Source organism: Camellia sinensis, chromosome 11 (assembly GCF_055761805.1).
Source record: "Camellia sinensis isolate YWXY chromosome 11, ASM5576180v1, whole genome shotgun sequence".
NCBI lineage: Eukaryota > Viridiplantae > Streptophyta > Magnoliopsida > Ericales > Theaceae > Camellia > Camellia sinensis.
In genome coordinates this window covers 168,601,939-168,746,117 of record NC_138971.1, presented here as the reverse complement: position 1 = coordinate 168,746,117, position 144,179 = coordinate 168,601,939, and the positions used below count along the sequence as shown (strand labels likewise).

Here is a 144,179-nt window from a genome sequence, read left to right as displayed (position 1 = left end):
CAGGCTCGGCTATTCTAAGATGGCATATGAAATGTTACAACTATCATGTATTCAACTTTGAAATTGAAAGTACAATGCAGTTAGTATGATGCGCCGAGCCCGGTGCATGCAATACAGATGAATGAATGCAAACATGCTGTCATACTGTATGCTAATTTAAATATGCCCTAATCTAACCATCATAAGCGGATAAATAAAAGGGAGAAAGACGTGGGGTTGGAAGACATACATCACACTCACGCACACTTATTACAGTTGTGCCCTCGCGCAGAGGGTCCGAATAAATATACAGTCCCGAATAAAAGAATATTACAGTCCAAAATATTACAAAATCCTAATTAATTAACAAATTAACTAAGAAAATAAATAAAACTGGCATGCAAGCCAGGGACTGCCTTGCTTCTGATGGATGATGCATGTCCGGGTTGTCTTGCGCGGAAATCCACCGGAATGCCCCAATTAGCCTCTGTTTACACCTGTTATTCTTGAAAAGCGTGCCAAGTCCCGGAAAGTTGCTGATTCCTGATTTTGCTGCAACAGAGAGCAGGAAAGGGGCATAGCAATGTATTTTCACAAATGTATGCATGTCTCGATCCTCGTGCCACCAATCACGCATACCGAGGCATGATGGCCAAGGAGTCGAAATGCACAACTCAATATAGGATGAATGCACATGAAACTACAACTAAAACCTAACTCCATCATGGATAATTCGGAGTGTCGGTGACTGGGGAATTGAGACACGTTCCGTCACTCGAAGTACGAAACGCACCTCGTTTCCCGTGCCCGGGCTAACTCCTATTCCGAACATGATGCAATATGCATGATATGCATGAAATGCGACTAAGATACAATCCTAACATACACTATGCTATGAAAATGAGATGCCTCGAAGTGCGTGCACACGGGTACGCAAACCGAGAAAATGACAGAATGCAATCTAAGATACAACCTAGTATGCACTATGCTATGAAAATGAGATGCCTCGAAGTGCGTGCACACGGGCACGTAAACCGAGAAAATGACTGAATGCAATCTAAGATACAACCTAGTATGCACTATGCTATGAAAATGAGATGCCTCGAAGTGCGTGCACACGGGCGCGCAAACCGAGGCGACGGTATATGCAATGCAAGTGTCTAAAATGGCATGAAAAAAGTAATATGGACTTATACTAACATGAGTGAGCCTCAGCCACACTAACATAGGATGCCGGCGAATGAAAAATGAGGTGCCTCGAAATGCGTGCATACGGGCACGCAAACCGAGGCAATGGCGGAATGTGATGTAATGACATAAAAAAATGTGATATGGGCTTATACCAACATGAGTGAGCCTCAGCCACACTCACATAGGATGCCGACGGATAAAAATGAGGCGCCTCGAAATGCGTGCACACGGGCACGCAAACCGTGGCAATGACAGAATGCGATGCAATGGCATAGCAACATGATATGGGCTTATACCAACATGAGTGAGCCTCAGCCACACTCACATAGGATGCCGGCGAATGAAAAATGAGGTGCCTCGAAATGCGTGCATACGAGCACGCAAACCGAGGCGATGGCAGAATGCGATGCAATGACATGAAATGATGATGTGGGCTTATACCAACATGAGTGAGCCTCAGCCACACTCACATAGGATGCCGGTGAATGAAAATGAAGTGCCTCGAAATGCGTGCACACGGGCACGCAAACTGAGGCAATGACAAAATGCGATGCAATGACATGAAATGATGATGTGGGCTTATACCAACATGAGTTAGCCTCAGCCACACTCACATAGGATGCCGATGAATGAAAATGAAGTGCCTCGAAATGCGTGCACACGGGCACGCAAACCGAGACAATGACAGAATGCGATGCAATGACATGAAATGATGATGTGGGCTTATACCAACATGAGTGAGCCTCAGCCACACTCACATAGGATGCCGATGAATGAAAATGAAGTGCCTCGAAATGCGTGCACACGGGCACGCAAACCGAGGCGATGGCATACACAATGCGAATGACATGAAAATGTGATATGGGCTTATACCAACATGAGTGAGCCTCAGCCACACTCACATAGGATGCCGATGAATGAAAATGAAGTGCCTCGAAATGCGTGCACACGGGCACGCAAACCGAGGCAATGGCATACACAATGCGAATGACATGAAAATGTGATATGGGCTTATACCAACATGAGTGAGCCTCAGCCACACTCACATAGGACGCCGGCGAATGAAAAATGAGGTGCCTCGAAATGCGTGCACACGGGCACGCAAACCGAGGCGATGACAGAATGCGATGTAAATGATATGGAAATGTGATATGGGCTTATACCAACATGAGTGAGCCTCAGCCACACTCACATAGGATGCCGGCAGATAAAAATGAAGTGCCTCGAAATGCGTGCACACGGGTACGCAAACCGAGGCAATGGCAGAATGCGATGTAATGACATGAAAATGTGATATGGGCTTATACCAACGTGAGTGAGCCTCAGCCACACTCACATAGGATGCCGGCGAATGAAAAATGAGGTGCCTCGAAATGCGTGCACACGGGCACGCAAACCGAGGCGATGGCAGAATGCGATGTAAATGATATGGAAATGTGATATGGGCTTATACCAACATGAGTGAGCCTCAGCCACACTCACATAGGATGCCGGCGAATGAAAAATGAGGTGCCTCGAAATGCGTGCACACGGGCACGCAAACCGAGGCGATGGCAGAATGCGATGTAAATGATATGGAAATGTGATATGGGCTTATACCAACATGAGTGAGCCTCAGCCACACTCACATAGGATGCCGGCGGATAAAAAAATGGAGTGCCTCGAAATGCGTGCACACGGGCACGCAAACCGAGGCAATAATGGAATGCAATATAATGACATGAAATGAATAGCAATCATTCTAATAGAATTTCAGCACTAAGATATGGGTGAAAACAGTCCCGAAATGAGGCGAAATGACACCAAATGCATGGAATTGTCCCGAAATGCGAATTTAGGCACCCGAAATGGCCTATAGCTATGCCAAACATGCACAATATGGACATGCAATGCAAGGACAGAAGCTAGACAGTCCCAAAAAAGGCATTTTCACAGTTATAAACATGGCCAAACAGCAAGCATAGGTAGGGCAAAAATGGCATGCAAGAATAGGGGCCAAGAGAGGGGTAATGAAGCAAGTGGTATAAGCAAAATCCAAACTGAAAAATTTCCTTCTACAACATTGAAGAGGGACCAAAAATATGAATATTTACAGTATATGGAAAACCTCAAATCAGTATACAAACATGCTAAAAAAAGGCACAAGATTGAGGCTCAAAAGGTGCTATAACATGAGGTATGCAAAATAATCACCAAACAGCCAAAGACCCTTAATAAAACATGTAGAATGGGCCAAAATAGGACTATTTCCAGAACTGTAAAATGGCCAAAAACAAAAGCATGATAGGCTAACTAAACATGCAAGAATGGGGAATAAAAGAGAGATATAACATGAAGTGGCATATGGAGGTCCCAAACCATGAAAGGACCTAAATGAAACAAGAAGAATGGACCAAAATAAGCACTTTTTCAGAACTTTAAAATGGCCAAAAACAAAAGCATGGTAGGCTGCCATTGCATGCAAGAATGGGGAATAAAAGAGGAGTATAAAAGAGGAGTATAAAAGTAAGTACAACATGGAAGTCCCAAATGGTGTTGAGCCCTTCTTCAATGTTGAAGAGGGGCTCAAAATAAGCCTAATATCAGCTTACAACATGCTCAAAAACAGATTACTCATGGGCCAAAAATAGCATGCAAGATTATGACATATAAGAGGATCAATGAAGCAAGTGCATCATGGAGGGCTCAAACAGGGTTGAGCCCTTAATGAAAAGTGAAAATGAGCTCAAAATAGGGCCCCTTTCAGTTAGGGCCGGAGCTTGAAACAAAAAGCATATAAGGCTTACAAATGGATCAAGAAAAAGGGTCAAAGAGGAGAAATGTTACTCACCCTTGAAGACTAAAGCTTTTGTTGCTTCTTGGACCAATTTGCAGCTCCTTTAGCCTTTGAGAAGCCTTCCTTGTTGCTGGAAATGAGGTGGTGGTGGTAGAGCTTGGTGGTGTAGAAGAAATGGTGATTAGGGACTTGGAAGTTTTCAAGGAAATGAGAGGGATAAAAATGGCTTTGTGTATGGAAGCTTGAAGAACAATTTTTCTAAACCCTACAAGTGAAGCCACCAGCTGGTTATAAGGGCCAAAAAGGGGGTGTAAAGGTGGGGGAAAAGGAGAGCAACTTTCCCCCACAAAATATCCCCCGGATAAAGATATTTTCTGGGGATAAAGCTCCAAAGCTGTAAAGTGCACAGTGCAAGGAACTCGGCCGGCCAGTTACTTTTGCTCCAGGTGGCCGGCCGGCCACACCCCCTAGCCGGCCGGCTAGGGGTCAAAAGGGTCAAGCAGATTTAGTGGCCGGCCACCAACTGATGGTGTCCTCCTATCTGTGTACAACACAACCCTGTGGTTAGAAGTCCAAGAAAGTGGGTCCAAGGGGTTCAACATTAGCTCGGAAATAGGGGTTCAAAAGGGTCAGGTGGAATTACTGGCCGGCCACCAACTTTTAGGGTCCTCTCATGTGTGTACATCACAAATATGTGGTTCAAAGTTCAAGAATGTGGGCCCAAGGTGTTCAACATTAGCCCGGAAGGAGGGGGTCAAAAGGGTCAAGTAATATTAATGGCTGGCCACCAACTTTTAGGGTCCTCCCATGTGTGTACATCACAAATATGTGGTTCAAAGTTCAAGAATGTGGGCCCAAGGTGTTCAACATTAGCCCGGAAGTGTGAAAAACGGGCGCCGGAGGGCGTCGGAGGATGTATAACTGGTTGCTGCAACAATTGCTGGCCTCCCACCCGTCAGTGACCTCCCCGGTGATAAAACAGAGGTACCTGCCAAAAATGAACGAAAACCGTTGCAAAACGAATGCTCGGGGACCAAAACGCGCAGTTTGAGGTCCCGAAAATGGGCTGTTAAGCACCGAAAGTGGCATTCGGCCACGAAGTGGGTTTCTCAGACCCCAGTGTCCTTCAAAAGGGATTATAATGGAAGTATGCCAAAAATCAGAACAAACGGAGATGGTTAGGCGGTCCCGAACCGAGGCACACGGCCAACAATCCCGAAAAACCGGAAACCGGACTCCGAAATGGGCAAAATGGCCTACGACCACAAAATGTAGCCTACGGACATTGAGAGATGGTCTACGGGACCTCTCCCTTCCCTCAGGAAAAGAAACCGAGAAAACCGAGCCTAGTTCGCAAACCGAGGCAAAGTACAAAAGAGGGTTCGGAAGTCCGGAGGCAGGGCTCACGGCCGCAACTCTGAAACTTCTGAATGAGCACATTATGCAACATCACCAAGCGCTCAATCAGTGACGTCTGAGTCTTAAGGTCAGTCAAAAATGGGGTGTCTACAGTTGCCCCTCTTTGACAGAACTCGAAAGTCATAAGTGACGGGAGTGAATGTCAAAGCCCAGAGGCGACCCATTTTTGACAAGGCCGAAGACTTAGACAAACGTACAAGATAAACAAAGATGTGCCCGCAGGCAGGGGGCAAAATGCAAATGATATGCAAGAAGCCGAACATAATTCAATGATCATGCACATGCAGCAAGCTGTAACGAGGCAAATATTCACAAATAGATGCAACAGTTTTAAGCAAGAATGCAAGGCAACAACTACATTTCATACAGTTAAGAATGCGGAGGATTATTCAATCCCCGCCATATCTCACACGGAGAAGATACGATACCTGCGCGATTCGTCTGGTCGCACCAGCCTCAATTGAACCGTACATACAATATCGTGCCTGCAAAAGAGAGAAATTGCAACAAGTACAATATGCTACCAACATATATTTAATGTGATTCTGGAAGTTTGACACACGCAGTGCCGGCAAGTGAATGCATCGCAATGCAAGAGTGGAACATGCGTGACAACGCATGCCCAAGCATAGAGGTATGCCAATATCAAGAAATGTGCACGTTAATGCATGTATGCTCATGAGAATGCAAGATATGTGCATGGTAGTGCGAAATGAGCATGAATCAGGGTGCCCGTTTGTCATGAAGTAACGAGTATGGAAATGCGCGCTTCGGCGAAGGCGACTTGATCACGGCCTCCGATCCGCTTCCCTGAAAGGTTACAACTCATTCAAAAAGGATACACTTTGATTTTGATGAATGATGATGAGACACATGTCAGATCTTGAAGCCGAAGTTCCGACGGAGCAATTTCGCGACCGGAAGTGTACTTTTCTTGAACTTTTTCAGGTCCCGGGAACTCCAATCTTCCTCAAAATTTTCAGGGAGCTAGGTGGGCATGTGGGGGACATGGCCGGCCGTTTATCTTCCCAATGGGAGGTGGCCAACCGGTTTTCCAAAAAGTAAATAGCTGGCCGGCCAGTTTTCCAAAAAGGAAATGGCTGGCCGGCTGGAAAAGAGGGCCGGCCGGCCACATGCCCAAATCCGGGGGCATTTTGGTCTTTTCACCCCCTTTCTTTATGCTCCTTCAACCAAGACCTTGAGCCTATATAAGGCAGCCGAGATCCCTTCCTTTCTTGCCTCCTACAACACTTTCTTCTCCAGATCTGAGTTCCATACGCGTTTTCTAACGCCCCGTGCAAATTGTTTTCGCAAAAATATTCGGTTTCAAGCACTTTGAAGCGATTAAATTTCGATTTCGGAGCTTCTTTTCGCATTTTCGCCACTTGAGGTAAGTTTGTCTCAACATTTGGAAGATTTTCTCAGGAGTTGACTTTTGTTGACTTTTTTATTTCCCGAAAGTTGACTTTTGTTGACTTTTTTCAATTTTGGCTCATTTTCGCTCATTTTTGCTCCCTTTGCAGATCTTCTGAAAATGGCGGGTAATTCTCCCCACGGCGGAGGTTTTCCAGGTGCCGGAGATGATTTTGATCCCATGACTCTACCCCCGAGGACCCGACCTTTTATTCCCGGGAGGTACCGTCCGCCAGCACATGTCCTCCCTCGTGCTGTCTTCCGTCACTTCACTAGCTTTGACGAGCGAGCACCCGGGGATCTGCTTCTCCGAGAGCCGGAGCATCACCTCTCTCATGAGGCCCGAGAGGTATTTACTTCATTTTCTGTATTTTTCATACATTTCGCACTTTTGCCATGCTTGAACACGCAGTTTAGCTTATGACATAGTACTTTGCTTGCATCCTGAACATGTAGTTTCAACACTCGAATTTCTGAACACTCGGCTCATTAATTAATTGTGAACGCACAGTACACATTAGTTAAGAGGCGAACACACGGCTCAAACACTGATTTGTCGAACACACAGCCCGAATTCGAAAGTGAACACACAGCCCACACTTTAAATTTTCTGAACACGCAGCCCAGTTAAATAGTGAACACGCAACCCACACTGATTGAAGGTTGAACACGCAGCCCAAACTTCAAATTTTATGAACACGCAGCCCAGATTAAATAGTGAACACGCAGCCCACACTGATAGAAAGTTGAACACGCAGCCCAAACTTCAAATTTTCTGAACACGCAGCCCAGATTAAATAGTGAACGCGCAGCCCACACTGATAGAAAGTTGAACACGCAGCCCAAACTTCAAATTTTCTGAACATGCAGCCCAGATTAAATAGTGAACACGCAGCCCACACTGATAGAAAGTTGAACACGCAGCCCAAACTTCAAATTTTCTGAACACGCAGCCCAGATTAAATAGTGAATACGCAGCCCACACTGATAGAAAGTTGAACACGCAGCCCAAACTTCAAATTTTCTGAACACGCAACCCAGATTAAATAGTGAACACGCAGCCCACACTGATAGAAAGTTGAACACGCAGCCCAAACTTCAAATTTTCTGAACACGCAGCCCAGATTAAATAGTGAACACGCAGCCCACACTGATAGAAAGTTGAACATGCAGCCCAAACTTCAAATTTTCTGAACACGCAGCCCAGATTAAATAGTGAACACGCAGCCCACACTGATAAAAAGTTGAACACGCAGCCCAAACTTCAAATTTTTTGAACACGTAGCCCAGATTAAATAGTGAACACGTAGCCCACACTGATAGAAAGTTGAACACGCAGCCCAAACTTCAAATTTTCTGAACACGCAGCCCAGATTAAATAGTGAACACGCAGCCCACACTGATAGAAAGTTGAACACGCAGCCCAAACTTCAAATTTTCTGAACACGTAGCCCAGATTAAATAGTGAACACGTAGCCCACACTGATAGAAAGTTGAACACGCAGCCCAAACTTCAAATTTTCTGAACACGCAGCCCAGATTAAATAGTGAACACGTAGCCCACACTGATAGAAAGTTGAACACGCAGCCCAAACTTCAAATTTTCTGAACACGCAGCCCAGATTAAATAGTGAACACGTAGCCCACACTGATAGAAAGTTGAACACGCAGCCCAAACTTCAAATTTTCTGAACACGCAGCCCAGATTAAATAGTGAACACGCAGCCCACACTGATAGAAAGTTGAACATGCAGCCCAGATTAAATAGTGAACACGCAGCCCACACTGATAGAAAGTTGAACACGCAGCCCAAACTTCAAATTTTCTGAACACGCAGCCCACACTGATAGAAAGTTGAACACGCAGCCCAAACTTCAAATTTTCTGAACACGCAGCCCAGGTTAGAATTTGCATGTAGCTTATTTCACTTCATCGGCATACAGCCCATTTCATCTCATTGGCACACAGCCCATTCATCTCATTGGCACACAGCCCATTCATCTCATTGGCACACAGCCCATTCATTTCATTATTGACACATGTATTCATTCTGAATGCAGGTTGGTTCCCGCAGTGTGCGGGGGTATGGTTCCACCATCGCGCGGGACTGGTACGCTGAGCTCCCGGAGGGTGTCCGAGATTTGGTAGATTTGGCAGGGTTCAGGCCCTTCTGCGTTGGGTTGTCACGTTGTCCTGCCAGGAGGACACTGATGGCAGCCTTGGTAGAGAGATGGTGGGACACCACCAACTCCTTTCATTTCTCTGCCACTGGAGACATGACCATGACGCCCCTAGACTTCGCTGTGTTGACTGGCTTAGACATAGGAGGTTGGCCCATCCCCTATGATGAGGATATGGGCGAGTGGGAGGCCACTTGGAGGTATCTATTGGGGGCTCGCCCGCCTGTTGACAGGGTTTCTGGGAGAGTCCGATACACTTGGTTCTCTTCCTACTTCCGGCGGGCGGAGATGGTGCCTGAGACTCCCGACGAGACGGAGCAGTACGCCCGTGGTTTCCATATGTTCCTCTTCGGGACTACCCTGTTCGCCGATAGAGGGAACACAGTCGGGTTATATCTGCTGAGCGCTCTGGTTGACCTATCACAGGTCCATCGATATGACTGGGGTGGCGCCGGCCTGGCTACCCTTTACTTTTATATGAGCGCGACCTCCCGCGGGCGGGGCGATTTACTTGGCGGCTACTGGAGAGCCTGGGAGGTACTTTTCTGTCCTCTTTATTTACATTTCTGCTCTTCATTACTTGTACATTGCACTCACAGCGCACTTTTACAGTCTGTATTTTGCTCTCAGCATTTCGTACTTACATTCTGCACTGCTTTTCTCAGCTATGGGTCTATGTATACTTTCCATCATTAGCCCCAGAGTTGGAGGTGGCAGGGGTTCCCATGACCCCATATTCACTGGTGTTCGAGGGCCCGCACCGGCCGAGACCCCGGGAGACCCTCCTTTACCTGCGACAGTACTTTGACACTGTGCGACATTCAGAGGTACCTCAGAACTTTCAGTTCCTTTCATTTTCATCTTTGATTTGCTCTGCATATTCTCGATTTCTGATTGGTTTATGCATTTATCATCCGCAGATCACATGGCAGCCCTGGGTGTCCCTGGGTGATGGTCTCCGACTTCAGTATACCGGAGGGTCGGACATCTCCCAGTATAGGGTCCTGCTTGAAGGGCCGGTTGGCAGGGCATGGTTCCTGGGGGAACGCTTTCTGCGCCAGGTATGGGGGTATCTTTCTCAGGATCCTCCCGCAGTGCCCCCAGTCAGCATGCGGACTGCTGACAGGCTCTCTTACTCGGAGGTAGTCGGCGCCATGCTGGGTAGTGATGCTTTACTATATATTGAGGAGGGGGACTACGCCACTTACCGTCACATATATTTGATGCCTCCATTGACGGGAGCTCGTATCCCGATGATGAGGCCTGCCGGTATGTCATCCTCGGGCCAGGCTCAGGCTTGGGCTGCAGACACCCCTTCTACTAGCAGGGCTGGTACATCCAGAGGTGGGAGTAGACCGGTTCTTCCGATTCCGTCGACTTATCCTCATCCTGGATGGCCAGATATGCCGACTAAGTTGATGGCGTGGCAGTATGGGGCTATCTCTCCGACCCCGATCCCGCTAGAGCCTCCGATGCCCAGTGATCGATACGCCATTGATCCTGACTCACCGCTGGTATGCTCTACTGTTTTTCATTCATCATTCAGATGTTTAGACATTTTTGTTCACTGATGATTATGAGCTCATAGTTGCAGCCACCGCGAGGGTACATGGAGGAGGTGGTTGGATTGGTGGCCACACTCGAGGGCATGGTCCTGCGTAGGGAGGCACAGTTGTCTGTCGTGGGCATTCAGGTACCCTTCAGTTTTCTGGCATTTATCATACTTCTGATGACATGTTGATTTCTACTACATCGATAGACTACTTGTGTAGAGCACATCTGACACACACCCCACTTGGACACTACATTTACATGCACCCACTTCACGTAGCCTTTGCTTGTATCTGCATCTGATGTATATATTTGGACTGATGTATTTGAATTGAACTCTTTGTTTTCAGATGCCTTCATGGTCCGGTCAGCCGCAGGCCAGGCCACCCGGGCCTCCTTGGGGAGCTGGGCCATCTGGGCCTTTTCAGGGAGTTGGGTCACCCGGGCCTTTTCAGGGGGCGGGGCCATCCCGGCCTTCCCGAGGAGCCGGGCCATCTAGACCTTTTCGGGGAGCTCGAGGAGGGCCTGTCCGCAGACGCAGGGCTCACGTTGTAGAGGTGGAGCCTGATAAGGAGGAGGAGGATGCTGAGGAGGAGGAGGAGGCTACCGACCGTCAGTCAGAGACATCTGCTGAGGAGGGGGGCTCCGGTTTTGGTTCGGGGAACAGAGGTGAGGCTGAGGGGGATCCTGAGGATGACAGCTCCGACCCAGATGATGATGATGGCGCAGAGGTTGTCCCGCAGAAGAGGATGAGGAGTGCTTCTCATTCCCGTTCCCGAGGACATTGATGCTGCTATTTCCTGCTTTATTTTTCTTTTACTAGTAGTAGCACCTTGCACATTGTTAGGCAGTTTTATTTTTTGTAAAACTTGTACCTTTGTTTGTTGTAAAGCATGATGGAATGAAATAGCTTTTGAAAAGGTGTTTGTATTTTAAACTTTTAGCATCGTATCGCATCATTTATTTCGCACAAAAATGAAATTGAAAGGAAATGTGCATTGTGTAATCACCAAGTCAGGTAGTGAACCGACGCAACAAACTAAGCAACTCAACTTACTAAGATATAACAGGACCTTAGGAAGTTTACAACTCGATAAGCAAAATGCAACAACGCTGACAACGCAAATAAACAAGACTTTAAACGAGGATTTTTTTAAACAGAGAACAATGGCTCAAAAACACGAAACACGTCCGCTCGACAAACAACTCGATAAGCAAAACAACAACTCGATAAACAAAACTCAACAACAACAGAGTGTACTTCTGACGATCTGGGCACCGGAACGCATCCGAAATGAAGGCCTTTGACTCTCCCGTTACATGGAAATGCTTAAAACTTTCCTCAAAGGGTAAAACAGGGCCAAGGGGATACACTGCAGCATTGCCGGCCACCTTTGGGAGCCGGCCGGCCATTTTTGTGGAGAGAGACAGCTGGCCGGCCAGTTTTGTAAAAAGTAAATGGCTGGCCAGCCAGAAAAGGTGGCCGGCCGGCCACTCAGTCCTGCAGCCACCTGATTTTTGACATGTGTCCCCGTGAATAGTGTTTTTCCTTCTATAAAAGCCTCAACTTCGGGAACATTCATTTCATCTTAGTTTTAGACAAAGATAGAGGCGTTTCTCGCAGAAAATGTCACATCTTGGATCTCTTCTCTAGATGGCTTGGAAAAGCTGAATTTCCGGGGTTTCGGCTTGAATGCACTATTCACGCTGAGCCGTACTCCGCTACAGCTTCCTTTTCTCCATGCCGCGGCAAGGTTCTGGAATCCAGTGACGCATGTTTTTAGCTTTGGCGGCCAAGAGATGTGTCCCACTTTCGAAGATTTTCAGGTTTTGATGGAGTCTGAATGCTCTGAAGTGATCTTGCCTCAGCTCCGTTTTGGCCACGCCCAGGCTTTAGGGCGGATGTGTGGGCTCACGGCGCATGATGCTCGATCTCTGATCTGCAGTGGGGAACTGGACATCCTCGGCTTGATCCATCGTTTTTCCGACGCCGGTGACCGCAGCAACCATTATTGGCAGGGTTTCCGGCAACACGCCCTCTGCTTATGTTTGTTGTCTCACTTTCTGCTTTCCTCGGGCTTCAGCGGGGCTAGCATTCGCCTGATTGAAGTCGCCCAAGGTTTGAGAGAAGGAAAGAGCTGTATTGCCATGACCTTGGCCGAGACACTGATGGGCTTAGATTCTGTCTATCACCGGGAGGCGACTAGGTTTGCCGGGAGTCCACTGCTGTTGCAGGTAATGTTTCCCACCCGACCTCACATATATATTTGCTCACATCACTCGACCCTCAGGCTCGATTTTTCTCACAAAACCCTTTTCCTCACTTTTTCTCTCATCGTACATCTCTCTGTTCTTTATTCTCTCATTTTCCATCCCTCCCCTAGGTATGGTTAATGGACAAGTTGCAGGTTGTGGATTCTTGCTCGGCCTATTCAGCTCGAGGCTACTTCTTTCGGCAGCGTCTAGTCAATGCCCTTGACGAAAGGTGGTGGTTCGATTGGATGTGCAATTTGTCCGTAGACGGCATTGCTTGGCGTTGCCCTTGGCTCAACCTCCCGGCAATGAGCTATAGTATGTCCCGGCTGATTGGGATCCAATTGATTGGTCTAACCCACTGCGTATTCTATTTTCCGTTCCGGTTCCTGCGTCAGTTTGGTCATGATCAGACCTGCCCACCGGAGGGGATTGAGTACCCAGCCGCTTTCCCGGTCCGGGGTGCACAGCTTGCCCGATATGCCACGGCATGGAGGACTAGAGAGCTCCTGGCCCCTGCTTCAGCTTTCAGTTGCACTTTGTCTGATGAGTGCTTGGATTGGCTCAACGAGGAGGCACAGGTTGGGCCTAGCTTGGCATCAGATGCTTCGTCCAGCTCTGGGAGGGGACGCAGAGATACTTGACTCAACTATGCCCCAAATTTATTGCTTATTTAGCATTTTCAAGTTTTCTTTATGAATGTACCAAAAAAAGCAACCTCGATTGTAATGCAAGAGCAGGAGAACTCTATTTTGAAATCAATGAAATTGAAGGTTATGGTACTGAAATTTTTCCGCTTAGGGTCCAAAAATGGTCTTAGTCGTAAAAAGATTAATTTGAACAAAGTCAACTTTTATTAAAACTTTTCAAAACTATTTTCGATGTGGATCAGAACTGGACACGCCGAAGATCTGTCACTGAGATGCACAACCCCAGATCCCTGCAACTGGAAAGTTGCCCCTAGTCTGAAGAACAATGCGGCACTTCATAGCAACGGAAAGTTGCCCCTAGTCTGAGTAACTTTGCACCGTCGCGGCAACGGAAAGTTGCCCCTAGTTTGAACAGCACTGTACCGGAGATCACGATAAATGCTGATGGATAAAGATGACTGAGATGATCAAAATGGACAGAGTTGATCGGGGAAAAGTTTATGGCTGAACTTCAAGGTGAAGTTGCCTACGTATCCCAAAGATGGGAATCAAGCCTTACGTAGTTCAGGCCGAGGTTCACTCGAGTATTTTCACTCTCCTTTTGCGCTCTAATTTTTGCCAAGGCCGCCCTTTGCGGGTTTTCAACCTTGCGAGCTCAGTTTTTATATTTTCTAATTTTTTGTGCTCTGACTTTTGCCTAGGTCGCCCTTTCGGGTTTTCAGCCTAGCGAGCCTCTCAAGGATAGTATTTCTTCAACTTGTCCATATTGATCGGTTGTGAGAACTCCAAGCCATCTAGATCCATCAAAACCACAGCCCCACCTGACCAGATAGCTTTGATGATGTAAGGACCAGTCCAATTGGGTTTGAACTTGCCCCTTGGGTCGTGGATGGGAGCTCGGTTGTCTTTGAGCACCAAATCTCCTTCTTTCAGATTCCTGGACTTAACCTTCTTGTTGAAAGCCCGGGCAATTCTGCGTTGATAGCCTTGGATGTGGTACAGTGCTTTCAGTCTTCTTTCATCAAAGAGCATGAGTTCTTCGAATCTGCTTTGCTGCCAATCTGCTTTGGCTATCTGGCATTCAGCCAATACTCGTAACGACGGAACCTCAATCTCAATGGGTAGAACAGCCTCCATTCCATAGACCAATGAATATGGAGTTGCTCCAGTAGAAGTTCTGATTGAAGTCCTGTAGCCCCACAGAGCAAATGGCAGCTTGTCTGGCCAATCCCGATAGGTTTCCACCATCTTCTGTAGTATATGCTTGATATTCTTGTTGGCGGCCTCAATCGCTCCGTTGGTCTGCGGCCGGTATGTAGATGACTTATGGAAAGCCACATTATATTTCTCCAACAAGTCTATCACTTCTTTCTTGAAATGGGAACCATTATCTGAAATTATCTCGTTTGGCACCCCGTAGCGACAGATGATGTTGTTTCTGATGAACTTTGCGACGTGCGACGCCTTCAACACCGCGTATGATTGGGCCTCGACCCACTTTGTAAAATAATCTATCGCTACTAGGATAAACTCATGCCCGTTTAACCCCTTCAGGGTAACAGCTCCGATCACATCAATTCCCCAGACTGAAAAAGGCCATGGTGAAGTCATGTTGTACAGCTTTGACGGCGGGATGTTCATGCGGTTTGCATGAATTTGACACTTGTGGCATCGCCGAACAAAACTATTACAATCCTCCTCCATGGTTGACCAGTAGTAGCCCTGTCTGAGGATCTTTCTGGCCAGCATTACTCCATTCATGTGTGCACCGCACTCCCCCCCATGGATGGCTTCTATCAGGCGTTTCGACTCTTCAGCTTCTACACAGAGCTTATGCATTCCCAGATGACCCCTTTTGTACAGCTTTCCCCCGCAGATAATGAACTGAGCAGCCATTCTTCTGATGGCCCTCTTATCTTTGGCATTTGCCCCTAGTGGATATGTCTCATTTTCCAAGAAGTTCCAGATGTCGTAATACCAGGGGTTGCCGTCTTGAACCTCATCTATGGCGGAAATCGACTCGTATGCTGGCGCAAACTTTTGATCAATAATGACTGGACGCATCCGGACTCCGGACGGGATGTCTATCATAGAAGATAGAGTTGCTAATGAATCTGCAAACCTGTTGTTCTCTCTTACGAGGTGGGTGAAATTTAGCTTCTCAAACCGAGGAATTAGCAGATCCAAGGTTTGGTGGTAAATTATCATCCTTTCCTCCTTGACTTTCCAATCTCCTTTTGCTTGAGACACAACAAGGTTCGAGTCCCCAATGACGTCCAACCATCTTGCCCCTAGTTCTAGGGCTGCTTCCAGGCCAGCAATACATGCCTCATACTCTGCTTCATTGTTGGAAACTTTGAACCGGAGCTTGAATGCTAAAGGGATACGGGAATCATCAGGCGCTATCAGCAACACCCCTATCCCATACCCATACTGGTTTGACACTCCGTCAAAGTACATCGTCCAAGTTTCATCTTCGACGTGCAGAATGGCTTCATCTGGGAATAGATACTCAACCGCTTCATCCCCCTCAACCGGGTGGTCGGCAAGGAACTCCGCTACCGCTCTCCCTTTTACTGACTTGCGCGTTACAAACTTCAAATCAAATTCGGAGAGCAACAGCAGCCAGCGAGCCAGCCTACCCGTAAGTGCTGGTTTCTCGAAAAGATATTTGATGGGATCCAAACGCGAAACCAACATTACAGAGTGGGCTAACAGGTAGTGCCGCAGCTTCCTGGTTGCCCATACCAAGGCCAAACAAGCCTTCTCCAGCGGTGTATAGCGGGTCTCGTAATCCAGCATCTTTTTGCTCAGATAGTAAATGGCCCTTTCCACTTTGTCTTCTGACTCCTGTGCGAGCATGCAGCCCATGGTAGTCTCAGTTACCGAAAGGTACAACATCAACGGTCTCCCCGGCTCTGGTGGTGACAACACGGGTGGGTTCTGTAGATACTCTTTGATCTACTCAAAAGCTGCTTGACATCGGCCGTCCCATTGGAATTTCTTTCCTTTCTTCAGGAGACCAAAAAGTGGTTCACAAGTCAAGGTTAATTTAGAAATAAACCGTCTTATGAATTGCACTTTACCCAGAAAGCCTCGCACCTCCTTTTCAGTCCTTGGTGGTGGCATTTCTAAGATGGCCTTGATTTTGGAAGGGTCGACCTCGATGCCCCTTTGTGTAATCAGAAACCCTAGCATCTTCCCTGCTGTGACACCAAACGTGCATTTCTGGGGATTCAGTCGCAGCCGAAACTCTTTGATCCTTTGAAAGAATTTTTGTAAGGCGGTGTAGTGGCCCTCTCTATCTTTGGACTTGACAATCATGTCGTCCACATACACCTCGACCTCTTTATGGATCATATCATGCAATATTGTAGTTGCTGCCCGTTGATACGTAGCTCCAGCATTTTTCAACCCGAATGGCATCACTCTATAACAATATGTACCCCACGGGGTAGTGAACGCAGTCTTCTCCCAGTCTTCGGGTGCCATTACTATCTGATTATAGCCTGAGAAACCATCCATAAATGAAAGCAAGGCGTGTCCTGCCGTGAAATCCACCAATTCATCAATGTGCGGCAAGGGGAAGTCGTCCTTCGGACTGGCCCTGTTCAAATCTCTGAAGTCTACACAGACTCGAATTCTGCCATCCTTCTTTGGCACCGGAACAATGTTGGCCAACCAAGTTGGATATTCAGATACCAGCAGGAACCCTGCGTCAATTTGCTTGGTGACCTCTTCCTTAATTTTGAGGGCCCAGTCCGGGCGAATCCTTCTGAGTTTCTGTTTGACAGGTCGGGCCTCGGGGTCAAGAGGGATCCGGTGCTGTACAATCTCAGGATCGATTCCAGGCATGTCTTCGTAGGACCACGCGAAAACATCTTTGAAATCTTTTAATAAAGCGACTAAGCGCTCGCGCTCCTCTGAAGACAACGTGGACCCGATCTGGACCAGCCGCGGGTCCTTCTCAGTACCAACATTCACAGTAGTGATTTCATCCATTAAAGGTTTAACAAATCTTTCCTGCTCTTGATCAATTAACCGTTGCAAAACTGGGGGAATTTCTCCCTCGTTGTTTTCATCAAAATTTTGAAAATCCTGATTTAAGCAATAAATCAAAGGCACAGAAAAATACTCGGAAACCACATCCACATCATTCTCATTAAATATTTCCAAGCCGTCAGATTCCTCTGTTACAACAAACTCAAAAGAAAATGAAAATGACGACCTAGACAGGACTGTGGTATCCGGGTTATCACCCCCAGGAATACCGGACTCAGACTCAGTCGAGCTGGAATCTGATTCCGACGCACAAGATTCGGTAGAATCAGATTCCGGCTCATTACCTGACCCGGAGCTGCTAGATAAAAAGCCTTCTTCATATTGCCAGAAGAGAGAAGGTGCGATAGATGCATCCAAGATCGGCGCTGGAAAGCCTGCAGCTATTTCATCTCCAATCATAGAAACCGAAGAGTTATCCCCCAAGCACTCTTGGTCGATCGGAGGATCTGATAGTAGACTCGCCAGTGCTACCCCCATTTCAAGCTCTGTGCTCTCAGGATCCACTGCTTCACATTGTTCAACCTCAGTTGGTGGGTCTGTCTGCGCTTCGGCAACGTCATCCCCAGATAATTGTATGTCGAAGAAGATTTCAAAACCAGGCACGCGCTTCCCCTCCGCATTTAGCCATGGCTCCGGGAAGCCGCAGAATGGAAAATCTTCCCCCTCCCGGACGAAACGTCCGTTTAGGGTACCCCAGATGGGCCTGTGCATTAACTCAAATGGCTTCCCGGCCTTCTTTGCTCTGGCCCTTCCGGCCATTTCTTTCCCTTTCCTCACCCAGTCCTCTTTGGTGGGCAGATAACCCAGTCCAAAGGCGTGAGGGTTGTGTGGCACTTCGGCCAACACTGAGACGCCCTTCCGGCCACTTCTCCCTAATCCCATCCTGGGAGTATGTTTTAGCTTGTTCATGAGGTAGATAGATTGAGCACTAACGTACATACCCTCATTCACAGCCATGACATTCTGCACCACTTGAGCCTCGGCCAAAGTGAACCCCGAAAAAAACACATCCTCCGTGCCGTGCTCGATCTCCAAGACAGGTGTGGACACTTCCGGCGGCGGATGGATTGATGAATTCCCAAAAACGATCGCTACCCCTTTCCCGTGAGGGTATTTTAGCATCTGATGTAGAGTGGAAGAGACTGCTTTGACCTGGTGCAACCATGGTCGCCCCAAAAGTAGGTTAAAGGTTGCGGGAACGTCCAAGATATGAAATTCAATGCTGTGTTGTCCTGGACCAACCTTGGTTTGAATTTTAACAGTCCCCATCACTTCTCTGCTGGTATTGTCGTATGCTCTGATCACTTGGGTAGTTGGGACGAAGTCCACGGGCTTTAACCCGATTGCATATGCCGTTCTGGTCGGGCAGACATTAATCGCAGACCCGGTATCAACAAGTACCACCGGTATCCACTTATCTCTACATTCCACAGAGATATAGAGAGGTTTGTTATGACTTGTGCCCTCAGGCGGTAGTTCCTTGTCCGAAAAGGTTAATGCCGGGGAACCTCCTCCCGGAAAAACCAGCCCAACCAGCTGTTCAAGCGTGGTGTCTATGGAGAGTTTGGACTTGTCCATAGCAGATAGGACAGCTTCTCTATGTACTCGTGATGCCATTAGCAGTCCCCAGATGGAGATGTCTGCTTGTATCTTTTTTAACTGTTTCAACACAGCTTCATCTTCAATCTGCTTTTCCTTCTGTTTCTCCGCTTCTCTATCCTTCCCGGATGCCTCGGGTTGGTCCAGGTGTGGGGGTTTGAAATACCGCCCACTTCTCGTCATGTGGTCAACCTCATCGAGGTACCAAGTGTCATCCGGTTGATTATTCCCGCAGTCTTCATCCGTGTGGGCAAGACATAAGTCATCGTCTTCCCACCATATTCCATCGGCAGCCAACAGACACCTGTCTGGCTCCGGTTTAGTTGTACTCGCAGTATTCCCTATCCACATGCTCGCAGCATTCTCTATCTTTGTGCACACAGCACTTTCAGTCCCCTCAGGGCCTTTAGCTTTCCTAATTCTCTCAGCCTCCTCAAACTTTTCTCGTTCCAGCTGCATCAGTACAGCTGTTTGTTCAACAATTCCCGTATCCATAATCCCATGTCCCGAGCGGAATTCTTAGCACCGGCGCTCTCCGGCGATACAACTTGACTTTCGGCCATTCCGGCCACAACTGATACTTCTGCCCCTGCCGGGCTCTGTTCTGGTTGGGCTTCCCCCACTGCATCTGGTTGATCCTCGAGCCATCTAGTGGCCTCCGCTGATCCCTCATAATCATACCAGTTGATTGACGCATCCCCCAGTTCCTGGTCATCGAGAAATTGCAGGTTAGCAAAGTCCTCCTCTACGGCTGTCAGATCATCTGCCCATAGCCCAGATCCATCCCCCCGGATCATGCATAGCTCTCCTGTCTCTGGCAATTCTATACCTAGCCCAATTCGGCTCGTTGATAGGATGTACTTGCTTGGATCATAGGCTCCCCCAACAAAATTCTGTCCAGTCCTAGATTCAACAATCTCATTCTCTCCCAAAATCTGCCCTGCCCTATCTTCGACGGTCACCACCATTGGTTCTGGTTGGGTTTTAGAGATGTCCACCATGCACAAGAAGTCAGTGCAATCGGGAAGGAGCACCTCCGGCTTGGGTAGGTGGGTGGGCGTAATATAGATGCTAGGATCCTAAGATGCGACCCCAGTCTGGATAAAATTAATTCTTTTGGGAGGGGGAGGTTGGTTATGTGGCGGGAGAGGGTTGGTTGTGACATTGGGTTTAACAGGAGGCGCGATCACCTGTTTGTCAATAAGATCTTGGATCTCATGACGCAATTTGTAACAACGGTCGGTGTCGTGACCGTGTTGTTGGTGATATGCGCAGTACTTTGTTGGGTCATAAGAGGGGGGGGAGTGGATTCGGTAATGGCTTTGGCTCTAGGGGTTTTAAATGATTTTTTCTGATCAATATTCCCAGAACTTTGGTCAGGGGCATATATAGTGGGGTAAAGGTTCTTTGGCCTCGCGGTTGGAATCTGTTGGTTTGTGTGTTGCTTCCGGACGCGCCGGAGAAGGGTGTGGCAGTCATGGGCCTTGGAGGGGGAGGGGGAGGGGGAGTGGTGGTGACCATACTAACTTCCGAGGCTCTTGTATTCGCAGCGCCACTCGGGCCCGCATTGTTGTTACGGTTGAAGGTCCTCCTCGGTTGTTCCCTGTCGTGGTCAAACAGACCTTGTTTCATTGCGTCTTCGATTTGCACCCCCATCTCATGTAAATCTGCGAAAGTAGGGAAGGGGACTACAATCATTCTCTGCATCAACTTTGGGTGGAGATTGCGCACAATCATCCGGATTTGATCTTTGTCAGTGGGCCTTAAAGTCATCATTGACGCTTTTGCCCTCCATCGGATCACAAAGTCCGAGAAAGTTTCCTTGGGCTCTTGCCTTGTCGTTTCGAGATCACGGGTTGTGATCTCGATCTGAGTGTTGTATGAATATTGCGCGACAAAGGCCTCAGCCATTTCATCCCAATTCTTCTTCACTTCATCTTGTAACTTTGCGTACCAATGGGAGGCCACACCCGACAGGGTTCGGCCGAATAATGAAAGCTTCTGTGGTCGTGTTAGGCCCATTGGCCGCAAGATGTCTGCAAACAGTCAGATATGGACCATGGGGTCGCCGGTCCCGTCAAAGCGGTCCATTTGTGGCATTTTGAACCTATCGGGGAGTGTTACGGCCTCCTCGGTATATCCATCTTCGATATCCGGCATAGCCTTGACCCCTTGGGATTTCTTGAATAACTTCTCCAGTTTGCTCAATTTCAGAGCTGTATGATCAACCTCGACCTCGAAGGGAGAGTCCGGGTGATTGGGTGTATGGACCTTGGACAGTTGTGGTGGAAGCGGGGGCGGAGCTGGCCCCGTTGGAAGATTTGTGTCCTCTTGCAGATTTTGGATAGTCGACACAGTATTCTGGGTGTTTGGAGGAGCGTTCTGAACAGCAGGTGTCTGCTCAGGTAATGGGGCTCCTGCCGGAGGAGGAATTTGGTGTGAAGCAGATGCTGTATTCTGTTGTTGCAGTCTGGTAATCAGCTCAGCCTGCTGGGTCATAATCTCAGCTTGTTGCTTAGCGAGTTCATCCCGGCGAACGGCATCCTGTTGCATGGCCCGCATGGTTTCTTGCATTTGGCGCATCATTTCCTCAACTCCTGTTGGTGCCGTCATACTGTTTTGATCTATCTGAACTACCGGCAGATCTATCTCAATGGGGATCTCAATCTGACTGTCCACTGATGGGGGAAACCACTGTTCTGGTGCTCTCTGTTCAGATACACTGCGCTTTTTCTGCTTCCTTCTGGTAACAGGGGGTAGAGAATGGAACACTGGCTGTCCGTCGATTAGATCCTCAGATCGATGGAGTCGACGACCTCGTGTCCAAAGTGCTTGGGGAATGCCTGTCGGGTTGGAAGCAATTGTGCTAGAACTGACCCTAGCAAAAGATAAATAAAGCGAAAAGGAAATAAATAAACAGATAAACGGACAACATAACAGCTTAAAATAAAATGCATGACACACAGCCGGGCATAATCAACACACAGTCAATAAGCTGAATAACACACTGTCCTCAAACACTGATTATTATCCCTGTATCACTGTCCCCTAAAACAGAATCTGATATCCGCAGATAACTAATTCTCAAATACTGGCTGATGCCCGCAGGCCTGATACCCATAATACTGAACTGATGCCCGCAAGCCTGATGCTGACAATACTGAACTGATGCCTGCAGGCTTGATACTCAAACTCATATACTAATCTGATGCCCGCAGGCCTGATACTGTCAATACTGAACTGATGCCCGTAGGCTTGATGCTGTCAATACTGAACTGATGCCCGCAGGCTTGATGCTGTCAATACTGAACTGATGCCCGCAGGCTTGATACCCAAACTCATATACTGATACATGCATTCCTGTAGAGACGCACTCTAAAGCACATAACAGATAAGTGAGGGCCAAAACACCCCTATGTTGGGGGAGGGTTTCCCTGTCCTATTTTGTCAGGAGCTAGGGTTTCACTACGCACGCAGCGGTTTCAAACAACCTATAAACGGGTAAGCAACCTGTCCTAATTTGGAATGGTCACTATGGATCCGAATATGCACTAGGTCGAATGGTCAATGAGGGTGCCCCGGTAAAACCGGGGTTTGTGTTCCCATACTGGCAGAGCCCACAACCGGTCAGCCTTATGGTCATGCCTTGACAAGACAAGCCTCTGGCAAACCGTTCAGGAATAGCAGATGGCAAACACGGTGTCCTAGGCGCACCAATGCAAATGCAATGCAAAGAAACACACAAGTGTAGTCAAAAACAGATATTACGAGTTCGAGTCAAGTTCTCTAAATCCCCAGCAGAGTCACCAGAAACTGTAACAAGCCCGCGGGGGACCTCGCCACAGCTCGGACTCGACTTTCGTTAGTCACGGTTCTAAGTCTGAACCAAAGAGTCCAAATCCGGCAAATCGTTTTAAGAAAACAGATTTTTGAAAGAAGTGCCAAACATGGACTGCTTTGCCAGATACAGAGTCGCCACTTAAATATTTTATTTTGGGAAATTTAGGAAACCCTGACTCGGTGCCAAAAGGCCACGTGTCCGTCATCACCAAAGTTGCCTCGGCTCGGGAACTTGGGTACAATTGGGGAAGGTCACTTCGTGAGCACCCCCGCTCGCCCGGTCATAGACCGGCCTCTACTAACCATGATATCAATTTTTGAAAACATTGTGAGTTCTTATTCCGGTTTATTAGCCTAGGTTACTATGTGATGCGCACATCATACAAATATAGACCGGGTCGCCTGAATTGGAACGAAACATTTCATGTTTGTTTTTGAAAATGGTTTGCTACCCGCAAGTAGGCTTTAAAACATTTGATGATTTATTCCAATTTAAGTAACCCAACCTTCACCCACAGGCATTCAGGCAGTTATATCAGATAAGCACATAGCCTCATGGTAAGCATGCTATTCATGGCAGTCACTCACACGCATGCAAGGATGCTAAAGCATAAAGCTTACCGAGTACTCCAAGCCAAAATAGGAATTCATTAGAAATCATGCATGATCCTAACTATACAGAAATGCCTAATGCAACACATGCAAAATGCAATTATAGCAGGCTCGGCTATTCTAAGATGGCATATGAAATGTTACAACTATCATGTATTCAACTTTGAAATTGAAAGTACAATGCAGTTAGTATGATGCGCCAAGCCCGGTGCATGCAATACAGATGAATGAATGCAAACATGCTGTCATACTGTATGCTAATTTAAATATGCCCTAATCTAACCATCATAAGCGGATAAATAAAAGGGAGAAAGACGTGGGGTTGGAAGACATACATCACACTCACGCACACTTATTACAGTTGTGCCCTCGCGCAGAGGGTCCGAATAAATATACAGTCCCGAATAAAAGAATATTACAGTCTAAAATATTACAAAATCCTAATTAATTAACAAATTAACTAAGAAAATAAATAAAACTGGCATGCAAGCCAGGGACTGCCTTGCTCTGATGGATGATGCATGTCCGGGTTGTCTTGCGCAGAAATCCACCGGAATGCCCCAATTAGCCTCTGTTTACACCTGTTATTCTTGAAAAGCGTGCCAAGTCCCGGAAAGTTGCTGATTCCTGATTTTGCTGCAACAGAGAGCAGGAAAGGGGCATAGCAATGTATTTTCACAAATGTATGCATGTCTCGATCCTCGTGCCACCAATCACGCATACCGAGACATGATGGCCGAGGAGTCAAAATGCACAACTCAATATAGGATGAATGCACATGAAACTACAGCTAAAACCTAACTCCATCATGGATAATCCGGAGTGTCGGTGACTGGGGAATTGAGACACGTTCCGTCACTCGAAGTACGAAACGCACCTCGTTTTCCGTGCCCGGGCTAACTCCTATTCCGAACATGATGCAATATGCATGATATGCATGAAATGCGACTAAGATACAATCCTAACATACACCATGCTATGAAAGTGAGATGCCTCGAAGTGCGTGCACACGGGCACGCAAACCGAGAAAATGACAGAATGCAATCTAAGATACAACCCAGTATGCACTATGCTATGATATGCATGAAATGCGACTAAGATACAATCCTAACATACACCATGCTATGAAAGTGAGATGCCTCGAAGTGCGTGCACACGGGCACGCAAACCGAGAAAATGACAGAATGCAATCTAAGATACAACCTAGTATGCACTATGCTATGAAAATGAGATGCCTCGAAGTGCGTGCACACGGGCATGCAAATCAAGAAAATGACAGAATGCAATCTAAGATACAACCTAGTATGCACTATGCTACGAAAATGAGATGCCTCGAAGTGCGTGCACACGGGCACGCAAACCGAGAAAATGACAGAATGCAATCTAAGATACAACCTAGTATGCACTATGCTATGAAAATGAGATGCCTCGAAGTGCGTGCACACAGGCGCGCAAACCGAGGCGACGGTATATGCAATGCAAGTGTCTAAAATGGCATGGAAAAAGTAATATGGACTTATACTAACATGAGTGAGCCTCAGCCACTCACATAGGATGTCGGCGAATGAAAAATGAGGTGCCTCGAAATGCGTGCATACGGGCACGCAAACCGAGGCAATGGCAGAATGTGATGTAATGACATAAAAAAATGTGATATGGGCCTATACCAACATGAGTGAGCCTCAGCCACACTCACATAGGATGCCGACGGATAAAAATGAGGCGCCTCGAAATGCGTGCACACGGGCACGCAAACCGAGGCAATGACAGAATGCGATGTAATGGCATGGAAACATGATATGGGCTTATACCAACATGAGTGAGCCTCAGCCACACTCACATAGGATGCCGGCGAATGAAAAATGAGGTGCCTCGAAATGCGTGCATACGGGCACGCAAACCGAGGCGATAGTAGAATGCGATGCAATGACATGAAATGATGATGTGGGCTTATACCAACATGAGTGAGCCTCAGCCACACTCACATAGGATGCCGGTGAATGAAAATGAAGTGCCTCGAAATGCGTGCACACGGGCACGCAAACCGAGACAATGACAGAATGCGATGCAATGACATGAAATGATGATGTGGGCTTATACCAACATGAGTGAGCCTCAGCCACACTCACATAGGATGCCGATGAATGAAAATGAAGTGCCTCGAAATGCGTGCACACGGGTACGCAAACCGAGGCAATGACAGAATGCGATGCAATGACATGAGATGATGATGTGGGCTTATACCAACATGAGTGAGCCTCAGCCACACTCACATAGGATGCCGATGAATGAGAATGAAGTGCCTCGAAATGCGTGCACACGGGCACGCAAACCGAGGCAATGACAGAATGCGATGCAATGACATGAAATGATGATGTGGGCTTATACCAACATGAGTGAGCCTCAGCCACACTCACATAGGATGCCAATGAATGAAAATGAAGTGCCTCGAAATGCGTGCACACGGGCACGCAAACCGAGGCAATGATAGAATGCGATGCAATGACATGAAATGATGATGTGGGCTTATACCAACATAAGTGAGCCTCAGCCACACTCACATAGGATGCCGATGAATGAAAATGAAGTGCCTCGAAATTCGTGCACACGGGCACGCAAACCGAGGCGATGGCATACACAATGCGAATGACATGAAAATGTGATATGGGCTTATACCAACATGAGTGAGCCTCAGCCACACTCACATAGGACGCCGGCGAATGAAAAATGAGGTGCCTCGAAATGCGTGCACACGGGCACGCAAACGGAGGCGATGGCAGAATGCGATGTAAATGATATGGAAATGTGATATGGGCTTATACCAACATGAGTGAGCCTCAGCCACACTTGTCACGCCCCAAACTCGCCCCTAGAAGTTTGGCAACGAGACCGGCCAGTAATCCTAGATTACCACAGGCCTTGCTATACAAAACATAAATAAAAGGGGCTCGCGGAAGCGAAGACAAAACACTAATAGTCCAAAGAGCTATGCATTTATATGAACATACATTACATGCCAAAAATGTTAATTTACCCACTACATTACATCACATATAATCAAAATTCATGTACAAAACATAGGCTCACGCCACAGATACAACAAGACAAAGCTCACAAAACGGCCTTCCAGGCCTAGCCCCGGCTCGGAGCACAAAAACACCGGGTAGGCTTCAAAACAGCGGCTCGGCTCGAGAACCCGCCTAGGCTTGACTTCCAGAATGCTCACCTATAATACATAATTACAAACAATGAGCTAGAGCTCAGCAAGTAACATAACAGTAAAGAGGTTAGTGAACGAAGTCCGACATTTTCATAAATCCACAATAAAACAATCATAAACATATATCAGTCATCAGTCATCATAAGAACATACGTAATGGCATACTCCACAGAACCTTTCATAACAGTCTATCAGTCAACAGTCTACGAGATCTCGTAACTAGTCATGGGCTTGTCCTTCCATGCCGTTCCCCATGACTCATGACGCATGGGCCTGCATGTTCCCGCCCCCATGACCCAATTATCTATGGATGCCATACTAGATTCGCAAACTGGACATTCGTTCACAGAAAACATTCCCATTTCAAAGCATAGCATAACGTAATACATTTAAAACATAGTTCATAATAACATATCTTTACAGAAATGTTACTCACAGAGGGTTTCCGAAACCGAATGCACGGTCTTCAAATCTTGACCTGCAATTATCAACATATCACACATTTCTCAATACACGTTATCATTAAATCCTGTAAGTCATGCACTTCATTCCTTCCTTTACTTCATTTCATGTTCATTCTAATCTTTCTTTACTTTGATTCATACTCATTTCATGTTCATAAGATGATAAATGATGCAATTAACATGTTAAAATCAAGTCTGCAACTTCCCCAGAATTTTCTTGAAAAAGGCCTTCCCGCTCGAGCGCCACTTTGGCCGCTCGAGCGTACTGTAAAAAGTCCCAAAACTGCTGGGAGGCTGTTTTCACCGCTCGAGCGGGCTTCCCTCCGCTCGAGCGTACAAAGCAAAATCCGAATTTTTGGTTCTTCTTCCAAGCTTCATTCTCCTCTTTACAAAATCACTTCCCACATTTATGAAATCTAAGACCCAAAACACTTAAAACCCATCTTAAATCAACATCAAAACTTCAAATCAAAGCCCATATGGAACAATAGAAGATCAAATCTTGGAGTAAAATAGAAAATCATAAACTTGAGCATAAAAGCTTCATTTCGAAACATCCATGGAGGTTTCCTTCAAAAATGCCAATTAACCATAAATCATACCATTTTAAAGCCATGATCTTGTGTTCAACATGCTAAATACCACGAATCAACAATCAATTTCATGGAAATCTTACCTTAACCACTTAGTTTGGAGAAGATTTGAGCTTAACCCCTTTTCTCTTCTTCTTTCCCTTTTCTCACGAATTCTCCTCTCTCTCTCTTTCTAGATTTTTCTTTTCTTCTTTTTGAGTCCAAGAGTCAACATCCTTATCTATGTATAGATATATCACACAAAAACTAGAATTGTGCCATAATCTTGAGCCAAACATGACTTAGCGATTCAGACGAAATTCATTCCTCAATTTATTTTCCCAAATGGTTCTAAAAATTCCCGGTATCACATAGACGTGATCAATTTCGTTTTCTGAACCCATTCCGGTCATCAATTTCAGTCCCAAACTTCTCATCTCGACAGATATTCTTCTAAGTTCAACAGATAATCTTCAATTAAATCATACTAACACATAATTAATTACTAAAAATCATGGTATACGGTTCTGGGTCGTTACACTCTCCCCACCTTAAGAAGTTTGGTCCTCCAAACTTAGCTCATGCTGATAATATTCAAATCAGAAATTTCGGTTGTACGTGATAATTCTTCCATCAGAAATGTTCAATATAAAAGTAGTCATATAGACATAATCATTCCTGAATAAGTAATAACAAAGGTATATTATTCCGTCATGGTCATATGTTCATATTTCCATCGCATAGGTAATAGTATTAACTTCATAATAGACAATTAAAGTCATACCTGTCTTTGCTTTTCCAGTATTTTGCGTCTTATCTGCCACTAGGGTAAAAACTCTTGCTTGCCTCAACGTATTCCCCTCGGGAGTAGCTGTTGCGGTCGTCCTTGGTGTCATTGTTGAGTTAGCTCCACTAGTCACGGGTCTCTCATTCCGTGGATACACTTGTGGACAAGTCTTGGCTATGTGTCCTTGTTGTCCACATTTGTAACAAACTCCAGTTCCTCGGCGGCAAATGCCCCCATGCTGCTTCCCACATTCCCTACAAATAGGTTTACCTACACTCCCACTATTAAAGCTTGAGTTCAAATTTTCGTTCACGGAGGCCACTGATTCACTAACCGCTTCCATCTTCTGTTTCTTGAATTTCTTACTTTCTGGTTCAAGTGTAGTCATAGACTTGGACATTTTCAAGATAGCAATATTTGTTTCAGCCATCAAGGCTCTGTCAAGTACATCAACATATTTTTCTAATTTCAATACATTTACCCGGTCAAGGACTTCAACATGTAGGCCGCCCTCAAATTTCTTTGCTTTCTTGTATTCTGTATCAACCATATGAGGAGCATAACGAGCTAATTCGGTAAACTTACTTTCATACTCCGCTACTGACATTGTACCTTGCTTCAACTGCTCAAATTCGGATACTTTTCTATCTCGCATGCATTGTGGAAAATACTTTTCATAAAACATTCCTTTGAATCGATCCCATGTCAAGTCCCTGTTCATATCTCGAATGAGCATCCACCATCTTCTCGCTTCTTCCTTCAAAGTGAATGTGGCTAATAGAACTTTATATATATCATTACATGGAAACACTTCAAAAATTTTCTCAGTCTCAAGTACCCATGCCTCTGCTTGTAATGGCTCAATACCTCCTGCAAATTCTGGCGGTTTCAATTTCTTGTATTTCTGTGTCATTGTAATGATGTCATCATAATTGATCGGTTCCACTTGAACAGGTGGTGGAGGAGGTGGTGGAAAAGGTTGTCTTTGTTGTGGTTGTTGGTTTTGTTCTAGCTGTTGTCTAACCAATCCAGTCAGAGCTTCAACCATTCTTTCTAACCGAGTCATTCTAGCATCAGAAGGTTCTGTCTCATCTGCATTTCTTGCATTGGCGTCTTCCATTGGTCTATAGAACCCATAGAAAATACAACATCTCATTTTCACATAACAGTTCTTCTGTTGCCTCATCATACAATTCTCGTTTCTTTCTCTTTCAACCACACACACACATGCACACATGTATGCCATGCTCTATTTCTTTTCTATGACACCCTACAGCTCTGATGGACACGTGTGTGGGTAAATTAACTCGTGAGCTCTGATACCACTCTGTCACGCCCCAAACTCGCCCCTAGAAGTTTGGCAACGAGACCGGCCAGTAATCCTAGATTACCACAGGCCTTGCTATACAAAACATAAATAAAAGGGGCTCGCGGAAGCGAAGACAAAACACTAATAGTCCAAAGAGCTATGCATTTATATGAACATACATTACATGCCAAAAATGTTAATTTACCCACTACATTACATCACATATAATCAAAATTCATGTACAAAACATAGGCTCACGCCACAGATACAACAAGACAAAGCTCACAAAACGGCCTTCCAGGCCTAGCCCCGGCTCGGAGCACAAAAACACCGGGTAGGCTTCAAAACAGCGGCTCGGCTCGAGAACCCGCCTAGGCTTGACTTCCAGAATGCTCACCTATAATACATAATTACAAACAATGAGCTAGAGCTCAGCAAGTAACATAACAGTAAAGAGGTTAGTGAACGAAGTCCGACATTTTCATAAATCCACAATAAAACAATCATAAACATATATCAGTCATCAGTCATCATAAGAACATACGTAATGGCATACTCCACAGAACCTTTCATAACAGTCTATCAGTCAACAGTCTACGAGATCTCGTAACTAGTCATGGGCTTGTCCTTCCATGCCGTTCCCCATGACTCATGACGCATGGGCCTGCATGTTCCCGCCCCCATGACCCAATTATCTATGGATGCCATACTAGATTCGCAAACTGGACATTCGTTCACAGAAAACATTCCCATTTCAAAGCATAGCATAACGTAATACATTTAAAACATAGTTCATAATAACATATCTTTACAGAAATGTTACTCACAGAGGGTTTCCGAAACCGAATGCACGGTCTTCAAATCTTGACCTGCAATTATCAACATATCACACATTTCTCAATACACGTTATCATTAAATCCTGTAATTCATGCACTTCATTCCTTCCTTTACTTCATTTCATGTTCATTCTAATCTTTCTTTACTTTGATTCATACTCATTTCATGTTCATAAGATGATAAATGATGCAATTAACATGTTAAAATCAAGTCTGCAACTTCCCCAGAATTTTCTTGAAAAAGGCCTTCCCGCTCGAGCGCCACTTTGGCCGCTCGAGCGTACTGTAAAAAGTCCCAAAACTGCTGGGAGGCTGTTTTCACCGCTCGAGCGGGCTTCCCTCCGCTCGAGCGTACAAAGCAAAATCCGAATTTTTGGTTCTTCTTCCAAGCTTCATTCTCCTCTTTACAAAATCACTTCCCACATTTATGAAATCTAAGACCCAAAACACTTAAAACCCATCTTAAATCAACATCAAAACTTCAAATCAAAGCCCATATGGAACAATAGAAGATCAAATCTTGGAGTAAAATAGAAAATCATAAACTTGAGCATAAAAGCTTCATTTCGAAACATCCATGGAGGTTTCCTTCAAAAATGCCAATTAACCATAAATCATACCATTTTAAAGCCATGATCTTGTGTTCAACATGCTAAATACCACGAATCAACAATCAATTTCATGGAAATCTTACCTTAACCACTTAGTTTGGAGAAGATTTGAGCTTAACCCCTTTTCTCTTCTTCTTTCCCTTTTCTCACGAATTCTCCTCTCTCTCTCTTTCTAGATTTTTCTTTTCTTCTTTTTGAGTCCAAGAGTCAACATCCTTATCTATGTATAGATATATCACACAAAAACTAGAATTGTGCCATAATCTTGAGCCAAACATGACTTAGCGATTCAGACGAAATTCATTCCTCAATTTATTTTCCCAAATGGTTCTAAAAATTCCCGGTATCACATAGACGTGATCAATTTCGTTTTCTGAACCCATTCCGGTCATCAATTTCAGTCCCAAACTTCTCATCTCGACAGATATTCTTCTAAGTTCAACAGATAATCTTCAATTAAATCATACTAACACATAATTAATTACTAAAAATCATGGTATACGGTTCTGGGTCGTTACACTCTCCCCACCTTAAGAAGTTTGGTCCTCCAAACTTAGCTCATGCTGATAATATTCAAATCAGAAATTTCGGTTGTACGTGATAATTCTTCCATCAGAAATGTTCAATATAAAAGTAGTCATATAGACATAATCATTCCTGAATAAGTAATAACAAAGGTATATTATTCCGTCATGGTCATATGTTCATATTTCCATCGCATAGGTAATAGTATTAACTTCATAATAGACAATTAAAGTCATACCTGTCTTTGCTTTTCCAGTATTTTGCGTCTTATCTGCCACTAGGGTAAAAACTCTTGCTTGCCTCAACGTATTCCCCTCGGGAGTAGCTGTTGCGGTCGTCCTTGGTGTCATTGTTGAGTTAGCTCCACTAGTCACGGGTCTCTCATTCCGTGGATACACTTGTGGACAAGTCTTGGCTATGTGTCCTTGTTGTCCACATTTGTAACAAACTCCAGTTCCTCGGCGGCAAATGCCCCCATGCTGCTTCCCACATTCCCTACAAATAGGTTTACCTACACTCCCACTATTAAAGCTTGAGTTCAAATTTTCGTTCACGGAGGCCACTGATTCACTAACCGCTTCCATCTTCTGTTTCTTGAATTTCTTACTTTCTGGTTCAAGTGTAGTCATAGACTTGGACATTTTCAAGATAGCAATATTTGTTTCAGCCATCAAGGCTCTGTCAAGTACATCAACATATTTTTCTAATTTCAATACATTTACCCGGTCAAGGACTTCAACATGTAGGCCGCCCTCAAATTTCTTTGCTTTCTTGTATTCTGTATCAACCATATGAGGAGCATAACGAGCTAATTCGGTAAACTTACTTTCATACTCCGCTACTGACATTGTACCTTGCTTCAACTGCTCAAATTCGGATACTTTTCTATCTCGCATGCATTGTGGAAAATACTTTTCATAAAACATTCCTTTGAATCGATCCCATGTCAAGTCCCTGTTCATATCTCGAATGAGCATCCACCATCTTCTCGCTTCTTCCTTCAAAGTGAATGTGGCTAATAGAACTTTATATATATCATTACATGGAAACACTTCAAAAATTTTCTCAGTCTCAAGTACCCATGCCTCTGCTTGTAATGGCTCAATACCTCCTGCAAATTCTGGCGGTTTCAATTTCTTGTATTTCTGTGTCATTGTAATGATGTCATCATAATTGATCGGTTCCACTTGAACAGGTGGTGGAGGAGGTGGTGGAAAAGGTTGTCTTTGTTGTGGTTGTTGGTTTTGTTCTAGCTGTTGTCTAACCAATCCAGTCAGAGCTTCAACCATTCTTTCTAACCGAGTCATTCTAGCATCAGAAGGTTCTGTCTCATCTGCATTTCTTGCATTGGCGTCTTCCATTGGTCTATAGAACCCATAGAAAATACAACATCTCATTTTCACATAACAGTTCTTCTGTTGCCTCATCATACAATTCTCGTTTCTTTCTCTTTCAACCACACACACACATGCACACATGTATGCCATGCTCTATTTCTTTTCTATGACACCCTACAGCTCTGATGGACACGTGTGTGGGTAAATTAACTCGTGAGCTCTGATACCACTCTGTCACGCCCCAAACTCGCCCCTAGAAGTTTGGCAACGAGACCGGCCAGTAATCCTAGATTACCACAGGCCTTGCTATACAAAACATAAATAAAAGGGGCTCGCGGAAGCGAAGACAAAACACTAATAGTCCAAAGAGCTATGCATTTATATGAACATACATTACATGCCAAAAATGTTAATTTACCCACTACATTACATCACATATAATCAAAATTCATGTACAAAACATAGGCTCACGCCACAGATACAACAAGACAAAGCTCACAAAACGGCCTTCCAGGCCTAGCCCCGGCTCGGAGCACAAAAACACCGGGTAGGCTTCAAAACAGCGGCTCGGCTCGAGAACCCGCCTAGGCTTGACTTCCAGAATGCTCACCTATAATACATAATTACAAACAATGAGCTAGAGCTCAGCAAGTAACATAACAGTAAAGAGGTTAGTGAACGAAGTCCGACATTTTCATAAATCCACAATAAAACAATCATAAACATATATCAGTCATCAGTCATCATAAGAACATACGTAATGGCATACTCCACAGAACCTTTCATAACAGTCTATCAGTCAACAGTCTACGAGATCTCGTAACTAGTCATGGGCTTGTCCTTCCATGCCGTTCCCCATGACTCATGACGCATGGGCCTGCATGTTCCCGCCCCCATGACCCAATTATCTATGGATGCCATACTAGATTCGCAAACTGGACATTCGTTCACAGAAAACATTCCCATTTCAAAGCATAGCATAACGTAATACATTTAAAACATAGTTCATAATAACATATCTTTACAGAAATGTTACTCACAGAGGGTTTCCGAAACCGAATGCACGGTCTTCAAATCTTGACCTGCAATTATCAACATATCACACATTTCTCAATACACGTTATCATTAAATCCTGTAAGTCATGCACTTCATTCCTTCCTTTACTTCATTTCATGTTCATTCTAATCTTTCTTTACTTTGATTCATACTCATTTCATGTTCATAAGATGATAAATGATGCAATTAACATGTTAAAATCAAGTCTGCAACTTCCCCAGAATTTTCTTGAAAAAGGCCTTCCCGCTCGAGCGCCACTTTGGCCGCTCGAGCGTACTGTAAAAAGTCCCAAAACTGCTGGGAGGCTGTTTTCACCGCTCGAGCGGGCTTCCCTCCGCTCGAGCGTACAAAGCAAAATCCGAATTTTTGGTTCTTCTTCCAAGCTTCATTCTCCTCTTTACAAAATCACTTCCCACATTTATGAAATCTAAGACCCAAAACACTTAAAACCCATCTTAAATCAACATCAAAACTTCAAATCAAAGCCCATATGGAACAATAGAAGATCAAATCTTGGAGTAAAATAGAAAATCATAAACTTGAGCATAAAAGCTTCATTTCGAAACATCCATGGAGGTTTCCTTCAAAAATGCCAATTAACCATAAATCATACCATTTTAAAGCCATGATCTTGTGTTCAACATGCTAAATACCACGAATCAACAATCAATTTCATGGAAATCTTACCTTAACCACTTAGTTTGGAGAAGATTTGAGCTTAACCCCTTTTCTCTTCTTCTTTCCCTTTTCTCACGAATTCTCCTCTCTCTCTCTTTCTAGATTTTTCTTTTCTTCTTTTTGAGTCCAAGAGTCAACATCCTTATCTATGTATAGATATATCACACAAAAACTAGAATTGTGCCATAATCTTGAGCCAAACATGACTTAGCGATTCAGACGAAATTCATTCCTCAATTTATTTTCCCAAATGGTTCTAAAAATTCCCGGTATCACATAGACGTGATCAATTTCGTTTTCTGAACCCATTCCGGTCATCAATTTCAGTCCCAAACTTCTCATCTCGACAGATATTCTTCTAAGTTCAACAGATAATCTTCAATTAAATCATACTAACACATAATTAATTACTAAAAATCATGGTATACGGTTCTGGGTCGTTACACTCTCCCCACCTTAAGAAGTTTGGTCCTCCAAACTTAGCTCATGCTGATAATATTCAAATCAGAAATTTCGGTTGTACGTGATAATTCTTCCATCAGAAATGTTCAATATAAAAGTAGTCATATAGACATAATCATTCCTGAATAAGTAATAACAAAGGTATATTATTCCGTCATGGTCATATGTTCATATTTCCATCGCATAGGTAATAGTATTAACTTCATAATAGACAATTAAAGTCATACCTGTCTTTGCTTTTCCAGTATTTTGCGTCTTATCTGCCACTAGGGTAAAAACTCTTGCTTGCCTCAACGTATTCCCCTCGGGAGTAGCTGTTGCGGTCGTCCTTGGTGTCATTGTTGAGTTAGCTCCACTAGTCACGGGTCTCTCATTCCGTGGATACACTTGTGGACAAGTCTTGGCTATGTGTCCTTGTTGTCCACATTTGTAACAAACTCCAGTTCCTCGGCGGCAAATGCCCCCATGCTGCTTCCCACATTCCCTACAAATAGGTTTACCTACACTCCCACTATTAAAGCTTGAGTTCAAATTTTCGTTCACGGAGGCCACTGATTCACTAACCGCTTCCATCTTCTGTTTCTTGAATTTCTTACTTTCTGGTTCAAGTGTAGTCATAGACTTGGACATTTTCAAGATAGCAATATTTGTTTCAGCCATCAAGGCTCTGTCAAGTACATCAACATATTTTTCTAATTTCAATACATTTACCCGGTCAAGGACTTCAACATGTAGGCCGCCCTCAAATTTCTTTGCTTTCTTGTATTCTGTATCAACCATATGAGGAGCATAACGAGCTAATTCGGTAAACTTACTTTCATACTCCGCTACTGACATTGTACCTTGCTTCAACTGCTCAAATTCGGATACTTTTCTATCTCGCATGCATTGTGGAAAATACTTTTCATAAAACATTCCTTTGAATCGATCCCATGTCAAGTCCCTGTTCATATCTCGAATGAGCATCCACCATCTTCTCGCTTCTTCCTTCAAAGTGAATGTGGCTAATAGAACTTTATATATATCATTACATGGAAACACTTCAAAAATTTTCTCAGTCTCAAGTACCCATGCCTCTGCTTGTAATGGCTCAATACCTCCTGCAAATTCTGGCGGTTTCAATTTCTTGTATTTCTGTGTCATTGTAATGATGTCATCATAATTGATCGGTTCCACTTGAACAGGTGGTGGAGGAGGTGGTGGAAAAGGTTGTCTTTGTTGTGGTTGTTGGTTTTGTTCTAGCTGTTGTCTAACCAATCCAGTCAGAGCTTCAACCATTCTTTCTAACCGAGTCATTCTAGCATCAGAAGGTTCTGTCTCATCTGCATTTCTTGCATTGGCGTCTTCCATTGGTCTATAGAACCCATAGAAAATACAACATCTCATTTTCACATAACAGTTCTTCTGTTGCCTCATCATACAATTCTCGTTTCTTTCTCTTTCAACCACACACACACATGCACACATGTATGCCATGCTCTATTTCTTTTCTATGACACCCTACAGCTCTGATGGACACGTGTGTGGGTAAATTAACTCGTGAGCTCTGATACCACTCTGTCACGCCCCAAACTCGCCCCTAGAAGTTTGGCAACGAGACCGGCCAGTAATCCTAGATTACCACAGGCCTTGCTATACAAAACATAAATAAAAGGGGCTCGCGGAAGCGAAGACAAAACACTAATAGTCCAAAGAGCTATGCATTTATATGAACATACATTACATGCCAAAAATGTTAATTTACCCACTACATTACATCACATATAATCAAAATTCATGTACAAAACATAGGCTCACGCCACAGATACAACAAGACAAAGCTCACAAAACGGCCTTCCAGGCCTAGCCCCGGCTCGGAGCACAAAAACACCGGGTAGGCTTCAAAACAGCGGCTCGGCTCGAGAACCCGCCTAGGCTTGACTTCCAGAATGCTCACCTATAATACATAATTACAAACAATGAGCTAGAGCTCAGCAAGTAACATAACAGTAAAGAGGTTAGTGAACGAAGTCCGACATTTTCATAAATCCACAATAAAACAATCATAAACATATATCAGTCATCAGTCATCATAAGAACATACGTAATGGCATACTCCACAGAACCTTTCATAACAGTCTATCAGTCAACAGTCTACGAGATCTCGTAACTAGTCATGGGCTTGTCCTTCCATGCCGTTCCCCATGACTCATGACGCATGGGCCTGCATGTTCCCGCCCCCATGACCCAATTATCTATGGATGCCATACTAGATTCGCAAACTGGACATTCGTTCACAGAAAACATTCCCATTTCAAAGCATAGCATAACGTAATACATTTAAAACATAGTTCATAATAACATATCTTTACAGAAATGTTACTCACAGAGGGTTTCCGAAACCGAATGCACGGTCTTCAAATCTTGACCTGCAATTATCAACATATCACACATTTCTCAATACACGTTATCATTAAATCCTGTAATTCATGCACTTCATTCCTTCCTTTACTTCATTTCATGTTCATTCTAATCTTTCTTTACTTTGATTCATACTCATTTCATGTTCATAAGATGATAAATGATGCAATTAACATGTTAAAATCAAGTCTGCAACTTCCCCAGAATTTTCTTGAAAAAGGCCTTCCCGCTCGAGCGCCACTTTGGCCGCTCGAGCGTACTGTAAAAAGTCCCAAAACTGCTGGGAGGCTGTTTTCACCGCTCGAGCGGGCTTCCCTCCGCTCGAGCGTACAAAGCAAAATCCGAATTTTTGGTTCTTCTTCCAAGCTTCATTCTCCTCTTTACAAAATCACTTCCCACATTTATGAAATCTAAGACCCAAAACACTTAAAACCCATCTTAAATCAACATCAAAACTTCAAATCAAAGCCCATATGGAACAATAGAAGATCAAATCTTGGAGTAAAATAGAAAATCATAAACTTGAGCATAAAAGCTTCATTTCGAAACATCCATGGAGGTTTCCTTCAAAAATGCCAATTAACCATAAATCATACCATTTTAAAGCCATGATCTTGTGTTCAACATGCTAAATACCACGAATCAACAATCAATTTCATGGAAATCTTACCTTAACCACTTAGTTTGGAGAAGATTTGAGCTTAACCCCTTTTCTCTTCTTCTTTCCCTTTTCTCATGAATTCTCCTCTCTCTCTCTTTCTAGATTTTTCTTTTCTTCTTTTTGAGTCCAAGAGTCAACATCCTTATCTATGTATAGATATATCACACAAAAACTAGAATTGTGCCATAATCTTGAGCCAAACATGACTTAGCGATTCAGACGAAATTCATTCCTCAATTTATTTTCCCAAATGGTTCTAAAAATTCCCGGTATCACATAGACGTGATCAATTTCGTTTTCTGAACCCATTCCGGTCATCAATTTCAGTCCCAAACTTCTCATCTCGACAGATATTCTTCTAAGTTCAACAGATAATCTTCAATTAAATCATACTAACACATAATTAATTACTAAAAATCATGGTATACGGTTCTGGGTCGTTACAACACTCACATAGGATGCCGGCGGATAAAAATGAAGTGCCTCGAAATGCGTGCACACGGGCACGCAAACCGAGGCAATGGCAGAATGCGATGTAATGACATGAAAATGTGATATGGGCTTATACCAACATGAGTGAGCCTCAGCCACACTCACATAGGATGCCGGCGAATGAAAAATGAGGTGCCTCGAAATGCGTGCACACGGGCACGCAAACCGAGGCGATGGCAGAATGCGATGTAAATGATATGGAAATGTGATATGGGCTTATACCAACATGAGTGAGCCTCAGCCACACTCACATAGGATGCCGGCGGATAAAAAAATGGAGTGCCTCGAAATGCGTGCACACGGGCACGCAAATCGAGGCAATGATGGAATGCGATGTAATGACATGAAATGAATAGCAATCATTCTGATAGAATTTCAGCACTAAGATATGGGGGAAAACAGTCCCGAAATGAGGCGAAATGACACCAAATGCATGGAATTGTCCCGAAATGCGAATTTAGGCACCCGAAATGGCCTATAGCTATGCCAAACATGCACAATATGGACATGCAATGCAAGGACAGAAGCTAGACAGTCCCAAAAAAGGCATTTTCACAGTTATAAACATGGCCAAACAGCAAGCATAGGTAGGGCAAAAATGGCATGCAAGAATAGGGGCCAAGAGAGGGGTAATGAAGCAAGTGGTATAAGAAAAATCCAAACTGAAAAATTTCCTTCTACAACATTGAAGAGGGACCAAAAATATGAATATTTACAGTATATGGAAAACCTCAAATCAGTATACAAACATGCTAAAAAAAGGCACAAGATTGAGGCTCAAAAGGTGCTATAACATGAGGTATGCAAAATAATCACCAAACAGCCAAAGACCCTTAATAAAACATGTAGAATGGGCCAAAATAGGACTATTTCCAGAACTGTAAAATGGCCAAAAACAAAAGCATGATAGGCTAACTAAACATGCAAGAATGAGGAATAAAAGAGAGATATAACATGAAGTGGCATGTGGAGGTCCCAAACCATGAAAGGACCTAAATGAAACATGAATAATGGACCAAAATAAGCACTTTTTCAGAACTATAAAATGGCCAAAAACAAAAGCATGGTAGGCTGCCATTGCATGCAAGAATGGGGAATAAAAGAGGAGTATAAAAGTAAGTACAACATGGAAGTCCCAAATGGTGTTGAGCCCTTCTTCAATGTTGAAGAGGGGCTCAAAATAAGCCTAATATCAGCTTACAACATGCTCAAAAACAGATTACTCATGGGCCAAAAATAGCATGCAAGATTATGACATATAAGAGGATCAATGAAGCAAGTGCATCATGGAGGGCTCAAACAGGGTTGAGCCCTTAATGAAAAGTGAAAATGAGCTCAAAAGAGGACCCTTTCAGTTAGGGCCGGAGCTTGAAACAAAAAGCATATAAGGCTTACAAATGGATCAAGAAAAAGGGTCAAAGAGGAGAAATGTTACTCACCCTTGAAGACTAAAGCTTTTGTTGCTTCTTGGACCAATTTGCAGCTCCTTTAGCCTTTGAGAAGCCTTCCGTATTGCTGGAAATGAGGTGGTGGTGGTAGAGCTTGGTGGTGTAGAAGAAATGATGATTAGGGACTTGGAAGTTTTCAAGGAAATGAGAGGGATAAAAATGGATTTGTGTATGGAAGCTTGAAGAACAATTTTTCTAACCCCTACAAGTGAAGCCACCAGCTGGTTATAAGGGCCAAAAAGGGGGTGTAAAGGTGGGGGAAAAGGAGAGCAACTTTTCCCCACAAAATATCCCCCGGATAAAGATATTTTCTGGGGATAAAGCTCCACAGCTGTAAAGTGCACAGTGCAAGGAACTCGGCCGGCCAGTTACTTTTGCTCCAGGTGGCCGGCCAGCCACACCCCCTAGCCGGCCGGCTAGGGGTCAAAAGGGTCAAGCAGATTTAGTGGCCGGCCACCAACTGATGGTGTCCTCCTATCTGTGTACAACACAACCCTGTGGTTAGAAGTCCAAGAAAGTGGGTCCAAGGGGTTCAACATTAGCTCGGAAATAGGGGTTCAAAAGGGTCAGGTGGAATTACTGGCCGGCCACCAACTTTTAGGGTCCTCTCATGTGTGTACATCACAAATATGTGGTTCAAAGTTCAAGAATGTGGGCCCAAGGTGTTCAACATTAGCCCGGAAGGAGGGGGTCAAAAGGGTCAAGTAATATTAATGGCCGGCCACCAACTTTTAGGGTCCTCCCATGTGTGTACATCACAAATATGTGGTTCAAAGTTCAAGAATGTGGGCCCAAGGTGTTCAACATTAGCCCGGAAGTGTGAAAAACAGGCGCCGGAGGGCGTCGGAGGATGTATAACTGGTTGCTGCAACAATTGCTGGCCTCCCACCCTTCAGTGACCTCCCCGGTGATAAAACAGAGGTACCTGCCAAAAATGAACGAAAACCGTTGCAAAACGAATGCTCGGGGACCAAAACGCGCAGTTCGAGGTCCTGAAAATGGGCTGTTAAGCACCGAAAGTGGCATGAGGCGTGTTCAAAATGGGCTGGCGAGCTCACTGTATTACTTATGTATGTAGGTGATCAGGCGCGTGACCAAGCTTAGAGGCATCTGCCTGGAATCTGTTTTTGTCAGCCAACCTATGTGCCTCCCATGAAGGTTTCGAATATGTCAAGTGGTTATGGCTACGTGATTTAAAGTTTAAGTTTTGTTTACCTATTTGGTTAAACAAGTCTTTGTGTATTTTGTAAATAGGGTTAAGTCCCTTTTTGTCTAATCTGCATATATATGATGACGTAAGAATGATGTGTATATATGTATATAAAAGTTTAAAAACTTTCTGTCCCAAACAAGTCTGCACAACTTAATGGATATTGTATATTTATTATTTGTTTCCGCTAGCTCCTAATATTATGTTAATCTATTTCAGAGGCCTTCGGTAATATCAGGATTATTGGCCGGTTATGATGCTAAACCTATAGGGACGGGTTTGGGTCATGACACGAACCATCGCCAGATTCTCATATTCTTGTGTAAGTTATTGGGCTTAATCTATTCTGTCGGTGCTCTCCAACTGAGTTCCCTTTTTTGGTTGTGTGGTTGGAAATCAACACCCACAATTATGTTTTGAAATGAAAAGTCTAAATTAACCTATATAATTCTGTATGAAAAATTTATATATCATTACTTTTCTTTAAAACACATTCACATATATATATATATATATATATATTTAAATAAATATAATAAAATCAAAATATTACAATTATCTAATCATATATATATATATATATATTTTTAAAACCCACATACGTGCATATCAAATCGAAATTCAAGGTGGACTTCACAGCTCACATACCTTTAGTCCATGTTATGGACTGAAACCCAATTCAATTCAATATGTATCAATTCTATGGAGCCCACGGTTGCAAGGCCCATTTTGGCCCCAAAAAAAGGAGCGTAAATTACACTTACACTCCTTTGAGATTTGGATTTAATATATATCATTTCCTAATTTTGGAAAATTACATTAACCTTCTTATCATTGTAATTATTTAGACAGAATAAAAACATTAAATTTATACACTCTCTTTTCTTACTTTGCTTTACTTCTTCTGTTTTTTTTCTCCTTTCATTTGTTTTACCTTTTTTTTTCCCTATGTAATTTCTTATATGTGTTTTTTACTAAGAGTTCTTGCTTTTTATATAAGCATGAGGAGTTTATGAAATGCGATTATTAATCATAGGGTGAGAATATAATTTCTAAAATATCAGGAAGTGGAATGTATTTGGACCAAAATTTCAGGGGGTGTCAGTGTAATTTATCCAAAAAAAATACATATTTTTTAAATTTTTTTGGTAAATTACACTTACACCCCCTGTGGCTTGGGTTCAAAGCTTATCATCTCTTGACGTTTGAGAAATTATACTAACCCCCTAATCATTGTAATTATTTAGACGGAATGAAAATATTAAACTCATGCACTCTCTTTTTATGCTTTGCTTTACTTCCACTATTTTTTTTTCTTTGCTTTATTTTTGTTTTTCCAATATAATTTCTTCTGTTTTTCTATTAGTAGTTGTTACCTTTTATATAAGTAGGGAGTTTGTGGAATGAGACTATTAACCACAAGTGTTAGAATGTAATTTCCAGAACGTCAGGAGGTGAGATGTAATTGGACTACAATTCACGAGGTGTCAGTGTAATTTACCCTAAATTTTTTATCTGTAGTAATTGTTTTTCAAAATTATGTCGAAATATTTTATTTTATTTGCTCTGTCTTGTTGAGATGAATCTAAAAAGTATATTTGTTTTGATTTGTTTTTTTTAAAAAAAAAAATCACTAAAGATGAAAAAAATAATTATTTTAAATTATTTCTGTCGAGTTAAATCTAAAAATCTAAGGTAGCGTCTGGTAGAGTTTTATAAATATGATTTGAGAATAGAGTTGTATTTTGAATTTGTGAGTTTTGGAATTATGATTTGAGTGTAGAAAATTTATTTGGTTATGAGTTTTGAAAAAAGTTTTGGAGGGAATTTTGAATTTTTGAAATTAGAAAAGTTATTTAATTAAAAAATTTACAACATATAACCAAACACACATGCCAAAATTTTATTCAAAACTCATATAAAAATTTTAAAAATTTCGAAAATATTTTTTATTTGCAATATAAAAATGACAGGTGCAAAAAAAAAAAAGAAGAAGAATACTGTTACGGTCAACCGGCCGGATGTCCGGGAGGACGACCGTGTTAGCCAAATTTTCCAATCTGGAAAGGAATTTTTAAAAGTAGGTGTGAAATTATAATTTAAAAGTTCAAAATAAACACCACACTTAAATCAGTAGGTGGAAATGTGTTTGGAATACATAACCAACACAGCTTGAATTTGTTTTAAAAAATCATTAAAGAGGAAAATAGACGGAAAAAAAAAAAAAAAAAAAAAGCCCCCAAAAATGCCATTCCAAAACACCCAAAAACCCAACCGTTGGAAGCAGTTACATGCCCCGCCAAAACCGCACATCTTTGATACATACATGCATATATATATATATATATATATTCCCCTAAACAGGTCCCTCTCTTGATAGACAGTTCCACCATCAACAAATCACCCACTTGGTCACTCTTCAAACGAAATGAAACCTTCTCCCCCTCTTATTCTCTTCATCTTCTCTCTCATCATCTCATTCTTTATTCCCTCTCTATCCCCTAAATTCTCTCCAAATCAAAGCTCGAAAGGTTCGACAAGGTTTCCGACTCCGGCAGCCTCAATTGAACCACCAAAATGCTCATTAACATGGCCGTTCCCAGTGAATCGGTATCTCTTTCCCCTCACATTCTCACTCTAAAAAGTTTCAGATCCATACATGTATATATATACACAGTAGTTCCTACATTTTGCCGCTTGTCTCATGTTTCAATTGGCTCAATTTTGATTATTAATTTTAGATTTTGCTCAATTTAGTGCAATTGACAACGTCGTTAGGGTTTTTGACATAAAATTTTGATTGAGTTAGTTGAGATTAAATTACTGAATTGATCAAGTTTATAATTTTGCTCATAAAAGAATGACACATGTCGCCCGTATGCACATTTGCCATAGAAAAATGTTAACCATTGAAAACAATTGGACCAATTGGAGACAAAGTTAAAAATTCAGGGTCAATTGATCCAGTTGAAATTATTGGACCAAAATGACACAAGGACCAAAATTATGAGTATGTATATCTATGTAATAATGTATATTCATTAAAACCCTTTACTTTGTTATTATTCACTGGGCTTCAGCTCACTGTATTACTTATGTTTGTAGGTGATCAGGCGCGTGACCAAGCTTAGAGGCATCTGCCTGGAATCTGTTTTTGTCAACCAACCTATATACCTCCCGTGAAGGTTCCGAATATGTTAAGTGCTTATGGCTACGTGATTTAAAGTTTAAATTTTGTTTTCTTGTTTGGTTAAACAAGTCTTTGTGTATTTTGTAAATAGGGTTAAGTCCCTTTTTGTCTAATCTGCATATATATGATGACGTAAGAATGATGTGTATATATGTATATAAAAGTTTAAAACTTTCGGTACCAAACAAGTCTGCACAGCTCAATGGACATTTTATATTTATTATTTGTTTCCGCTAGCCCCTAATATTATGTTAATTTGTTTCAGAGGCCTTCGGTAATTCCAGGATTATTGGCCGGTTATGATGCTAAACCTATAGGGACGGGTTTGGGTCGTGACACGAACCATCGCCGGATTCTCATATTATTGTATAGGTTGTTGGGCTTAATCTATTCTGTCGGTGCTCTCCAACTGAGTTCCCTTTTTTGGTTGTGTGGTCGGAAATCAACACCCACAATTATGTTTTGAAATGAAAAGTCTAGATTAACCTATATTATTCTGTATGAAAATTTTATTTATCATTACTTTTCTTTAAAACACATTCATATATATATACATACATACATATATATATATATATTTAAATAAATATAATAAAATCAAAATATTACAATTATCTAATCATATATATATATTTTTAAAATACACATACATGCATATCAAATCGAAATTCAAGACGGACTTTGCAGCTCACATACCTTTAGTCCATGTTATGGACTGAAACCCAATTCAATTCAATATGTATCAATTCTAGGGAGCCCAAGGTTGCAGGGCCCATTTTGGCCCCAAAAAAAGGAGGGTAAATTACACTTACACTTCTTTGAGATTTGGATTTAATATATATCATTTTCTAATTTTGGAAAATTACATTAATCTTCTTATCATTGTAATTATTTAGACAGAATGAAAACATTAAACTTATGCACTCTTTTTTCTTACTTTGCTTTACTTCTTCTGTTTTTTTTCTCCTTTCATTTGTTTTACCTTTTTTTTTTTTCCCTATGTAATTTCTTATGTGTTTTTTTACTAGGAGTTCTTGCTTTTTATATAAGCACGAGGAGTTTGTGAAATGAGATTATTAATCATAGGGGTGAGAATGTAATTTCTAAAATATCAGGAAGTGGGATGTAATTAGACCAAATCTCAAGGGATGTTAGTGTAATTTATCTAAAAAAAATACATATTTTTTAAATTTTTTTGGTAAATTACACTTACACCACCTGTAGCTTGGGTTCAATACTTATCATCTCTTGACATTTGAGAAATTACACTAACCCCCAGTCATTGTAATTATTTAGACGAAATGAAAATAGTAAACTCATGCACTCTCTTTTTATGCTTTGCTTTACTTCCACTGTTTTTTTTCTTTGCTTTACTTTTTTTTTTCCCCAATATAATTTTTTCTGTTTTTCTATTAGTAGTTGTTACCTTTTATATAAGGAAGGAGTTTGTGGAATCGAACTATTAATCACAAGAGTGAGAATGTAATTTCTAGAACGTCAGGAGGTGAGATGTAATTGGACTACGCATCATGAGGTGTCAGTGTAATTTACCCTAAATTTTTTTATCTTTAGTAATTTTTTTCAAAATTATGTCGAAATATTTTATTTTTTTTGCTCTGTCTTGTCGAAATGAATCTAAAAAGTATATTTGTTTTGATTTTTTTTTTCTTTTTGTAAAAAAGATACTAAAGACGAAAAAAATACTTATTTTACCTTATTTTTGTCGAGCTGAATCTAAAAATCTAAGGTAGCGTTTGGTAGAGTTTTACAAATATGATTTGAGAATAGAGTTGTATTTTGAATTTGTGAGTTTTGGAATTATGATTTGAGTGTAAAAAATTTATTTGGTTATGAGTTTTGAAAAAAGTTTTGGAGGGAATTTTGAATTTTTGAAATTAGAAAAGTTATTTGATTAAAAAATTTACAACATATAACCAAACACACATGCCAAAATTTTATTCAAAACTCATATAAAAATTTTAAAAATTTCGAAAATATATTTTATTTGCAATATAAAAATAATAGGTGCCAAAAAAAAAAAGAATATTGTTCCGGTCAACCAGCCGGATGTCCGGGAGGACGACCGAGTTAGCCAAATTTTCCAATCTGGAAAGGAGTTTTTAAAAGTAGGTGTGAAATTATAATTTAAAAGTTCAAAATAAATACCACACTTAAATCAGTAGGGGGAAATGTGTTTTGAATACATAACGAACACAACGTGAATTTTTTAAAAAAAATCATTAAAGAGGAAAATAGACCCAAAAAAAAAAAAAAAAAAAAAGCCCCCAAAAATGCCATTCCAAAACACCCAAAAACCCAACCGTTGGAAGCAGTTACATGCCCCGCCAAAACCGCACATCTTTGATACATACATGCATATATATATATATATATATATATTCCCCTAAACAGGTCCCTCTCTTGATAGACAGTTCCACCATCAACAAATCACCCACTTGGTCACTCTTCAAACGAAATGAAACCTTCTCCCCCTCTCATTCTCTTCATCTTCTCTCACTTTTCTCTCATCATCTCATTCTCTATTCCCTCTCCAGCCCCCAAATTCTCTCCAAATCAAAGCTCGAAAGGTGCGACAAGGTTTCCGACTTCGGCAGCCTTAATTGAACCGCCAAAATGCTCATTAACATGGCCGTTCCCAGTGAATCGGTATCTCTTTCCCCTCACATTCTCTCTCTAAAAAGTTTCAGATCCATACATGTGTATATATACACGGTAGTCCCTACATTTTGCCGCTTGTCTCATGTTTCAATTGGCTTAATTTTGATTATTAATTTTAGATTTTGCTCAATTTAGTGCAATTAACAACGTCGGTAGGGTTTTTAATATAAAATTTTGATTAAGTTAGTTGAGATTAAATTACTGAATTGATCAAGTTTATAATTTTTGCTCATAAAAGTATGACACATGCCGCTCGTATGCACATTTGCCATAAAAAAATGTTAACCATTGAAAGCAATTAGACCAATTGGAGACAAAATTAAAAATTCAGGGTCAATTGATCCAGTTGAAATTATTGGACCAAAATGACACAAGGACCAAAATTATGAGTGTGTATATCTATGTAATAATGTATATTTATAAAAACCCTTTACGTTGTTATTATTTACTGGGCTCCAGCTCACTGTATTACTTATGTATGTAGGTGATTAGGCGCGTGACCAAGCTTAGAGGCATCTGCCTGGAATCTGTTTTTATCAGCCAACCTATGTGTCTCCCGTGAAGGTTCCGAATATGTCAAGTGGTTATGGCTACGTGATTTAAAGTGTAAGTTTTGTTTTCCTGTTTAGTTAAACAAGTCTTTGTGCATTTTGTAAATAGGGTTAAGTCTCTTTTTGTCTAATCTGCATATATATGATGACGTAAGAATGATGTGTATATATGTATATAAAAGTTTAGAAACTTTCTGTCCCAAACAAGTCTGCACAGCTCAATGGACATTGTATATTTATTATTTATTTCCGCTAGCCCCTAATATTATGTTAATTTATTTCAGAGGCCTTCGGTAAGTTCAGGATTATTGGCCGGTTACGATGCTAAACCTATAGGGACGGGTTTGGGTCGTGACACGAACCATCGCCGGATTCTCATATTCTTGTGTAGGTTGTTAGGCTTAATCTATTATGTCGGTGCTCTCCAACTGAGTTCCCTTTTTTGGTTGTGTGGTCGGAAATCAACACCCACAATTATGTTTTGAAATGAAAAGTCTAGATTAACCTATATAATTCTGTATAAAAAATTTATATATCATTACTTTTCTTTAAAACACATTCATATATATATATATATATATATATTTAAATAAATATAATAAAATAAAAATATTATAATTATCTAATCATATATATATATATATTTAAAATACACATACGTGCATATCAAATCGAAATTTAAGGTGGACTTTACAGCTCACATACCTTTAGTCCATGTTATGGACTAAAACCCAATTCAATTCAATATGTATCAATTCTAGGGAGCCCAAGGTTGCAGGGCCCTTTTTGGCCCCAAAAAAAGGAGGGTAAATTACACTTACACTCCTTTGAGATTTGGATTTAATATATATCATTTCCTAATTTTGGGAAATTACATTAACCTTCTTATCATTGTAATTATTTAGACAGAATGAAAACATTAAACTTATGCACTCTCTTTTCTTACTTTGCTTTACTTCTTCTGTTTTTTTTCTCCTTTCATTTGCTTTACCTTTTTTTTTCCCTATGTAATTTCTTATGTGATTTTTTACTAGGAGTTCTTGCTTTTTATATAAGCATGAGGAGTTTGTGAGATGAGATTATTAATCATAGGGTGAGAATATAATTTCTAAAATATCAGGAAGTGGAATGTATTTGGACCAAAATCTCAAAGGGGTGTCAGTGTAATTTATCCAAAAGAAATACATATTTTTTTAATTTTTTTGGTAAATTGCACTTACACCCCTTGTGGCTTGGGTTCAATACTTATCATCTCTTGACGTTTGAGAAATTACACTAACCCCCTAGTCATTGTAATTATTTAGACGGAATGAAAATATTAAACTCATGCACTCTTTTTTTATGCTTTGCTTTACTTCCACTGCTTTTTTTTCTTTGCTTTACTTTTTTTTTTTTGCCAATATAATTTCTTCTGTTTTTCTATTAGTAGTTGTTACCTTTTATATAAGTAGGGAGTTTGTGGAATGAGACTATTAACCACCAGTGTTAGAATGTAATTTCCAGAACGTCAGGTGGTGAGATGTAATTGGACTACAATTCACGAGGTGTCAGTGTAATTCACTCTAATTTTTTTTATCTGTAGTAATTTTTTTTCAAAATTATGTCGAAATATTTTATTTTTTTTGCTCTGTCTTGTCGAGATGAATCTAAAAAGTATATTTGTTTTGATTTGTTTTTTTAAAAAAAAATCACTAAAGACGAAAAAAATAATTATTTTAACTTATTTTTGTCGAGCTGAATCTAAAAATCTAAGGTAGCGTTTGGTAGAGTTTTATAAATATGATTAGAGAATAGAGTTGTATTTTGAATTTGTGAGTTTTGAAATTATGATTTGAGTGTAGAAAATTTATTTGGTTATAAGTTTTCAAAAGAGTTTTGGAGGGAATTTTGAATTTTTGAAATTAGAAAAGTTATGTGATTAAAAAATTTGCAACATATAACCAAACACACGTCAAAATTTTATTCAAAACTCATATAAAAATTTTAAAAATATTTTTTATTTGCAATATAAAAATGACAGGTGAAAAAAAAAAAAGAAAAAGAATACTGTTCCGGTCAACCAACCAGATGTCCGGGAGGACGACTGGGTTAGCCAAATTTTCCGATCTGGAAAGTAGTTTTTAAAAGTAGGTGTGAAATTATAATTTAAAAGTTCAAAATAAACACCACACTTAAATCAGTAGGTGAAAATGTGTTTGGAATACATAACCAACACAGCTTGAATTTTTTTTAAAAAATCATTAAAGACAAAAATAGACTCCCTCCAAAAAAAAAAAAAAGCCCCAAAAAATGCCATTCCAAAACACCCAAAAACCCAACCGTTGGAAGCAGTTACACGCCCTGCCAAAACTGTACATCTCTGATATATATATCTATACTATACATAAAATGATCACCATTTATGGTGTCATGAAGCCTTGGCTTCTTATGTTGCCAAGTGTCCATGTTTCTATTTAAATATTTTTTAAAAAATAGATAAATAAAATGCGAAAGACTCGAACCTTCGACCTTCAGTTGTATGAAGAAAACACTAACTACTTAAGTAACACATTATATCTATACTATATATAATGTATCTATATATACTATATATAAGGTGAACACATGTCCACCGGTGTCGCCACCACTGCCAACACCAGTCCTAGATTACACACCGCCGCCCATTGTCACCGAGTCGAAGATTTCATGGATTGCGAGAAATCATCAGATTGCTATTTATTAAACGGAGTAGATTACGATTACGATTACGACCACAATGACCACCGGGTGATTCGGTACTTAGGGTTGCTGAGGAAGATGGCGGTGATGAGGGGGTTATCGATTGCGCAGTGTTTGGTTTTGGGAGGAATGTGGGCCGTATGATCTTCACGGCGTTGATGATGATGGTAGTGGTTTCAGCGTTTGTGAAGGTCTCGTATCTATACTATCTACACTATTATTAAAAGCCAACAAGAATTTTGGTGTCCTGAAGCTTCACTTAGAAATTTTTTTCCATTTTTTCTAAAATGACCATAACTTTTTAAATAATTATATTATTTTTACACTAATATCAATTTATAGTTAAGGGTAACATGATAAATTCAAACCAATCGATTTCACTACCCATGTGTCCAAACTGCACAACAGTTCTAAATTGAATACTAGAGAGAGAAAATACCTTATTTGTTCTAGTAACGAGGGAAGATGTGGAAATAATAGAAAGAGAGCGAGAGAGAGAGAGAGGGGCGATTGAACAGAAGAATAAGCAAAATGGTGTAAGGGAAAGAGGATGAAGGAGAAACAAAAACAAGGAGAAAAAGAAAGTACCTTATTTGTTTAGTTTACAAATGAAATTATGGGAAATAGTAGGGATGTCAATGGATAACCTAGTATCAAGAGAGACCCAACCCAAATACATGGCTTTTTCTTTTTTTATCTTATCTACTGGGTAGGGTAAATGATATTCTTTAAATATCCACAAGGGATGGGTCCCTACTAATTTCCCCATATGTTTGTCTTTTTTTTTTTTTTTTTTTTTTAAGATTCACAACCAAAACTAAATATACATTCGATCTTTTTTTTATTATTATTTATTTATTTTTCAGGTTCATAACCAATTTTTTTTTTTTTTTAGATTCACAACCAAAACTAAATATATATTCAATCTTTTTTCTTTTATTTATTTTTTTTTTTTTTCAGGTTCACAATCAATTTATTATTTTATTTTATTTTATTTTAAGATTCACAACCAAAGCTAAATATACATTCAATCTTTATTTTATTTCATTTTTTTTAAGGTTCATAACCATTTTTTAAAAAAAAAATTTTAAGATTGAATGTATATTTAGTTTTGGTTGTGAATCTTTAAAATAAAAAAATAAAAATGGTTGTAAACCTTTAAAAAAAGAAGAAGATTGAATGTATATTTAGTTTTGATTGTGAATCTTAAAAATGAAAAATAAAAATAAATAAAAAAATGGAGGGTCAAGTTGGGTTGGGGAATATCCATATCCATTAAGAGACGTGGAGGGTAGTACCCATGGAGAATGGGGAATGAGAAAAAATAATTATAAGAGAATGAAGATGGAGAATTAATATCCACCCCATTAACCCTGTTGCCATCCTAGGAAAGAGTGGGGGCTTCATCTCTGTGAGTATATTTTTATTTTATTTGAGATAATGTAAAAGTATATGAAAATATGTGTATATATATCATATCAAATTCAGAAAAAAAAAATTATTCAATTGAATATATAAATTAAAAAAACAAAAACAAATTAAATAAGAATGTATTAAAATTTTTACCAATTGAAAAGTAACGTTGGTTAATTCAATTTTTATTGACTAAACCTCATAATTTTTTTAAAAAAAATTTACACACGCAGCGCGTGTGCCTTAACCACTAATATATATATATATATATAACTGTATACACAAAGAAAAGGAGAGAGAGAGACAGAGAGAAAGATCGAAATCAAATAAAACTTTTATGTAGATTAATCGACCAATTGATGAACGATAAGATCTAATAAAAACAGAAAATCAGAAGAGAGAAGCCAGATCTGAGTTAGAATGTAAAAAATCTATTAAAAATAAAAAAACCTACACAAATTGAAACTCACAAAATCAAAAGAGACAACTGCAAATCTGGAGAATCAACCTTCGAATCTGATGAAGAGATGAGTACAGAGAGTGAGACTGAGACACAGACAGAGAGAATTCAACCTTCGAATCTGCGCCTTCTGTTCAAGCGAACAACTTCAAATTCTGGTGGAGACAGGCCTTAATCTTGAATCTATAAATTCAAACCAACCAATTCAACCACCCCCACGTTTCCAAACTGCACAGCAGTTCTAAATCAGTTTCAATATCTTCGAATTCTGTAATCACTCTCTCTGCTTATACAGTTCGCTTTCTTGCTTTAAATTTTCTGACGTGTTTTTGTTAAATCCTTGATCAAGATATCCACATTTCGATACATATGTTTGCAATCAATCACTTTACAGTTTTCTTGAAGAAGATCAAGTTCATTCAATCTACTTCTTTGAATAATCTCACAAAAGTGAAGTTCTCTGCATTTCGATTCTCATTAGTTAATCTTTTGATAATTTTATCAAAGAAACGAACATAGCCGTGCCCCCAATCTGTATAACTGTTTTGAATCTGAATCGCGTTCTGGATATAACAGAATTGAAATTGTTTGAATATTGTTGACTATGTTTTTCGAATTCATGCTTTCTCAATTTCCTTTTTTTATTTTATTTTATTTTATTTTTTTACAGATATTGATGGATGAATATCAATAGATTTATGAATATCCACATATTCTTATACATATGCTATATACATTGTTACTCTGAGATTATCACTCAATAACTTCTCAATTTCCTTTTCTTTTTTTTTTTCCCCTTTCAAATTCGACGGGATTGAAGCATCGTACCATGCCTGCGATAAGAAAAACACAACAAAAGAACTCAGAATGAATGAATGGTGGAAAACAATCAGAAACAATGGTGAAATAGCAAGAGATGTGTAATTGTTGGAATCGATGAGAATTGAGATTTGAGAGACGAACCTTTTTTGAGTGGGGCTTGCTTGGATTGATTGATTGAGAGAGTTGTGAATTGGACCAAGGCTGTTGTGTGTGATTTCTAGAGAGAGAGAGAGAGAGAGAGAGGGGGTGGGGGGACCGGTGGGGGTTTGAGGGAAGAGAATGGAGATTGAGGGAGATATGGAGAAGAGGAGAGGGAACAGGATCACAAGAACTCGCTCTTTCTCTCTCATCTCTCTGATATAATCCCGTGGATATTTATTCTCATCTTTTGATACACATAATTTCTGGTTTTCCATTTAACAAATCAATCATATATTTAGGTTATATTTGGTTCATAGAGTGGGTAGGGATTTGAAAAAGGAAAGGAAAATATAAAGGAAATAGAGAAAAATTTGGCTTATATTTCATTTGCATTTCTCTCATCGTTTCTTTTTTTGTTTGCAAAACCCTATTTAAATTTATAATCCAAACACAACTTTAGTGGATTTTTTCTTCTTTTTTAATTTTGTTTCTCCTATTCACTTTTTTTGTTTGGCCTAGGTGTGGAGTTAATATTTGTTTTTTTTTTTTTTGGTAGTAAAAGTAGTGATTGTAAATTGACAGATGGTGGGTAGGCTTATCAACCATAATTGTGATTTTTTTTTTTTGGTGTAATACTATTAATTTTTTTTACAGGTTGCTTTATGACTTTGTGTTGTTCAGAATAAACAACTTCTCGGGTGATTCTTTATCGACACTTATCTACTTTGACGGACAGTTCCACCATCAACAAATCACCCACTTGGTCACTCTTCAAACGAAATGAAACCTTCTCCCTCTCTCATCTTCATCTTCTCTCACCTTCTCTCTCATCATCTCATTCTCTATTCCCTCTCCAGCCCCCAAATTCTCTCCAAATCAAAGCTTGAAAGGTGCGACAAGGTTTCTGACTCCGGCAGCCTCAATTGCACCACCAAAATGCTCATTAACATGGCCATTCCCAGTGAATCGGTATCTCTTTCCCCTCACATTCTCTCTCTAAAAAGTTTCAGATCCATACATGTATATATATACACGGTAGTCCCTACATTGTGCCGCTTGTCTCATGTTTCAATTGGCTCAATTTTGATTATTAATTTTAGATTTTGCTCAATTTAGTGCAATTGACAACGTCGGTAGGGTTTTTGACATAAAATTTTGATTGAGTTAGTTGAGATTAAATTACTGAATTGATCAAGTTTATAATTTTGCTCATAAAAGTATGACACATGCCGCTCGTATGCACATTTGCTATAAAAAAATGTTAACCATTGAAAGCAATTGGACCAATTGGAGACAAATATAAAAAATTCAGGGTCAATTGATCCAGTTGAAATTATTAGACCAAAATGACACAATGACCAAAATTATGAGTGTGTATATCTATGTAATGATGTATATGTGATTTGATATAGAATTGTTGTTTGTCAGAGTGGGAGAGAGGCCTCGATTGTGGCGGAAATTGTAGAGGTGGAGGAGAATTCTACTGCGGATATGCGAACTCTGCGATTCCCACCTGTGATCACAGTTAACAAATCGGCCGTCTATGCACTGTATGAGTTGACATATATGCGGGTATGTTATAGAACTGATTTTGGTAACTTAAGGCTTATTTACTAATTACTAACTTGGTACTATGTTTTTAATGTATTTCCAGTGTTTTTTTACTTTGGAAATTGTAAGGGAGTGTTTTTGAAGAGTGAATCCATCGTGCTTGATTTTTGTTTTTTTAAATTTAATTTTTTTGGTTAATCGATAGGAGTTTAATTATAAATATGAGAAGCATTACATTACTTGTTTGTAATGAGAAGAAAATAACAACTCAAGCCCAATAATCAACTGCAATAAATAACCAACATAATACAACCTTATAGACAACGATTGACCCCCTGACCTTCAGAATAGTAGTGTACAGGATTGACCCCCTAAACTCATGGTGCTTGATTGTTATAATTAAGTTATTGTGGACACGAACGTGTTGAAATGATTGAGACTAGTTAACCAAAATTTTGAAGTTGTTATGTTGATTAATTAACTTTTTATTAATGTAATGCCATCGGAGAATGATGATTTTTAGCCAAATTTTCATGGACGTACTTTGAGTGATGAACTTGTCGGCCAATGTGGTAAGCACATGTCTGCATTTGAAACATACGTTTTTTTTTTGGTTTTTCCATTTCTTGTTTCATTTTAATTCCCTATTCCCCTCTTTTAATGTTACCCATTGAGTTTGATGTTTATTGCTGTAACATATTTTCTAGGATGTTGCTTATAAGCCTGAGGAGTTCTATGTTCAGACGCGCAAATGTGAGCCAGATGCTGGTGCAGATGTTGTGATGAACTGTGAGAGGTAGGTAACATTTTTTTTTTCCCATTCCCTTTTTGTTACCCAGATGAGGTGTTGCCTGATTATAGTAGTACATAAGATCAATTATCTAAGAGGTTACTTTGAAATGTTTTTTCAAATTTTTTTATTTTTTATTTTTTTTGCGGCCGCGGGGGGGGGGGGGGGGGGGTGGGGGGTGGGGGGTGAAAGTAGCATTTCTGTTTTGGTCTAAGAGCATGGACTTTTAGTGTTATTATGTTAAAAAGTTATGTCTGTATCTAGTTTATCCCTCCCAACACCTTTGATAATCAGGACCAGCATTGGGGTTCTTTTCTTTTCAGCATTTGAGGTTTAGCATTTTGAACCCATAGATATAGTTTTCTTTCTTTTGTAGGTTGTAAATGTAAATTTGATTGAATGGATTCATAAATCTATTTCAGGCTGCGAGATGAAAATGGTCACATTATTGAGCACACTGAGGTAAGATTTGAAAATGTTGGATATTGCTTTACTCTCATTGTAGTCATTAGTTTATTTTCACCTCCAATCTTATTTGTGAGAATTTAGCTTATTTTATCATCTATATATGTAGTACTACTAAACAAACTGAAATCTTATTGTATTCCTCTTCTTAGTCTCTCATGCAATTTTATGTTTTATTATTAAAAAAAAAAAAAAAAAAAAAGCTTAATTCGTTCTTGATGAGGATTTTTAAATGAATGATGTAATTGCTAATTGAAGAAAACTCAAATAAGATATATAATTCCCATTCCCTCACTCTCTGACTTTTCTTAGTTGGCTTGACAATATGTCCATCAAGGGCTGAGAATCGCTGTTAAAACACTCAAGAATCAATTCTCCTCTCTTTGCCAAGTAATATCCCTTCTCACACCAGTTTCTTTATTTGACTCAAAAAGATACAAATAGACATTGTCCTTTAGGGTTCCAATTAGTGCTCACCATCCAGTCCCCATGCATAATAAGCAACAAAGGCATCAATTTGACTTTGAAGTCTAGGCGAAGAGAAGCTGGAATCTAACCTTTGTTACAGATAACATCAGGGGACTGATCTGCCGTTGAAATTCTAAAATACCGAATTCAATGTTCTTAATAATTGTAGCAGTTGTAATAGAAATTGAGCTTCTATACTTACTGGATTTCTCATACATAATGTTCATTTATTACTTGATGTGTTTCTTATAATTGCTTCACAATGTTTCTAAACTATTTTCCTGTGTTTTCCTCTTTTCTTTTTTTCTTCACAGCCAACCTGTTGTCCTTGTGGGGACGAGCGTAGGGTTCCGTCATCATGTGGAAACTTCTGTAAGTGCTATCATATTCATTGTTAGCATTCTCAATTATCCTTGCAGGATTCAGCATATAGTTTTGTGGTAAGTGTCTCTAAATTTTATTTGAACTAGTTGACAAGATGATGAAGGGGAAGGCCAACACTGCACACTGTCTCCGATTTCCAGGTGATTGGTATGGCCTGGATTCTTTCTTTCAGTAATTTTGTTTTGATAGTTGGATCCATTAATCTATGAAATTTGTAATGATAAATTAAGATATGCAATGTGGTCAGGTGCATACATAAAAAAGGTTGGCAATTTTTTAAAGCAATTAATGGACATCATTTTTTGTAGGTCCATGTGATTGTCTGTTTTTGATTTTATGTTAAGTTGTTGGCAAAGCTGCACTTCTTGAAGTATCACAGAAGTTTTTCCAGTAGTGTCAAGTTTAGGATCTTTTTACTTGAATACTTTGTTCTCAACAAAATAAATCAAGATTATGATTATTTATGAAAATCAAATGGTGAGGAACTTAGTGGATTATAACTGAATATTAAGGTTTATTTCATCTGCTATTTATCATTACTTACTTCATGTGGAGGCTGTAGCTTGTTAATACTAATACTATTCTATTTTGGGTTAGACACAATGAGAAACACATTGTGTTTAAATTTAGGTATATGCTTGTTGACTATTAAGATTTTGTTAAAATCCACCTACTCTCCACCTACTTCACCCACTTAAACCTACTCCACTAAACCTAACCCACTACACCACTACCACCTCCACTTCACCTACTCCTTACCTACTACACACTCACCCTCTTCTATATATAGGAATCATGAATCATTGTAATACATATCAATAAACATCAATCAATAATACATAAATTTTTACATGGTATCAGAGCAAGGTTAAGACCTTAGTATTTCTCGCTTCACCGGCGGGCGGCAACCTCGCCTTGGCCGCCCGCCGGACCTCAACCTATTCCGCTTATTTTCTACACATACCTTGACTTCTTCAACATTTTCTTACACCCCTCCTCCGCTATGTCGGCGGCGGCACCCGCATCATCGTCTAGCCTCTATCGCCGTTCACCTCGCCTCTCACATATCCGTGGTTGTACTCTTACTCGTCGTCGTCGTTGGCGTTTCTGGCGCTGCTTTTCTGCTCGTCACTGCTGTTTTTTTCCCGATTTGCTCTCTCTCTCTTAGCCATGGATTTGGGTGTGGGGTGTAGAGCTGTGGCTCTGTTGTTGGTAGCCATGTTTGTTGGCTTGAAGGTTTCAATGGCAGCAGTGTACAAGGTTGGGGACTCCGCTGGTTGAACCATCATTGGGAATATTGATTACAAGGCCTGGGCTGCTTCCAAGACGTTTCATGTTGGAGATGTCATCTTTTTCGAATACAATTTTCAATGTCACGTGTTGCAAGTGCCCCACAAAGAATACCAAGCCTGCAGAAGTGTAAGACAGTAACATGCATCTTCACATACAGCTTGGGTAATGTGTAACTGTCAAAAGCACAAGCTTCTTGGACATCCCTCTCTCTCTCTCTCCATGGACCCAACATCATCATCATGCACCCACTCTATCTCCCTCTCTCTCATCTTTTCCCACTTTCAAACCCACTTTAATCATATCTCTCCTTTCTCTTAATTTATTTCATCCACGTTCTTTCACCCTTTTCTTTTATTTTAATATATATATATATATTTTATTATAATATATTTTCCCTATCCCTTGTTAGTACGCATCACCCGTTTTCCATTCTCTTATTATTATTTATTTTATATTCCACCAAAAAAAAAAAAAAAAAAAAATCACACTGCTGTTTTTCTTATCACCCATCCACAAATATTTTTCTCTATTTTCTTTATCCATTATTTTCTTTTATTTTATTTTTCTTATTAAACAAAACAACACCACAAAATAACACCAACAACATTCCACAACCTTGTCATTTTATTCATATCAGGGGATCAACCCCGATCACACTTTTACATAAAAAAAAAAAAAAAAAAAAAAAAAAAAAAAAAACCCACACAAACAAAAACAAAACTACCACACCCACAGTGGGATTTTTCTTCTCTACTCAGCCGCCGGTCTTTTCTTCTTGCCTCCGTCCTGGGTGGTCCTTGCCGGTGTTGCCTCCGTGCTTCCTAGACCACCAAGCAAGTTGCCTCCTCCCTGCTCCTCCACTACAGCATATGGTGGACCTCCAAATCGGAACATCACGGTGGCCTTCCGCTTCAGCTCCTTGTTTTCTGTCTTTAGCACACTTATCTCTGCTCGCGCATCCTTATACATGCGTTGGAGCAGAGCCAGCTGGGAGTTTAACTGTTGTACCTCATTTGTCCTGCTCTGCAGCCGGTGCGACAGGTTTGTGACCACAGTCATGGTTTCCACACATGACTTCAGAGTATACTGATTGGCCTCAATATCAGTTTGCACCGCCATTTTTTGCTCCACCGACCGCATCGGAAAGTTCAACGGAGCAAAACTAGAGGTGTTTGGTTGAGGTTCACTGGCCACCGCACCAGTTATTTCTCTTGTGGACTCGTTCAATTCTGGAAAGAGCGTGAGCAGACCACGGGAAGAGGAGGCCATGTTCTGGGTAGCTGGACGGGAAGAAGAGGCCATGTTGCTGAGTGTTTCAGAGATGGGTTGGTTACAGAGTATTACAGAGTTTCTCTCTCAGTAAAGGAAGAGTTTTTTTCAGAGGATTTTCAGAAGTTTTTTGTTTGCCTCAGCCTCAGCATCAACCTTGGTTAAATAGACGGGGCAGCCACGCGTATCGCGCGCCACTTGACGCCAGACGACAAACGGGCGCGCCAGCCAAGGCACTCACGTGCCTCGCCATCATGTCCGGCACATCTTTTTATGACTTGGGCTCGCCTTTTGATGGCACGTCTTTTTATGGATTGGGCACGCATTTTGATGGCACGTCTTTTTATGGATTGAGCACGCCTTTTGATGGCATGCCTTTTGAAAGATTGGGCACACCTTTTGAGGGTGCGACTTTTTAGGGGTCCGACAAGACTCTGTAAACTGTCCCGACATTGATTCCGGTTAGCTCCTTCAAGGGTCCGACAAGACTCTGTAAACTGTCCCGACATTGATTCCGGTTAGCTCCTTCAAGGGTCCGACAAGACTCAGTAAACTGTCTCGACATTGATTCCGGTTCGCTCCTTCAAAGGGTCCGACAAGACTCTGTAAACTGTCCCGACATTGATTCCGGTTAGTTTCTACAAGGGTCCAGCAAGACTCCGTAAACTGTCACAACAACTGTCACAACAGTGTCTGTTACAACGGTCCGACATGACCCCGTAAACTGTCTTCTACATCGGTCCGACATGACCCCATAAACTGTCTTCTACATCGGTCTGACACGACCACACAGTGTCTGCTACAACGGTCCGACATGACCCCATAAACTGTCGTCTACATCGGTCTGACACCGCCATCCAGTGTCCTCTACACCGTTATGACACCACCATACAGTGTCCTCTACATGGTTATGACACCCCCATACAGTGTCCTCTACAACGTTATGACACCACCATCCAGTGTCTTCACCAATGGTCTGACACGACCATACAGTGTCTCTTATCCTCTTTTATTTTTATGTATTTTCTTGTTTTGTTACTCTCTCCAAACTCAAGTTGGTTAGTTCTTATCCCCCTTGAGTTTGCGGGGGGCTGTTAAAATCCACCTACTCTCCACCTACTTCACCCACTTAAACCTACTCCACTAAACCTAACCCACTACACCACTACCACCTCACCTACTCCACTAAACCTAACCCACTACACCACTACCACCTCCACTTCACCTACTCCTTACCTACTACACACTCACCCTCTTCTATATATAGGAATCATGAATCATTGTAATACATATCAATAAACATCAATCAATAATACATAAATTTTTACAAATTTATTTCATCTGATATTACTTAGTCCATGTGGAGGCTGTAGCCTGTTAATACTAATGCTATTCCATTTTGGGTTAGACACAATGAGAAACACGTTGTGTTTGAATTTAGCTATATGCTTGTTGACTCAAGGTTTCCATTACTATTTAGTTTTTGTTCTCAATCTTCAAATATCCTTTTTTGATGCCACATTTTTTTTTTCTTATCCATTTAGGTTCCATGTTTTTGGTATTGGACAGCGCTCAGTGGGATTTAGCATTCGGATTGAGGTGAAGACGGCATCTAAAATATCGGTGTGTAGTTTTTGTGCATCCTTATGCTATATCTGTCATCTGTCACTAACCTACGTGTTATCATTCAAGTTGTTGCAGTCAGCTTTTATAATTTTTCCTTCACACTGCACAATTTTCGGAGAAGGTTTTTTCCGATCTTCTGCTTATCCATCCAATTTCTTGACATAAACAATAGTTCGTCCTACTTGAAGTCTGAATTACGAAAATTAAAGGCCTGCCTTAGACATTTTAAAAAAATTATTATTGTCTTGAATTGAGATCAGCATTTCTGGTGTGAATGCCCTCTCACTTAATGCTGGAACTCAAGTAGGTTTGATTATGTTCATTTCCAATTGGCTTTGTTCTTCTCAATATGGAAGGAAGATATGAAAGTTCATCACATTTCTGTGCTCTGTAGACCACTCCCCATATTCAATTTCTTCCTTATTATTTTCTTATGTTAAAGTATGTGAATTGCTGCACAGGTTAACCTTTACCTTGACTATGCTTAATGACCTGGCATGGCTTACATTCTGGATGATATCCTATTTATCTAAATCAATGATTATCTCATCAACATTTATCTTTATTTTCTTCCAAATAATGATTGGTCTGAGTATTTTTTTATATTTCATGTTTACTATATTCTTTCTAGTTAGATATTGAACTCAGCATATTTTTTAGAAGTTAATCAGGAAAATGCTTTTGGAGATTTTTGCTTACAGGACGTGATTGTGGGCCCTGGGAATAGAACCGTAACATCCAATGATAATTTCTTACGAGCAAATCTTATTGGAGATTATGTTGGATACACTAATATTCCTTCATTTGAGGATTACTACCTTGTTATTCCAAGTCAGGTATGCTAGCTTTGCTGATCTAATTTTGACTTGCATTCTTCATTTTTTTTTTTTTGGCTACATGGGGAAATAGAACACAAAAAGTTAATAAAGTCTAACAAAAGCAATTCTTGCTATATTTGCTAAAAGGAACTCATTCAATTAATCGGAGGGTGCACCAATTGGGCAAAGCCTAAGTCTGCTTCACCCCAATGTTACCCAATTGAGCTGCACAGCCATTCCTTGCCTGTAGTAATGCCCATATGGGACTTAATAAAAGTTTGAGTTTACAAAAAAAAAAAAAAACTGAAGACAGCTTATCTTACATTCAGTTGTCCATATTTCTGAATTTGTCACTGTTCGACTCCTGGGAAGGCCCCACGAGGAGCGGTTCCCCAGTCCGTCTCCCTGTTGGCATGCGGCGACATGCTCTCACCATGGGAGCCACTCAAGTTTGTCCACGGACAGCCAACGGGATATGTTCACTATCTCAATGTTTGTCCACTGTTAATGGAACTGATTCAGCATGCATTCTTTTCAGGTTCATCGGTTTTACAACCATACCCATGTCCAACATCCCTTGATCACAAAGACATTTACCAGTCCTAGAAACTGGGGGACCACATATTGAACTGGAACCACATTTGCTGAATGAAGTTTGAAAAAAAAAAAAAGAAGGAATAAGTGTGGCTGGACAGCACGACTATTGTTTATGCCATAATACTTTTTATAAACTTGAATCATTATCACCAGAAAGATTTGTCTATGGGTCTAATTATGGCTGTCATACTGTCAAGTAGCTAACTCAGTCAGTTAATATACCTAAATTAAGGCATATTTATAATTGTGTTGACAATATTGTGTATCACCTTTTCTTGTTTCTTGCTGGTTCTAGTCTTATTTTATAATAGTTTATCTACTTGTAGATGTTATATTTCTTGTATTGTGTGCTGATTTTCTGGTTTGTATTAGTGAGGATTGATATTTTTTTTTTCTTGTCGATCTTTATTATACTGCTTTATGTTTTATATGGTTTCATGTTGCTGAGTGCATTCTTGTTTCTCCTGTTGAAGGGTGGCCCAGGTCAGCCACAAAATCTGGGAAGGAACTTTTCTATGTGGATGCTGATTGAGAGAGTTAGATTTACTTTAGATGGTCTTGAATGTAACAAAATTGGTGTGGGTTATGACGCTTTCAATGGGCAGCCGGATTTCTGCTCATCCCCATTTTGGAGTTGCTTGCATAATCAGTTGTGGAACTTCTGGGAGGTTAGTAACTTAAAGCTGGAATTAATTACTGAGAATTCCTGCTATCATCCTAGCCATTCATGTTTAAAAGAATTTTGTTTTGTTTTGAATATCTCTGTCAATTGCATGTCTTATTGACATTTATAGCAGTGCTGATCAGCCATTTCCTACATAGCACAACTAATATGCCAATAGGGCACCTTATACCTCTGTGAAATATATCACCTTACCTATGTGAAATATATTTCTTCTTTTCCGTTTGGAGGACTTTCACATAGATCTTGATCCTTTATGGGACATAGATTTTGATCCTTTATGGTGCAAAATATGCATGTTTCGTCATTTTTTAATGTACATAACACATCAAATGCAAACATTGTTAAACTAAGTGTTTCCCTGGTTAGATTTTTGTAATTTGTGTTGATTATTTTTCGTCTGGTTCAACTAAATGCTTTATTAGCAATTTTTGTCTTCTACGATAGCAATCTTTTTTAAGAAATTGGAAAAGCTTTTAAGATGAATAATCTCGAGTAAATCATTTTTGTGGGCTGTGAATGTTTGGTCTTTAAATGTTAAGAATGCCATTTTGCAAGTCTCGTATTGTGGCTTTGACTTGATAAGAATCTTTCTTTTGACAGGCTGATATGAACCGAATCAGTAGGAAACAGTCACCACTTTATGTTGTGCAAGAGAGGTTTGAAAGGATAAACCAGCATCCAGTTATGTTTTAGCAACTATGGGTGTCATATACTTAAGGATGTCTATTATTTGGATTTTTAATCATTTACTATTACTGTTGTCTGCAGAATTCAGGGAGTCATTCATTCTCCATAGGAATAACTGAAGTTCTTAATACAAACCTCTTGATAGAACTAAGTGCTGATGACATAGAATATGTCAACCAAAGGTTAGTAGTTAATTCCTTGAGATTAATGCCTTCAGATAATGACATTAATTTTTGGATATTATTATTATAACCAAGCTTCTGACAGTTCATGTGTTTAAAAAATCTTAAAATTTAACTACGTAGAGCCAGCTACATGAACAGTATCGAGTAGTAAATAGTAATACAAAAATAAAAATTCGTATTCTGTTTTTTTATTTTTTAATCATTCCATTCTACTGAGGTTCATATTGTCTGCTATGTCATAGACCATCATAAACTCAACCTGCATTCTCTTTTTGGCATTCCTCTTTTGCTGGTACTACTGCATGCAACTATTTCAACCCCCTCTTATATATATGCACTCATTTGATCTGATCTTCGTCATACACAATGGAATTATTTAACTCAATCCTCCATTTCCGCAACCTTTAGCCCTCCATGCAGTCCTTCTTTTAAAAAAGAAAATATTCTTTTTTATATTTATTGCCACCCATTTATCTTTAACATCATCATTTTCTCTGAGACGTTGCAAATTTAGGATTTGGAGCAAAATGGATTTGTATTTTTGTATTTAGCACACACAAACATGCGCATTTGATTGTTTCAGTTAGGCAAATGTTAACAGGTGCCCTGGGTACATTGTTTATAGTATGAGCATTTGAGTGAAAAGTGTTTTGGAAATAGGTAAAAAGGTTGAACTCTATTTTGAAATTAGTGAAAAGTGTCTTGTGCTTTTCTTTTTCTTATGCCCCATGGGCACTTTGTTGGCAGTATCCTTTTTGTTATTATATAGAATAATTTCAGTTATTATACTGAGCAAAATAAGGGCTCTAGCATAATGCGTTTTATGCTTTATTTACATATTCTAGTAGAATCCTCTTATGCAATATTGTTAGCTAGTTAGTGTTTTTTTTTCCTTCCTTCGAATGGTCCTTGTTGTATCACATATCTCAATATTTTTGCAGGAGCCCTGGAAAAATTTTAAGCATTACTGTGCCAACTTTTGAAGCCCTCACTCAATTTGGGACTGCTACCATCACTACTAAAAATATTGGTGAAGTGGAAGCATCATACAGCCTTACGGTATCCCCAATGAACCTTTCATACAGCCTAACTGTATCTTTCATGTTCTATCATGCAACAAAAATATATCAGTATCTTCCATGCTGAGCCCTATTGCTTGCATGTTGAGTGAGTTTATTTCTCTATGATGGATTCAATAATAAGATTTTATATTTGGGTAAAATGTCAGGACTTGCTAGATTAATTGTATGCATTAGATTTTGGAATTTCATTTTCAGGAACTATATTATTTCTTGATATTTCATGTGATAAATGGGAATAGTTAGTATAATGGAACAATTTTCAACTACAATGTGGAACAATTTGATTTAAAAAAAAAAAAATAGATATAGTTTTATAGAGGAGTCAGATTGGCATTATTGAGGTTGTTTAAATGCTTAATTTGTACATGCTGCTTCTATTTGAGAGTGACTGGATTTTTTCTTTTTCTTATTCTTGTAGAATTGTAACATCTGTCAAGGATTGACTTAACTCATTGTTTCTTAACTCACTTTCATTGAAGCCAATGAAACTCCTAGTTCGGCTATGATTTTCTCATTTATTCTACCCAAAGTAGATAATTAGGTATTTATGTACAACTGTAATATTAGTTTTTCAAAGACAGAATGTAATGAAATTTTTAAGATTCTCTTTTGTTTGGTTGCTGAGAAGGAACTGCTGAACAGTACAAGAGAAGAGTGACCTTGAAGTTTTACAACTGCCTTGCTGTACCTATTTTAGTATTTTCGGTTTTGTCAACAGCCAAAATTTACTGCAAGTTTTGATTTGAGGACAGCCATTTTTTATTTATGTGTTTCCACTAGTGCATAACGTCTGCTTGAGTTATAGTTGTTTTTCTGAACGCAATTGTAATGACAATTTTCATCTTGCAGTTTGATTGCTCAACAAGTGTTGGCCAAATGGAGGTATTAATTTGAAAACTTAAGTCCAAACTAGTGTCATGGATATAATTTCACAAGGGATAATGTTTTTGAAAATTTTAAAACATTGCAGGAACAGTATTACATAATGAAGCCAAAAGAAATTGCAACTCGATCTTTCAAATTGTACCCTACAACTGATCAAGCTGCAAAATATGTGTGCGCAGGTATGATTGAGTACTAGGTTTACATGGCCCTTTTGGCTGCTTCCTGGAATGGTAAATAAGGTGGTAGTGATTCTAGTGAATGTCAAAGCTAAGTCCATGTAGTTTTGTTTGGTTGCAGCTATACTGAAGGACTCTGGTTTTAGTGAAGTTGATAGAGCGGAGTGCCAATTTACTACTACTGCCACTGTTATTGAGAATGGATCACAGGTTTGCCGGTAGATTTATAGTGATAAACTAATACTCTTTAAAAATGAAACTCTTATTGAGGCCATGGTACAGACATTTGTACTTACCTAAAAAGGTACATGCATTGACTCTGACTTCTGATAAGATCCCAACATATAATTATGTTTGGATTGAGTAATTAGCCAATCATTAGAATTATTGGGGCTATAACCAATGTGTATATACAGCCTTATAGTTTTGCAGGAGTTTGATTCACATGCAATCTTGTTACAGATTCCTTTTCAACCACCAAAGACCAGTATACATGGTTTCTTTGAATCTATTGAGATATTGTGGAAAAACTTCTGGGATGGTTTGGCAGACTTTTTCACTGGCAATACTTGCAGGTATTTGTTTTGGAAGAACAATATCTATACTACATGTAAATCTACTGTCGTGTTTAGTTTTTTTTCACTGTTAGTGAACCTAGGACAGAATGTGCAAGTTTTGTCTATCAGATTGCATAGCCGTTTTGATTCCTTAATAATTATGTGTAGTTGATGTTATCATCCTGTCATGCATTTAATGATATTTCCATTGAGTTGAGCAGAAGGAAATGCTCTGGGTTTTTCGACTTCAGCTGCCACATACAGTATATTTGTATGAGTTGGATAGTGATGTTTGGTCTGCTTTTGGCAATTTTCCCAACAGGTGGTAATCTAACTAGTTACTTGAAATTACTGATAAATATGGTTGATCTCTGCATCTTAGAGCAAGCAATAATTCAATGTATTTCAATGTTGAGTTGCAGTGGTTGTGCTACTCTGGCTTCTACATCAAAAAGGGTTCTTTGATCCTCTTTGTGACTGGTGGGAAGATTATTTTCAGGCTGATGAACAAAGAATTGGTAATATGCGGAAGCATAGATATAATGCTGATGTTTCGAGAATACATCAAAAGAAACATCACAAGCTGCAAAGAAGGCATCATAAGTATGATACCCAAAAGAAGCGAAGAAGTTTTCATACCGAGCAGAGGCATGACCATTCAGAACTGGACACTGATTATTATTACTATCTTCACCATGTCCATAAAGACAAGCACAAACATGGCAAAACCAAGGGCACCCGTATCATGCGGCAGATGTACTTAGATAAAGGGGAGGTTGACCATGTTGGCCACCATAGACACAGAAAAGAAAAGGAAGCAATAGAAGGCTTGTCCAAAATTACTAGATATAGTGATGAAAATCAGACGGATCATTACAAGCACAAACATGGGCCTTTTGGTGAAATACATTCTAAGCTGCATGTTTAATACAGAAAATAGTTGGATTTGGATAGATATCAATGCATGTTACAGTTTATTTACACTTCACCAATTTAAAGCAAAGCTTTTTGTCATTCTTTCTTCTCTTTTCCCTTTAATTATTTATTTAGTAATGCTGAGCTTTCGACAGATGTAATATTCTAATACTAAGATTTAGAATGCATAAAGAGTGATGCAGAAGGCGGCAGCCCTCTAAGTGCAATGGAGATCACCAACCTAAGCCATGGACCTTCTTAATCACCTATTGACCCCATCCAAGTGACAGATGTAATATTCTAATACTAAGAGAAGATAGTATGCGCAAAAAGGTAATGCAAAAACATTTATGCTCATTATTACAGGTACTTTCTTATATTGATGATTGTGTTCTGTATGAGACTTGTACAAACTTTTTTTCATGCCTTTCACATATTAGTGTTTAAATATAATAAACAAAAAAGCTTAAAAGCTTTGTTTTTTTTTAATGTGATCCTCATGAACTGTATTTCTTCAGCTTATTCTTAGTTTGTGGAGAGACCACTTTAATTGCTTCCCCCATTTATCCACTGTTTGAATGTTTTCTTGATAATAATCTCTTCCATAGCTGATGTTATGCCTCTAGCCGTAGAAATGAATTCTTTGTGCACTAACTGTTTTTGATTAAATAGCATTATTTGTTGGCTCTTGTTTCAATTCATTTTTCTCAGTGAACTGAACATGAAAACCCTTTGGAAATTGTAGACCAGGAGTTCGAACAATCTCTCCTCCTTTGATCGCTTGCCACCTGACAATTTCAAATGTAAAAGGTTTACTCTCTCTGTCTCTCTCATGCATAGTTGCTTAGACATTTAATATATGAATCTTTTACCTGTACTTCGTAACCAAGCAGTGGAGAAAGACAGCCATTTGCACTTTGGTGAAGTCCGTTCCAACACAAAATCTCATGCCACCCCCAAAAGCCATGAAATGTTTGGATGCACCATTCAATTCCATTCCCTATATGTCACCATTTTTTATCAGATGAGAATTCAGGAGAAAGACTGAAATTTTCAGAAGTACAACTGACAGCGGTGTCTGATTAGCAGTTAAATAATTGCCGGTGAAAATCAAATAAACAATATAAATGCAGGTAATTTGGAACAATCAACTTACCTCCCATCTCCCTGGATTGAATTGAAGGGGATCTTCATATTTGGCAGGGTTCAAGTGTATAGCTGGAGGACAGACCACAACCGCCCAACCAGCTGGAATGGTATAGCCTGCATTTATCCCCGTTTTATTTTAAGGTATGTCCAAATGGATGTGTTTTTCTTTTGTATGAACAAATTCAAGTACTATGGCTAGAAATTGACCAGTTAACTCTATACATACCCTTAAAATTGATTTCTTGTAGTGCTTTTCTGAAAATTACTGGAACTATATTTGCCATCCTGACTGTTTCATTGATGAACTGCAATTTTACTTTAACAGTTAGCACCACGGAATTTAAATACTAGTAGATTTTTGTTTCCTTCTTTGGGCCTGTTCTGTATGATAGGAAGAAAAATAAATAAAAAAGGGACTTCTTAACCCACCTGGAACGTAAATGTCATTGATTTATATTCTTTCCATGTAAGTCCAGAATTTGGATCTTCCCGTCTTCTTAAAATTGCCTCATGTTCTTCCTGCCGGGGGGGTATACAGAGCATGTCAATTGGGGTAGCAGTATAGGATTGGATAAAAAAATGGTGTTTTTTTTTGTTTTGTTTTGTGTGTGTGTGTGTGTGGGGAAATGCATTATAGTCACTGACCGTTAATTCCCTGAGCACCAAAGGATGGTCCAGAAGAAATTTGGTGGCCATAGTTAGAGCCAGGGAAGTCGTCTCAAAGCTAGCAAACAGTAGCACAAACATTAAATCCAGAGCGATAGCCTCTGTGAGGAGTGTATCGTCTTTCCCAAGTTCTTCAAGGACGTAATCAAAGAAATCACTTTGCTGCTCCCTAGGCTTTGCCCGTCTTTCCTGTAACATGTTCTTCAACATCCTCATTGCCTTCTTCCTTCCCTGAACAAACTCAGACAAGTCAAAACCAATGGACCAAGTGTCACAGAATATAATTATCAGTGGTAAGTGTTTGTTATCTTACAACCAAGATTAACATGAAAGGTTTTGATATACCTGTAAACACTTGTGGTATGCAGTTCCAGGAATATTCATAGGGAAGGAAATTAATCCTTGTATGAAAGCAACAAAATTCTCTCTCAGATTCTCAGATGACTTTTCTGGATCGTAACTAATCAGTTTCTTTGCAGTCAGATCAAATATCATCTGTAATTGAACATTAAATTATCTTAAGAATTCATTCAATCAACAAAATCTTAGTGAATTTGGATCACAAGAAGTAGTGGTTATTGGTTAGCCTGAACTTACACTTGCAGTAGAGTCCTTTAATTCAACAGACTCCTTACCCGACCACCTGTTCAAGTTTCTACATGCTGCCTGTTCAACTTCCGGGAGCATCTTTTTAAGGCTCTCAGGACCAAATAAATTTAGCACCATATTCTTGAGGTACTTGTACATGAACCCATGTAGGGAACCCACATTTTGTCGTCCAAAGATCTCTGTGAAGGTATCTGGGTACCAACTCTGGAATAATTGCCCCTCTTTTTGAAAGATAAAATGACTAAGTTCCGGGTCTGTCGATATAATAACTGGCCGTCCCACCAAACTTGTTCGGAATATTGGACCATATCTAAAAAAGTAACAATAGAACATGTTATAACAAGATAAACATTGAGGATGATGATGATGTTGGTGATGTTGTATTACCTTTCCATCCGCTTTTTGATGAAAGGAGGAATGTCGGATGAACGGTTGGGGGTGAAGAACTGAAGAGTCTCGCCGAGGAATGGCAAACCCATTGAACCTGGCGGGAGTTCTCCATTGCATCTAGGATTCCTCCACCTGTAAACCCAGCGGGTGATGCTTATGATAACCAAAGCTACAATGCACAAAGCAACTGGCCCCATATTTACTTTTAATGAATAGAGGGAAAGCAAGAGAAGATCTTGAGTTGAGGGAAGAATTAAGAGAAGAGAATGAAGAGAAGAAAGTGCTGGCATGCATCTGAGAGTTCATGAGGGGACACTTAAATAGGCAAGCTAGAATTCATAAGATGGATAGAATAATAGAATTAAGTTGGCTGTCTTAGTTATTGTGAAGTTGGTTGCTCAAAAAGCTGTACAAGTAGTTGGAGATAAGAATACAATAATATAGGTAGAATAATTTTGTCTAGAGACCACCCATTATCTTTTGTCAACGCCATTTATAAAAATCTGTGTAAAAAGCCTAGCATGACGATGAAGCTTACACGATGTTTCCTCTCTCTCTGGTTTTATTTGTTTATTAACAGTACAAAAAACACAAAACTGAAGGTAAGCAATTTTCTGTACCAAAAATTCTTTTCCAATGTCCCCAATACACTCTCAGTTGCACGATCGTATTGTACTTAAGATTTACGTACTTTGAGATTCCCACCGCATCGTATGATTGAGAGTGCATTGGAGACAAGGGATAGTGGGTTTTGGGGACGGAGGATCCCTAACTGAAACTGAAGGACCACGAGGCAGAAATGTGGCATTTTTTAGGTAGTTTCTGCAGAAACTGAGGGGCTCTCTCCTAGATTTGAAAAGATAGAGGTTCAAAGGATCTGTCTGACTGACTCAACTAAGTATGAAACCAATCTTCAATGTATCATTAAATTATAGAATCTAGTGTTTCAACAACTTAATAAATCCTTGCCTTATCTATGCCAAATACTATAGTATCTATGTGAAGTTGATATCATGAGGGATGCCACGCATGTTGATCTTGTCTCTTTCATTTTTCTTCTTTGTTTTTTTGGGAATTAGATCTCTTCCTAGATCTTCTTTAGCTGTACTCCTAATCTCTTGTCTAATACTGAAATCTCCCTTACATCAGTAGTTATTTTTAGTGTGGTGCTGTTGATATGCCTACAACTACTGTATATGCTTTTGTTTTTTTTACTCCCATTAATTATTTAATTAATTTTTTTTATAATTGACAATATTGTAGGTAAGAAAACGTTGATTAATCAGTTTTGAGCTTAATTTAACCGATTTCGACACAAAGCACCACCCCCACTGGCCCTCTGAGCCATGGGCTCAATCCTGTCAACAACTATTACAATGTAAGTAAGCAAGGCTGATTAATCAGTTTTAAGCTTAATTTTAACTGATTTTGACACATAGAGCACGACCCCCACTGGTCCTCTGATCCATGGGTCAATCCCATCAACAAATATTACAATGTAGGTGGGTTACTGTATTGTGTGGCTAACAACACAATATTGGAAGAAGTTTCATTTACAGGAAAGGAATTTAGGCACTGTTCATCAGGTCTAAAAAACATGATCATGGGATCCTAAAACCTTGTCTGGTTCTGGGTTTTGTGATACTTTTTAACAACTCGTGTGCGGACCATTAATGGTGGTCAAAAGGAACATTTTAAATATTGTGAAAGAACTATACTGTGCTGGATTTTCAAAAAATTAGTCATTGCATTTAATATATGAAAAATCCAGGTTTTTCCTTTTCCTGATTCTGTTTCCGTTCTTTTAGCTTTTAATCTTAAATGGTCTATTAATTAGCAGAGAAGAATCCAAATTGTTAAATGGATTGCTTAATAGGATGACATAGATTGCTTAGCTGCAAGGCAAGGGTTTGGAAAGGGTCTGCCTTAGGGGTGCACAACAACGACAGCTCATTTTAGCCCTTATTTTGGAACTTAAACAACTCCATATTATATATGTGTTTGGCAAGTGGGTTTGCAGGCTTTTTTGGCTATTTTAACCACAAAAAACAAAATAGGCTATTTTAGCCATAACAAACAAAACATCACATCCAACTCATAATCATTACATTCTTCTCTCACAAAAAAACTCAAAAAAGCCAAAAAGCCAAAAAGTCCTTCCCAAACCAAGCTTTTAAGCTCAGGCTAAAATAACAAAAAAAGTCAAAAAATCAAAAAGTCAACCCACTTCCCAAAAGGCATAAAAGCGGTGCTATGAAGTCAAGTTCTCTTTACACTTATTTTATTACCTGTGGAATTTCTCATGTCTGGTGAGTGGGTTTGGACTTATTGGGGTCCTACCTGTCTTGATTGCAGAATGCATTAATCTATTGCTAGGAACCCACATGCAGAGGACCCATATTAGGAGAAACTAACGTGGCCACAAATGGATGGTGGAGATCTATTTGTGGCAGTATTGTGAGCACCACTGAATAATTTTCACCACATTAGGGTGGAGATCACACATGTTGGTTGGATGGGATGATTAGCCTCTTACCAATATACTGCTTAAGAGTATTGATGTATGCAAGTTCTAGGCTTGGATCATTACTGAATAGTTGATTGGTTCTTATCTCTTTGGATGTGCTTTAAGGGACCTTATTATGATTTACCCTCAAGAATTTACGGCAAAGGCGAAGAAGAGAAATCGAAATCACAAAAACACACCAACATAGAAGAATTTACGTGGATTGGCAATATGCTTATGTTCACGTGCGAAGAATGATGTGCGAAGAATGACAAAGGAGTTTCACTATGAATATAGATATTACAATGAGCCAGTTCTCTCTCTCTTAAATCCTATTCACAACCTAGAACCCCGAAATAACCCAATATAATACATAAGTATCTGAAAGTAGTAAATTGAATCAAAATAGACTCAAATAGAAATAATGGGTTGGGTGTCATTAGTCCATTAACCGGATCGTGCAAGTTGTCAATGAGTGATAAGCATCATTTGAATTGAATTTGAGACACACCCACAACAGTTGCTCGCCTCATCTTTGCATCCATGATAGTTAAAAGTGGAGTGGGATTAATTAGGACACCATGGGATCATTTTTCTGAATATCCTTCGTCCCTGTATCAAACTTGCTCTTTACTACATGATTTAGAGTTTAAATAAAATATAGGCAAAATGCTAGGTTTATTAAATAAAATACACTCTTGACTTGCCTTTCAAGAGATTGATCTAGTCCAACCATGCCAACCATGCCACTAAGAGCATCCACAATGTGTTAAAAACGTGTATTAAGGTGTGTTATATGACAAAAAGTGATAAAAGTGGGGTCTAAAAATGTGTGTTAAAAGCTTGTTAATTTTAGAAAGTGAGTGGTGGTGCAATGGATATGTTAAAGTGTGTGTTAAGAATATATATATATATATATAAAATAAAAACATATACAGTGTCACCTTTCTTGACCCCCACTAGTATCAAATTCCCCACTTTATAATAATTGTATCCACAATACACCAAAATCATCAATTACAAACCACATATATGTGTCGATATATATATATAGAGAGAGAGAGAGGGAGAGAGAGAGAGTAGAGATACCTTGGAGGACTTCTCTGGGAGGAGAATACCGATGGCAGTCTTGGAGGGAGGGACGATCTTCTCCACCAAAACTTTGTTAAATATTGGGATCAAATGCTTCGCCATTTCGCTTATTCCCTCAACTCTTTTGCCAAAATTAGGCTAGCGCTCTCTCTCTCTCTCTATGTATATCTCTGTGTTTTGGAGCAAGGGTTCGGACGTCCAACCGGACGACTGGTCGGACATTCGGCCAGACGGCCTTACTATTTCTCTTTCTCTCTCACTAGCTAGAATGTTGGCTGTACACATAATTTAGCATCTGATACTAGTTTTGAGCACTAACATTACCTTTAACAATTCTATTGCAACACCAAACAACACACTTAGCTGGCCAAAACTAGACATCTGACACTAACATCATCCTTAATTTGTCCATTGTGGATGCTCTAATAATTGTATTAGGGGTAACGACACCAATAATTATTATTTTGCAGGTTTGAGGTTATTTGACAAGTTGACATGCCCTCAAGCTCATATGAGAGTGAAGTTATGATTTATATATATAAATATGTGTTCCTTCCATTTCAAAATATTAGTTTCTTATTCTATTTTTTATTATCTCCAAATATTAGTTCTTTTTTAAAAATTAAGAAATAAAATAATATAAATTTATTATTTTGTTTTTCTTTTAAATTTATTAATAATACAAAAAGTATAGTCATAACAATTGATATTCTCAAAAAAAATAAATATATTATCAAAATATAATATTAAAAAATTAATATTTTTAAGATATAATAATTATACTATTGAAAAAAGTTAAATTTTTTGAGAGAAATTATTATTTTGAGATTGCCACTAATAGAAAAGTACAAATAGTAGTAACAATTATTACAGATGCCTCAGGTTAGGCCAAGGCGACAAGTTCGAGGACAAAGTGAAGTGGTTCTTATTCTGTGCTAAGCGCATCGGGAATATGTATTATTAAATAGCGCAGTGATTGAGGGCCCGACGTTTCGGGGCTCGAATGCCCCGAAATTCCGTTTAAGGTAAAAAAAAAAAAGGAAAAAAGAAAGAAAAAAAAAAACAGTTTCCAAAATTAGAAATTAGGGACATTAGGGGCAAATTTTTTAGGGCCACCAATCATTTTTGTATTAAATATTTTAACCACAAAAGCAGTGATATCAGTCAAATGGTCATTAGCTTTATACAGCCAACTCTTTATTTAGCTGTTGTTTATCAATTAGTTAAAAAATTATTATAAATTATTATATATTTTTATTTTTTTATATATTTTTATATAAAATTAAAAATTATTAAAATAATATATTTCTAAGCGGGACTTTAATTGGCTTTAGCATGTGATTAGCTAACTATTGTATGTGTGTAGTTTGTAGGAGAAGCCAGACACAATAAAGTCATTTGGAAATTCCACCCAGATTTTGTAAATATAACCTGAGTTTTAAGAAAGAAAGAAATTGAAAGAGAAAATGTTTTATCATAAAAGGAAAATAAATAATAATTTGAGTACTATTGAGATGTGAAATATGTGGGGTATTGCGAAGCTTTTGATGAGAAGATTGAGAATCTACAAAGGTAGATCTAAAATCATAGTATGTGGGATAAGATTGTGTGTTTGACTCTTCCCAAACCCGCAATGGCAGGATTGAACTTTGTACACTAAGCTGCCCTTTCTATGGCACGAGAACATAATTAACTTAGCTGCCCAACCAACTATGCAAATATACATAGCATAAAGTTTAGGATTATATTGATAAGAGAATCATTAGTTGATCTGATCTAATTATTCTACAGGAGTTTGATTTGATTATGCAATCTCTGTATCATCTATCTATACTATTATATGAGCACTGGATTTAGTGTCCAAGTATTTGGTGGCTTCTCATTTTGTTATGTGTCTTTTATTTTCTAATTAAAAAAAAAAAAGATAAACAAGACTCGAACCTTAGATTTTGAATTTATCAAATAAGACCTTTACTACTACACTAGCACACAATGGCCTATTTTGAAAACTTAGCCTATTTTGAAAACTCAGCAAAAAGTCAACTTTTTTATTTTTTTGAATCATATCGCATCTCTATTTTTTTACACGTTTTTTTTTTTTTAAATTTAAAAAGTTAACTTTTAACTTCTAAAAATAAGTCAATATTTTATTTTATATTTACTTATTTGAATTATACACGCATTGCGTGTGCCATCCGCTAGTGTATATATATATCAACTCACTCTTGATGATGATAGTTTATATGTAGAGTTTAGTTGTCTCCATATTGATTAAGCAAACCATGGGTTGTTATTTCTTTATGGTCTGTAGAAGATGGTAGTCTGTTACAAATTTTACCATTGTAGTACTTCCATAGAAGTTTTTTTTGAACACATGCTTGTTATGCTGTGAATGACACACTAGGTGGAAAAATAGTGTTGCGATGGGGAATCAGAACAAACACAAAGCCCACAAAGATAATACTTATGTCTATAGGGGAAGAATAACAGAAAATTTTCACTTTTAAAGTAGTGAATATAATGAGCCGGATCTTACTAAAATCCCAAAATAATCCTCATATACGAGATTTGAGTAATACCAAACCAGGTCAAATAGGCCCAATATATGCTCGCTACGGGTTTTAGGCACAATCCTGATTAAATTAAAAAAAACACCCACAATAGATAGAGATAACCTAACCACAACAATCAAGTGTGATTATTATTGTGAAATTATAGAGTTTAGATAAACAAATTTAGAGATCATTGCTTTCCAGCTAGCTTTGGTATTCAAATAACACTGACTCAGTAATAGGATATGAAATATAACGATAATGCATAAACTGAATCTTGCCTTGCCTAGATGGTGTTTGTGTGATTCATAACAGTTGCAATATTAAAACTTAGCACACCATTCCCGTGTTGACATGTAGCAACATTAGCATATTATTTTTTGATGTCATGCGTAACCATTAAGTGTTTATTATAAAGTATAAGTGTAACTTAATTAAGATTAAGAATCTAAATCCCGTTAAGTTGGAAGGGAATTAGAAAAACTAATGATCCGATGTGTCAACGCGTAAGGAGGACTTGTTAAGACCATATTAAATTTAGTTAGTTTGTAATCAAAATGTTTTACTAGATTTATAATCTGTAGCTTAAAATATGTTTCTTTAAAGAGTTTGCCAAGAAACTATTTTCTTCTCAAATTATTGTATTATATTAAGTGGGTGGTGGAAACTTCAATGAAGTACTTGTCTACCTTGTAGTTGCAATGCACTCAAATTCTCTCTCTCTCTCTCTCTCTCTCTCTCTCTCTCTCTCTCTCAAACACACACACACACACACACACACACACACACGTTTACCCATATAGGATGCATTAAGTGCAGTTACAGAAGGGGAGTGTTTGGTGCCTCGTTCACATAAACACAGCCATTCATATTTGCAGCTATATAGCTTCGACTATGATGGCTGAGAAAGCAAAATAGAAACTATAATAATATTAATATATGATCAAAGAGAACAAGAACCATTTGAGTTATCAAAGTGTCAAAGGCCATATACATAGCTAATATGGATCAGGATTAATCTCTGCAATCGTCTTGTTGTGTTATAGTTCAATAGCCTTTGTTCAAAATTAAAGCAAAATTACGTTGTTTTAGTGTGTGATTTAAATGTCATTTTATTCAAGTTTTAACTCGAACCGTTTAATTATATATTTTGTTTGATGTATCTTATTGCGATAAAAAATACAGTAATGTTATTGCAGGAAAATCATGATAGAGAAATTGAACTTCTAATTATTGAAGAGTGTTTGAATATTGTAAACTTTAAAATGCTATTGCTAACTTATTGTGTTATGATTAGTGTAAACTAGGTGGTGTACAGTTGTATCTAAGGAGGCTACCTAACAGTGTTGGTATATTGTAGTTTTTTTTAACTACAATTTGTAGTTTTTTTATATATTATTATCACTATCAGGTGCGACCCATTTGTACCACAACAAAAAAATTAAATAAATACCATATGCAAAACAAATTAAAATTCTATTGGAAAGACTTTGTTAAGTTGAGATAGAGGACAGATGTGCAAAATGAGTGGTTGAGAGACCTTCTCGCTCTAAAATTTATGTCTCCTGGTTATCAATATATTTTCAATTGATTGATATAGTAAAAATCTCAAGATACAATTGTGATTAAAAGTATATTAGAACAAATAAGCATATATTTGTTTGAGGATGGAATATAATGACTTGTTTGGATGAGTCATGGTTCGTGCAAGTATTGATTCACACTAAAATCAATGACAAAATGGTGTATTCTCAAGACTAACGTGGATAATTTTTATATTTTGCAAGCACCAACACATGCATAGAGGTCAATTGTCCATTTTAAGAGAAGAGTAGCACCAGCACCAACACATGCATAGAGGTCAAAACCAATTTGCTTGTGTACTACTTAGGATTTAAACTTCGGTCAAAAAAAACCTACCGATACACTTGTGAGTGTGAGGTCAACTTAGTCACAAGTCCAACTCCATAACTTTGACAATAATAACTTTTCTTTGTTCACTACTTGGCATATGTGTTTTGTATATTAACTTCACAAGAAAGCAAAATAATAGAACTCCTCCCAAGGTTAGTTTGAAAAATCAGATTAGCTTCTATTTAGACTCATGTGATGTTTAGAAAGCAGATAAAAAGGTTATTTTTTAACTGAACAAGTCAAAATATTAGAAAGAGAAGTTGTCTAAAAGTCAAAAAAAAGAGCCTAAAATTTTCAATTCAAATTCTATAAGAGAAGTTTTATAGCTGCTGTTGAACTTACAACTTCACTCACAAAATTGACTGAATTTTGAATCAAATTGGAGAGAAGCCATTTCTTTAAAAATAATATTTTTTAAAAAAATTATTTAATAGATCAGATTTATATAACATGTGTGATGTGTCCTTCAATAATAGGGAGATACATGATCATGTATCCCCTTATTATTTACTAGATAATTTTTCCGCGTATTGAGTTTTCAAGCGATTATCAGCACTATGTCATGTACCGACTCATTAGAAATGCAAGTTTTACACCAAGCAACTTGCAAGTGCATTCATTTGTGAGCGGCAAGGCAGGCGGTAGATCTTTATCGCATCACCTGAGTTGGTCCTTAGGCATAATGTACAGGGTACGCAGTACCATTCGTAGAGTCGGCTTTTCAGGAGGATGACAAATCCCCAATCTGTGATAAGTGGTATCAGAGCCAGCTTAGGGGGCATTGTAATGGGGATGGTACGTGAAACTTACACCAAGCACCTTTATTATGGGGTCGGCACCAAGGGTGGTGTCCATGCAAGGCGGGTTCCCATGGGTAGGGAACAGACAAACATGAAGGCAAGTAAGGTAATGTCCCCCCTGACGAAGGCATCAAGGATTGGCGGTAGTAGCATGTCACGTACCGACTCATTGAAGATGCAAGTTCTACACTAAACACCTTGCAAGCGCATTCGTTTGTGTGCGGCAAGACAGGCAAGGTAGATCCCTATCGCATCACCTGGGTTGGTTCTTGGGCATAATGCATGGGGTACGCATTAGAGTTGGCTTCTCGAGAGGATAACAAGCGCCAAGTCTGTAATAACTAGCTCTTAAGATATATAAATATATATATATTTCTTTGCTTGGTTTTTTTTTTTTTTTTCTTGCACCCAAATTGCTTGGCATAACATTAACCACTAGTTCTATATATATATATATATATATATATTTGAAATAGACTTGTTTTCAGTCCACTTTATGGATTGGATAGTATTATTGGGTTCGTGAGGCTCACCACGGATCTTATTTTGATAATTCGAACCATTCAATATGTAGAACTCATCAAGTATTTTGTTCCTGCAAAAAAATCATGTTGATCGGATATCTATAACTACTTGATCGGTTCAGATTTTTACTAATAATTTATTTTAAAAATTATATTTACCATTGACAAAAATTTGATCCGATCAAATAGCTATTGTTATTTGATCAACATGATTTTTTGTAAGAATAAAGTACTCGACAAGTTTTACATATTGAACGGTTCGGATTATCTAAATAAAATCCATAGTAAACCTTCACGAACTTAACAAGATACTCAAATCTAATTTCAGAGCGGAGGGAAGCTTGTTTTTTTTTCATCACGAGGAAACAAATTCAGAGTTAGGGTTGGTTTGGGATGTTCTAAAAAAATGTACTTGTTGGCTTATATGGGTTGGGTTTGGGTTGGGTTTGATGTGATGTATTAGAGAGGTGATGTGATTTAAATAAGATGATATGACTTAAATGAGATAGTGACTTTTTGATTTTTTGTATTATTTAGTAGATGCCAAACTTGACCTTAACGTAATACACCAAAAAAGTAGTTTTGAGATGTGGTCATCCATGACATAGGGCTATCATAAAAATGGCCTAGGAACCATGAACCTAGTAACTTGGTGATGCAACATGCAAATATAAAAATAAAATAAAAGAACGATGAGAGAGAGAAAGAGCGAGCGAGCGCGCCTTGAAACAAACCATGTCCATAACTTCATGCATACTAGAATACAGGAAGAGGGTCCGTGCTGTTCTCAAAATACAATAGTGACTGTGGTTCTTCTATTTAAGATATATTATGCTCTTATTTTTATGATCTAAATCGTTTATATTGTAGGGTTTGTTGAGTATTTCATGCCTACCAAAAATCATATTAATCGGATATTAATAACTATATGATCAAATTGTATATTATTTATGCTATTTCTCAAAAGAAAAACGTATTATTTATTTTTTTGGTTATCAATCATATAGTTGTTGATATTCGATTAATATAATTTTTTATAAGCATGAATTACTCAACAAATCCTACAAAATAAACAGTTTGGATCATAAAAATAAGACCATAATACACCTCAAACACCTCAAACGGAGGCACTACAATCACTATCTTTTTTTCACAAAATAAACGATTTGAATCATAAAAATAACATTATCACAGTCACTGTGCTTTTATCGTTTGTTTTAGTTGTACTGAAACTGCACATGATTCTCTACATTTAATGGCCTGACCGACCTTTTTCTAAAAACTAATCTTTGTTCTTTAGAATACTGGAGTGTATATTAGCATGCTTTGGTCTGGGCCAGAGAACAGGCCAGGTTTAGGGCACTAACCCAAAAAAACTCTACACTTTTTTGGGTGTAGTAGAGCCCGAAGGCCCAACTTCTTTTTAGCTTCAAACCTAGCCCATAGGTTGGGCTTCCATGAGTCACTAACCCCCCGTTTTGGCAAAACATATTTACAAATTATTTAGTTTCAAATTTAAAATCCAGCCCATACAATTTTTTTAAAAAAATTTCTCTTCTTTCGGACGATCCTTTTATTTATTTATTTATATTTTGTTATATCAAACTATTTTAAAAAAAAAAATTGTTTTATTAAAAAACATTTTGATAATGAAACCAAACAGAGCATATGTCTTGGGAGTTTTTCATTTTTTTGACCAAACTAGTATTTAGTTATTTAGTTTAGAAAATGGATTCTAAAAACAAAATCAAACCGAGTTGGTTTTGGAATTTCCACTTTAGCTTTTTTTTTTTTGAAGCTCAAAATGTAGTTTTTGAAGCTGGGTTTGGGTTTTTTTTTTTTTTTTTTTTTTCCTGTAATTTTTTTTTTTTGGTTTTGCTAAACATGAATTGATTTAATTTTCAAAATGTTTTCTAAAAAAATTTAAAACTAGATTGGTGAAAGAACGGACATCTCATACCATCACTTCACACTCTGGATGACAAAATGGTGTTTACTTCTCTATTCCAATATGAAAATAGTGAAAGAAAATTGAAAATGGTTCTATTTTCTGCAAGTACAGTGGACACGTATAGTGAACAGGACACAAAAAAATTGATCTATCAAAGCTAAATAGTTCTCCGTATTTTTTTTTTAATATTAAAAACACATACAAAAGGTGATGGGGGACCATGTTTCAAGGGACTGCTATAAAAATTAAAATTAAAATAAAATAAAACAAAATAAAATCTTTTGGACATCTCCATTGCAGCAAGAGGAGTGAATTATCTGAAAATTTCTGGCAAAAAGGTCCTTTGTTGCAGATGATGATATTCTTGTTAGATCCACAATCTCAAGCGTTCGTGGTAGACAGCTTTTTTATCTTCCTGTCATGGTTGAGCATTGCACCCACACTCTCCACCACCAAAATAATCTGCACAGCAAACAAAACAGAGAGAGAGAATGAATTATTCACAGTAGTGTGCGATTGCGCAAGCACGAGATTTTGTTCATAGTTTTGAGCTAATAAATGCATGAGAATTATCATTATGTGAGTGTGCTCCAAAAATAACATGTGAGAAAAGGCAAACTTTCTTCTTACGTGCTCCACCTATATGCAGGTTTGCGCTCATCCAATAAAGCATGTTCTATTTTACTAAAAATTGAGAGAGAGAGAGAGAGAGAGAGAGAGAGAGTTTCAGAAAAGAGTTTAAACAAACCTGCAAGCAAGCATAAGCCATGGCAGTTGCAAAGTAAAAGTTCGCATTGCCAGTGCCCTGTAAATGATTCAATAAATCAATGATCCAAATAAGTTACTTCTACTTCGGTGGCCATGCGTGTGAATCTCAGGCAAAAACATACCCTCCATATCCATAGGTTGTGCATCACAGGGCTAAGGAGAGAAACCCCAATGTATCCACAGAAGAGGAAGAAAGAGAACCTCATATCTGCATGGCATTGTAGGTAGAAATCCTAAGATGTTGATCCATTAAAACCCAGCAGAAACAAACCTGGCCGTACTAACTTACCTGCTAGTTCATTGATAAACAAACCCAACAAACCCAAGTACAGAGCCGAGTCTCCAACCTGATCCATTTTGAACCAGTCAAAAATATAAAGCAAAGAAATTGAGTCACAATAAATGCATTTATGATTTCAATAAAAGTCAAGGGTTCAGAAGCCAAATTGTTGTTTTCACTTGTTCTAAAGGACATCGGATAGAAAAAAAGTACTTGCCAAATTAGCAAATCTCAAATTTCATAACATTATTAGGAAGATTCAAGTTGCATTATCTCATTAGGTGGCTAGCAGCTGCAAGATAATTAAGCAGTCAAGAAGACCGGCTTTCAAAATTTTTTAGAGGTCTTATCAAGCCCTCGGAAAGATTACAGTCCAATAGTCTCCTACCAATAACCTCCTTATTTATAGGGAAAAGACAGCACAGTAACAGCCATAGAATTCAAAACTAAATCAAAAAATGAGAAACTTGTTAATGCTGGAAATGAAAGAGCAATTTGCTTTACTTTTTGGTTAATCACACAAAGAACTCCAATCCAGGTGAAAATAGGACTTCAAGGAAAAGATGAAACTTACTGAAGGGTAAGATTTAAGCATTGATGAGATTGCAATGTACACAAAAGCCAGAAAGCAAGGCCGGTGGTTTAGCCGTATGGCTAATGGCAATATCATGAATAGAATATTTAAATGGAAAACCATCAGAAAGAAATTTCTGAAAAAATCAAACACTTCCGCAAAGAAGTACCTGCATTCGAGTAAACAAAGAGATCATAGATGTGAGACCTTAAATGTTGGACTAAATCATTTCATAAAAACAGCAAACAACACAGATGTCTTTGCACTCACCACAAGACGCCTATATTCGGAGACAAGTCTTCCACTGTGAGAATAAACCCATAAGTTCTGTAGAATTTATCCATGCACATGAACAATCAATAACACTTAAAAACAATAATCATTACCAATATCTATATTAAGCCATCTTCATGACTAAGAAAAATAGGAGAAATCATCATAAAACCATCTGTCCAGTCCAGGATAGTCCATAGAGAATCAACATCGTGTAAAATCAAAGTAATTTTGTTTCAATTATATTGATACTTAATTTGCAAGTATCTCACACATAAAATACAAAAAGAAGGGGTTCCATTCCAACTGTTTGTGCAAGTGGATTAACATAGATTACACATAAATAGCATGTTGAACTGATTCAGGAAAAAGGGCATGCATTGCATCTCAGAAAGCACTGTGAATTGCGTTAAATACACATCAGCAGTGTCTGTTGTTGGATTAATTCATGATTACAGACACAGTCCATCTAAGTTGGTAATAGATGGAAGGGAAGGATTAATTTCCATTTACAAAAAGGTTACAAGCCCTTCAAAGGTACAAAATAGATAAAGAAAGTCATCATCAATGCTTGGAGGATGTCCCAACAAATCAAACTGAAAATCATTAGACTTCAAAATAAGATATACTAGATTTCATATATATATATATATATATTTTTGGTAAGAGACTATATTTCATATTGCTACCTCTTAAACATCTCCCGAAGACCACCATATTGTTTAACAGAAATGCCACATAGAACTAACACGTAGAATGCCCACATGGATGCCCACAAGAAGAAACACACAACTGGTTTCCAAGAGAAACAAATTAGTTGCACTGGTTGATTTTTCAATTCCTTCTGTTGACCTGTCAGTTCACAGGAGTTCCTTTGCAGTAACAATTTCCTTGGGGGAGCATCTGGACCATAACCTAATAAAAGAATCACCTGGAAAAGAATGAACCAAATTTAACAAATCATAAGAGGTTGATGCACATGAATGAAAGAAAAATTAGTAGGAGATTTCACTGGTTATTTCAGTCTGTATTCTGTATGAAGAACCTATTGTTCCCAACAAACACCAGATGAAGGGAAAGCATACCGGTACAATCAGAATAGCAGGATAAAGGGACAAATGTGTTGCTATGACCCATCCAAAAGCTGCCAATGGAATTTGTCCTGCACTCCAACAGAAGTAAGACACTAAATGGCCCGATACATGTTATATGCAAAAAAATCAATAACTACTCAATTAAATAAGCCTTCCCAACAGAAAATTCAATTGCCAGTAATATTAATTAAGTAACATGGCTAGTGTGGAAAGAAGCCCCAAGATTGGGAAATTAATGCCTGTTACATAATGCAAAATCACAATATCAACATTATTAATTTCATTTCGTGTAATGAAGATTTCCTTTTTTACGACCACTATATGTTAACTGTTAACCACAAAGCTCTAAATTTGTCATTAAAATCTTCTTCTCAGCTAATTTCATAAATGTAATGACAAGTTTTATTAGCATATGATAAGTAAGCTATAAACAACCATCAAAATCACAGTTTATTTCAAAAGACAAGATATAAAATAATGAAAGGACAGAAATGATGATAATTATTACCTAGGTGTTCATTTCCTAACTGGAGTTTTTTATGTAATAAAAACTGGTATGAGTACAAAACACCTAGGACTTGCATAGTTGCATGTCACCACAAAAAAGGGAGAAAGGATTAAAGAATAATTGTCATCTCAATTTAAAATGGATGCACATTATGTCATCCTTGTAATCCTACTTAAGAAGACTAACAAATAATCTTTTGAACAACATAAAAAGAAAACAGATTTGAAATGTTTTCAAGCAATGCAAATGAATCTGAAACTGGAACACAAAAAATAAGACACAAATAATTATACTAAAGAGTTGATAAATTCAACTAAAGATGGGAAAAATTCACTTAATAATTCAAAGGACCCATAAAAGCATTAAAATAGTCATGAACTATGCAAAGAAAGAATTACAGTTTCTTACGTGTACAAGCTCCGTAAAGTGACAGTATGATGACCAAATTTTCAATTGGAGAAGTAGACAAACCCACACAACTGACTATGGTAAAAGGATTCCATAAGTACACCAGAGCAGCGATATCCCCAGATGAAAGAATCTCTGCAAAAAGTTTGGAGAGTGTAATTCATCAGCTTATAAGGGAATTGTTGGGGTATATCTCCTTATTGGAGTTTGAGACCCAATTGGTTTTGGAAAAAGAATTTTAATTTGTTTTGGTTTGGGTATAATATATTTTAATATATTATATCTAATTTAGAGACCCAATTCAATTTAGATACAATTAGAGTTTGATAAAACAAACTCAAGACCCAACTATATATATATATGGCTTTGTTTTCGGAGAGAGTTAACAGTGGCCTAATTATATATTTGTTTTTCCCGAAATTGAGTGAAGCAGCGGCAGCACTTTTTGATCAATGGATTGGTGAGATAGTGCTTTGGTGAAATTTGGTGGAATCAATTCTTGATTTTCGGCTACTGTTGGTGTGAGTATTCGGCTGCTTTGTGTGGGTTGATTTGGAGTATTATTTTGGGTCTTCTACAACTTTGGTTTCTAAAGATTTTGGTTTATCTATTTGGTGAGATCTTTCCTCTTGTTTATTTGTGATTATTTGGAATTCACCTAAGGGTGGTTTTGTGAGACCATTGGTGTCTCGTTTGTAATCGTTTGAAAACTTTGTGGTTGATAGTGGAATCAGATTTCGATCCCGTGGACGTACCTCACATTGAGGGAACCACGTAAAAATTCTTGTGTTGCTTTTGATTTAATTTTTCCGCATTAGTTTTTATTCCCATTGATTAATTTACTTGTGGGGAATCATTGATTTTCCCTAACAACTGGTATCAAAGCTTAGGTTTATTTGAGTTTCTTTATTTGTATAAATCAATGGAGGGGAATGTGGGTCGTATGTCTAGCTTCAATGGAAGCAATTGGGTGACTTGGAAAACTAAAATGGAGGACCTATTATTTTGTAAAGATTTATATGGACCCATTGAGGGTGATTCTGGCAAACCCGAGGGTATGAAAGATGATGAATGGAATAGGCTTAATCGAAAAGCCGTTGGTGTTATCCGTCAATGGATCGATGACAGTGTATTTCATCATGTTGCTACTGAAACTTCGGCACATGATTTATGAAAAAAATTAGAGAGTCTTTATGATAAAAAATTAGCCATAAATAAAGCCTTTCTGTTTCGTAAGTTGGTTAATTTAAAATAAAAAATGGCAGCCCCATTCCAAAACATTTGAATGAAATAAAAAGTATTGTTAACCAACTTGCTTCTATGAAAATTATTTTTGATAATGAGTTGCAGGCTTTGATGCTACTTAGTTCTTTGCCCGAAAGTTGGGAAACTTTGGTTGTGACAGTTAGCAATTCGGCACCCGGTGGAGTTGTCACAATGGGTCAAGTCACTAGTAGCCTGTTGAATGAAGAAACTAGAAGAAAATCAGCAGGTTCCTCTCATTCGGAAGCATTCGTTGTGAGAGGCCGAAGCAAAACAAGGGGGAGGAGTAAGACTCCTCATGGTTGTGATCAAAGCCGTGACAAATCAAAAGATAATTCTTTTTCAAAGAAAGACATTGAGTGCTATTATTGCCATGAGAAAGGGCACATGAAGCGAGAATGCCGAAAGCTCAAGAACAAAGAGAAAAGGCGTCAAAAGTGTGGATAAGAAGTAAGAAGACACAACGGCAGTTACTACCGATGGTCTCATGGTCGTTTGTAAAGATGATTGTATCAATTTTGTGGGCCAAGAGAGCAATTGGGTGATTGATTCCGGTGCTTCTTTTCATGTGACTTCTCGAGTTGATTTCTTCACTACCTACACCAAAGGAGATTATGGTTCTGTTTGAATGGGTAATGAAGGTTTGTCCAAGATTATTGGCATGGGTGATGTTTGCTTGGAAACAAATTTGGGCTGCAAGTTGTTGCTTAAAGATGTGAGGCATGTTCCTAACATTCGCCTCAATTTGATCTCTACTGGGAAGCTAGATGATGAAGGCTTCAACAATAAATTTGGTGATGGAATATGGAAGCTCACAAAGGGTTCTTTGGTGGTGGCTAAGTGCAAGAAGACTCATAAAGGAAAAATTTGTAAAGGTGTTATCAATACACTTGAAGATGATACTTCTACCGAATTGTGACACAAGCGGCTTGGCCACATGAGTGAAAAGGGGCTGCAAGTTTTGTTCAAGAAAGAGCTTCTACCCGGTTTGAAAGGTACATATCTCAAAACTTGTGTTCATTGTTTGGCTACTAAACAATATAGAGTTTCTTTTCATAAAAATATTGCTTCTAGAAAAGAAAATGTTTTTGAGTTGATTCATTCGGATGTTTGTGGTCCTTTAAAAGTTAGAACACAGTGGTGCACTTTATTTTGTTACTTTCATTGATGATTATTCGAGGAAAGTTTGGGGTTTTCTTCTAAAAACTAAAGATCAAGTTCTAGAAGCATTTTCGCATTTTCAAGCCATAGTTGAAAGAGAAACAGTGTAGAAATTGAAGTGCATCTGATCAGACAATGGTGCTGAATACATTGGGTCATTTGATGAGTATTGTCGCAGCCAAGGTATTCGGCACCAAAAGACAGTTAAGAAGGCTCCTCAACAAAATGGTGTTACCGAGAGGATGAACCGCACCATTGTGGAAAGAACAAGGTGTTTGCTTTCACAAGCTAAATTGCCAAGATCCTTTTGGGGTGGGGCATTGAGGACAGCGGTTGATGTGATCAATTTGTCTCATTCCTATCCTTTGAATGGTGATGTTCCAGAAAGAGTTTGGACCGGCAAAGATGTGACTTATAAGCACTTGAGAGTGTTTGGTTGCCGAGCTTTTGTTCTCATTCCAAAGGATGAGAGGTCCAAGCTTGACAGTAAGTCAAGACAATGCATTTTTCTTGGCTATGGACGTGATGAATTTGGGTATAGATTGTGGGATCCGGTCGACAAGAAAGTTATTCGAAGCCGTGATGTTGTGTTTCTTGAAGACCAAACAATTGAAGACTTTGGCAAAGGTGATCAACCGGAGCCAAAAACTGGTGATCTCATTGACATGGATCCATCTCCTTCATCTTCAGTTGATGATGAAAATGGGAGAGATATGCAGCCACCTATTGAAGATGTGGAGGATGATGCTAATCCTAATGAAGTTGAGCCAGAAATTGAGGAAGAGCATCCAACTCAAGAAACGCCACCACAACTTGAGTTGAGGAAATCTACAAGGGACCGACAACCTTCAAGAAAGTATACTCCCAATAAATTTGTGTTGATTTCCGATCAAGGGGAGTCTGAGAGCTACCAAGAAGGAATTGAGCATGCAAAGAAAGGTGATTGGAAAAAGGCCATGGACGAGGAGATGAATTCCTTGCTTGAAAACCAGACTTATGATTTAGTGAAGTTGCCTAAAGGGAGGAAAATTCTGAAAAATAAGTGGGTTTTCAAATTGAAGAATGATATCAAGAATCTGAGGTACAAGGCACGTCTTGTTGTGAAAGGCTTTGGGCAAAAGAAAGGTATTGACTTTGACGAGATTTTCTCACCGGTTGTAAAGATGTCTTCTATTCGGGTTGTACTTGGCATGACTGCAAGTATGAACCTTGAAGTTGAGCAACTTGATGTGAAGACCGCATTTCTTCATGGTGATCTTGAAGAAGAAATTTACATGGAGCAACAAGAAGGTTTTGTTGAAAAAGGGAAAGAGAAATTTGTTTGCAAATTAAAGAAAAGTTTGTATGGTCTCAAGCAAGCCCCGCGACAATGGTACAAAAAATTTGACTCTTTCATGATGGATAATGGTTTTTCTAAAACCACTTCGGACCATTGTGTGTTTGTGAAAAATTTTCCGGATGGCAAATTTATTATTCTTTTGCTTTATGTTGATGACATGTTAATTGTGGGTCAAGATTCTACCATGATTAATAGGTTGAAATTAGAGTTGAGCAAGTCTTTTGCTATGAAAGATTTGGGACCGGCAAAGCAAATACTTGGTATGAAAATTGTTCGTGATCGCAAAGAGGGACTGATTTGGTTGTCTCAAGAAAGCTACATTAAGAAAGTTCTTGAGAGGTTCAACATGAATAAAGCAAAACCGGTTGGTTGTCCACTTGCAGGTCACTTCAAACTTAGTTCGAATCAATGTCCTACAAGTGAGAAAGACAAAGAAGAGATGTTGAAAATTCCTTATGCTTCAACAGTTGGTTCTTTGATGTACGCCATGGTTTGTACAAGGCCGGATATTGCTCACGCCGTTGGTGTGGTGAGTCAATTTCTCTCTAATCCGGGTAAAGAACATTGGGCAGCGGTAAAATGGATTCTAGGATATCTTCGAGGGACTTCGAAGGTGTGTTTGTGTTTTGGGGATGGTAAGCCGATGCTTGATGGGTTCACAGATTCTGACATGGCCGGTGATATTGATTCTAGGAAATCTAATTCGGGGTATTTGATGACTTTTGCAGGGGGAGCTGTGACATGGCAATCTAAATTACAAAAATGTGTTGCTCTCTCAACTACCGAAGCTGAATTTATTGCCATTACAGAAGCTTGCAAAGAAGAGTTATGGTTGAAGAAATTTTTGCAAGAGTTGGGTTTGAAGCAAGAAAAGTATGTGCTTTATTGTGATAGTCAAAGTGCTATTCACTTGAGTAAAAATTTTACTTTTCATTCGAGATTGAAACACATTGATGTGAGATACCATTGGATTCGTGATATGTTAGATTCGAAATTGTTGCAACTCGAAAAGGTTCACACGGATGATAATATTTCGGATATATTGACTAAGACTTTGTCGAGAGACAAACATTTGAAATGTCGAACTTTGGCGGGTATGGTTGATGTCTCCACCTAAATCGGCAGGGGGAGAATTGTTGAGGTATATCCCCTTATTGGAGTTTGAGACCCAATTGGTTTTGGAAAAAGAATTTTAATTTGTTTTGGTTTGGGTATAATATATTTTAATATATTATATCTAATTTAGAGACCCAATTCAATTTGGATACAATTAGAGTTTGATAAAACAAACTCAAGACCCAACTATATATATATATGGCTTTGTTTTCGGAGAGAGTTAACAGTGGCCTAATTATATATTTGTTTTTCCCGAAGTTGAGTGAAGCAGCAGCCGCACTTTTTGATCAATGGATTGGTGAGACAGTGCTTAGGTGAAATTTGGTGGAATCAATTCTTGATTTTCGGCTACTGTTGGTGTGAATATTCGGCTGCTTTGTGTGGGTTGATTTAGAGTATTATTTTGGGTCTTCTACAACTTTGGTTTCTGAAGATTTTGATTTATCTATTTGGTGAGGTCTTTCCTCTTGTTTATTTGTGATTATTTGGAATTCACCTAAGGGTGGTTTTGTGAGACCATTGGTGTCTCGTTTGTAATCGTTTGAAAACTTTGTGGTTGATAGTGAAATCGGAACGTACCTCACATTGAAGGAACCACGTAAAAATTCTTGTGTTGTTTTTGATTTAATTTTCCCGCATTAGTTTTTATTCCCATTGATTAATTTACTTGTAGGGAATCTTCGATTTTCCCTAACAGGAATAAACATGGGGAAAAAATGGAATCCAACAACAATTATTTATTGGACATTTTTCACAATCAAACAAATATTTTACACTCACCTGAATTTTCCAACAGTCCAACAAGGCCTAGTGATTTCAATCTTTGAGAATATGCTTTTTGAAGATTCAGGCCAGTTGAACGAATAAGCATTGCAGTGACAAAATCTGCAATGACAAAAACCAAACTGTATCCAAGAATGTGTTGATATTAACTGTGTAACTAAAGAAGTTGCTTATCAGGAAGAAAGAAAATAAAAACAAATAAATACTGTGTAACTAAAGAAGTAACAATCGTTCAGGAATGCAAATTAATATCCAACTTCTTTTCCATTGTTCGCTAATAATAATTATAATAGTTACACATTAATCAGTGATCGATACAAATAAAATTAACAACACTAGCGTCTCAGGACGTAATTTAGGAAATGTGCATAGGTGAGGAGTTTTTTTCAGCTTTTTCGCCTTCTAACTCCTTAATCTACAATAAAATGATTTTTTGCCAAAAATTTGATGCCTCTCTATTGCTTGAACCACTACTATTAGTTTGCTTTCAAACTAGAGAATCCACCTAGAAATGGTATTGCCACTGATATAAACCACAGCCTATCTCTATATTGCAACTTGTGTTAGCAACGTTAATAGAATTTGTCCCCATGAATTGAACAAAGCACTGTAAGGAATAAACAGAAGAAAAAAAAAAGAAGGCGGCATGACTACTGGCAACTCGTAACATCTGGTTGGTTGTGCCCCTGTTGATTCTTATTGTACCGGGACAAATAAAATTTTAAATGCTAACACGAACAACAACAACAACAACAACAAAAGCAGATTTATATTTATGTATCAAAAAAACACCAGCAACAAAATGAAAATCAGATAGAATTATCAAGAGAAAACAAAACAAAAAACAAAAACTATACTAATTAAGAGAAATTAATAAAACATATTACCTGCAAATAAGTTGATTTGGCTGGCCGTCAATTCTGTTCCCAACAAAATGATACAGTAAGTAAGTAACCATAACATAGGTGCTTATACATATACAAACATACATGTAAGTAATTATACTACATGAATTGAAGCCTAAGGCTGTCTTTGAAGCATGGATTGCCTGAATTAAATGGTACCTTTTAACAGTGAGAGGACCAAGGATTGAGAGTAAAATAGGAGATCCATGATACATTGAACCTATAGAACCAAAAACAAATAGTATCAAATTAAGCTTAATATGTAAATAAATCAGTAATCAGCATTATCAATCATGATAGTGAAAAAACCTGCATAGGGAGACATCGAGGACTGTTTCAACCAGTAACCTTCAGCCACTGCAAAATCGAAATATGCAAATGTAGTAAATACTCAATTATTCATACAATTATATATATATATATATATATCGAGAGAGAGAGAGAGAGAGAGAGAGAGAGAGTGAGAGAGTACGGCGGCGGAGGGAGGTGAGAGGAGTGGAGACTTCGGGACGAGAGGACAAGTAGAGGTTTTGGGGGAAGTAGATGAGGATGAGTCTGAAGAGAATTGAAGCGAATGCCCAGCTCCAAAACCATGGCTTCTTCTTCTGCCAATTCTGATGAGTCTTCTCCATTGATGCTTCCTCCATTTTCAGCAGATCAGAGACGATTCTCCTCACTCAGAGAGAGTCGACCGCGTTGGATTGGAGGGTTTGGCATCGACCGAGACACAAACTGACTCTGACGACGTCGTTTGCTTTTTTTTTTGAGCACATTTTGATAAAATACACTCTAACCATGCGCCTGTTTGTTTTGAGAGATAATGAATAGGGGACTGAGATTGAGACGGAAGTAGGATTCAATAGTATCAGGGGTATTTATACGTAGCTTCTAATAATTAGATTTATTGTTTAATAGGTATTATTTTGAAAAATAGATAAGAGATTTAAAATTCTCTTCGGATTATAATGGGCATTGGAGAAGAAATTAGGATAGAGGCTTGAGACTTGGAATTAGAAAATAGTCTGTCAGATTATTTTTTTATATAATTTTTTATTTTTTACATCCTTGACCTTTTTTAAAACATTAATATTTAATTTTTTTTATATTTTTTGTTAAGTAAAAATCATAATTTTATTTGTTTTATTATTTTTATTTTATTTTTTATTTTTTTCATATTGGACCTTTTTTTTTTTTGAACATTAATGTTTAATGTTTTTGTATTTTTTTATTACTTTATATTTATTTTATATGAAAATAATTTAGCAATTTCTACATCAATAACTATCACCAAAACAAACACAATTTTACTAATCCCCTCACTAACAATCCCCTTACTACGAATCTCCTCTATTCTACTTCTGAAAACAAACGGGCTCGTGCTATGTTTGACTATTTTTTTACTTGGAAAAATTAGTCTAAGATCTCTGCCTAACTTTTGATAAGAGGAGAAGTCCATAATAATATTTTTTGATGCCTAAGGTCCCTCAACCTTATTTTACGTTGTAAAATACCTAATTTACCCTTATTTATAACATACGTTTGTTTGGATTTTGATAAACTAAATATTCTATTGCTGTTTGGTAGAAGATTTCATGGGGATGAACTTCATGGTGGAGATTTCGTAGGGATTTTACAAGTGTTACAGTGGACTTGACGATGGAGATTGTTATGATTGTGTAGGTGTTATAGTGGTGTTGATCGTGTAGGTTTTTCAGTTGAGTTGAATTAGGTATGTTTTCGATGGAGATTCCATATTGATTTCGATTTTTGTTTTGAATATGTAATGATTCCGATTTCATATTAGTTTTTCGAGTGTATTTTGCATTAGGTTTTTGTTTTCAGTTTTGATCAATTTAAAAGAGAGGCTAACTCAATGAAGTTGTTTATGATTTTTGGAGTTGATTTTTCATTCTCTATTATTGATCAATTTTAAAGAGAGGCCAGCTTGATAGAGTTGCTTTTGATTTTTGGAGTTCATTTTTCATTCTCTGTTTTTTGATTAATTTCAAAAAGAGTTGACAGTGGAGTTAATTTTGATTTTGATTTTTAGAGTTCATTTTTCGTGCTTTGTTTTTCATCAACATGCTTATCAATGATAAGTTTTGTTCTCTATTTTTTCAAACTAGAGAAATTTCTTTAAACCAGAGATAAGTGTAAATTTCTTATCATTTTTTGTTCTCTAAGTTTTGTTCTCTATTTTTTTTGCACTTTTGTTGGTATAGTCTAGAGAAAATTGTAAGTTTTCTATTATAATCCAACAAAAATTACAGAGAAAATTATAAGTTCATATGGACATATTATTATAAGTTTATAATGCAGATAGAATCACAGAGAAAATTATAAGTTTGTAGTTCAATAAAAATCACAAAGAAAATTGTAAGTTTGTAATTCAGTAAAAATTACAAAGAAAATTGTAATTTGTTATGGACATATTATTATAAGTTTATTATTTATTATTTTTATTTTTTCTCAATTGAATGTATTGTGAGCATAACAGATCTTCTCTATGAGTTTCTCTAAGTTTGTGTAGAATAGTTAGCATTTTTGCCAATTTGATGTTAATGTGTTTGTATTTGTATTTTTGTTTTTGTGATCTTGAAAGTGAATATAAGTTCTTAAATTTCTTTGAACTTTTATTTGTAGTTCAGAGAAAATTATAAGTTTGTTACTATAATTCAGAGAAAATCATAATTTTATTTGGACATATTATTATAAGTTTGTTATTTTTTATTTTTAATGTCCTTTAGACTAGATATATGGATTGGGGATTCAATTGAATGTTTCATTTCTGAGCAAAAGTTAATTTTTGTATTTTTTCTTTCAGTTTAGATGGACAATGCAATGTTTTTTGTTTTCTTGAAGATGTATATAAGTTTGTAAATTTCTTTGGATTTTGATTCGAGTGCAATACTGCACAATCACATAGAAAAAATTGTAAGCTTGTAGTCCAGTGAAAATCACAGAGAAGCTTATAATTTCATAACAGATCTTCTGTGTGATTTTTGTCTATGATTGTGTTTAATAGTTAGCATTAAATTTCTCTGTGATTCTTTCTGGATTTATTAAGTTTTTTGTGATTTTGGTTTTGTTATCTTGGAGGTGAATATAAGTTTGTAAATGTCTCTGAACTTTTATTTGAGTCCAGAGAAAATTATAAACTTGTTATTATAATCCAGAGAAAATTATAATTATTAGAAATTTGTCGCGGCCCATCCCGATGTCTAGGGCTAAATTCACAATGAGTTAACTTCTAAAATTTCCAAGATTAATTTTATGTAATTAAATTAAATAATGCAACGAAATGAAATAAAAAATATATGCTGTACATAATGTCTGAAGTGTGCATGAGAATTATTATAACATAAGTAAGATAGTGATTACAAGTAAATAAAAAAGAAAACATGGTGTTCATCTCAATCTGGTCCTAATTAGTGGGGGTAAAACCATTCTTATTTAAGTTTCTTCACCTGTAAGGGTTTTAACAGCTATAAGCATATGGTAAAATGAGGAATATTGTACAAAGAGTATAAAGGTATATAAATCACCATGAATAATTATTTAGGCTAAACGATGAATAGTTTGATTCAAATAAATTATTTTTAGCAAACATATACTACAAAAATCATATAAACGAAATAACCATAACCACAATATAGAACAGGGGTCAATAGATCCATGACAGACAGAGGGTCACAATGTGACTAATTAGAGGGTCAGCGGTTATTTAAGTCCCCCAAGGCATGAGACCTCCGTGGTGGTATTTATAAAAATAAACGCTTACATGCTCATTGTCAAATAAATTTCAAAATTTAAACAAACATATCCAGGGATTTAAATTTAAACAAACAGGGCTCATAAAATTAATAACTTGATCATCAATAAAATAAAATAAAAATAATTTGCATAAGATAATTTATAAAAATAATAAAATCATTTATAACTACTCAAGGCATAATATAACTCATCTTAATATTGACCCTTACTAATTTCTTTTTTCCTATTGCTTTGAGTTCCTCTTTCTCTTACTATTTCGGGTGTTTTTATTTTTTTCTTTTTCTCAATCAGTTTGGTTCATTTGCTACAGGCCCAGTCCCTTTTATAGTTGGCTAATTGTGCTGATTTATACAAACTTGCTGATTCATGCAAGCTATGGTATATAGAGTCTAACCCTTAGGTTTCCCATGTTGTTTATCTCAGCAATTGCCACGTCCTTGCTTAAGGATGAGCCAACCTCTTTAGCTTACAACTCATTTTAATTGACATTAATTTTACTTTGGCCCACAGATGTTTACTAATTGCATGGTTATATTTGGTTTGTACCAAAAATGTATATTAATCATATTGTTATTTTGGTAATAATAATGCCCCTAATTTTAAGATTACATTTTAGCGAGTATAATTATAAAATCAAATATTTTATTTTATTTTATTTTATTCATTTATTTCTTTATTTTTATTAAATTAATTAAACAATTAAGGTGTCACAAAATTTCTCTGGACTTTTATGTTGTTTTTGTGAAGTATTTTTATATTGAACAAGTTATTTTTCTTGTTTTTTCTTTCAGTTTAGATAGACAGTACAGTGTTGTTGCTGTACAAATATGGGAATGATACTATTGTAATTAATATTTCATGCGAATGGAATTTACTATTGTCATTAATGTTTCATGGGAATTGAATTTTGAGGAATTGGTTGGCATTTTGTGTAAAACATAGGAGAATTTGAAACCTGAGACGATGTGTATTTCATATTCTATTGTGGGCCATACGAATTGTATGGTTAGAAATAATATTGATTTTCTGAATATGTTGAGGGTTATTTGTGTACGTGGTATTGTTAGTTGATGTTTCAGTTATTAAGTGTAGTACTTCTGATCAAAAGGATGAAATAGGGTCTAATTGGGTAAATGTTGTGCATGGTAAATGTGATAGGCTCGTGGATATTGAAAAGAATTCACTCTCTAAGTTTTGTTCTCACCAAGAAAATATGTTGTTGTCAACTGATTGGTGAAATAATATTACAAGTGTTAGACAAAAATTTGAGAGTGGTGTGGTTGAGTTCCGTACTATTTTATACAAGTATGCTATTGAGGTTGGTTTTCAATTTACGTATGTTATAAATGACAAGCTAAGAGTTACGGCAGAATGTGCATAAAACGAATCAAGGGTGTAACAATCTAGATTTTTAATTATTCTGTAAAATTTATACTAATATTCACGACCCGCTCTCCGTACCCAAGGGTTAAGCATCGTGATGACCAATAACTGAAGTTACCTACGGCTAATTCTTGAACAAATAAATAAACGCGAGCGGAAGTAATATTTAAATAAGGGTACCAAAATAATCATTGGAGTTTCTATTTTTATTACAAAATGTATTGGCCAGAAGGCCGATATTTACATATAAACATATCATAAAAATATTGTGTGTGTCTATTCCTTAGCCCCGCGTCTAAGACTTTCCAAAGCTATTTCTGAATTGCACTGTTTCTAAAAATTGGTAAACAGCTATAAGCACAAGGTAGAGTGAGAAATATTATACCAAGAGTATAAGGGACACGAAATAACCATGGATAGTTAATTAAGCCAAAACATTTACATACTCAGTTTGGTAAATAAATCATTGGTAAACAAATCATTTAAGTGACAGAAACTGAAATACAGAAATTATGTAAATAAATCACCATAACCACGATACTGAACAGAACAGAACAGAAGTCACAAGAGTGACAGTTAGAACAGAGATATAGATTCAAGAGGTGGCTCGTACGGACTATAGAGGTGGCTCCCACAATAGTGTAGTACTTATCTCCGCACAACACTTTGCTCCGTACAAAACAGAGGTCAATGGATCCATGACAAACAGAGGACCACAAAGTGGTCAAACAGAGGTCAATAGTTATTTAAGTCCCCCAAGACGTGGGACTCCCGTGGTGGTACTTACAAAACATAATTGCTTATAAGGTTATAGTCAAATATTCTTTAAAATATAAACAAACATATCCATGGGTTTCACTTTAAGCAAATAGGGTTCAGAAATTAAACCACGTAATTGAAATATTTATATAATTTATAATAGTTTATAAAACATAACTTGTATAAAATAAATATAGTAACTCAAAATATTCGTAAAATATATTATGGTGACTCAAGGTATAATATAACTCATCTTAATTGTAATACCTCACTCTTTATTTCCACTATCAAAGACCCTCTCAGCTTCTACTATTTTTTCTTTCCTTCTCTCTTTCTTTCTTCATTTTCTTCCTTTCTTTCTTTCTTTCCTTCTTTTCCTCTTGCACTGATCTTGATCTTCTCCCGTTTATAGGAAGGCGAGCCCTCTCATTGGCCACCATGTGTCCACAACAAGATTTGGGTTTAAATCTCTCAAGTTTTATACTTATCTCATTCATTTCCCATAGCGAAAAGGAAGAAAAAAATAGTATAAGCTGAAAGGGTCTTTGGTAGTGGAAAGAAAGAGTGAGATATTAAAATTAGGGTGAGTTATATTATACCTTGAGTCATTATAATATATTTACGTATGTTTTGACTTACCATATGTATTTTATACAAGTTATGTTTTATAAATTATTATAAGTTATATTACTATTTCAGTTACGTGGTTTAATTTCTGAACCCCTTTTGTGAAAATGAAACCCATGGATATGTTTGTTTATATTTTAAAGAATATTTGACAGTAATCTTATAAACAATTGTGTTTTGTAAGTACCACCATGGGAGTCCCATGCCTTGGGGGACTTAAATAACCATTGGCCTCTGTTTGACTACTTTGTGGTCCTCTGTTTGTCATAGATCCATTGACCTCTGTTTTGTGCGGGGCTGTGAGAAGACAAGTGCTACACTATTGTGGGAGCCACCTCTATAATCCGTACGCGTCACCTCTTGAATCCGTACTTATGTATTGTTATGAATCCATTGACCTCTATTCTGTGCGGAGCAAAGTGCTATACAGAGCTAAGTGCTACACTGTTGTGGAAGCCACCTCTAGAGTTCGTACGAGCCACCTCTTGAATCCGTATCTCTGTATTGACTATCACTTCCGTGACATCTGTTCTGTTCTGTTCTGTACCGTGGTTATGGTCATTTATTTACATAGTTTCTGTATTTCAGTTTATACCACTTAAATGATTTATTTACCAAACTGAGTTATGTAAATGTTTGACCTAACTAACTATCCATGGTTATTTCGTCTCCCTTATATTCTTGGTATAATATTTCTCACTCTGCTATGTGCTTATAGCTGTTTACCAATTTTCAGGAAACATGCAATTCAGAAATAGCTTTTGGAAAGTCTTAGATGGGGGGGACTGCGGAATAGACACATACAACACTTTTATGATATTTTTATATGTAAATATTGGCATTTTTGGTCAATATAATTTTGTAATAAAAATAGAAGTTCCAATGATTATTTTGGTACCCTTATTTAAATATTACTTCCGCTCACGTTTATTAATTTGTTCAAGAATTGGCCGTAGGTAGTTTCAGTTACTGGCCATCACGATGCTTAACCCTTGGGTACGGGGAGTGGGTCGTGACAAAGGGGATGTACGTGATGTGTACATGCTTTGGTTGAAAAAACAAATGGGTTCTTTTACATAAGAACTTTGAACAATGAACATGCGTATGGTGTGGCGGTTCGTACTGGTAAACATGCTAGGATGACTTCCAGCTTAGTTTCTAGGCTGATATTTGAAGAGGTAAGTGCAAAACCTTTAACTCGTCTAGTGAATGTTGTCAAAGAAATGAATGACGAGTATGGGGTCTCAATCAATTATAACTGTGGTTGGTTGGGGGTTAAAAAAGCAAAATGTAGTACATATGGGGATTCTTGTTTGTTATTCGATCAATTACGGTGGTATTTTGATGAGGCATTGAAGAACAACCCAGGTAGTCGTTTTGAGTTAGATTTTGAAGATAACAAGCGTTTCAAAAGAGTGTTTATCGTTTGTCATGCATGCATTGCTGGTTTCAAATATTATCGGTCATTGTTGTTTCTTAATGGAACATTTTTTAAAGGACGATACAAAGGAGTTATGCTTGCTGCGACAGGAAAGATGAGAATGAAAGTAATTGTAAATATGTCTAATTTTCTCTAAGTATGTGAATTTTCTATACATGTGGGAATTGAGTGAATTTTCTATTTTTGTGGTTATGTTTTGTGATTTTTCTCTGACACTTTGAATTTTCTCTGGAGGTAGCCATTGTGTGAATTTTCTCTAGATTTTGGTCAGTGTGTGAATTTTCTCTAGATGTTGTTATTGTGTGAATTTTATCTATAGTTGGTCACTAAGTGCATTTTCTCTGGATGTTGTCATTGTGTGAATTTTCTCGGTAGTTGGTCACTAAGTGAATTTTCTCTGAATGTTGCCAATGTGTGAATTTTCTCTGGAGTTGGTCACTAAGTGAATTTTTTCTGGAGTTGGTCACTAAGTGAATTTTCTCTGGAGGTTGCCACTATGTGAATTTTCTCTGGATTTGGCCACTGTGTGAAGTTTCTTTGGATGTTGGCAGTGTCAAATTTCTCTGGTTGTTTATTATTCTAATTTTCTTTGCATGTGTATATCTAATATGCTTGTTCCTATTTGTTTTGTAGGTTTTTTTCCTATAGCTTTTGCCGTTGTTGATGCTGAGAATAAAGACAATTGGTGTTGGTTCCTTGAACATTTATGTGAAGTATTAGGATCGGAGAGGGTGATAAGTTTCATATCAGATCGACATTGTGGTATTGTGGAAGGAATTGCTAGGTTTTTTCCTAATTGCTATCATGGATTTTGTCTTGAACATGTAAAGAAAAATTTGAGGGATAAGTTATCATGTGGAAACACAAATTTGGTTAAAAAGACGATTGTGTCCAAGTTTTCAGAATGTGCATATGCGCCAACAAAGGCATTATTCCATTTCAAGTTAAATGAATTAAAAAGTGAGGGAGGAGACATTGTGAGTGTTTTATTGAGAAGTTTACTATATGAAAATTGGAGTGATGCATATCTTGAGGGGAAACGTTATGGTGAAATGTATTCAAATGTTGCTGAGTCATTCAATTCATTGATACGAGAAGCTCGGCACTTGCCAATAACAAATTGGTGGGCATGATACGGTTGCAAATCATGAATATGAGGTTTGATAGGAGGCTGCTCTCTAGCAAATGGAATAAAGTTCTTTGTCATCGTATGTGTTAGACTTATTTATTTTGATGATTTATTTAATTATATTTTTAATTTATTTGGAAGAGAAAAATAGAATCAAAATTTATTTTGATAATTTATTTGAAAAAGAAAAATAGAATCAAAATTTATTTTGTCCCATTATTTTTCACCTAAACCTTTATCCTAAATGCTGTTAGAATGTATTTAATATTTGATTAAATCAAGAGTTCAAATAGCCCAAAACAGAGGTTCAAACAGCCCAACACAGCAGCAGTTCAAAAGGTTCAAGTGGAAGATATTCAAATTAGTAATGATGGAGTATAACGGCTATAAACGACTATAAATTCAAATGAATACAACAGCTATAAACAGCTATAAATTGAAATGAATACAACGGCTATAAAGTTTCATTATATATATCAAAACCTCTAATGTAAACAAGTTACAAAAACCAGAAAATATTCTTTGATCTATAATCACTCACATCTATTCTCTGAAAAATTCTCTGAGGAGTGTTCTTCAATTTTTGTTTACATTCTCTTTCAGAAATTATACACTAAGACGTATAACTTTAAGCCCATCTTTCCTGTGTGAGGTTTATAGAAAAACCAGAGCTTTATTTTTATATCTATCTTTGAGAGATAATTCTTGTGGCTTTCTGTGAAAGCAAAAACACCTTCTTTTCAACCTTGTAAGAGTGTAGTACACTCAATGTTCTTGACTTAGAAAGTCTGTGTAAAATTTGTGGAGGATTGCTCCATTTGTAAAGAGGTTGCTAACATCCCTATGAAGCTAGAGCATAGTGAAAAATGTCAAGTGAAGCTTGAGGAGTGGACGTAGGCCGAGTTGAAGCCGAACCACTTATCATTGAGTTGCCTCTCTCTCCCTTATCTCTTTATTTTATTTAAATTGCTGTAGCTATATTTCACATTTTCATTGCGCTAAAATCATTAACTGACATAGTTGTTAGAACACTTATTTTAATTATTTTTATTTCATTAACTATATTTATCTATTGTGCTAGTCATAATTTTTATTAGGGTATTATTAATTTTTAATTGTAAAAATCTAATTCACCTCCTCTCTTAGGTTGTCTTTTAGGTAACAGTATGGATAGTGTGTTGGAGAAGGCTTTCATGGATGGGAGGACATGGAATGTGAGTTTATCATTCGATAATGTGTTTGAAGTGTATTGTTTTCCTTTGGTTATGGTTGATCTTGGGTTGAGAACTTGTTCATGTTGAAAATGGAAAATAAATAGGTATCCATGTCAACATGCTGTTGTTGCAATTTTTAGGAGTGAAAAGAATTTGAATTCATTTGTTGAACCATTTTTTCATGCTGATATATATCGTCAAACATACTCGTTTTCGATTGGCCCAGTTCTAACTGTTGAAAAACCTGTGTGTAGCATTGATGATGCTATGATTTTACCTCTATTGAGTAAGGGACTATCTGATAGGCCAAAGAAAAACATAAATGCTTATACTGGAGAGTTTAAAAGGGTGATAAAGTGTAGTCGATGTGAGAGTATTAGTCGCCATAATAAGAGGGCATGTAAGAAACCTTTATTAAATAGTTGAGGATAATACATTTTATTGATTGAATAATACATTTGAGAATTACTTTGTGTATTTTGTTTTGTGAGATGTACTTTTTAGACAGTGTGTATATAATACCAATCAAATTCATCCAGAGAAATTTTTCAATAGCAGTGAAAATTACTTTTTGTATTGTGTTTTTAAAAACATACTTTTGGGAGTGCCTTTATAATGCCAGTCAAATTCATCTAGAAAAGTTTGCCAACAGTAGAAAAATTTACTATGTGCATTATGTTTGTTGAAATGTACATTGTGTTTTGTGAGGTCAAATTCATCCAGAGAAATTTGTCAGTAGCAAAGAAAATTATAGTGTGCATTGTGTTTGTTGAAACATAGTATAGGCAGTGTGTTTATAATACTAATCAAATTCATCCAAAGAAATTTGCCACTAGCAGAGAAAATTCTCTGTGCATTGTGTTTTGTGAGGTCAAATTCATCCAGAAAAATTTACCAATAGTAGAGAAAATTACTATGTGCATTGTGTTTTTTGAATTTGATGATTGTTTTATTCTAACACATTGCATTATAGATTACATGATCATATAGGCACCATCTTGGTACGATACGAGTTAAATTTCTCTGTGAAATTCTGGTAACTTCATACTAAAGAAATTTTTGCAGACAATTTTCTCTGTGTGGATTGTGTTGACAATCACCACCTAGCATGCATTATAAAAATATATATATTTAACCATTGATAGCTATGAAATTTACATCAGTCAAAAAAAGATATATACATATATGTCAAACATCATCATTTCTTCAATGTATGAAAAAACAAATTGAATGGTTATTCCTAATTACATTGTGTGTATTGTCTTCCTTTCACTAGTGTGCATTCACTATTATACTTTTGGTTCTTCTTCTGGTAGTATTTGAATTGGTTCTGTCCATGACCGGCCAATTTCGATTGCAAATCTCTCTATGATTTCTGCCCTCATCAACCTTACGTCTTGTGTCGACAATTTCGAACTGATAGGTTCATAGTTGCTATATTGTCTCATTATATAGCATACAAAGAGGTCACAATCCACACTGCATACAAATTATAGATATAGTTAGTTTTAAGAAACATTCAAATTAGATTATCTTATTTATAGATGTTGTATGAAACTTAGGAATCACTGTCTGGTTATGGAGCATTGTTGACATATTCAAAGTCATAATTTGTGTTTTGTGAGTCTATCAATTTGAACAAGGGTTGTAATTGTGCCTCTCTTTCAAAGCAAGCTTTCAAAAAATTCTCCACGTAATCTTACTGCAAAAAAAAATAAAATAAAAATTAAATAACAAAGAAATTTACACACAAATTAATGGGATTCTATGAAAATTATCATCACATAAACATTATCATGGATCAGAGAAATTTGCACTCGTTACTAATTGTTTTATATCTTTGATATATTTGTCTTGTGCATCATCCCTCTTTGACCTTAGTGAGTTATAGTACCTCCATAAATTGTCTTGTTTGTCCAAGACTAGCAAGGTTTAGTGATTTTCTTCTGTTGACTTCTCATTGCCCCCAATATTTATTGGGAAATGGAGGAACCTGCAGTTCCTCTATGCTGTTTCAAGATACTTGTCAAATAACGAGACTCAGAAAGTTTGATTTTCCATCATCTTGATGAAATTTTGTGGTTAGAAAAAATCAAAAAAATAGTTATAAGAAAGTTGAAATGATAGGAATTTCAGAAATATACACAGAAAAATTTTAAATGCACATAACTAGCCAGAGAAAATTAGACTAGTGACACAACTGGTTTCAAGAAGTATCTTAACAAGAGAAAGTAGTAAATAAATTCTAGAGAAAATCAAATAAAAGAGTAATAACATACCAAGCTCATGCATGTGAAAAAAAATGAAATTTGTTGTTATCCCTTTCTCTTTTGGTCAGCATATAGGATCTCTCCATAACTATCAATGACCTAAAAAATATCATTTATAATTGTAACATTGGTTTATAAAAGCTGATGGAACATTACAGAGAAATTTGATGAAAGATTTACATTGTTGGCAATTTCTTTTTCCTTTATTAGGTTTCCGATATCTTCAAAAGTAATTAGATTCAACTCACTTGTCCAGATTAAAGCCCTTCAAGATGATAAAGAAGTGATTTAACAGTTGTTAATGCAATATAAGTTAGTAAATTGTTGTTTGTCATTTTCTATTTTCTTTGTTGTACTTACTCTAGTCCAGACACATTTGATATGTGCTGCAAGACATCTTTGACATGTTCTTTTACCAATTTCGCAACTGGTACATTTTGTGAAAAAACTCAAGATTTTCTGACCCTTGTTGGTTGAGGCAAGACATACTCATCAGAATCAAGTACTTCTTTGTCTTTGCTGGTTTGCTTTATTTGCTTTGCAGCTTGCTTTGAACCTTTAGTCACCTTCATAACTTTGGGATATTGAAAGTCTAGATCTTGCTTTTCTTTCATTTCTGTTGCTTTTAAGTTCTTTATCATTGATGTAGGATCTTTTTTCCCTGTAGACAGTGAAAATATCAATAAAAGTTAAATTTCTCTAAAGTAACAGATCATATTTCAATATATAAATTTATTTGATTCAATATTTTTCAGTTACCATAGACTTTTGTCTTTTGTTTTGGTTGTTATTTGTGGGCCACTTGTTCTTGCTGAATTGTTGGTTATTGTTCCACTTCTATTCCAACTATACACAGTGAAAATTAAATAAATCCCAAAAATCAAATAAGCAAATAGACAGAGAAAATGAAATAAGCAGCAGAAGTCAAACTAGCCAAACTAATGTGGTCAGAGAAATTTAACTTCCAGAGAAAATTACCATTGATAGATAAAATAGTAATAAATAAAAATTTCTCTGAGTTATGTTGACACAAGAACATAACTTTTTGTGACTCAAGATTTTCACTAACCTTGGGGTTGAACTTGTGTTGGTGTTTTGGTAAGGTTGTGTTGCTAGTTGGATTGATAGTTCTTGAATTTGTTCATGCAATCTAGCATTTTCAATTTCAAGCTCTGAAATTGAATACCTCAATTGTTTTTGTATCATCTTTTTTTTAAACCTCCAACATCTTTAGTTTCATTTGGTTTGTGTTGTCTCTTTCTTGAAGTTCAAAGTTATTTGATGTCAAGGTTCTTATTGCAATGTCGTTTTCTGCAAAGAATTCATTCTAATTTTTCTCTTCTTCTATTTTGGATTTAGAAAGTGCCTTTAGTCTTTGATGTACATTAGCAGTTTGAGCATCCTTTGATTCCTCAGATTCTTGAGGCTGATGCATTGTTGAGCCACAAATGCTATCATGATGTTGGTCCATCGACTCACTATGTTCTTCTTTATCCTTTTCCTCATTGTTTTCTTCTTTCTCTTTAGATTTAGTGCCTTTATCTTCTTTTTCATTGTCTTTTTCTTATTTCTGTTCATTTTCTTCTTGGTCTTCTACTTTTTCATTTTCATCTTTAGCTTCTGCTTCTGCACTGCTTGCTCGATCTTCTTCTCCATTGCTTGCTTCTTGTTCTTCTGTGTTGCTTTCTCCTTCTTCATTCCCTCATTCTTCTTCAGATGAATCTTCTAATGTCTCATTGAATTTGACTAATGACTTTTTTGATTCTTTCTTCTTCTCTTTACCAAGATAAAACTCCTCTGATGAGTTTTTAACTAGCTCATTGTTATCTATTTGTAACAGGAGACTATTTTATTAGAGAAATGTTAAAAATTCACTGAGAGAAAAATTCAAATAAGGCAGATAAAATTCATCTAAATCATACTAATGGGAAACAAATTTCAGAGAAAATTGTATGGGCCAGAGAAAATTACACATAAGGAGACATAATTTATGGGTCAGAGAAAATTATGAAATAAGCAACATAATTTAGATATCAGAGAAACTCAATCAGAGCATATAAGTTAATGTTACTATAATTGTGGTTAGAGAAATTTGGATTCCAAAGAAAATTCATTATAAGGGCAGAAATAAATAGTGGTAATTAAAGAAGCAACATAAATTGAAATTTCAGAGAAAATTGATCTCAATTAGTCAAGGCTCATAAGTTATAGGCTAGATAAAATTCATCTAAATCATACTAATGGGATACAAACTTCAGAGATGTTAGACTTATTTATTTTGATGATTTATTTAATTATGTTTTAATTTATTTGAAAGAGAAAAATAGAATCCAAAATTTATTTTGATGATTTATTTAATTATATTTTAATCAAAATTTATTTTGATGATTTATTTGAAAGAGAAAAATAGAATCAAAATTTATTTTGTCCCATTATTTCTCACCTAAACCTTTATCCTAAATGTTGTTAGAATGTATTTAATATTTGATTAAACCAGGAGTTCAAACAACCCAAAATAAAGGTTTAAACAGCCTAGCACAGCAGCAGGCCAAAATGTTTAAAATGTTCAAGTGGAAGATATTCAAATTAGTAACGATGGAAGTACAACGGCTATAAACAGCTATAAAGGTTCAAAGGCCAAAAGGTTCAAAAGGTTTAAAAGGTTCAAGTGGAAGATATTCAAATTAGTAACGATGGAAGTACAACGGCTATAAACGGCTATAAAGGTTCAAAGGCCAAAAGGTTCAAAAGGTTCAAGTGGAAGATATTTAAATTTGTAATGATGGAGTGGAAGATATTCAAATTGATAATGTTGGAAGTACATTGGCTATAAACGACTATAAATTCAAATGACTACAACGGCCATAAACGGCTATAAACGGCTATAAATTCAAATGAATACAACGGCTATAAACGGCTATAATTTTTATTATATATACCAAAGCCTCTAATATAAACAAGTTACAAAAAACTTGAAAATATTCTTTGATCTATAATCACTCACATATTTTCTCTGAAATTATACACTGAGCCTTATAGCTTTAAGCCCATCTTTCCTGTGTGAGATTTGTACAAAAATCGAAGCTTCATTTTATATATCTATCTTTGGGACATGTTTATTGTAAGCTTTCTTTGAAAGCAAAAATACCATTTCATCTTGTAAAGTGTTGCAAACACTGTGTTCTTGAAATCTTGAGAGTGATTGTGAATCACCTAAGATTTGAAAGAGTTTGGGCTTGTGAAGTCTGTGTAAAATCCGTGGAGGATTGCTCCATTTGTAAAGAGGTTGCTAGCACCCCCTGTGAAGCTAGAAGATAGTGGAAAATCTCAAGTGAAGCTTGAGGAGTGGACGTAGGCCGAGTTGAAGCCGAACCACTATAAATTTGTTTGCCTCTCTCTCCGTTATCTCTTTATTTTATTTTAAATTGCCATAGCTATATTTCACATTTTTACTGTACTAAAATCATTAACTGATATAGGTGTTAAGACACTTGTTTTAATTATTTTTATTTCATTAATTATATTTATCTATTGTACTAGTCATAATTTTTATTAGGGTATTATTAATTTTTAATTGTAAAAACCTAATTCACCACCCCTCTTAGGTTGTCTTTTGGGTAACAAGAGAAAATTTTAATTTCATACAAGGAGAAATAATTTTATGGGCTAGAAAAAATTATGAAAAAAACAACATAATTTAGCTATCAGAGAAAATCAATCAAGGTAGATAAGTTAATGTCACTATAATTGTGGTCAGAGAAATTTGGATTCCATAAAAAATTCATTACAAGGGCAGAAATAGACAGTGTTAATCAAAGAAGCAACATAAATTGAAATTTCAGAGAAAATTGATCTCAATCAGTCAAGGCACATAAATTATGGGCTAGAAAAAATTATACACAATGAGAAATAATTTTATGGGCCAGAGAAAATTATGAAACAACCAACATAATTCAGATATCAGAGAAAATCAATTAGGACATATAAGTTAATGTGTTACAATTGTGGTCAGAAAAATTTGGATTCCAGAGAAAATTTATTACAAAAGTAGAAATGAACCAGTGGTAATCAAAAAAGAAACATAAATTGAAAGTTCAGAGAAAATTGATGTCAATCAGTTAAGGCACATAAGTCATTCCATATAAGATATTGCATCACAGAGAAAATTGATCTCAATCAATCAAGGCACAAGAAGGGAAACAAACCAGTGGTCAGAGAAATTTTGAAATTTCACTAAGACTTCAGTGGCGATAGAAATCTAACCTGTTGAGGTGCAAGAGAGTGGATTAATGTCTTCTGTAACTGTTTGATCAAGCTTTGTAGGTTTCACTTTGCACATCTTCAGAATTTAGTTGTGTTGCTGTCTTCCGAGTCAATGATAGTCGCATGTTCACACAGCTAATACTGTGATAGAAATTGAAGTAATTAAATTTTGCTAAACACACAAATTTGTAAGTACCATAACTATAAATTCTACTTACCAGCAATGCAATGGCACACTACGTAACTTTTTCTGGAGTTTTGTGCAATGCTGTGATAGAATATATCAATGTTGCTATGATTGCTTCTGGCCAATCATACTACTTCATTGATTCAAGAGGTTCTACGTACTTGATAAAAACTCACCCTATTGAATTCCCACTAGTTACAAACATAAGGGGAGACACAAGTACAAGGTAACAATGATTATTACATCTTTAAAATTAGTTGGTTGCTTGCCTTTCGTTGCTTGCCTTTCATTGCTTTGACCAAGGCATCTTAAGAACAGGACCAGTGAGCTTTGTGTCCTTTGAGAATCTTCGCCTTAGGAATGCAGTGTTTGGCTTTTTTGAGTATTTTAATGACATAGCTCCTTTATCGCCTTCCAAACCAAAAATCAAGGTCATGTCATTGGTTGTAAAGGTCAAGTTCTTTTTACCAACTGTGAATGCTTTCGTTTTTTCGTTGTAACGTTGGATTATTGCAACTACATCATCATCAGATTTCCTAAACTTCCTTGGATCCATCTTTGCAATGGTTAGAGCTTGGATCAAATACCAGAATGGAGTCTTTTGAAGCTTTTCAAGCTGCTTTGAATTGAATTTAAGTGTTTGAAAAAAGGAGACAGCAGATGAGCGGTTGGATCGGTATTGAATGATGTAATGAGCTCTTTTTCTTTAGAGTTTAATAAGTTTTTTCCTCGTTGAGCTTGAGCCTTTTGAAGTTGGGGCATTCATCTTGATGCTTGTTGCTTCATCACCTAGGACTTCTATTTTTTGGTGAGGAGTTTGTGGTGTTTTGTTACTTTTTTATCTAAGATCATAAGAAGACTGAGAGATTTTTTGTTTCTTTCTTGGTGTTTTTGGTATTTTGCTATTTTTACGATTCACCATTTCCAGACAATGAAAACATAAAGATGTCAACATTAAATCTCAGAGAAAATTAAACATACTAGAGAAAATTGAACATGTCAGAGAAAATTACATGTAAGGGAGAAAATTAAGGTGGCCAGAGAAAATTATAAATGTCAGATTAGACACTGAAAATTAAATAACAAAGTACTAATAAACATGGCAAGCCAAAGAAAATTTCCATTTCACAATTAGTAAGATAAAATAAACAAAGCAACGTAAACATGCCACATAAACTTACAGAACAGAGAAACCAAGAATTGAACAAAATAAACACACTAGAAAAAATTACACATGCTAGAGAAAATTAAACATGGTAAGCCAGAGAAAATTTCCCTTCCATAATATGAAAATGCCAAAGAAATTTACAGACAACTAGAGAAAATTAAACACGACAAACACACACAAGGGAGAAAAGTGATGTGGCTAGAGAAAATTATAAATTCTAGAGAAACATAGACACAGACAAGAGAGTAAAATTACATATAGATGTAAAATATAGTTAGAGAAAATTCAAGAAAGAAACATAAATCTAACAAGCACATAAAATGAAAATGACACATGCCAGAGAAAATTAAACATGAAAAGTCAGAGAAAATTTCCATTCCATAATATGAAAATGCCAAAGAAATTTACAGACAACCAAAGAAAATTAAACATGATAGACACACACAAAAGAGAAAAGTGATGTGGCCAGAGAAAATTATAAATGCCAAAGAAATATAGACACATGCAAGAGAGTAAAATTACATATAGATGTAAAATATAGCTAGAGAAAATTCAAGAAAAAAACATAAATCTGACAAGTACAGAAAATGAAAATGACAGAGAAAATTACACATACCAGAGAAAATTAAACATGGCAAGCCAGAGAAATTTATAGAGTAGAGAAATTTGAATGAATTGAATTTGAAAATTACATAGAGAAATACCGAGAAATTAACCATGCCAGAGAAAATGGGGGAATAAACAGAAACAAATGGGAGAATAAACATGCCAGAGAAAATTCAAAGAAGAAACATAGATCAAGTCAATACTAGAGAAATTTACAGACAAAATTACACAAACATCTTCATGAATAAGTTCAAAACTTAGAGAAATAACATTTTTCAAATTCATATAGTTTTTTATTACGAAATTGAAACCCTAATTAATGGAAGGTTAATATAATATGTAATTCACTGTGTTTTCAGAGAAAAATTCATTGGATTGTAGAAAACTTACCAGAGTGACGATGAAACCCTAATTATGAACTGATATGCCCTAACATGGAGATGCAATGAGACGAAGATGAATTGAGATGATGATGAATAGTGAAAACGGGTCAGAGAAATTTGTGAGGAAGGAATGAAAAAGATTTTGGTAGAAGATAATGAAATTGTAATGTCGATAGTAAAGATGATTGTGAAACCCTAATTCTCATGTTCTCTTGCTCGTGAAGATGGTTGGATGTTTGGAATGGAACCGAGTCGTTGGAATCCAGTGGAATGTTCTCAGTTGATTTGTGAAGGGTATTTTGGTCCAAGAAAAAATTAAAAATGCGCGCGTTCTAGTTGAGGGACTTGATGCATCATCCATTTTTTTGGTGTCCTCTATCCTCTAAATTACTATTATTAGGGACCTTAAAAAAAATTTCCCTTTTTACTTTGCTCTTAAATGTTTTTTTATTATTAACATTTTGAATTTTCGTATTTTAAGATTTTTTTATTTATTTGAAAAATTAACTTATGTTTAAAATCAAACAAAAGATTGACATATTAACAACAATGTGGCCTTTAAATTATTTTATTATATATAACTCAAATTTCTGACACAAATTTAAATTCTAATATAATTATATATTTTTGTGTCATGTGACAATTAATGTGATATTTTTTATCTAATTTTAAATAAAATTTAATTTTAAGATTCAATTACCAAAAAAAAAAAAAACTTGAAACATGAAACATGAAACATGAAAGGTTAAACTAAAATCAAAATTTTAAAGGCCAATAAATAAATATAAAAGGATAAAGTATAATTTATCTTCTTTTTTTCTTTTTTTTCTCTTTTCTTTTGCTTTTAGTTAGAATTAGGAGTTAATTGAATGCAAAATAAATGGCATGATTTTTGCGCAAAGTTTTCAACAAATTTAAAATAGATGGGATGAAGACAAAATTTCAAATCCATATGCTATGTTTGGTTCTTTTTTTCATATTTCTTGTGTTTATTGAAATAAAAAATTGAAAATTTCAAAACGCTTTAGTTTAGTATAAAACTAGTGTTTCTTAAAATGTGTGCACTCTATTGATTTGATCATCAAAATAGGCATTATAATATTTTTTATTCATAAATATAACCTAGTTTGATGAATATAAATGCCAAATTTTTTTTTTTGCTTATTAATAAATTTCTAGTAGTGAAATTCTTATTCCTTCACTTTCCTCATTTCATCTAACATATAGCTAAAAGAATAACCAACATTTGCAAGATAGGTAGCATTCCTATTCCTTCTCCAGGGGTATAGAATAATTTACATTTTAGAATATCTAACAAGTTGGTTTTGCAATCATTAATTGAATAAGCAAAGTATCTATGTGTCACATTTTACATGAAGTAGGTGAGAGTTTTCGAATCAATTCCCACAATTATGCAAACTTCATCTCAAATTGTAGACAATAACAAATTAAAAAAAAGTTCACAATGAAAATGCATTTTTAATGTCAATGTAATATCTCTATCGTGTATCATTTTTGCCCCCTATTATGACAACTATAAACATGAGTCAATAAATTTTAATATTACTATACTAAAAATGTGAAAGTCAAACCATCACAACCATTTAAAAATTAGTAAATGAAAGATTGAAGGATAACCAACCGAATGACATTTAGCATAATAAAAAACTTATAGGTGCAAAAATTTTAAACTATATACAATTCATAAGAATGAGTGTTTCTGTATAAAAAATTCATCTACACTATTATAAATGATATCTTGTATACTAACAATAAAAAATTATCTCATTTTGTAAGTGTGATAAATAAACAATTTTTAACTTGAATATGTATGAAAATTTCAAAAATGAAAACAAAAAAAGTGTTTTTACTTACTTTCAAAACAATTTTCACTCTCTCCTCCCTCTCTTACCATCTCTAGCCACCATTTATTGCTGTAACTGAACATTGCGGACCTTTAATCATTTGAGTATGAAAAATGCCCTCACTTTTGGCTAAAACATTTGTATGTTTTAGGGTGAATTGCACTAATAGTCCTTATAATTTGGGACTTTTGTCACTTTGGTCCATGACTTTTCAATTGTGACACATTTGACCTTGAATTTTGAATCTTGTTTCAAATACAGACAATTGAAAATATCATTAGATTTTTCAAGGGTAAAATCGTCAATTTGATAAAATATAAACTAATTTGACAAAAATAAATGTCAAGCATATATTTTTGAATTTTAAAAAATTATTTCTACCCACTAAAAATAAAATTATGTAAAATTGATAAATCTTTTAGATATTTATTTATTTTTTTACCAAATTAAGTTTTATTATGTGTTTGGATAATGATCATGTAAAATTAATTTTTATCAATTTTACATAATTTTATCATTGGTGGATAAAAATATTTTTTTGACATTATTTTTGTCAAATTAATTTATATTTTATTAAATTGATAATTTTACCCTTGAAATTAAATAATGATATCTTCAATTGTCCTTATTTGAAACAAGATTAAAAATTCAGAATCAAATGTGTCACAATTGAAAAGTTATGGACCAAAGTGACGCGAGTTCCAAACTATAGGAACTGTTAGTGTAATTTACCCTTTGTTTTAAGTATTGTTTTAACCAACATATCGACAAACATAGATCACTTTTGGCAACTGGTTGGTCACTATTCGTGGCCTCCACACCTTCCATAACTCCAACAACCAATTATGATGACCACCTTCGACCAATCCCACTATCGGATGTTAGCCACTACGTCCGTTCAACTACTTTCACTGTCAGGTATCGACTACTACATCCGTTCAACCACTTTCACTTTGAACATCAGTTACTTCATGCGTTCAATTACTTTTACTATCGGACATCAATCACTACATTCATCCATAAATCACCACAACCCACTACAACCCACTAGGTATATTTATTTGTTAATACTAGTATAAACTAATCAATTTTTTGTTTCTATTTTTTACTTTAAAAAAAAAAGAAAAAGAAAAAAAAAAGGGGACCTAGAAGAATCAACCTCTTCACGTAAGGGGGAAACTATCTTACCACAAAAATATAGAAGGGTGAGAGAACCTTGATAACTTTAAGCTGCTTAGGCCACAAGACAACCCTGACCAAATCACACACACACTTCATCACCATCTACAAATATCTCTTCCATATAAATTTCCAGCTCAGAAAACACACAAACACACACACACACACACACACACACACACACACATATAGATACACAGTTCGACAACACCTTTACATTTCACGTCTCTCTCTCTCTCTCTGCAAATTCGTGGTCTTGTGAAAATGGCGAGACCTAATCAAGAAGCAATCGACACCCTCATGAGCATCACCGGCGTATCCGAATCCCTCGGCCTTCAGATACTCGAGGTGAATTTTTCTATATTTTTCCGATCAAAAAACTCTAGATTGATGCGATTGTTAGCCCAAGGGTTTCGCATTCGAGTTTCAATTTTTGTTTTTTTTGTTGTTTTTCTGTTGCGTTGCGTGTTGGATTACCTGACATTGTAATTAGATTGTGGATTTAGTTGGTTTGTGATTGATTGCCTCATTATTGTAATCTGTGGAGTTTTGAATTTTCTTCTGTAGAACCTTCTGTTTTGGTGCCGAGGGAGCTAAGTAGAACTGTAATTTTCAATTTTCATTTGATGAGTTTTTTTATTTTATTTATTTTGAACATAGTCAAGTGGGGTTTTAAGCTTTTTAGTTAAGTATTATTGTGAATTCAACATTGCAAATGTGAAATTGGAGCATAAGCTTTATCTGTTCATAAATGAGTGCTTTGGGGTCACAATCACTGCCGTTGATCGTGAATGTGTTTCGAACAGGATTACATTTTTTTTCATAGTTTATTATCGTGGATTGACGTGCACAAAACTGAAAAACACACAGACAGATCGGCACATTGTGTGAGAATCGAGGGACTAAACAGCATGGTCTTGATAGCTTATGGATGGCTTTTGGCTGTGGTTTTCACTTAAAAGTTTAGGATTGCTCGCAGCTTATCAACTGATGATTGGAATTTTTAAGTTTGTTCTGTTCTGTCAACGTGCCAGTAACTTTGTCTGGGAACCACTATAATTCCTGAAAAAGAAGGAATAGTTTTATGTTTAATGAGGACAAAAAACAAGGTAAGAGAAGATGAGAAAGAAAGGCAAACGGAAATTCAGTTGAGGTAAACAGTAGTTGAATTTGATATGTGTGGGATTTTGGTAGTGTTAGCCTGTTAGGTCTGAGCTGGAAACTTGTATGTCATCATTGGTTTTCTAATTAAAGAAAGGAAAATAAAGCATTAACTAGTGCCGTTGACAAAATCTATAAAATCAGGGCCTTTAATTGGAGTTTTCTGATCAAATAATCTAGTTTGTCTTTATGTCATTTTTTCCCTCATTATGGAGTGCCTTTACTTGAAGAAAAATTATGGGACCTTTAAGTTCAATGCTTTGGTACTAGCTCTTATGAATACAGGAGGAGAAACCTATGCAAAGGGACACGAAAGAATGGGGTTGTAACAATGGTTGAGCACTAGAGTAAGGGGTATAGTTCACTCATAGGGCTTATATGATTGATTTATTTATTATTTTTTTTCTATAACAACATACTCAAAAGAAGCATGCTCTTGGTACTTAGATTGCACTGAAAAACCTTGGCAAGAAGGTGATTATAAGATAAATGAATCAATATACACAAATAAGTGAGAACATGCACTACACATAATTGTTTGTGACAAAAGTTATTAGATATGGCTCGGGCATTAACCATTAAGGGACAGATGACCGACGGGTCAATTGGTCATCACTAGTTGAATTATATATATTTGAAGTATCAGCACTAGTTGAACTATCATATTGTTAATCCATCATATCAAAGTTTTGAAGGGGGGGAAATCGCACAAAATTTTGTTGTGGAATTTTAGAAATTAGAGAAAATCAAGTTTCTTAATTGAAATTTAATTTAGGATTTTATTTTTAAAAATTATTGCTTTGCTAGTTGTGGTTATGAAGGTAAGTCTGATTTTTCTTTTTTCAGAAAGGTAATGAAAATTAGAGAAAGAAGACAAAGGTATATATAATTGTCTTTTCATCACTAATACTAACGAAGTTCATGTTGTAATTTAGTCCAAAATCACTTGGGGGTTTGTGGTTATTTTTAAAATTTAGGATAAGTGCCCCGGACCTGTACCGCATGGGTGGTAAAATGAAATTTTCACTCTTTTTTAAATGTCCCATTCTGTTTCCTTGGTATTTTGGTACTAAATAAACTTGATATTGGTTGGACATGCCTGAATTTATGACGTACAATAAAAGAAATTACCATAGCTGTTAAATCAAGATTCAAATCATGAATCAAAGTTTACTTTTATGAATCATGAATCAAATCAAATATTGAATTGTAAGATTTTGATATAATTTTAGAAAACATGTAGTAAAAAAAACTTGAAGCGATCACATAGTCCCATAGTAAATCGCACCTAGACAAAAACTTACATTTATCTTTAAATGCCAGTTTTCTTTTTTACTACATGTCAACTCAATGATACATTGTCCCAGCTTGTTTGAGGTGCCTTTATAATCCTATTTCCCATTTGGCTCTATTAAGGTCTAAAGCATCAGTTAAACCCTAAGTGACCATGTTTTCTTTTGATATCTTAACCCATATTGAGTTTGATTTTTCTATTTTTAGCATGACCCTCAGTGCAAAAAGTGTTGTTTTTCTATATTGGTGCAATGGTTGCCTATCGATTTTTTCAATCTAAAAAATTCATGTACTTGTTAACAATTCAAGACATTTAGTGTTTTTCAATTAGATTCACCTGAGTTATACAACACCCAAATAGTATACATTAATGTGTATTTGGAAGGGGAAAGATTGGGTACATACACACCTAACTTTTGGCATAGTATACAAAGTGGTTGCCCTGAGACTTAAATCCATAACCTGAAGGTTATTAGGCCAAGATTTTACCATTGAACCAATGGTCATACTTGAAATGTCCTGTAGCATATCCATAGGTCATACACCACCCAAATCTCTATCGACACAATTATCATACTTGAAATGTCCCGTAGCATATCCATGGGTTTTGTTCTATATCATTTGTGTTGAGTAAGAAAAAGGCATATTGACTTTAATTTTGAAAACATTCTTGCTAAGTGAGCAAAGAGTCACTGGATTATTTGGGTGGCTTCATCTATACCTTCAGCTATCACCTAATAGTGTCTCTCTTAACCTTGTGAATGAAAAAATGTGTTTCTGATATTTTTGAAGCAGATTTCACATGCATTAACTTCTCACTTGGCACTCATCATTCCACATGGAATGTCTTGTGCTTTACAAAAGTAGAGTTATTACTGTTACTCATTCTATATAAAAGGCTGTGGCATACAAAGCAGCCCAGGTGATCTATGTATAAACTAGATTCACATATTTGTTATGATAAAGAATAAATTTTCTTTTTGTTGCAAATGGTACCTTCATAGTATTTCTACCACTGCAATCAATTCTTGGCAAATATTTGGATGGTCCATAATCTAGTGTCCAGAATTAGAGCTGAAAATTTGGGTATATGCTTTTTGTGTGTTTTTATTAAATGCTGATAAACAGTGTTTCTGTATGAATATAATAATCCTTTGAATCAATTGGGAGAAGCAGCTAAGGTCAATGAATTGAAGTATTAATTTATGTGTACCCAGTATCTTCATGGAGCTTAAGTGTGCTTTTTAATTTGAGAATGTGTTTAACTTATTTAGCTTCCTTCAGTCTGAATGCATCATAATTCTCATAGCCAATAACTTATCCGGAAAAAAAGAGAGGAGAATGTGAGTTTTTACTATAGAAAGAAAGGATTGCAGCTGCATATTTTAAGATTCCAACATTCATATATTCGTTATATAGTGATCCATTTCTATTGTCTGTTGTGCATCTTCTTTTTGCACCGTTAGTAATGAATGCAGAGTCTGATTTTGAGGATGTTTGTTGTTCTAATTTTATATGCATTTAGTGGTGCAATTGAGTAGGTTTCTTTTGCGAACTTTATTTTGAAAATTCTGTCCTCTATTTTCTTAAACCTCAAATCTGACGGTTGTTTCTTTATGGTGTAAGGAGCATAATGGAGATCTCAATGAAGCTGTTAATGCACATTTCAATGGAGGAGAAAGAAACACGTCAGTGTTTGCTTGTGCGATTTTGCTAACATTTTCTTTTTGCTTTACTTTTCTCATGAATTGACGAAATCTTTTTGATTGTGTCCATGCTTCTTTTTCTAACATTGATAATACTGTTTGTTCTTCCATGTTCAGCATACATGGCACATCTACTGCTGCTTCTCACAATGATGCCATGGACATAGATGAACCTATCCAAGTTGGGTCCCGGGGACCTCCTTTCTCACTTTTATCTAATACTAGAAATTTTAATCTGTTCTCTGTTCTTGATCCTAACTTCAGTAGAAGTTTGTTTGATGGTGGTCCTGATTTTTCAAGCCGTGCACCAGTTGTTTCGCATCCAAGAGAAGTAAGGGAGATTCCTGTTGAGGTCAAGGATGGGAGTGACCAATCAGGTCATTCTGTCCTCTCTCCTGCCATAGGTGATGTCACTGGAACTGCACATGCACATGGCCGTGAAAGCCATGGGCCTGTCATAATTGATGATGACGATATTCCAACTGCTACCTCTGGATGTACTGTTGGACAGAATGAACCAATTGATGATTTGTTGGGTAATAGTTCTTATGGCACTTATCCTAGATCAGGTTTTCATGGGATTGATGATTTGCCTGACTACCACAATGACATAGAAGAAGAAATGGTTCGAGCTGCTATTGAGGCTTCAAAAAGGGAGGTTGGAGAAGTTAACCTGGATCAACAATTTGGTGCTCATGATGTATGTAAAATTTTAATGCCTTAAGGGCATGTTTGATTAACAGGATTAGAATATGGGATTGAGATTATTAATCCATGGGCCCTAATCCTGTGTCTGTTTTGAAATTTTGTTTCAGGATTATTAATATAATAGATAATTAATCCAACAAATTTGTAGGATTATTAGTAATGGGGTAGGGGTGGGATTATATATCCTAAACTGGGAAATAAAATAAAAAGACTCTTTTACTTTCTAATCCAATGCAAATCAAACAATGGATAAGGGGATAATTTATCCTACTAATCCAATTAAATAGTGAATACCACACTAATTTGATGGAATTATTAATACCTTCAGTATTAGTCTTGTGAATCAAACATGGCCTAAGAGGCATGCTTCTGTATCCTCCATCAGTTTTAATATTTGATGCATTTTCATTTTGATGTAGGACTTGAGTAATCCTCGTACCCAACAAACTCAGTCTCGCGTAGCGGATGCTGAGCTTGCACATGCAGTTTCATTGTCATTGAAGGTTTGTGGTTTTATTATATAGTGGTACCCTTGTATTGTCACCCTTTGCAACTGTCTTACATGAATTGAATTTAAAGACGGCGGAGGAAGAGAAAGCTTTGCGTGAACTGGGGGAGACAGTTGGAGCATCAGAACTGGAAGCTTACAATTCAACTGAGATGGTTGATAAGGGGAAAATGCCATCATCAAGTGGAAGGTATATGCCTATTGTTGCCACTTACTATCATGACACACACCATTTACATGCCGGTAAATTCTATTTGTACATTTTTTGGGCATGTGTGTGTGTTTAATGTTGGATGCAAGTGTTTGGTTCTTCTGACAAGCATACTTCGAGACAATCTAGGTTGGAGGTGGGAAACTCATCTATTCAAGATGTTGCTGATGGTGTGGAAGGGCAGCCACTGGTTGGGAACACGAGTAGGCTTGTGCCTTCTGCTGTTGTTGACTCTGGCAAAGAAATTGGAGAAGTTGAGGTTAGATCGCCATCAAGTCCTGGACAACATGAAAATATTAATCATCCACAGCATTCTGATGAGGTAGTTTGTTGTATAGTATGAATTCCGCACAGTAATTCCAAATCACGTCTGTGACAATGTTGAGCAAAAAATTAAATATTATTATTATTATTTTAAAAACTTTTGTATTTATTGCTTTCAAGTGGGGAGGCATCTCATCTGAGGAACATGATGAAGCAATTATGCTTGAGGCTGCACTCTTTGGTGGAGTCCCTGAAGGAAATGGATATCCTTCCTCCTATGCACCTTATCAGTTCATGCAGAATGGTTTAGATAGAACTTTGGGCTATTACCCCCAGCGAATGCCTCGACCCCCCTCACCAGGTCTTGCTGCTCAGCGCTCAATTAGGGAACAACAGGTTTGTATTTTAAGCCAGCAACCCATAACTTTAGGCCAAGGTTTTACCATTGAACCAATCTTTCCCCTCCCAAACCCACATTAATGTGTTGTTTTCTAATTATGATTAAATTATCATATAGTGGTCATTAATTCTACTTCGTTACTTTGTAGGATGATGAATATCTTGCATCGCTGCGAGCTGATAGAGAAAAAGAACTGAAGGCAATTGAAGAAGCTGAAGCTCGGCGTTTGAAAGAGCAAGCAGCTAGAGAAGCTGCTCTTGAAGAAAAAAAGCTGGAGGAGGAAAAATTGCGTAGAAAGTTGGAAGAAGAACAGGTAATATAATTAGAAAATTCTCCTCTCAGTGGCAGCACCAGATGATGTGGAACTGCTCATGGGTCGTTTCTTTTGTTAGTTTTTTTTTTTTTCCCGTTACACCTTGCATAATAATTACTAACTTGATAAGTGAATATAGACCTAGGCCTGTTTGATAAAACTAACAAATAAGTACTGAATTTTTAATTGCTGAAAACTTCAAATCACTGAATTCTAAGTACTGAAAAATTAATTGATGCCATCTGAGATTTAAACACTATAAAATTTTTTGATAAGAACAATGAACTATAGTCTAAAAATGTTTACTGTGCATTCTTACCCTTGCACTTCTAATCACGTCAGTTTTGGAATACCTTTACTGATATATGACTCTAATGCATTGTACTCTACACACATTTGACTGGCCTTTTTGGAACAACCAAGCACATGACAGCCCTCAAAGCAAAGTCTACAATCGTTTGCTACAGCTGTGCCTAGAGCATTACTCTTCCCAAGTAAATACAAGTATTGTAATTGTAAAACTAGCAGGATTGGTGTATCACAATGATATTCAATGATCATTTTGTTTTGGAGATTGAGCACATTTTCTGTTTCACTATTTAATGCTTGCTAATGTTGTCCTTAAATGGGGAAGACGCACTCCTTTTTTATGTTTAGAGTTTTCATCTTCATCCTCGGAGTATTTTTACTGCAGGAGATGGAGAGGCAACTAGCGGCAAAGGAAGTTTCCCTTCCTCAAGAACCAACATCAGATGATGAGAGTGCTGTAACTCTTCTTGTGCGGATGCCAGATGGAAGCCGTCGTGGTCGTCGATTTCTGAAGTCCGACAAACTACAGGTATAGTTTGTGGGGAAGACTTGATTTGCATTAAGTAGTCACTTGTCACATTCTTATGTATGGAGATTTACTTTGCAGTCCCTTTTTGACTTCATTGATGTTGGTAGAGGGGTCAAGCCCGGGACTTATAGATTGGTAAGTAATCTTCTGTGTATGATTTCCTAGTAATATTTTTAAGATTATAGCCGACAGTTGCATTATCTGTTTGGTTTGCATGGTGAAATGGATTTTTTGTGCTCTGTTGGCATTTGAGAAATATAAACTATTTCAGAAGCCTCCAAGTCAACTTGAAACTCAGTAGACCTAGTGTGACTATAGGCCAAATTCTTTCAGAATTCCTGGTTGCATTCTGGTTGAACTTTCTAAGTTCTCTAGGTTAGAAACTAACCATAATTGACCATTTACAGAATATAGACAAAACTGAACAATTTTAGATGTTGTAACAATTTTTGTTGTTCTTGCACGGGTAGACTAGAAATTAACCATTTAATAAGACTCGGGGTCATTATTTGTCATGTCTTTGCAGAGCAAATTAAATTCTAATTTCTAGTTTCAACTAAACTTAAAAACCTGGTAGAAGTACTTTCCTGAGCATTTACAGTGAAAGTGTCAATGTATATTATGCTATAATCTTGAATACAATGTTCTTCTCTTTTCTGTTTTTTTCTTTTTTATGATAAGTTGAAAAAGAAGGGATTTGAATGGAAGATGTAAAAGAGCTGTGAACAAGTTTTAATTTCTCTGATTGTTGTTCTTATTGTTTAGGTGAGGCCATACCCTCGGCGTGCTTTTAGTGATGGAGAGTGTGCTTCGACTTTGAAAGAACTAGGCTTGACCAGCAAGCAAGAAGCCCTATTTCTGGAGTTGATTTAGCTTGAATTCTCCCGTAAAGCTGTAATAGATTTCATTTGAGAAATATTATAGACTACCTAAACATATACATACATTCATACATGGATTGTGTGGGGATTGTGAGGTTGTTTTGTGATGTTTGGTTGGAATAGGCTTCAACAGAATTGTTAGGACTGAAATGGCAGACTAGTCGATGCTTTGAAAGTTTGTTGGGAATGACTATCTTATTCATATTATTGCCCGGCCAGGTCATAGAGATGGTCACATTGTGTGATAAGCACTGTGGCTCTGCATGGCCTATGTGCTGTAATGCTGAGCCAAGGATGATCCGCCTTATCTATAGAAGCAGTCAGGTCAAAGGTATGTATGTGCAGTTTTAGTGGCAAGTAAAATTATAAAAATTATTTTGTTTTTGTATAAAATCAACCTTTTGTTTTTTGTATCTAGTTTTCTCGTTATTAATCAATGCTTGGATTTTTCTCTTATTCATATCCAATGTTTTAAACTAAAATTTTAATGTGATATTTAAAAGTGAGGATAGAGTATTCTAAGGCCTCGTTTGGGAATATGCTATTTTAGTAATTTTTGATTTTTTGGCTAAAATATGAGATTAAAAAAATTAGGATGTTTGGAATGACTTTTTAATTTTTTATGAAAATATGAGCAAAAAATAAAGAGAAAGAAATTTTTGATTTTTTAGGATACGTTTTAGGCTTTTTTATTTTTTTAGTAATTTTTTTGATTTTTATGTTAAAAGTGTTGCATGTCAAACGAGGCTTAAGTTTTTATTTATTTATGGGGGATTTGGTAATAGACTCTCACTATCTAATTTGTCTTTCAAAAGTACAAAAATTATATAAGTACTTTCAAAACCGCTTAATATTTTAAAATTTGTTTATTTTACTATACTACCCTCATATCTATCAGCTTTTCTATTAAGTCATCTGTACAGTGTATTTCAGAGTGAAATTTTACTTTGAATCATAGTTAACTTTACTCTGATGCAAACTAAAATTTTACTCTAAATAAAAGTAAAATTTTACTCTCTGAATCTAAAATTTTACTGTAAAACTACAGTTTCAACACAGCTATAGACTACCATTCAACAATATAGTAAAATTTTACTCTGAAATAAGGTAAAATTTTATTCTGAATCATAATAAATTTTACTCTGATTTAGAGTAAAATTGTACTTTAAAGAGAGTATAATTCAATTTTACTCTAAATCAGAGTAAAGTTTACTATAATTCAAAGTAAAATTTTATATTGTTAAGCAAATCAACATGTTTTTAACCAGAGTAAATTTTTACTGCTACAAAAAATAAAGGGTAAATTACAAACATCCCCTCGAGGTTTGGTGAAAATACAGATTTTTCCCTGAGATTTGAGAAATTACATCTCGCCCCCTGAGGTTTATATTTTCATAACAAATTGCCTCCTGAAGTTTTTATTTTCATGCAAATTCTCCCCTAATTTGTTATGCAAATTTGATCTTCAGGGGACAATTTGTAATTTCTCAAACCTCAGGGGGAATTTTGTATTTTCACCAAATCTCGAGGGGGGTGTTTGTAATTTGCTCATTAAATAAACGAATGAGAGTTAAATTTTACTCTTAAATTTATTAACAAATAAAAAAAAAAAAAACTAATTGAAAACAACAATCAATCACTCTCTCTCTCTCTCTTTTTGTTGCCTTTTATACTGTCGCCAAGCTAGCCACCGCCACCGATTTCTCCACTCAATCTCTTCCTTCCGATCTCTCTTTTTCAACATCGGTCATGAACTCGAATCGGTCCTCACTGTCGCCCGTTACCAGCATGGATCCGCTGTTGCAGCGGAGATCTAGAAGACCATCCGTCACTACTAGGGGTGGGCAACGATTTATCCGATACGCAAAAACTGTCTGACCCGTATACAAATGGGCAGTTTCGCAAACACAATGTGGGTGGATGCGGTTTGAAATATGGCATGTTTGCGGGTTGCGAGCGGGTTTAACCCACACCCGCAAGAAACCGCCCGCACTTCTTGTTTTAATTTTTTTTTTTTATCTTAACCGTTGATTTCATTCCTATATCCAACCTAGATATGTTTGCTCAAAACAAAACACCTTTTATTTTTTGAATTTACGCTAGCATTACATTTGCTAATAGTATTACATCAATTGAAATTGAATAAATACTGATCATATTATTATTGTTACATAACTGAACTTGTCCCAGATAAATTGTGATTTAGAATTTTAAATTCCTTAATGAATATGAAGTTCTAGTTTAGGATTTTGAAATATATGCTTGTGTTAATTTATGATTTGATTTAAGATTTTGAATGATTTGCTTGTGTCACGAATTGATTTTTTGGGTTTTTAATTTTATAAATTTTAATTCATTAATAATTAATGTTGGAGCATTTTAGAAAATGGGAAGAAAATGGCCCAAAATAAATATTTATAAAATGAGAAAAAAATAAGGCTCAAAAAATTTTTTTGAAGAAAAAAGTCCAATCTACAAAGCCGTCCATACATCTGCGAACCTTATTTGCACAAACCGCAAACTACACCGTGGGCCGTTGCGGGTTGTCTTTTCCCCAAACCGCATAGATGCGGGCGGGTCCAAACCGATCCGCAAACGGTCCAAATCTAAACCGCGAACACCCCTAGTCACCGTCGTCTTCGATCTTCTCTTCCGCCGCCGTCGCTCCGATACCTTTGGTTCGATCACACACTAAAAATCTGCTTCGCATACCAGATTTGCTTTGTCGTCTTCGATCTCTATCTCCGCTAACTAGATTTGCTCCGCTGACCAAAGCTACTCTGTCGAAGGATCTGAGGACATGTGTATACTTATCATCGGATCAAAAAAAGATTGCTTCCTTCAGATCTTCTCTCCAATTTCCAGTGCTACAATTTCAATTTGATCAATTTATATACATTATATATCTATATATATATACATACACATCACTAGCTAAACCTCAATTGCGTACTCATTTGATCGTCTCTCTTTTTTACTTTGCCCGAACTTCGCTTTGTACTGAGGTTGATTATGAGGAGAGAGACGGAAAACGTGGGGAGAGAGTGTGCGGAGAAGGTGAGAAGATTTAGTTGAGAGTATAATAGTCTGATAAAATGTTTAAATAATAAATTTTATACTTTATACAAGACTTTATAATTATGAGACGGTTTTGAAAGTATAATTTTTTTCTTAGTCTTTTTAACAATAAAACAAAAGATAAGAAGAATTTATAACCAAATTTCCCTTTATTTATTTCATTTTGCCTCTAGATCATACCAGATGTAAAATAGGTGAATTTGTGTTGGTTGGAGATTATAGAATAATTATTTTTAGATGGGTCCCCAAAAAAAAAAAAAAAAATTGGAAGAAAAAGGAAGTTGATAGAAAGTGAGTGATTTTGATAGGAGTATATAGAGGTCGGGGTTAATGAACGTTGATGATGACACAGAAAAATTATTTGGTGTTCTTAGATGGTATTCTTTAATCAAGTAATTCTTATTGTTCTTTAATTATTTAATACAAAATCATAAATTTTATATCTTCCGTTAACCACACTACTTTTAAATATCAGCTGGGGTAATTGTGGACCAACCAATAACTTCTCCGAATGGGCCTCTTTCTAGGTGTTGAAAGCGATTGGCCGAAAGAAAGGAAAAAAAGTCGTAATCATAGGAAAGTTCATATCTTTTGTCAAATAATAATAATCAACAGACAAATATATGTAGTACTCTTTTTGAGCAACTTCTTCAAGTATTAATATATATATGGCTCTGTAGCTCTGGCTTCGGCCCCATTAACACCAAACAAAAATATATATGGCTCTGTGGGCCTGACTCCATCTGATCAGTACCTCACTTCACCATATGTTTATATACCCCCGCGACAACGACAAATTGTACTTCGCCACGTCAAGGAAGTAACACAACTTGAAGGTGATGATACATCTTTCAACAATGATAGAGGCCACTAATTTTTGAGCTCTAAAAAGACCACTAATGACATGGCACTCAATAAAAAAGGAAAAAAAATACAACACCAAGGCTAAAACATCAAATCATTCCTGGTGGGATCCACTGCCACATCATTAGTGATAGCACTAATTAGTGCTCTCACTCATTTTCCTACATCTTTTGCAATGTTACTATTCACAAACAGCAATGCTATCATCTTCGAACAAAAAAGTTCACAAAAATTATACAATTTCATATTAATGTTGAAGATTTACTTAGAGTGGAGCCTTATAACACTACTTCTCCTTATTGATCCAAAATGTATGACAACTTTGTTAGACATTTCAAGTTTCTCAGAATAAAAAATGTTAGTTAACTGAATGATCTACACTCTAAATTATCAAGCACTCGAACTGAATGTGAGTGGCCTAATTGCCCGTCAAAGTTTACAGTTATTGTGAATCATTTTGTGAATGTTTGTTAATTAATAAGATTGACCAAATGATTTGGTCAAACTTACTTTATTTCATACTTAATTGATCAAGTGATATTCAATATAATTTTTATTTTTGTTTTTATTTTTTTAACACATCTTATAAGCTAGCTTAGGTTTATCTCTAGCGAACATATATTTTTTAATTTTAGTACTGATTTTATCTTAATATTTTAAAAACAAACTAAAAAAATATGTATGACTACTTATAAAGTACATTAAAAAATCCCTAATCTTATTCATTACAACAATGCTAGAGAGGCATATAAAATTATTTTGGATCTTGTCAATAAATGCTCTCCATACACACCAAAAAAAAAAAAAAAAGTGTTAGTATATGAAATTTTTTTCACTAAATTCCATACATTTTTTAATATTTTCATTACTTTCAAAAAATACATTTTATCTTCATCCCAATATTAAACAATACCTATTTTAATAACCACGTGGCACAATGCAAATACTTCATTGGAACAAGGGCTTCACATTGTGTGCCACGTGTAATGAATTAGCTTAGTCATCAAATTATCCAGACAAAAGTTTACAAATACTGACAACTTGAATCATAATCAATGGTAAAATTTCACAAAACCCAAATGATGATGTCACCCAACGGTCAAGTAAACGGGTCTCAGATGAGGAGACAAGCACGTGCCACTTCACACGTGCCATTAAAATAATCACTCTCTTCCGTACACCCAACCCCCTCTTCCCACCAACGGTCATATTTCACCGACAACCCTCCAACGGTCACTTGACCCATCAATCTCAACCGTCTGATCTCCATCCCACGGCCCCAAATCGAAATTCCCAGCCCCTTCTCGAACCACCCCTATTCCCCCAAAGCTAGGTAAATGAAATCAACCATGGAAGAAGTAGCATAGTGAAGGAGAGAGACAGTAACAACAGAGTTTGATTTATATAAAAACAGAGTCTTATTTGGTGTAAAGGCTTTTTGGGTAGTGAATGAGTCTTCTAATCAATTTCATGAATGTTTCAAAGGTTGGGGATTCTGGGTCTTTTGGGTTTTGATTCATTGTCATGTATGAATGCTCCAAATGCTGATCTGGGTCACTCAATTTCTCACAATTTGAGCTGCCAATTTGAGCGATCGAGTGTTTGGAGCTCAAATCATGGTGTGATTTTCAAACTTTTCAGTCTTTCCCAATGAGTTCTCTTTGAAAATTTCGGAATCCGATGATCATTTTCTGGTAGGTTTCTAATTTTGTTGTTTCAATTCTTTGATTCTTTCTCGGGTGGGTTTTGTTTTGTTCACTCTGTTCTTCATTGCATTCATTCATATAGGGACACACACATATACAATACCTTTTCACTAATTTTCTTCCTCCACCTTCTGTGTAAATCTCATCGGATTCCTGTTGGTTTTGTTAGTCTTTGATTTGTTTAACTTCACACTCTCACATAGTTTGTTGTTTCTCTGGATTTCCCTTGACATAATTACACACAGAATAGTCATACATTGCATAATTTGTATCTATACATATACACAGAGAGAGGGAGAGAGAGCAAAAGAAAAGAAAAGAAAGGGTGGGTGTGTCCAAACGAAAGAAATTGAGAAAATTGGAAGGGTACAGAGAATATGTTGGCCGGGTGTTCTTCGACATTGTTGTCACCAAGGCATAGATTTAGGAGTGAAGCATCAACACAGTTCCAACCTTGTAATTTCACTTCAATGAGCACACAAAGATTGGATTTGCCATGTAGTTTTCCCAGAAAAGACACCTCAAGATCACAACCCATTAGGCCAGTTGGCCTTTCTGTCGAAAAACAGCTTGAATCGAAGACCAATACTTGTAATCTGAAGCAGAGCATTCGCCTCCCGCCATCTGCAACGACCGCTCAGACCACCACCGCATTCATCGAAGGCGGTGGTGGTAGAGACATCAAAGATGAATTGTGGGAAAAAGGTACTAAAAGCTTGAAGAGATTTGCAGAACAGAGCTTTTTCGACGACAACGACGACGATGATGGGCCCTGTATGAAGAGGGCTAAGAGGAAAAGGGGTTGTGGAAGATCATCAGATGATTCTCATTCTCCAAAAGGCGGTGCAGACGAAGAATTGAGGAGTTTAGGCCATCTGGGTAGTGGGAATTTTTGGTTTCAGCCAAGTTTTGAGAGAGTCTGTTTTGTGCCAAGTGATGTGATCTCACTGCCTCTGCCTCTATCAAACACTCCATTTGTGACTGAGATTGCAGACTTAGGAGATGACAAGAATATCGAATCGAGCCACAGGCAGCCCGTGCAGGCGGCGTCAGGATCGAGTACTTCATCTGAGAGCCATAGCTTGTCCTTGAAGCTCAGTGACAACCCTTCTGGGCATGAAATTGGTAACGGGTCAGGACTACCTAATCCCCCAACTGGTGGAGGAACAGAGGTGGCTGCTGCAGGGGACAACAACAACCACAGGGAAGATGATGGGTTTGAGCTCGTAAGCTTATTAATGGCCTGTGTAGAAGAGATTGGATCGAAAAACATTGCAGGAATCAACCATTTCATAGCTAAATTGGGTGATCTTGCTTCTCCAAGAGGGTCCCCAATTAGTCGTCTCATCGCTTACTTCATCGAAGCTTTAGGTTTGCGAGTCACAAGACTTTGGCCAAATATTTTTCACATCACAACACCTCGGGAGCTTGATCGTGCAGACGATGATGGTGGCAATGCATTGAGGCTTTTGAATCAGGTGAGCCCAATTCCCAAATTCATTCATTTCACTTCAAATGAAATTCTTTTGAGAGCTTTTGAAGGGAAGGACAGGGTTCACATCATAGATTTTGACGTAAAGGAAGGCCTTCAATGGCCTAGCTTGTTTCAAAGTTTGGCCTCCAGAACTAATCCTCCAAGCCATGTTAGAATCACCGGTGTTGGCGAATCCAAACAAGACCTAATCGAAACAGGAGAGAGACTATCTGGATTCGCTGGGGCGTTGAATTTGCCTTTCGAATTCCACGCTGTTGTCGATAGATTGGAAGATGTCAGGCTTTGGATGCTTCATGTCAAGGAGAGGGAAACAGTGGCTGTGAATTGCATTTTCCAACTTCACAAGACGCTTTATGACGCTTCTGGAGGAGCTTTTAAGGACTTTTTGGGGCTAATTCGAAGCACGAATCCAACTATTGTGGTTGTGGCAGAGCAAGAAGCAGAGCACAATGAGATCAGCTTGGAAGCTAGACTTTCCAATTCACTCAAATACTATTCTGCTATTTTTGATTCGGTTGATTTTAGTTTTCTTCCATTGGATAGCCCGGTCAGGATCAAGATAGAAGAGACATTTGCGCGCGAAATTAGGAATATTATCGCTTGTGAAGGAATCGATAGGGTTGAAAGGCACGAATGCTTTGCAAAGTGGAAGAGATTGATCGAGCAAGGAGGGTTCAGAAGCGCGGGGATTACTGAGAGAGAATTGATTCAAAGCCAAATGTTGTTGAAGATGTACAATTGTGAGAATTGGAGTGTGGAGAGGAAAGGACAAGACGGGGATGCCATTACACTTAATTGGTTAGATCAGCCTCTTTTCACCGTGTCAGCATGGGCTCCGATTGATGCTGCTGTTGTTGCAGGAAGTTCTTCATCGTACTCTCAGCCGCCGAGTTGATTTGCTGTGGATTTTCTTCTTCTTGATCATACATTTGATTTTCATCGTTTTCATTTTCGTTCCATCATCATATATACTAAAAAGGGTAGGAAATTCTTTGTAGGTAGAGAAATCTTTGATCATTCTTTCATTCTTTTGTTGCAGATAAAAGATTTCTAGGTTTTCAGTGGGTAGTTTTTGGAGTCTCATTTGTTTGTCTATTCTTTGATTCTTTCTTTGATGTATTTTCTGAAATTCTTTGTTAGTTTGTGTTACTTTGAAATATGTATTCTTTGGTTTTTTATTTTATTTTATTTTTTTGAAAGGGTCACCAATTTCATTTATTTTTGAACCATGTAGTTGAAATTTGTATTCATATATATATGGAATGTTTCATTGTGTTGAGTTATGAATTCTTCAATTTCTTTTCACTTTCTTTTATATCCAAATTTTTACACTTCTTATTCGAGGTTGCATAAGATCTTGCATTTGTCACATTTCTTGCTATAATTTATATGTAATTCAGCTATAAGTCTAAGGTTGTCACTGAAGAATTTTATTATAAATGAACCTCTCTTTCACCCACCCACAATGCCCCACATGATACTTGAATTCATAGCCTCCACTGTGGAAATTAGAAAGCATATCATGTTGAATTCATCCATGTGTGGTGATCATCCAAGTCAAGTTTGGTTGGCAACAATGGGAAGGCAACCAACCAAAGTCCACCTTGGCGGCCACCAACCATCTTGAAGAGTCAAGAATGGAGGCTGCCCAAAGGCTCTCCCACCTACTCCCTCACCTATAAATGGAGGTTGAGAGGAGAGAGCAAAGTGTGAGCAAACCGTGAGACAACAAAGAGAGTGAGAGATGTGAGGCGGAGAGACCGTCTCTCTCGGTGTGAGCGAGGGAGACGGGTGAGTGTCTGAGTGAGGAGAGTGTGAGCTCCTCCTCTATTGTAATCTTTCTGTAATCTCCTCATTGGTATAGTGATAACCGGTTACTCTCCCGTGGACGTAGGCATTGGGCCGAACCACGTAAAATATTGTGTCTCCTTGTGTGTGGGTGTGTTTTTCTGCTTGCAATGATTTCTATAAGGTCTTGGGCGGGATCCCAGATCCCAACATATCACTATGACACAAAGCTCTGTTCCACAGTTGGAGCAGTGATGATCATGTTGGATAATTTTTTTATACATTTTTAAATCTATGGGTGAATATTGAGTTATAAAAAATAAATAAAAATACATTGTTTAAATCTACTTTTTAACTGTTTAAACTTTTAAAATAATGATTCACTTAATAGGCTATTTTGGGAAGTGGGTTAAAAGTCACTTCTCAGCTTTTAACTCACTTCGCTCTCTCATAAAAAAGTTAAAAAAGTCAAAAAGTAACTTTTAATCATCTTTCTAAAATACCCCATAATATCAAACTTCATTTTGGTAGAGATATTGTTAGTTATAAGCCAAAAGTAATCCTAGTTAAAAGACAAAAGTAATATGTTTTTGTACGGGAAAGAAATAAACATTCTCGTATAATCCTGTTGATCAAGTCTGCGCTCCTCCGTACGACGTCGCTTTATCCCCTGAAAATACAAACGTGAGCTAGCCGGCGGGTGTGTGTCGGATACCTCTCCGATGCCTAAGTCAGTAAAACAGACAAATAGACAAAAGCTCTGTGTATTCGAGAATCAAAGTTGTGTTACCTCTCCATAGGTGATGTTATGAGCTTTTATAGGTTCCGCGTGGCACAATCCAAGTAGGACTCTTACTCCTCCATGTAGAGTCCTCCTAGGAATCACATTCCTGAAAGATAATGCTTATCCTTCAACACCCCCCTCATTGCTTAAACCAAGTGAGATGGTTTTACCACGGTTGGATGTCAATACGACCGAGCTAACATGACCATGCTAAAGCCGTAGACTAGACCGAGCTCCAGCTAGCTTAGTTCTTCCTTTCACTGCGTGTACCTCGGTTTGACATACTCCAACTGTGGTGTTTACTTACTATCGTGCTAATCGTAGTAAATCCCCGACCAAGCTAACGATAGCTAGGTCCACCGCAAGAAGCCCAAATACCTTGGTTCTGAATACCATGACCGAGATAACTACATTTACTTTGTCTGGTGACTTTAATCACACTTGGACCGTGGTAAAATTTGCCAATCCTTTTTCATACTTGGTCCGAACTAACTATGGCGAGCTAAGACCGCGCTAACCAAAGCGAGGTCCACCATGAGAAGCCATCATGCCTTGGCTCCAAATACTACGACCAAGCTAACTATGGCGCGCTTCGACTGCGGTAACCATCATTACACTTGGACCGAGCTAACTAACTCCACTCCGACCGTGGTGACCGTTATTACACTTGAACCGAGCTAACACTTGCGATCCACTTGCTAAGCTCTTTTTACCGCGGCTGACACCTTTACCTCAGCTGTCCTTTTACCTCGGCTGATATCTTTACCTCGGCTAACATTGCGGTCAACCAAGTTACTTCGGCTTTTCTCTCCGTTTGACTACCTTGCTTGGTAGCTCGGCCATAGCGTTGACCGCCACTAGGAAGTAGCTAAGTCCCGTAGCTAGGTCCCGTGGCTAGGTCTCATAGCTAGGCCGCATAGCTAGATTCAATAACTTGGTCCCGTAGCTAGGTCTTGTAGCTCGGTCTCATAGCTAGGTCCTGTAACTAGGTCCAACAGCTTGGTTCTGTAGCTAGGTCCCGTAGATAGGTCCTATAAACATCTTTGACCACCACTCCAACCTAGCTCGGCCCAATTTGGCTACACAAATTACCCTTTCAATTGCCCCTTAATTCCATCTGTGTAGCATGATTTGGGATTACCTGTTAACGGCCGAGCTAAAAACTTCAGCCCTTCAACCGAGCAATAACTTGGGGCGGAACAAACTCCCTGACTTAGTCAAAAACCGAACTAAGAATGCCGTGTTAATCATATTATTTAATTTTGATGATGTCTAAAATATATTAGTTAATATACATATTATTTGACACAAATTATTATCTTTTTAAAATATATATATTTGTTAAATATTATTTAAATAAAATAATATTATCTTTTTAAAATATATATGTTAAATATTATTTTAAATATTTTCAAAAACTTTACTATTCACTTTTTGAAAAATAGGGTTAATTACTATTCATCTTTTGACAAATCGATTAATTATATTATTTTGACAAAAATGATTATTTTAAATATTTTCAAAAACTTTACTATTCACTTTTTGAAAAATAGGGTTAATTACTATTCATCTTTTGACAAATCGATTAATTATATTATTTTGACAAAAATGATTGATTGGTTGTATTATTTTGACAAATTTGATATTTATGGGTTGTCTTATTTTGACAAAATTAATATGGAGTGGTAAAATATTTAGTATAAAATCTTTACAACATATACAATATTTTAAAGAGGATATATATTTTCAGATCCATCATAAATATTAATTATAGAGATTTTTCTGTATGCAAAATTTCGATTAGAACTTATATAACATTATATGCAGAATACATCACGTGCGCTATTAAATTTTTTTTACATTACATTGATTATATTATATTATAATCAAACAAGAAGAAAAAGATGGAGTTATATATATATATGTGTATATATATATATATTATAAACTAGATGGAGAAAATTATTTGTTTGTTTGAAAGTTGTGAACTTTGTATTAAATTGTCTACAAAAACGGTGGCTCCATGTTTAAAAAAAAAACAAGAAGAAAAAATCAATCTTATTTTTATCTTTTTAATTCTTATCATTTGCTGACTATTTAAATTTAAGGAGTGTGCTTATGTAAGCAATGACATCAAGAGCCTGCTTATGTAAGCGATGACATCAGGAGCGTGCTTATGTAAGCGATGACGTCAGGAGCGTGCTTATGTAAGCCATGACGTCAGCAAGGAGCGTCCAACGGGTATATTTTTTGTGTATAAATAGAAGTGTTGGATGTGGAGGAAAATCATGAACTTGAAGAGAAAATTTTCTGTGAGCTCCAAATTGTATTCTTCTCTTTCACTTTCAGATCTAAGTCTAGCTTTTGTTCTTACACTTTCATATCTACTCTTTGTGAGAGAATTATTGTAAAAGTGGGTTCAATTACCACTTATTCTTATTTCTTATTTTTGTGAGAGATTTTGTAAGGGTAAGGCATTTATTGTTGAGTGAGGCTCAATAGATAAGAGTAAGCCCTGTGCCAAATCCACAAGCTTGGTGGTGTATTTATTCAATTGATAGTAAAGAAATTCTCAAGGAGGTTCCTTGGGGAGTGGACGTAGGCCTGGCGTGCCGAACCACTATAAATCGCAGTGTTTGATTTTCTCTCTCTATCTCTTCTACTTTTATATTGATAATTATTATTCTGTTTGTTTTTATTTATTCAAATTCTGAATATTGTGTTATATTTAATATTGTGAAATTTTTAATAACCCAATTCACCCCCCCTCTTGGGTTGTCTAACTGGGATAACAATTGGTATCAGAGCCTAGACTCTAGTGTTTGTGACTTAACCGTCTTAGAGTAGATCATGGCAACCCCTAGTTATTCCTTACCCGAGGGACAAGCATCTAATAGGCCACCTCTATTTAGCGGCACAAATTTTAGCTATTGGAAAACTAGGATGACCATACATATTCAATCTAATGATTATGAATGTTGGAAAATTATTTGTAATGGTCCAAAAATTCCTACCAAAACTATAGATGGACTTAGGGTACCAAAACCTGAAGATGAGTGGGATGAATCAGATACTAGAATGGCCCAAATTAATGTCAAAGCTACAAACATGTTGTACTGCGCTTTAGATGCCAACGAGTTCAATAGAATTTCCACATGTAAAACCGCTAAAGAAATTTGGGACAAGCTTATAGTGACTCATGAGGGAACCGAACAAGTTAAAGAATCTAGAGTCAGTTTGCTAGTCCATAATTATGAACTTTTTAAAATGAAGCCTGATGAAACTATTCCTCAAATGTTTACTCGTTTTACTGATATTATTAATGGTTTAACTTCTCTTGGCAAAATATATACTAATGCTGAAATTGTAAGAAAAGTGCTTAGGTCATTGCCAAAAAGTTGGGAGACAAAAGTCATTGCCATTACCGAAGCCAAGGATTTATCAAAGTTAAGTCTAGATGAGTTAATGGGATCTCTCTTAACTCATGAGCTCATAATGCAAGAAGGAAAGGAAGAGGAAGACAACAACAAGAAGAAAGGAATAGCTTTCAAATCCACCTCGAAACATCAAGAGGATAACGAAGATGATTCAGATGAGGATGAGGAAATGGCATTCATCACTAGAAAGTTCCAAAGGTTTGTGAGAAAGAAACAAGGTGTACGAAATTTTTTCAGAAAAGACTTCAACAGCAGGGATTTTCAAAGAGGAGAAAATCACAAAAAATCTGAAGTAACCTGCTATGAATGCAACAAACCTGGACACTACAAATCAGAATGTCCAGAACTTAAGAAAAAATTCAAGAAGGACAAAAAGAAAGCTATGATTGCAGCATGGGGAGAAGATAGTGATGAAAGCGACACAGAAACCGAAGTTTGCAAAAACGAGGTAGCTAACCTATGTTTAATGGCACTTGGAAATGAAAATGAGGTAAATGACGAATCCTTTACATTTGATGAATTACAATTAGCTTTTGATGAATTACATGCAGAATTTAAGAAACTTAGTTTAAAAAATAATTGTCAAAAGAAAGTAATTTCAAGTTTATCAAAAGAAAATGAATCATTGACTTCCAAGATAAATGTTTTAGAAAATGAAGCCATGAAAATGAAAAAGGAAAATGAGATTTTAACTAAAAAAGAGTCTTCAATTTCTGAAAAACATTTAGTTGTATTACAAAAAGAAAACGAGTCTTTAAAAAATGAGCAAATTATTTTGAAAGAAAATATTGAAGACTTGAAAACTACTCTTTCAAAGTTCACTCAAGGTAGAGAGACTTTAGATAAAATTCTTAAAAATCAAAACCGTACTTTTGGTAGAGCCGGAATTGGATATAAACCTTTTTCAAAAGTAAAAACTGCCAAAAATGGTTTTGTATATGCATCTTCTAATCACTCTCATCTCACATGTCATTTTTGTGGAACAAAAGGTCATATTTCACCTTCATGTCCTATTAAAAGAAATCCTTTTGCTAAAATAAAAAAGATGTGGGTTCCTAAGGATATCTCAAGGGTGTCAAATTCTAACTTTTATGGACCCAAGAAAAAATGGGTACCAATAGAGAAATCAAATTTTTGTAGGTATGTTTCAAGACAAAATCTAGTAACGATAGATGGTATCTCGACAGTGCATGTTCGAGGCACATGACTGGAAATAAAGCTATGTTCGCCACACTCCAACCAAAGGATGGCGGATATGTGACTTTTGGCGACAATAGCAAGGGTAAAATCATTGGTGTAGGAAGTATTGGTAAAAATCCCTCTCCTATTATTGAAAATGTTTTATTTGTTGAAGGTTTAAAACATAACTTGCTTAGTATTAGTCAATTATGTGATAAAGGTTATAGAGTTATTTTTGAGAAAACTCATTGCACTATTGAAAATACCTTAGAAAACAAAACTTTATTTATAGGTTATAGACATGAGAATGTATATGTGTTTGATTTACATGATTTATCTTCTCATTTTAACATTAAATGTTTATCTGCTATAAATGATAATGGTTGGCTTTGGCATAGAAGATTAGGACATGCTCATTTTGATTTAATTTCCAAGCTTTCAAAAAATGAGTTAGTCATAGGTTTACCAAAAATTGTTTTTGAAAAAGATAAACTTTGTGATGCATGTCAATTTGGAAAACAAACTAGAATTTCTTTTAAATCCAAAAATATCGTTTCAACTACTAGACCGCTTCAACTCTTGCATATTGATCTATTCGGACCATCTAGAACATTAAGTTTAGGAGGAAAATCTTATGCCCTTGTTTGTGTTGATGATTACACTAGATATACATGGGTATTATTTTTAACACACAAAAATGAAGCTTTTTATAATTTCTCAAAACTTTGTAAAAGAATTCAAAATGAGAAAAATCTTAATATTTGTAGTATTAGAAGTGACCATGGTAGAGAATTTGAAAATGATGATTTTATTAAGTTTTGTGATGACTTAGGAATAGATCATAATTTCTCAGCCCCTAGGACTCCTCAACAAAACGGTGTGGTTGAAAGAAAAAATAGAACTCTTGAAGAAATGGCTCGTACTATGCTTTGTGAAAATAATTTGCCTAAATATTTTTGGGCGGAAGCTGTAAACACTGCATGCTATGTTATAAACCGTGCCATGATTAGACCTATTCTTAAGAAAACTCCTTACGAACTTTGGAAAGGTAGAAAACCTAATATTAGTCACTTGCGTGCTTTTGGTTATAAATGCTTTGTATTAAATAACAATAAAGATAATTTAGGAAAATTTGATGCTAAATCGGATGAAGCTATATTTCTTGGTTATTCTATGTCTAGTAAAGCTTATAGAGTATTTAATAAAAGAACTCTACTTGTTGAAGAATCTGTGCATGTTGTTTTTGATGAATCTAACGATATTATTTCCAAGAATCTTTTAAGTAATGATATTGTAGAAAATCAACCAAGCATGGAGAGTATTTATAAAAAGGAAAATGAAGAAAATCCATTACGCAAACATGACGAAGAAATGACAATGGAGAATCTTCAAGAAATATATGCTCTTCCAGAAAATGACTCAAATCTACCAAAAGAATGGAAGTATGCTCATGGCCACCCCAAAGACCTCATCATAGGTGATGCGGCGGAAGGTATAAAAACTCGTTCCTCTGTTAGAAATATTTGTGGTAACTTGGCATTTGTTTCACAAATTGAACCAAAATCATTTTTAGAAGCTGAAAATGATGAAAACTGGATTTTAGCAATGCAAGAAGAATTAAATCAATTTGAAAGAAATGAAGTTTGGTTTTTGACCCCTCGACCTAAGGATCATCCCGTTATTGGTACAAAATGGGTTTTTCGAAATAAAATGGACGAATCTGGAGTTGTTACTAGAAATAAAGCTAGATTAGTAGCTCAAGGCTATAATCAAGAAGAGGGAATTGATTTTGATGAAACTTTTGCACCAGTTGCTAGACTTGAAGCTATTAGAATGTTACTTGCTTTTGCATGTTTTAAAGATTTTAAATTATATCAAATGGATGTTAAAAGTGCTTTTTTAAATGGGTACATTTCGGAGGAAGTCTATGTTGAACAACCTCCCGGTTTTGAAAATCATAAATACCCGGATCATGTTTTCAAACTTTCAAAAGCCTTATATGGCTTGAAACAAGCTCCTAGAGCATGGTATGAAAGATTGAGTAATTTTTTACTTGACAAAGGTTTTTGTAGAGGAAAAATTGATACAACACTTTTTATAAAAATCAAAAAGGAAGATATGCTAATCGTTCAAATTTATGTTGATGATATCATTTTTGGTGCTACTAATGAAAATTTGTGCAAAGAGTTTGCTAAAGACATGCAGGGTGAGTTTGAAATGAGTATGATGGGGGAATTAAATTACTTCCTTGGTCTACAAATTAAACAAACTAATGATGGAATCCATTTAAATCAAACGAAATATATCAAAGATCTACTCAAAAGGTTTGAAATGGAATCATCAAAGCCTGCAGCAACTCCAATGAGCACATCGATAAAAATCGACAAAGATGAGCAAGGTAAACCCGTAGATGAGAAGAAATATCGAGGTATGATTGGTTCTTTACTTTATCTTACTGCAAGTAGGCCCGACATAATGTTTAGTGTTTGTATGTGTGCACGTTTTCAATCCGCACCGAAAGAGTCACACATCATCGCAGTCAAACGCATTTTCAGATATCTTGTCGGCACTCAAAATTTGGGATTATGGTATCCTAAGGGAACCACCTTTGAACTTTTTGGTTACTCAGATGCCGACTTTGCGGGATGTAGACTTGACCGAAAAAGCACTAGTGGCACTTGTCATTTTCTTGGACACTCACTCACCTCTTGGTTTTGCAAAAAACAAAACTCAGTGGCTTTGTCAACTGCTGAAGCAGAATACATTGCCGCCGCTGGGTGTTGTGCACAATTGCTTTGGATGAAACAACAACTTCAAGATTTTGGACTTCACTATGATCATATTCCTATAAAATGTGACAACACAAGTGCCATTAACCTTTCAAAAAATCCTATTCAGCACTCACGCACTAAACACATTGAAATAAGGCATCATTTTCTGAGAGATCATGTACTCAAAGGTGACATTGAACTCGAATTTGTGCCTACAAATTGTCAATTAGCTGACATATTTACCAAGCCTCTAAATGAAGAACAATTTTGTTATATTAGAACAGAACTTGGTATGATGAATACTCCAATATAATGTTTATATTAAAAAATAATTTTTTAATAATTAAATAAAATAAATATTGTAATAATAATTATTATTATAAAAAATAATAACCATAATAATAATATACATATATTTATATATATAATTTTTCTCTCTCTCTCTTCCGTTCCGTCTCTATCTCTCACCCACTCTCTCCCTTACTCTCTCTTTTTCTCCTTCTCTTGCTGTCTCGCTCTCCCCTTCTTCCTCTACCCTTAGCCGACTCCATCTCCACCCTCACCATAGTCTACAACCAACTCCACTATCCACAAAATCATCGATCACTTTCATCACTATCACCATCCATCCAAATCCCTCACTAATCTTCCAAACTCCATCACTTCTCCACCCGAAATCTGCATCACCATCTTCACCGATTCATCAAGTTCCATCACCGATCCATCAAGATCCGTGACTGATCCATCAAGATCCATTGTCGATCTACAAAAATTCGTCACCGATCTACCCAATCGTCTCAATTTCTTCCGTTCACCAAGGTTATCACCGATCAACATGTTAAAATTTTTGTTGCACTGTGTTGTATTTTTTTACTTGTTATATGTGCTCCAAATTCTCTTGGATTTAATATTGGTTGCTTCTACCTTGATTGAGGTATTTGTTTTTATTTTTATTTTCTCCTTTTTTGCTAGTGCACTTGGTGTAGTTGTTTATGGCCAGATCTTAAGGGCCTTTGGTGTCATAGATTGGTAATTTATTTCTTCAATTTTATGAAATTTCTAGTGCATTAACTCAGGGGGAGACTCATATTTTGAGATTAACAATCATTATAAATATATATACATATATATATAAAAAAAAAAAGAGGGCATGTGTATATTCTGTGCATAATTTTAGGGGGAGTATATATATACATTTTTTTTTTATCTGCCATACTCCTTATCTGAACCAACAAACAATTTTTTTGTGCAAAGTCAAAATTTAAAAAAATAATAATAATAATAATAATAAAAAATAAATAAAGGAAGAAATGCTCACAATTTTATTTCAGAAAAAGAAAATATTACTCGATTACAGGTAAATTTTCAGAAGGTTTCACAGATTTTTTCTTTTTCACTTCTCTCAACAATTTTTCATGAGCCTCTGTTACATGCCTCTCTCTATTTTCGATTTCTGTGAGTCTTGGCATTATCACCGTTGCATAATACTGCACTGCATTCTCCAACTGTGCATTTTTTCTTTTTAGCTCTTTCTTCTCCTTACACATATTCACTACTTGTTGTTTTAACAAGCACACCTCATCTCTCCATTGCTGATTTTCTTGTACTCTTGCTTGTAATCGTCGCGCCATATTGGAAACTGCAGTCATGGCCTGTGTACTAAGAGCCATAGTGTGATTAATAGCATCGAAATCATTTCGATTGCCAATACCACTAGAACCCTCATTTACAGGCATAGCATGTGCCTGCGTCACTGGTACTCTCTCATTTGCCTGCATTACAGGCACCTCATGCAGGTCCGACTCATTGATAGACAAGGTAAGGAATGACATGATTACAAAATGAGCTAAAACAAATTTTTCTCTCAAACACTTGATGATTTCGTATCTTTGCTTCTGATCTGTGTCACTTTTTATACACTCCATTGCTCCATTCCTTGATGCATATCTGCTATATCTGCTCAAATCTTTTGTTTGTCCATACTTCCTGCGCTCGAGATGCTACAAAATCCCCACAATAATTCCGACAAGACAGCCGGACCCTTATTTTATTTTTGGCCACCCAGATTATTGTATCCACTGTGTTTGTTTCTTATCTTCATCTTTATTTTGATGATGTCAAAGGGGGAGAAAAAATATGATTTTGAAAATTATATGTTGCAGGGTTACCATTATCAAAATTATATGTCGCAGGGTTGTCAAATATTTTGTCAAATTTATTTTGTGTCAAATCCATACAAATATTGCCATCATCAAAAAGGGGGAGATTGTTAATCATATTATTTAATTTTGATGATGTCTAAAATATATTAGTTAATATACATATTATTTGACACAAATTATTATCTTTTTAAAATATATATATTTGTTAAATATTATTTAAATAAAATAATATTATCTTTTTAAAATATATATGTTAAATATTATTTTAAATATTTTCAAAAACTTTACTATTCACTTTTTGAAAAATAGGGTTAATTACTATTCATCTTTTGACAAATCGATTAATTATATTATTTTGACAAAAATGATTATTTTAAATATTTTCAAAAACTTTACTATTCACTTTTTGAAAAATAGGGTTAATTACTATTCATCTTTTGACAAATCGATTAATTATATTATTTTGACAAAAATGATTGATTGGTTGTATTATTTTGACAAATTTGATATTTATAGGTTGTCTTATTTTGACAAAATTAATATGGAGTGGTAAAATATTTAGTATAAAATCTTTACAACATATACAATATTTTAAAGAGGATATATATTTTCAGATCCATCATAAATATTAATTATAGAGATTTTTCTGTATGCAAAATTTCGATTAGAACTTATATAATATTATATGCAGAATACATCACGTGCGCTATTAAATTTTTTTTTACATTACATTGATTATATTATATTATAATCAAACAAGAAGAAAAAGATGGAGTTATATATATATATATATGTGTATATATATATATATTATAAACTAGATGGAGAAAATTATTTGTTTGTTTGAAAGTTGTGAACTTTGTATTAAATTGTCTACAAAAACGGTGGCTCCATGTTTAAAAAAAAAACAAGAAGAAAAAATCAATCTTATTTTTATCTTTTTAATTCTTATCATTTGCTGACTATTTAAATTTAAGGAGTGTGCTTATGTAAGCAATGACATCAAGAGCCTGCTTATGTAAGCGATGACATCAGGAGCGTGCTTATGTAAGCGATGACGTCAGGAGCGTGCTTATGTAAGCCATGACGTCAGCAAGGAGCGTCCAACGGGTATATTTTTTGTGTATAAATAGAAGTGTTGGATGTGGAGGAAAATCATGAACTTGAAGAGAAAATTTTCTGTGAGCTCCAAATTGTATTCTTCTTTTTCACTTTCAGATCTAAGTCTAGCTTTTGTTCTTACACTTTCATATCTACTCTTTGTGAGAGAATTATTGTAAAAGTGGGTTCAATTACCACTTATTCTTATTTCTTATTTTTGTGAGAGATTTTGTAAGGGTAAGACATTTATTGTTGAGTGAGGCTCAATAGATAAGAGTAAGCCCTGTGCCAAATCCACAAGCTTGGTGGTGTATTTATTCAATTGATAGTAAAGAAATTCTCAAGGAGGTTCCTTGGGGAGTGGACGTAGGCCTGGCGTGCCGAACCACTATAAATCGCAGTGTTTGATTTTCTCTCTCTATCTCTTCTACTTTTATATTGATAATTATTATTCTGTTTGTTTTTATTTATTCAAATTCTGAATATTGTGTTATATTTAATATTGTGAAATTTTTAATAACCCAATTCACCCCCCCTCTTGGGTTGTCTAACTGGGATAACATGCCGCACCATAAGCTTCAACCGGGCTACGAATCCCTCGTTCCACTTAGCCGAGAGAGGACTCCATTTATTTCGCCTTTGTTTCTTTTAGCACG

General features: G+C 37.0%; 5 protein-coding genes and 2 long non-coding RNA genes across 19 annotated transcripts; 4 read left to right on the top strand and 3 right to left on the bottom strand.

The window, feature by feature from the left end:
* Nucleotides 1–52,451: 52,451 nt before the first annotated feature.
* Nucleotides 52,452–68,101, top strand: HAP2 (hapless 2). Of its 9 annotated transcripts, XM_082896072.1 has the most exons (20): nt 52,508–52,876; nt 54,224–54,332; nt 54,427–54,538; nt 54,998–55,141; nt 55,828–55,916; nt 56,333–56,372; nt 57,158–57,215; nt 57,314–57,374; nt 61,334–61,412; nt 62,117–62,251; nt 63,304–63,498; nt 64,116–64,196; nt 64,284–64,384; nt 65,329–65,446; nt 66,319–66,351; nt 66,440–66,533; nt 66,652–66,740; nt 66,993–67,105; nt 67,309–67,409; nt 67,510–68,101. In XM_082896072.1, the coding sequence occupies exons 3-20, from the start codon at nt 54,506–54,508 to the stop codon at nt 68,013–68,015; spliced, it is 2,070 nt and encodes a 689-aa protein (XP_082752198.1). In that variant the 5' UTR covers nt 52,508–52,876; nt 54,224–54,332; nt 54,427–54,505; the 3' UTR covers nt 68,016–68,101. The 9 variants fall into 9 exon arrangements, with proteins under 9 accessions (XP_082752199.1, XP_082752198.1, XP_082752195.1 ...); XM_082896073.1 differs by having other exon boundaries at nt 52,452–52,876; nt 54,224–54,538; XM_082896069.1 differs by having other exon boundaries at nt 52,553–52,876; nt 54,224–54,538; nt 61,334–61,388.
* Nucleotides 52,465–53,811, bottom strand: LOC114311322 (uncharacterized). The gene is made up of 2 exons (XR_003646457.2): nt 53,570–53,811; nt 52,465–53,439 (listed from the first exon to the last, which is right to left on the bottom strand). It is a non-coding gene; the product is annotated as an uncharacterized LOC114311322 (long non-coding RNA).
* Nucleotides 68,102–68,196: 95 nt separating the features above from the next.
* Nucleotides 68,197–69,306, top strand: LOC114311321 (uncharacterized). Of its 2 annotated transcripts, none has more exons than XR_014344938.1 (3): nt 68,197–68,335; nt 68,748–68,812; nt 69,186–69,306. It is a non-coding gene; the product is annotated as an uncharacterized LOC114311321 (long non-coding RNA). The 2 variants fall into 2 exon arrangements; XR_003646456.2 differs by lacking the exon at nt 69,186–69,306 and adding an exon at nt 68,896–69,033 and having other exon boundaries at nt 68,201–68,335; nt 68,714–68,805.
* Nucleotides 68,350–71,136, bottom strand: CYP87A2 (cytochrome P450, family 87, subfamily A, polypeptide 2). 2 transcript variants are annotated; one of them, XM_028257451.2, is made up of 9 exons: nt 70,814–71,136; nt 70,415–70,736; nt 70,163–70,312; nt 69,797–70,048; nt 69,581–69,670; nt 69,378–69,456; nt 69,159–69,265; nt 68,875–69,002; nt 68,350–68,790 (listed from the first exon to the last, which is right to left on the bottom strand). In XM_028257451.2, exons 1-9 carry the CDS (start codon nt 71,104–71,106, stop codon nt 68,667–68,669), a joined length of 1,545 nt encoding a protein of 514 aa, XP_028113252.2. In that variant the 5' UTR covers nt 71,107–71,136; the 3' UTR covers nt 68,350–68,666. The 2 variants fall into 2 exon arrangements, with proteins under 2 accessions (XP_028113252.2, XP_082752203.1); XM_082896077.1 differs by having other exon boundaries at nt 69,581–70,048.
* Nucleotides 71,137–82,183: 11,047 nt separating this feature from the next.
* LOC114311323 (uncharacterized) lies at nt 82,184–93,474 on the bottom strand. Of its 2 annotated transcripts, none has more exons than XM_082896066.1 (14): nt 93,100–93,474; nt 92,937–92,984; nt 92,787–92,847; nt 92,610–92,642; nt 91,720–91,844; nt 86,061–86,195; nt 85,136–85,212; nt 84,740–84,981; nt 84,048–84,104; nt 83,778–83,946; nt 83,213–83,270; nt 83,046–83,131; nt 82,904–82,960; nt 82,184–82,617 (listed from the first exon to the last, which is right to left on the bottom strand). In XM_082896066.1, the coding sequence occupies exons 1-14, from the start codon at nt 93,272–93,274 to the stop codon at nt 82,537–82,539; spliced, it is 1,404 nt and encodes a 467-aa protein (XP_082752192.1). In that variant the 5' UTR covers nt 93,275–93,474; the 3' UTR covers nt 82,184–82,536. The 2 variants fall into 2 exon arrangements, with proteins under 2 accessions (XP_082752192.1, XP_082752193.1); XM_082896067.1 differs by having other exon boundaries at nt 91,720–91,824.
* Nucleotides 93,475–114,861: 21,387 nt separating this feature from the next.
* LOC114311324 (plant UBX domain-containing protein 8) lies at nt 114,862–123,365 on the top strand. Of its 2 annotated transcripts, none has more exons than XM_028257453.2 (11): nt 114,862–115,223; nt 118,956–119,017; nt 119,153–119,735; nt 120,163–120,246; nt 120,323–120,441; nt 120,592–120,784; nt 120,907–121,122; nt 121,275–121,439; nt 122,134–122,277; nt 122,356–122,412; nt 123,043–123,365. In XM_028257453.2, the coding sequence occupies exons 1-11, from the start codon at nt 115,140–115,142 to the stop codon at nt 123,148–123,150; spliced, it is 1,815 nt and encodes a 604-aa protein (XP_028113254.2). In that variant the 5' UTR covers nt 114,862–115,139; the 3' UTR covers nt 123,151–123,365. The 2 variants fall into 2 exon arrangements, with proteins under 2 accessions (XP_028113254.2, XP_028113255.1); XM_028257454.2 differs by having other exon boundaries at nt 114,871–115,223; nt 119,153–119,693.
* Nucleotides 123,366–128,416: 5,051 nt separating this feature from the next.
* LOC114273066 (scarecrow-like protein 28) lies at nt 128,417–131,605 on the top strand. The gene has a single exon (XM_028214834.2). It carries the CDS (start codon nt 129,184–129,186, stop codon nt 131,194–131,196), a length of 2,013 nt encoding a protein of 670 aa, XP_028070635.2. The 5' UTR covers nt 128,417–129,183; the 3' UTR covers nt 131,197–131,605.
* The last annotated feature ends 12,574 nt before the right edge of the window (nt 131,606–144,179 follow it).

What these genes read in the sequence shown, in the direction of transcription:
- HAP2 (XM_082896073.1), top strand. Translation starts at nt 54,350, where the DNA reads ATGAAACCTTCTCCCTCTCTCATCTTCATCTTCTCTCACCTTCTCTCT. An exon ending in GTTGTGATGAACTGTGAGAG is followed by an intron (nt 55,917 to 56,332) that starts GTAGGTAACATT and finishes AATCTATTTCAG; the next exon opens with GCTGCGAGATGAAAATGGTC. An exon ending in TTTGGCAATTTTCCCAACAG is followed by an intron (nt 67,410 to 67,509) that starts GTGGTAATCTAA and finishes GTTGAGTTGCAG; the next exon opens with TGGTTGTGCTACTCTGGCTT.
- LOC114311323 (XM_082896066.1), bottom strand. Translation starts at nt 93,274, where the DNA reads ATGGAGGAAGCATCAATGGAGAAGACTCATCAGAATTGGCAGAAGAAG. An exon ending in CTCGATGTCTCCCTATGCAG is followed by an intron (nt 92,848 to 92,936) that starts GTTTTTTCACTA and finishes TTGGTTCTATAG; the next exon opens with GTTCAATGTATCATGGATCT. An exon ending in CTTCGGGAGATGTTTAAGAG is followed by an intron (nt 84,105 to 84,739) that starts GTAGCAATATGA and finishes TAAATTCTACAG; the next exon opens with AACTTATGGGTTTATTCTCA.
- CYP87A2 (XM_082896077.1), bottom strand. Translation starts at nt 71,106, where the DNA reads ATGCCAGCACTTTCTTCTCTTCATTCTCTTCTCTTAATTCTTCCCTCA. An exon ending in CATACCACAAGTGTTTACAG is followed by an intron (nt 70,049 to 70,162) that starts GTATATCAAAAC and finishes GAGTTTGTTCAG; the next exon opens with GGAAGGAAGAAGGCAATGAG. An exon ending in ACAAGAAATCAATTTTAAGG is followed by an intron (nt 69,266 to 69,377) that starts GTATGTATAGAG and finishes GGATAAATGCAG; the next exon opens with GCTATACCATTCCAGCTGGT.
- LOC114273066 (XM_028214834.2), top strand. Translation starts at nt 129,184, where the DNA reads ATGTTGGCCGGGTGTTCTTCGACATTGTTGTCACCAAGGCATAGATTT.
- LOC114311324 (XM_028257453.2), top strand. Translation starts at nt 115,140, where the DNA reads ATGGCGAGACCTAATCAAGAAGCAATCGACACCCTCATGAGCATCACC. An exon ending in AATGGAGGAGAAAGAAACAC is followed by an intron (nt 119,018 to 119,152) that starts GTCAGTGTTTGC and finishes TTCCATGTTCAG; the next exon opens with CATACATGGCACATCTACTG. An exon ending in ATGCCATCATCAAGTGGAAG is followed by an intron (nt 120,442 to 120,591) that starts GTATATGCCTAT and finishes GAGACAATCTAG; the next exon opens with GTTGGAGGTGGGAAACTCAT.